Source organism: Siphateles boraxobius, unplaced genomic scaffold (assembly GCF_051911475.1).
Source record: "Siphateles boraxobius isolate OS27281-9 unplaced genomic scaffold, OSU_SipBor_1 31, whole genome shotgun sequence".
NCBI classification, from domain to species: domain Eukaryota; kingdom Metazoa; phylum Chordata; class Actinopteri; order Cypriniformes; family Leuciscidae; genus Siphateles; species Siphateles boraxobius.
In genome coordinates, this window is record NW_027508931.1 from 2,041,262 (window position 1) to 2,185,440 (window position 144,179).

The following is a 144,179-nucleotide window of genomic DNA, read 5'->3' on the forward strand; positions in this document are numbered from 1 at the left end:
TTTGCTTTAAAATAGTAAAATTTGAACAGACGCTACAGGTTAAATTTATGCAAAATCATTTCTGGGTCATTCTATGTCCATTTTCTGTCACTAACCTTACAGAAATATCACACTTGAAAAACACGTTACAATTTCTTTACATTTTAAAATAAAACAATATGTTATTTGAACAATTACGCCGCCTTGAGCCATCAATGTGACAATATGTGAATTTTAATTTATTATATAGCATTTCCGACATGTGTACAGAGGGAAAATGCTTTAATTTAATGTCAATGTCAAGTTTATCCTCCATTTAAAATGCAATAATGTAGCCTATATCTATCAAATATAAATGATATTTAAAAATATAACCTAGAATACTTGTGGATTAAACTTAATTTAGTTATACCACGATTGACAAGATGTTGTTTGAAGCATCCATTTTGTAAAATGAATTTTTCATGAAAATTGACACTGGTTTTACTTTTCTTATGGATGACCCCAGTGACACCGGTGACTCCCATTTATAGATAAACATTATTCAAAGCTATTCATTTAGATTGTATGCCAAATGAAGCGATTTAATCACATCTACTTAATTATGGTTGAAGAATAATGATCTTTGGCCTGATGTGTGTCATTTGTGTTACTGTATTTTTCTGTCACGTTAAATAGCCTACAATGTCACATGTGACCTGACAATAATTTTACATCCATTTAATTCTGATGCACTCGAAGTTAAGATTTAAAGGATTGCATCATCACTTAATTTTAACTTTTTTTCCAAATATTTTCATTGATATAACACATACATTGTAGCGCAGATGAACTAACATCATTTAAGCATATTTTTAACAAACCTGATTAAAATAAATAAACCATAATCTTCTTATTTGCTGCACTATTATCATTTTCTGTAACTCTGACTACATAAAATAAAAAAAATAGTTCTTAAAAACCTTTAATATTTGGTACCTCAAAAGTATTTGGTACTTTAATACACCAAACTTGGTGGCCATTTTGTTTTGACTTTTTCCTGAAGACAGGTATAAACATCTATTTATATTGATATTACAGCATGGTCCGTGTGAAGTGTCAAAATGGTTACATTTTGGGGTCTCCCTTCCAGACATGAAAGGCTTCAGATAAGAGATTTTATAGGAGACAGTTGTAAAACACCAGGTGACCGGCCTATCTTTTAATAGCTTGATGTATCCTGAAACAAACTGCAAATGCTAATTCATAGCAGCTACACAGTGAGGAAGGGGAGGGCCGTTGCCCCTGCCATGATGGACACACTCACACTGTAGCAAACGGAGTGCAAACGTCTCTTCTGCTTAGAAATCTAAGGATCTGTGATTTTAACCCTCTGGGGTCCTTCATTTCAGAGTCACACTCAGGACCTTCGGGTCCAAATGGGCCGGAGGGGTGGGATTCATATTTATTAAAAGAAAATCATCATTTTTTTTTTACTTGTTTTTTATAATATTTTTTCTTTTCTTTTTTGGTGTTTTGAGATAATTTTATGATTTATAATTAATATTTATGCAATAAATATGACCCATTTTCCCCCAATTCCCCCCCCCCATTGAATATAATAGAAAATTATTTTAAAAAAAAAATATTTTTTTATTTTTTTAAAGCTGTATTTCATTTTAGAGTCAAGCCTAGACCTCATGAAAGCAATTTTTGAAATGAGATGGATGCCATCTGGTGGACAAACTGAGCATTTTAAAAATGCAAAACACATATGAAATCTGAATTTTTTAGTTTGTTTATGTATAAAAGTGTGTTTGTGTGTGTGTGTGTGTGGATGTGTCTGTTTTGCACTCTTGATGTTTTATAGATTCACCCCTTCACTGTTGTGTGCTTTTTTTCTGGATCGTGGCTGATTTGTAGATTGTACGCACAAAAAAACTCTGTATTTTCACATTTTTGCCAATTTCCCATTCATTTCCTATGCCGGGTCCATTTGGACCCGAAGGTCCTGAGTGTGACAAATGTTTTTACAACCACTTTGATTATTCAATACCTGTCCCCAATTTTTTTAGGTGTTCATATACCAAGTACCAAAACCCTCACCAAATTTCAGACCATTCCGATGAAGCTATGATTTTTAAAAAATAAATATTTAAATGTTTCGGGTCCATTTGGGCCGAAGGACCCCAGAGCCAAAAAGACCTACTAATTTCACCAATGGTAAGTTCATTTCAGCACATGTTTAAAACTAATTTAAAAATACTTACACAGTTTTATGTTATTTCATATCCTCCTGGCACCCAGGAAAAGACTTTTGTACACGCTAGTGGACATTACTATATTTTAGTGAATTTCGCTGACATCATTCATGTGACACCTGGACGTCCTGTAGAGAGCACAATCAGGGCTTTTCAGAGATACCAACTGTTTGGAGGTTTCACCATTAAAAAACTTATCCTTGGTCTTTTAAAAAGTCTGACATTAATTTAGTGGTCAAATAGCACTCTTATGGATATATGATATGTAATTGTAATTTAAATCGGACTACTTTCCAAATTGTATCCCATAAAGCAACATCTCAGGATAACGTTATGGGGTTTCAAATAATAAAAAAAAAGACTTTGTTACAGAACAGGACATTGTCCACTGTAGAGGACATCATGTTTATCAGGCATTTTGGGAGACACAACAAGTGAATATGGAAATAAATTATACATCGATATTCCGATTAAAATATTATATATTATTAAAATGTTACTCCGATTATTACACGTCTTTTCATTAAATGTTACTCCAAGAACACATTAATGTGCACATTAGATACAGTGTATAGATACATTGCATTGAATGTGAATATTCATTTATGGACATTTTACCCGCATATTGCATAAAGTTAAATGGTGTATCAATTCATTTCGTTATATCTTTCATAACGTAGTTGAGAATCATCTTTATTTTGCTTAAGAAAAAACCTTAAAACTCAAAATGTTTTGGTGATTGAAAGAAAAGTCCATCGTTTTTGCCTATAAATATAATTTACTACAGAGCACATAGCATAACATATGAATAACATATCATTTAAAAAAAATCAAAATTTTTCTTATGCTCTTAACAATGTAATGACATGAAAATAAATTTCTGGGTCTCATGAGGATATAATATCGATTATTATTCATTATTTTATATGTTTTATTTAACTGTGTAAGACAGTATATTGTGATGTATTAGATTAAAATACTTATAGTCAATTTAACATCTTGTTTCATTTATCTAATATTTGTGTTTATTTAAGCACAATGCTTTGTATTTCTTAACTCATTTGTGACATTTTCATCTGCTCAGAAAGATTGTGACATTATCCAGATAGAAGCATAAAGATACCTCATTATGCTAAGTTCAACACGTTTAAAACTTACTTTAAAATACACTTTTCATTTATCTGTTATTTTATTTGTCATCAATGCTATTTCTTTAAACTCATTGTTTCATTCTCTCCCACAGACATCATGGACGATGCCGATCGATCTGAAAATCATATCCGTGTCAGACCTCTTCATGTTCATAATTTCATCGTTCCGTGTACATTATTCTGCTATAATAAAGACATCCCCTGAAAAAAACATTCCTTTCAGTTACACCAAGCAAATTGCCGTCATAAACACACCACGGAACCACAAAGGTCACAGGCCACCTGCTGCTCATAACCCCCATGGTCATATATAATGTCATAAATAATTTTTGACATAAGCTTCCTCATAAGTACTACATTGACAGGAAGATGGGACATTGGATGAACATTTTATGGTCCTACACCTTCCACAGATGATATGTTTACATTAATGTTTAAATAATGCATTTAGACCATTTAACTTATTGATTGCTATAAAAAACAGCATTGAAAAATACTTGTAATAAACTATATCAATAATAGACCAGCTCTTTGTAAATCAAATGAACTCTTTTTTTGATGTTGTTGTTGCTCTGTAATAAAAAATAAATACTGACAATTTCTAGTCACCTCAAGAGTGTTATATAGGGATTTAGCATTCTGCAACAAGAGGTCAAATAAAGACCAAAATACAGATAAGACAGAAATAGAAAAGATTTAATGTATTTGTTTTATTACAGCTAAACCGCTCTCTACATAAACAAGTAACATTCATTAAGTAAACAATGTATCCCAATTCAAATAATAAATAATTCATATAATATTTTGTACAAACTGGTATTGTTTTCCTGTACATATTGGTTTCTCTCATAGCGTACCATACAGTAAGAGAAGAACTTAAGGCAGAGAGTTCATACTTGCCAGTTATTGGTACAGCTATAACAGACTGACTGTCTAGTGGTTTACTTCAAGGACGTGTAAGCGGTTCAGTGGGCACATGAAATTTATGATTTCAGTGCAATGTCAAATGGGAGATTTGTGTAGAATGATGGCCGTCTCAATTGTGTGTGCTGTTATGTAACTCAGTGCAAATGTAAAAATATATAAATTAAACAAGCATGGGTTCATCAATCCAATTGTTCATTTTCAACACTTTGAATACAAAAGTCACTCATTCAGAAAGGTTAGTGGACTGTGCACTGGCTGTCATCGAGTGATTAAAAGTATGTGCTAACGTTCATCCAGGTCCAACATTAGCTGTTCCACAACCCTTTTTTTTAATGCAGGACAATCAATGACAAATCAAAAACAGCTGTCACTTCACAACTAAGCCAGAGGGTGTGCACACGCAGCTGGCTTTTATCCTTTAAACAGTTTCATTTCAACCAAAGTTGAATCTGACACAGTAAGTACGATTGTGGAACTAATGCCTCAGGAGTCTCATATAATACAAATATGAGAGAAGAAGAGACAAGAACACATAATTAGCTACTTGTACGATGCAAAGCAAGTGTTAAGAGCTCTTTACGAAATAAATGCATGATCAAACAAATAGTAAAAATATAATATATAGATAAAATAAATAAATTCAGTTTTACACAGATGAAAATAGACAGCACAGATTATGTTGCAATTCGGTCACCTTCCAAGCACACTTTCAAAACCTGTAAAGCTCCAATTGGATAATGGTTGCATTGGAACGGTTGGTTCCAATTTCAATTGTAGCCCAAACCACACAGACCTCGAGAAAATGACATTTCATACATGGTGTTCTCGTCCTTTAAAATGTGCCACTCGAAATGGCAAGTGCGTTTAGCCATTTATACAGAAAGATGTCATTTGCCACTTGATAGGTTTGCTAGTATGGGAAATTACATGTCTTAAGGAAAGAATTACTCGTCTGCACTACGGCTACTGCAACATCCTTCTGGTTATTTTTCAGTCATCTTTGCAACAAACTAAATGAGGTATACTAAAGTGTCTGATACCCTCAGCGCTGTTTTTGCGAACCTCACCTCATCTTTTGAGGTTTAGTTCAGAAAAAAAAATCATCAAAGGATATAAGATCGAGAATAAAAATACAAGAGTTTACTAACCAGCAAATCTGGGCACTGATGTCTTTAAACTCCGCTTCTTACATAATGTGGTGATGAATGAGAAAGAGTGCGCAACTGGAATAAGATGTGACCTCTGTCGACTGTTCAAGCATGTCGTGGCTAGATTCTGTATTGGCATAAGGGAATGCTTCTGTACAGCATACATCCTACATAACTTAACGCAATAATAAATTACCTGCACAGGATAATGGCATTAAATAATGTGATGTTCCCTCACTAATCAAACAATGGCTGAGGGAAAGAGTCTTAGAAATACAAATAATGAAGATGACTGCCATTCTATTACTGTGACTAAAATAATTTTTTGAAGTGAAATAAAATAGCAAAAAAGTATAAAAGGTACAGAATAAGATAATCAAGGAACAACACACAGAGCAGTGAAAAACATCTTCAGTATCCATGGAGAAAATACCAACTGAAGTCACTCACTGGGTAGGCAGCGTCCTATTGTTTATATACAAAAGTAAAACTGAAAATAGATTTTTCTTCTCTGTACACAGCAATTTTATTCTTCTCTTTACAAAAGTCTTTGTTCTCGTTTTTTCCCCTCCAAACTTTCGATCCCATTCATGTCTAAATCCTCGAAGCTCCATCTCCGCCCTCCAGCTGTTTGTGATAAAAGCTTGTCCGTTTGCAGGGCGCCCCAGTGTGGTCAGTCCAGTGATATGACATCGGGGATGGAGCCGTATATTACGGAGGCGGCGGCGTCGGAGCGCGAGCGGGAGGCGTTGGTGTGTGTGTGGCTGTCTCTCAGACTGCTGGAGGACACCAGACTGCTGCTGCTTCCACTGCTGCTCCCCCCGCTGCCGTTGGCAGGCACTAGCGAGCTGTTCGCCGACGTCCCCGACTGCTCCAGGAAGAGCTGTGACGAACCGTAGGGCATGAAACGGTTCAGCAGCAGCTCATGGTCTTCTGATGCTGACGCAGAGGCTGAGGCGGCGGCGGCTGCAGCGGCCATGACCATGTTATAATGCTGCAACAACAAAAACTTTAGATTATGTTGATGTTTAATTCGCTTTCAGTCAGCTCTGGGTCCTCAATCCATGTAATTTGGCACCAGATGTGGTAAAACATAGACGTTTGTTTAAGAACAATGCTGCCCTCTAGCTGTGATGTGGTGCTGTTTCAGAGAGTGAACCTTACCTGGTGATTGTCCCCTTGTAAAAATGAGAAGAAATTCAGATCTGTAGAACAAGAAAAAAAGTTGCTTGGGATAAATTTGCCTAGATATATATATATTTTTTTTCATTTTAATACACAACATATTTAAAAAATTTTATTGGATTAAATAAAAAGAAATCCCAGATTTAATGTACATACAAAGATTATATTGCTAAACTATATTTATAAAAAGGGACGTGTGATTAATCATTAAAAGATGAGAATCTCGTTTCAGAAACGATGCAATCGCACTCCTAAATGACAACGATTCAACCGGTGTCTATTAACCCTTGTTCACACAGTGAACATTCAGATTTGCGTTAGCGATGCCACTGATCTCGAGAGAGCACTTGTCATGTATAGGTATGAAAATGCTTCACAAACAGTCTTTTCAACTAGACAGTATCTTGCAGTAATTCAAATTATCACAGAAGTACTGGGACAAAAGTTTTTAGTTCGAATATAAACTACGGTAGTGATGAACTAAATAGAGTAAATCATCTTCGGAATCATTCATTCAAGAGATTCATTCAAAAATGCTGATTCATCCAATAATGAAACAAGTGAAGTCTTTTAGATGAAGTCGTTGAATTGTTCATTCAAACAGTTTAAAAAACAATTCAAATTAAATATGTTTAATAGACTGCAGTATTTAACCTTTTTTTAAGAACCTCTAGAAAACTACAAATTACATCTTAAAATATATTAAAATAGAAAATAATTGTTTTATAGTTGTAATTTTTCACAATATTACTGTTTTTACTGTATTTTTCATTTTATTTAAAAGAAATGCAGCAGTGGGAGCATAAGAGAACTTTTCACATCTTACCAACCCCAAACCTTTGAACAGAAGTGTAGATAAATGACAACCAGTTCAACTGAGCACAAACAAACGAGGAGCTCAAGATGAACTGTGTTGTTTGAGCTAGTGGGCACACTCGTACTAAAAATGAAAAATATTATATCAGTGGAATGAAGCGGTACCTGAAAGGTCATTGGGTGTGTGGTAATAGTGACGATAATCTTGGATGAGAGGAGGAGGGGGAGGGATGTAGTTTGTCTCCATTGCCGGCATGCTGGGAGCCCGTGCCAGAGGAGACGTCTGATGATGTAGATTTAACACTCTACAGCAAAAAATATATAAATAAAAGTAACATACAGAGGTTTTAAAATGATCTAGACATTTAAACCACATTTCAAAATGTCTGAACATCTTTGCATTATATGACAAAATATGAAGAATCCAAGCGCCATTTATAAGAAATAAATAACACATTTTTCACACTTGTTTTAAGACATTTCACAAAAATATTTTTTTGGTTTTAAATGATAAATCAATAGACATGCTGAAATATAAATTCTCACCCTTTGTTGGCAGGTGGGGAGGTGGGAGACAGAGATGGACAGGGTCTTTTAAGTGGAGGCTCGTCATTATCATCTTCATCATCATCATCTGAGGAGCTGTCCAGCGTCAAGTCAATTACCTCCACTTTCTTACTGCTATGAGACGAACTGTTTCTGTAGTCCGATACAACCGACCGACACGAGTCTACAAGAGAGTAAGTAATCTTCAAAAAGCAAGTCAAGACTATCTCATTTTATGTTTAATACAGGACCCTGCAAATATCGACACATTTTACTACAAGACTGAGACACAACTGTCTATTGTCTCCACAACTCTTCTTAACATACATAACAGTCTTTGTGGTAATACCATCAATGCCGTTTGACGATGCTGACACTTCCTGTACCACTCTCTTGGATCTCATAGGAGACCAATTGCCATCTTCTTTAAACTGAATCTCATCACAGTCCACACAACTGCTCAGAATCTCCATGAACAACCTGTACAACAACAACAACAAAACTTAAAATACAAAAAACAAAAACAACAACATTGCAGAGACTTCAATTTTGACAGCACATACTGCTGTTCAAAAACTTAGTAAGATTTCTTTTTTTCAGAAAAAGACAAAAATAATACATTTATAAAGCAATGGCACATTGATCAAAAGTGGCAGTAAAGATATTTAGAATGTTGCAAAAGAGTTCCTTTCTATTCAACAAAACAATCCTAAAGAAATGAATTAGTTTCTATGAAAATATTAAGAAGTTAAACTGTTTTCAACATTAAAAAGTATAAACGTTTCTTGAGCAGCAAATCAGCATATAAGAATGATTTCTGAAGGATTATGTGACACTGGAGACTAGAGTAATGGCTGCTAGAAAAAAGAATCACAGGAATAAATTACATTTTAAAATATATTAAAGGGGTGGTTTACTGCTTTTTTTCTTTGCATGACTGTGTTTATGGGGTGCAATATAACATGTCTTTGTGTTTTTTTTTTAAGCCTTATTTTTCATAAATTTCACCTTTATTGTAAGCCGCTTTCTCCTCTGTCATTTGAACGACCGGTTGACTTCCTGATTCTATGAAACCACTCCTTCAGAAATAGGCAATGGCCTCAGATTGGTTAGTTGGGCCGCTGTGTTGCAATTGGCTAAACTGCGTGGCGGAAACTTCACGGCCATTACCTTTACAGGCGAAATCTGCATGTGCTCCGGTCAAATGTAAATAATGGTGTCAATACTGCGTATCAGCTTGAGCCAGAATCAGACCCAGAAAGCGACAATGAAGAGAGTCAAGCAGAACCTCCCCAATCACAGCTCTTACAAAAAGTTTCTGAATGGTACACTTTTGCATCATTATTATTATTCTATTCTACTATTATTATATAAGAATTTCGATATGCTGTTATTTGAAAATGCTACTGCTGCTTGTTAGCTTTTGAGATACGGTTTTCTCCTGATTAAATGTTTAATATAACTGAATAAATTACTGAGTAATTCCGTTTTTTAAAGTTATTGTTTTGTCGATATAATGAACAACCGTATCTATTCACAAAACTTAGTTTACTCTGTGTATCGTTTTCTTTAGGTGTACATGTGGCAACTGTGTTAAAATGCCAACAGAACGTGAAAACGTCTGATAACAGCAGCTGTAGTTTGCTGTTGCGATTACATATAATTTTTCACTTGGTTTACGTTCTTGATCAAATCGAAAAATTACGTCATAAAGTATACATGGAAAATACATTTACAAAATTAGTAGGCCTACATAATTACAAATTCAGGTCCAAAATGTTTGTACGCGTTTGTCATAGACACACGAAATAGCATAACTAAGTGGCTACTAATGCCAGCACTGGCATATGTTTACGTCCTTGATAAAAACTAAATCATTACTAAAATTATATATGCAAATACATTTAAAATGATTTAGTCTTACTTACTGGCTGTGGCCCAACAACTGCTGCCTCTGGTTTTAAAGTTGGAACTGCTTCATGCTTTAGTAACAGTTTGTTGTTGAATCCGGCATTGAATTTGTGGAGATTCTGGAAGCTGTTTTCCGTAAAATGCGCAGCACAGAGAGCTAAATTACGATTGTAATATTCAGGAACATAATCAAACATAAATGTAGCCATTCTTGACGAACTACAGCGTCAGTAGGAAGCCCGAACACAGAAGACCTGACAGCTGGGTGAAAATAACACACTTTCGACGGCATGGCTACTGCTCTCCACTATAACTCTTCCTCTTCGACAAAGCCGCAGAAATATGGCCACGCCCCCTTTTTTGCATACTCCGGAGGGAGGGTTGGTTATGGGTTAGTTACGTATAAAACCCGGGAGTATCTCGTTGTAGTCCCATTCGAGTCGTTTTTGTAGGCATTAAACTTCCTGATTTTTAAAAGACGATATCTCTGCTTACGTTGAACTTTCAGCGCAGAAACTTTGCACATACTGTTCATGCACCAACAGCAATTAAAATGAAAAAAGTGAAATCGCAATCAACCACCCCTTTAAAAATGGAAAAGTTATTTTAAATTGTAATAACATTCACAATAGTGAAGTTTTTTTTAACAGTTTTACTGTATTCTTGACCAAATAAATGCAGCCTTGGTAAGCCTCAGAGACTTTCAAAACCTATTACCAAAAATATTACCAACCTTTAACAGTTTTTGAACAGTTGTGTATATATGCCCATACAGTTTAGGCAATGACTGCTACATTAAAGCAAAACAAAGATTTTGTAGATTTCAGATGACCCACAATCACAGGTGTGAAAAGTGAGACCAGTACTGACCCGTCAATAATAAGGTGCTCGTATGGAGCTTTCTTGTCGCAGACCGGACACACCCAGGTGGGTTTCTTCTCATTCATTTGGATGTAGAGCGTGGCATCAAAGCACTGTAGGTGCGAGCAGGTGAGCGCTCTACAGGGAATCGTCAACCGCATCTTTCCGAGCTGTTCATTTACACACAGATGGACACACATTATGTTAGCATACATTAAATGGCCACATATTGCTTTCAAACTTTATAACTGAATTATGATTATACAGTTCTATCTAGTTCCTAAACTGCTGGCTTGTGGTTTATGCTCCAACACTCAAAATTATTCAAATGAAAACAAACACTATGTGGAAAGTCAGAGTCATAAGATGGGCTTGGTGGTCTTGGTGAAAAGAAGCAGAGTTTCCTTATTCTGACAAAATGGTTAATGCAATTGTGTCCAAAGGAATGTCACAAGGTTCAGCAGAATCCCTTAAGAGGAATAAAAACTTTATTGAGGGTTGAGGGTCCATTACATACCGGACAGAGTAAGGAGACTCGCAGGCTGGTGGTGGCAATCTCACTGTCAGGGTCGGCAGTAAGCTTTTCTTTGACTGAAGAGAGGGCACAGAACGCAAAACCAATCAGTCTTTTTACAGGCAATATTCGCTTAAAACGAACAGGCAGCTTAAATGAGACTTTTAACTTTGTAAGTTATTGGGGGGGGAAAACATTAATTTTGGTCATCACTTTATTAAAACAATGTTAAATGGGAGCATTGGTAAGTGAATGTTGGAAAATCCAAAGAAAACATGCCAAAAATCCGCATTTGTGTGTAATATCCAGAATGTAAAGGTTTAATAAGCTTTATCTCGAACGTCACAAGAACAAACAGGAATTATTGCATCCACTTGTCTGAGAAAGTGTTACACCAATATGAATTGACAACTACATCTATGGACTTATAAGGCAATCAGCTAACCTAACTAGTTATTTTTATTGTTGGCGTTTTATTTGATTTTGAGGGGGAAAAATTTTGATTTCAATCAGCATATACGATGAACATCTTTGGTAGCTCCTCTGAAGGCATCTTGAGGAAAACATCTCTATATTTGTATAAGCACATACAAAAGACCTGAACCAGAAGCGACCTTTTAATAACAACCTGTTTGCGCATAACTCGAATTCAACCATTTGGGTTCAGAGTAAACTTACTGAGTGCTCTTGAGTGATCTGGGTTTCTAATGCCTTTTGATCGTAGTCTCTGTAGCAAAACTGAGGAGGACTGCTGTCGGACCAAGTACACTGCCATGGAGTAGCTCTGCATGGACAACACAGCTTTTAGAAACACATTCTGAGCAACATGACAGTGGTGTTTCAATTTCAGACTAAGAAACAATTTCAAACAGATTTCACTTTCATTACCCTTCCGATTTCTGACGTCCATGACACAACAATGGTGTTGGGAACGGTTGTAGACAACCTAACCAGGGAGGTAATGTTGATGGGTCTGCTCGGTCGCTTTGGCTCCACTCCATTTTTGGTTGGAGGAAGATATCCCTGAGGACAACCACAAAAAGACATTCAGCACAAAAGTTTGTATATGAAACATTAATTTGTTATAATTGTAAAATATGTTGACAATAAAGATGTTAAAGTAAAAAACATATCTTTTAAAAATATATGTAATCTTTGTATTTGTGTTGGTTTTATGATCTCCTTTTGAATGTTTTTTTTTAAGCGTCAGTTTTGGGTTAACAGACTTTCAATGGATGAACAGAATTCTCTCAGATTTCATTTAAAATATCTTTATTTGTGTTCTGAAGATTAATATAAATAATATGGGTTTAGAACAACATGAGGGTGAGTAAATGCTGACAGACTTTTCATTTTTGGGTGAACTGTCCCTTTAAATCTACTTGTTAACATACATGTGTTAATCATTGTTTCAAACTATTTGTCTGTCATTGGCAGAAGGACTTAACGATTCTTGCTGATTTGTGACCAAAAATAAAGCCAGACTCACAGGGAGGTTACAGGGTTTTCCATTCACTTTTACACAAAGGTTGGGTGGGAAATGATCTTCCTGAGGACAACTTGTCTCTGATAAGCAAAACCTGAAAAATATGTGTTGAGATTCTTTTAGGAATGTGTGGGAAAGATTTCCAAGACTCTCTCAGAAATCCAAACAAAAGAAAGCTCTGAAGATGGGGGTATGTTAGCCTCAAAAGAGAAAATCAAAAAGTAGACATATACACAATATTCAACTGCACAGCACTTCAAATAGCAAAGAATTTGCCATTTTAAATGTGAAATACAACAATTTACATTATCATATGATTTTGTGATAACAAAACATTAACGGCAAGAAAAAATACACTAAGTAATTATTTAGCAGCATGTTTCCAGTTTGTCAAAAAGATCCAGTTGAGTTTTATAAATCTTTAGTTGGAAACTTGTTTTATCATACCTTAGCTGAACTTGCACGGTGAAGTCACATTTGGTCCCAGAAATGTCCCTGTCGAGACAAGACGGTGGGAGTAAAGGAATGTGTGATAGAGCGTAGGAGAGAAAAGCATACCAAACATTCTACAGGACCGCTCGCTTGGCACGTCTGATAAGCACTATCGCCGGCTATGTAACTACAAGATGAAGATATTTAACAAGACCAGGTAAACGGCACATGCGCTGTTTTAAATTCAACTGGTTTTCAGTTCTGGCTGAAATAACTATTTAAAATTTTTGGAAGCACAAAATTAGTTAGAGCATTTCAAACACTTGAACCATGTTATCTTGTCCGACAATGTCATTTGATATCCCCCTCCACACACACACTTACATTGAGCTGCTGATCTGTTGAACTTGCTGAGGCGTTAGTGCAAACGCAAAACATGTTTCCTGAAACCTCTGACTGCTGTCTGAGGCTGTAAAACAATAGGAAAGGAGACGATTATAGAAGATGGAGAAACCACCACATCACCATCGATAAAAAGACGGAGAGAAGACACTTAATATCCAAAGTAATAAAATCTAAATAATATTGATACAAAAATTTTAAAAAATGTATTTCTACAATTAAATTAATTTATAACATAGAAAAAAAATATATATATATATATATATACATATATAAGGAATTTAATCATGTTTACCATTCAACTATGCCTCTCTATTGCAAAACAGCACAGTTCATGGAACACAAAGAATAGTCCATTTTATCCATTTAACATTGATTGTGATAAAATACACATTTTAGAGAATTTGTGCTTCCAAGTTAGCAAAAGTTTGGAGAGGGCCTTTTCTGTATCGTACAGTCCATAAAGAAATGCTTCAGTAAGTCTGGGGTATTTACTCAAAAGGAAACTGTTAGGGAGGACCAACTTCCTTGTAATGATTTTTGCTGGTCCACATACTTTTGGTTATTTACAATATATATTTGCATATTTCGTGACAGCATCCTTGACCGAGCAGCGAACAGAATAGTATTTGAAAGTGAACTTTAGTTAACGACGACATCAAGAAAAATCCAACAGTAAGTAAAGTGAATTATCTCAAACAAAGCAGCATCTCAGTTACAGTGGTTTCCAGTGGAACCACTTCTAAACACTGATGCAGTTTAAGTCTAAGCCAAACTCTACACAACAGATCCAAAAATAACCCAGGTTACACAACCCAATCTCCTTAAATGAAGCAAGGGTATCAGAAGCGAGAGTGAGTGAGAGAGATAAGAGGAAGCTCTATCAGCACCTTTACAGGCACACATAGGTGGCTGAACTCAATGAAAGAGACTGAAATGAGAGGTGTGCTTTCCTTGAGCAGTCATGTGAAGAGGAAAATCTATTCCAATTGAAGTGGAGAGTTTAACAGTGAGATGATGGCAGATGATTAATCTGTACTCAGTTCTCGACTGTCTTAAAGCTCCATCAACCCTGGTTGCACTCTCAGCTCAAACAACTCAAAATTCATCACATTGACCTAGAAAGAATGTTCAGTCCGAGGGGCTTCAACTCAATATGGAAGAAGTACCATCTTGTTTCCTGGAAGTTGCTTGAGAAGCAATTTAATGTTACAGGGTCCTTTGCACTGCATAGCAAAAAGCAGTTATTATTTAGCAATTTGCACTCAAACTGAACTCTATAAGAGTCCTTGTAAGAAAATGAAACTAGAAATAAGGTAGCATGCTTTCACACTCCAAAATGAGCAGTTAAGCATTGGTTAAGGACCTAGATTTGATTCAAGCTGCCACCTGCTCCTAAACAAAATCATTGCAACTAAATTTTTGATGGAGTTTGGCCTGACTGGCTCCATACATTGATTTTGAGGACCTACTTTGGCAGTCATTTCCATTGAAAGAATACAATGACAGACTTGCATCTGAAAAATCCCAGAAGTGAGATCACTAAGGCTAGTTATCTAAACATCTCAAAGACCAAAACCAGAGAAAAAAACATAACACATACACTATCAAAGGTCAAAGGCAGAAACAGCCTTTCCTTCCTTTCCATATTGGCCTTTTATTCTTAGCATGAGCTGGATGACTAAATATAGCACCAGGGTCCGAAATTAACTTTTTGGCTCACCTGCCACGGGGACTGGTACATGAAAAAATCCACCAGTCAAGCATATTTTTTACCAGCCAAAATAATAAACAGCCTTTTTGTGTCACATATACATTCATTTCAGTACATTTAATTGAGATACGGTATTATGTTGAATGAATAAGAGTACATAGAAGTCAAATCAGAGCAACAAATAGTAAGACATGGAAGATGTGAGCATGGAACTAGTGCTCATAACAGTACATTTGAAGGTTTTGTAAAACTATCAGATACTTTACCGAAAGTAAACATTTTTACAGATTAATACTATCAGTTAAACAGATTAAAAGTAATATATATATATATATATATATATATATATACACACATATACTCACACACATTTAGCTTTTTTGTTTGTTTTTGTTAGACATATTTCACTGAGCAAGCAAAATGAAGCGAGCGAAAAGAAGTAGCTACTGTGGGACCATTTCGTCAGAAAGGGCGACGAAATTACTTGCAAAATATGCTACGCGGTATTAACATACAGCAGTAGGCCTAGTGCAAGTACAATCCAACATCACTTGCCAAGCAAACATCCACAAGCAATTGAAAGGTGCTTTCCGAAGTTGGCCACTCTAGACATTATCTCTGTATTCCCGGGACATCGATCTGTGCCATCAGAGATCCAGACTAACCCCACATCATGTAGACATGTTACTTTAAGTACAAACTAGACAAGCTGTGGATTGAGGTAGGCCTGCCATTTTTACATTTTTATTTGACGAAAAAAAAACGTAGTCTGATGAAAAAAAGCCGTTTTTTCAAAGCTTCAAACTGATTCAGTGTTTTCTTTTTGTCATCTTAATTTGTTAATTATTTAAATTAAAAAATATATATTTAGTGTTGGTCTATTTTTGGTGTGAAGAAGGTTCACACATGCTTCTTGAGGCACACACAAATGCAAGGTCTCTCGCTCTCTCCCTCTCTGCAGTGCGCGCGCTACACAGTTTGGAGCACAGTATGCACGCTCGTTCTCGCTCGCTCTAGATTCCTGGAGATTTTAACTAATTTGCGGGCATCAGGGAGCCGCTATCAATACGGGGGAGACTCCCGGAACTTCCGCGAGACTTTGGATGTCTGGAACATTCACCCGCCAGTGTGGCGGATAGCCCCGCATGGTGCTTGGCGGGTGTTAATCTCGGACCCTGTATAGCACAGGTGAACTCTGTCCAATCTGATAAGCCATAAATCACTTGGAGAGAACCTTTATGTTTGTATCAATGGGGGAGAAGTCTACAAGAGAGTAGTGGTCGACCGATATATCGCCACGGCCGATATATCGGCCGATATTTGGCTTTTTTAAAATATCGGCATCGGCCGATAAGTTTTTCTGATTGGCCGATGTGTTGGAAGTGGGACTTTTATTTTGAATCTGATCACACAGCGCTCACTCACATTCTCCGTCTTCATTAGTTTACGATCTCTGTCAGTCAGATCTAATACTTTGTTAGACAGAACCGTTGGCTACAGAACTGGTCAAAGAAAGTAAATGGTATGCGAAAAAGTAATAGGTTTGCTTTTATATTATTTGTAACCGAAAAGGCAAACAATCAAATCAAAGTATCAAAAAAATACTTTCTCATTTACCGTCAACATTCAGCAAATGCGCATCTACATCATTTAAACAAATCTCTGAATATCTAATAAACATTAAATTTCACAAACCTTGTAGATTTAATCGAATCCAGCTGTGATATCTTGTGAAGTGTGCATTTGTAGCCTGCATAAACGTGTTCCTGCGAGTGACGGTCCGTGCGAAGTGAGTGAATGCGAACAGAAGATCAGCTTCACAGGAGACGCGATCGAAACACTTTAAATCCTACATTTTAAAATATGCTGTGCTATATCCAGTCAGTGGCCCACTGTGTCATATTCATGTCGTTTTCACTGTGTGCTGTATGTAAAATTAGTGTTACCTTGTCAAAAGTCAAAGTAAAAAAAAAAGTCTTTATTTGAAAAAATATGATTATCAGTGATTACTGATTAATTACCAGTTTACTGAGTGCCCTGTTACAGTGTTTACTTCCTTTTTATTCACATATTCATATAATTTTAAACAATTACTTTATTTGTGAAAAATTCTGTAATAGGATTGCAGATTCAAGAAGTTGCCATCTAAAGTATAGGGCCTAAGCATGTTTATTTTAAAGATTTTTAAATATTTATTCAATTTATCAAATTTATTAAATATTGATTTATATAAATATAAAGTGTGTGTGTGTGTGTGTGTGTATATATATATATATATATATATATACACATAGATAAATATCGGCTTTATATCGGCCATCGGCAACCCTGCTCTCTAAGATATCGGCATCGGCCATCAAAAAACCCATATCGGTCGACCACTACAAGAGAGGCCCATACATCCCATAAGGGGATGCCAAAATCATCCCAAAATCCATTAGTCAGTGGGTTGACAGAATGTCTAGTTACTCTTAAGGCAGCATCATGTCCACAAGCTCCGAACAGATGATTTTCTTAACGATAAATTGATGCAAACATAAATATAAAAGTGAATTATTTAATCAAAACTATGTTGTTGTTTTTAAAATAAAATAATTCAGATAACACTTTATTTAAGGTAATGTTGTTACACGTAACGTTACATGTACTTACTATAGTAATAACAATAATGCATAATTACAAATAACTAAGCCTAAGCCAAAACCTAAGTCAAACAGTAATCCTATAAGTGAATGCGGTTAATTAACATTAGTCAGTACTTATTTGTGTAATTACACTGTAACAACGTAACCTTAAAGCATAACCATAAAAAAATATTTATTTCACACAGTATAAATTCCACACAAAAATATGTAGCTAAGTTTATATTTTAGGGGTGCACCATATTTGTGGGTTATTCTTGGATCAAGAAAGTTTAAAACCCTCTGATAAGATAACTTTAAGATAATTTAAAATGGCTATGTGCAACCAGGACGAAGAATTATGTTTCAGAAGCGATGAATTTAGAGAAAACTTCTTGGAAAGGGCTTTAATGTGCAAAACACTCTCTGACAAGCTACATTTCAAAATTCATTACTGTAGACATAATTCAACCTTAATCAACTAGTTGACTGTTAGAGAGCATTCCTTATACTCACCTAAACTGGTGGGTTTGATAAGCTCATCAAGTAGATCGTAGAATGGCAGCCTCTGTAGCTTGACGTCTGGATGGACTGGGTGAAGGGCGGAGGGTAGGTGGGGCAGGCCCAGCTCGTGCTTTGGCCCAAGCAGTGCGACAGGTAGTAGAGACGGTGAACCGTGCCCATCAAATCCCAGCTGTGTTAGGCTGGTGGGCAGGCCTGCGTGAGCTCCTCCAGAGGTGGAGTGTATGCCAGGGAGGGACAGGTCTGTCGGGGAGATCATCTTTGTGGGGAAGCGGCGGCGGTAGAGCTCCTTGATCTTCATCTGCACGGCAGGGCTGCAGCCGGCTTTCAACAAATGTAATGCTTTGGTCAAGAGTTCGTGCTTTCTTCCATGTTTGTTGCGGCCTGCATATCCCAGAAGAACCTGAAGCTCTGAGACACGGAGGCTCATCACCATTTGCTGTTTTTAAAAGAGAGGAAACAGCAGAGAAATTATGCAATTGCCAAAACAAATAATTCAGAGAGCATTTAACTAGGTTAAAGGAATAGTTCACCCCAAAATGATGATCAATGAAGACAGCATACACGTTTGGTACAGCCTAAGGTTGAGTAAATAAATGAAAATAAACTATTAAACTTTTAAAATTCAAACAATGCTCTTGAATTTAAATTGTAATAATAAAACACACTACCGTTCAAACTTTGGGGTTGGTATGATTTTTTAAATGTTTTTGAAGAAAGTCTCTTATGCTCACCAAGGCTGCATTTATTTGTAAAAAAAAAAAAACAGTAAAACAGTGTGAAATATTATTACAAATACAGTTTTCTATTTTAATATATTTCAAAATGCAATTTATTCCTATGATGGCAAAGCTGAATTTTCAGCTGTCAAACATTTCTTATTATCAATGTTAAAAATGGGATAAACAGAAAGTTACAAAGAAAAGCACATATTTGAAATAGAAAAAATCTATGACATTATAAATGTATTTTTTATGATTTCCATTACACGGGAGTAGATGTTAAAACTTCATGCTGATTTGTACTCGGCTTTCGCCAAGATAAGCACCAACTAAGACATAGCTTTAAAGTAACCTATGCTTCTCCATCCTTTTACCCTTCTTTCCATATGGTGATGTAAATCTCCTTCTGTCTAGTGTTAACACGCGTCAGCACACACAACGGCTGCAACCACAGTGCGGTCCCCCCATGACAACCGTCTGGATGAGCTGAGTAGGGGACATCTCTAGGGTCTTCAAGTGGGCACCTTCCATCCTCAGTGTTTCGTCGACTAGCCCACGACACCTCAAGAGGGCTCGACAGTGACTCTGGCGTCCCAGAGTCACCCCCCTCCGTCCCCCACTCAACTCAGCCCAGCTTACTGACCTCTACATCCCTCCTGCTGCTGAGACCTAACCACAATCTCTCCGCAACCCAACCATACGCGCCAACCCGTTTGACTAAGGCTGTCGAGCCCCACTGGTGCGTTAATATGCAGTTTCAGTGGCAACGGTTCCGTATGGCATACCACCTACCGCAAAACACAATATCTGCCCAACCACCCGTCATTCACGTAGTATACACAGGAAAGTAATGACTGTAAATACTATACAACCTATACAAATAAACCAACAGACTCTTCAAGTTTTCAAGAATTCTACGAAACCGTAGCATTGCGGCCTGTACACAGCCAGCTAGAATCTTTCAGTCTCAACCACAGCCAGTTGCTGCTCCTTTCTGCTGCTTCAGATAAGTTCTTTACTGTGTGACGCAACTCTTGGCCACTGAATCCGACGTCTCTGAGGAATCGGGTTGTAGAGTGTACCACAAAACCTCGACAACCCACTTCCACTGGATAAACCTGGACTCTCCATCCTCGCTGTTCTGCTTCAGTGGCCAGATGAGCATACCGCAATTTCTTCCTCTCATATGCCTCATCTACCGCATCCTCCCATGGCACTGTTAACTCTATCAGTTGAACAATGCGTGCTGATCCAGAACACAAAACAATATCTGGTCGTAGGTCAGTGGTGGCAATCGCAGGTGGAAAAATCCGTTGATCAAGATAAGCCAGCATCTTCCAGTCCCTAGCAGCTTCCAGTTGTCCTGGGCGAGAATTGGTGTTAGCTAGGGATGTGAATTTCTGCCAAAAATGGCATTCGAAAATCGAGGAGCAAAAGTCGGTTATCGTTCGAAAATCGGAAAAAAAAGAAAAGAAAAAAAAACGCACAATGACAGAAAGGGAGGCCAATTTCATCTTAAGCGATTTGTCATCAAACAAACTGTTTATTAATTGAACAAGTAACATGTTTTCGTCGTTTTTTAACATAGTTAACATAGAAAAAAAAACAATAAGCACAACAGTCCGTTTTTGCATCGCCAAACCAGATGCTCGTTAGATAAAAAAAATAATGTCATATGTCACAATGATTTAATGCGGACCTGCCTTGTTACTGCAATAGCCTACTTTTTAAACAAATTAGTATCAATCAAAACTATTCGTGTGATGCCACTGCGCAATACACACACATTACCGCGGGATGGCGGGTGTTCATTTCATAAACTGTGGACAATGGTAGTTTATTTAATGTAGCCTATAAATTAACATGTTCAAAAAACTGATAATGTCATCATACTTCTAGCAGTGCTATCATCGCGTAATAATCTGTTTGGTTGTAAAATGTATTACCTGAATGAAATGAACTCGAATGTATCGTCCTGTGGAATCATTCATTCACAGACATCATACGAAGATGTTCAACTAGATCTTCATCGCTGGCAAAAATATGATGCATTTGCAGATTTGCTTTCACTGGACTAAACTGTAGGCCCACGGCCACTTCATCCAACGCTCTTGATGTTCTTAAATCTTCCTGTTACGACTCCGAGTGTGAATTGAAAGCGCATCAGAGGATTCAGTGCGTGCCGGAAACTGAACAGACCATTCAAACTGATTCGCGAACCGATTTAGACAGATCTGTTTGATGAAGTCTTTGAACAGAATCGACTCAAAAGAGTGATTCATTTGTGAATTGAGCATCGCTCATGCCCATAAAAAAGATTCACCGCGCTTGGAATAAACTATGCATTTAACAGCATGTATTGCATTAAAATAAAGTAACGAGAGGAACGTCGCCCCAACGTAAGGAAGTAAATGTAGCCTACTTTGTAGACGGTTACTACCATAGACAGTAAAAAGTTACTACCCACCTCTGTTGGGCGCAGAGTTAACGGTCACATTGCTCTTCTTCTGTTGTTTTTTTACACTATATACACTATATAGGACAGGAAGAGCTAAATAAACGTATCATTGCATCGAAACCAACAACATGTTTATTAGATCCAATACCCACTAAACTACTGAAAGAAGTGTTACCTGTAGTGGAAGAGCCTCTTCTCAATATTATTAACTCGTCTTTATTTTTAGGTCATGTTCCAAGAATATTCAAGCTGGCAGTAATACAACCTCTCATTAAGAAACCGCACTTAGACCCAAATAACTTAGCAAATTACAGACCCATCTCAAATCTTCCATTTATGTCTAAAATACTAGAAAAAATTGTGTCCGCTCAATTGTGCTCTTTCTTGCAAGAAAATGAGATATATGAAAAATTCCTGTCAGGATTCAGACCGCATCATAGCACAGAAACTGCGCTAGTTAAAATTACAAATGATTTACTTTTAGCTTCTGACCAAGGCTGTATCTCAATACTAGTTCTACTCGATCTAAGCGCTGCGTTCGACACTATCGATCATAAAATACTCCTGGATCGACTACAAAACTACACTGGTGTTCAGGGTCAGGCATTAAGCTGGTTTAGATCGTACTTATCAGACCGTTATCATTTTGTCTGTTTAAATGGGGAAAAATCAAAGATAACGTCAGTAGACTATGGAGTGCCGCAAGGATTGGTGTTAGGCCCTCTGCTATTCTCAATATATATGCTTCCACTTGGTAATATTATAAGAAAACATGGAATTAATTTCCACTGTTATGCTGATGACACTCAATTATATATTTCATCACGGCCAGATGAAAACACTAACTTATCAAATTTGACAGAGTGTCTCAAAGATATAAAATGCTGGATGACGCGTAATTTCCTGCTACTAAATTCAGATAAAACGGAGGTATTACTTATTGGTCCAAAAAACTACCCACAAACTCACTTACAATACAACTTTAATATAGAAGGATGTCCAGTTACTTTATCCACTACAGAAAAAGACCTGGGTGTTATACTAGACCGCAACTTGTCTTTCGAAAATCATATTTCATATGTTACAAGAACAGCCTTTTTCCACCTTAGAAACATTACAAAGCTACGTAACATGCTACCTGTTTCTGATGCAGAAAAGTTAGTTCATGCATTCATGACCTCGAGACTAGATTATTGTAATGCTATATTAGCTGGCTGTCCTGCATCCTCAATTAACAAGCTACAGTTAGTGCAAAATGCAGCTGCTAGAGTTCTTACTAGGTCAAGAAAATATGATCATATAACACCAATTTTATCATCTCTACACTGGTTACCTATCAAGTTCCGTATCAATTACAAAGTACTATTACTGACCTATAAAGCCCTAAATGGTTTAGCTCCTGTGTGGAGCCTTGTGGAGAATGGACCTTCTATCGCCCTACAATCGCGTTCTTTAAGATCACTAAATTCGAGGCTTCTGGTCATTCCTAGGATATCTAAGTCCACTAAAGGAGGAAGGGCGTTATCACATTTAGCTCCAAAGCTCTGGAATAGCCTTCCTGATATTGTTCGAGGCTCTGACTCGCTGTCCCAGTTTAAAACTAGATTAAAGACGCATCTCTTTAGCCAAGCATTTACATAATGCTTACCTTTTATACCACTGCTGAATCAGATCAAATGCATTTAATATTATAAAACTTGAAGAGTCTGTAGGTTATTTGTATAGGTTGCATAGTATTTACAGTCATTCCGTTCCTGTGTATATTGCGTGAATGACGGGTGGTTGGGTAGATATTGTGTTTTGCGGTAGGTGTTATGCCATACGGAACCGTTGCCACTGAACCTGCTTTAACGACGACAGTGGGGCTCGACAGCCTTAGTCAAACGGGTCGGCGCGTATGATTGGGCTGCGGAGAGATTTTGAGATTGTGGTTGGGTCTCAGCAGCAGGAGGGATGTAGAGGTCAGTAAGCAGGGCTGAGTTGAGTGGGGGACGGAGGGGGGTGACTCTGGGACGCAAGAATCACTGTCTTCAAGTTTTTTATCATTTACGCCCGTGTTATGGAAATCATTATGAACAGCAGCTACGCTAATTATTTTCCCTTTTTCCTTTTCTGCTGTTATCTCGGGACGCGAGTCCCGAGAAAAACGGCGTTCGTCAGCTCCAGTTTGTATCCAGCCTTTCACAGAGACTTCAGATACGCCAATCACAAAGCCTGTGAAGAGACGACTCAACACCGGCGATATGGACCCTCTATGGTGGACGGCACTGATCCTCAACAACTCGTCTCAACACCGGCGTGATTACTTGGACTTCCAAAAGATGGAAATGGATAAATATTCTAAATGTTCCGATCCAATCTGACTTGTAATGCTGCCCGAATCATAAATCATGCACTGTTCCTTCGTTGGCCAGAGGAGAACTGGCCCTCCGACTGAGTCTGGTTTCTCCCAAGGTTTTTTTCTCCATTCTGTCACCTGATGGAGTTTTGGTTCCTTGCCACTGTTGCCTTGGCTTTTGGCTTGCTTAGTTGGGGACATTTAATATTCAATAATATTATTGATCTGCCTTACTTAAGGTGGACGTTGACTCAATTTTCTTTTAGAAACAAACTCTGTTATATTATTTTCATGTTATCACTGTGAAGCTGCTTTGATACAATCTGTATTGTAAAAAGCGCTATATAAATAAAGGTGACTTGACTTGACTTGACTATATAAAACACTGGTATCCTATCGCACAGTAGGGGGTTTCATTCATGTTAGTGACACCTAGTGTCCCCGACAGGAAAATACCCTGCTGCGCAATCTGTGACAGTTGGCGCGCCGTCAATTATGACACATTGGAATTGCGTGAAAATATAACCATATTTGAAAAAGTAATTTTATGATCGAATTTCGAAAGCAGTTCGACTATTCGAAGATCGCGACTCATCCCTAGTGTTAGCACCTTTTCTTGGTGGTTGCTCGCCTGGGCGGAGGAATATTGTCTTCTGCGTGTAATGTTTTGCTAGAACAGGCGGCAATTTATTGGTCATACTACGCTTGCCTTCCAATGCTAAAGCCAAACATCGCAATACTTGGTCATGGCGCCAAGTAAACCGACCTTGGCTAAGAGCCACCTTGCATCCTGTCAAAATGTGCCTTAATGTGGCAGGTGATGAACACAAAGGACAAGTGGGATCCTCGCCTACCCAGAGGTTTAGGTTCTGCGGTGATGGAAGAACATCATATGTTGACCTAATAAGGAAACTGATCCTACTCTCTTCCATTGACCAAAGGTCTTGCCAGCCCATTTTGCGTTGTTCCACACTCTCCCATCTCATCCACTCTCCCTGCTTGGCCTGGGAAATGGCCTTTATACATCTCATCCTCTCCTCCTGCTTTCGCACCTCGTTGACTAGCAGCTTCCTCCTTTGAGCTGGGCCTGCCTTGTGCCATTTAGGAGGAGCTAAACTGAGCCCAAAACCCCCTCTTCCATGCTGTACCTGTCCCACGATATCCCCAATTTGAAGGTCAGCCTTTGCCTCTACTACAGATTTCTTTGCTGACCACTTTCTACCAGTTTTTACCACAGGGGCTGCCTCCCTTACACATTTGTCGCGTGACTCTGCTAAAATCATTTCCAGTCTGACCTTGGCACACTTAAACTCCTCGGTTAAAGCAGAGACTGGCAGCTGCAATACTCCTTTACTATAAAGTCCCAATCTGCTGAGGCAGCGTGGAACTCCCAACCATTTCCTGATGTATGAACTTATTAACGCTTCCAGCTTATCCACTGTTGTCAAAGAAACCTTGTACACAGTCAGTGGCCACAGCAACCTTGGCAGTAGACCAAACTGAAAGCACCAGAGTTTTAGTTTGCCTGGTAGAGCACAGCTGTTTATGCTCTTCAACCCTTCCACTGCTTGTCATCTAACTTCTCCCACTCGAACTGTGTCCTTTAGATCCCCATCGTACCATCTCCCAAGACTCTTCACTGGCTTCTCAGAAACTGTTGGTATTGCCTCACCATTAATGAAGAATGTTTTATCAACTACCTTTCCTTTAACTATCGAGATGCTCCTTGATTTAGAGGACTTAAATTGCATTCGTGCCCTTTCGATATTATCTGTTAACTTCCCCAATAACCGATTAGTGCAGGCTACTGTTGTAGTCATGGTTGTCATGTCATCCATGTATGCTCTGATTGGTGGTAGTCACATCCCAGAAGCCAAGCGCTCTCCTCCTACAACCCATCTTGATGCCCTAATGATTACTTCCATTGCCATGGTAAAAGCCAGTGGAGAAATGGTGGATCCTGCCATTATTCCAACCTTTAAGCATTCCCATGCGGTGCTGAATTTTGGAGTTGAGAAACTAAATTGCAAATCTCCAAAATAGGCTTTCACTAAATTTGTTATTGACATTGGTACTCTAAAAAAATCAAATGCTGCCCAAAGAAGCTCATGTGGCACTGAACCATATGCATTAGCCAAATCCAGGAATGTCACATGGAGCTCCTTCCTCTCCTTATTAGCTGATTGGATTCGTTGCCAGATAACATTGATGTGTTCTAAGCAACCTGAGAACCCTGGAATGCCCGCTTTTTGAACTGAAGTGTCAATGAAGCCATTCTTTAATAGGTAGGTTGACTATCTCTGCGCAATAATGCTGAAGAAAATCTTACCTTCGACGTTTAATAGTGAAATAGGACGAAACTGACTGGTGCTTGTAGCATCTTTTTCTTTAGGTATAAAGACTCCACCTGCTCTGCGCCATGCTCTAGGTACAACTTGCTTTTCCCATGCCACATTTATCAATTTCCATAGAATTCGTAGAACTCCTGAAGCACTCTTGTACACTCTGTACGGAACTCCATTAGGCCCTGGAGATGATGAAGCCCTTGCCTTTCTCACAACCTGCTCTATCTCTTTCCACTTAGGTGCACAGACCTCCATTTGGTATTCTGGTGGATTGATAGGTGGGATATCTGATGGAATTGACATAGGCTCATGCCTTTTTGCATCTGCATGCGTTTCCTCCAAATATCTCTCTAGCTCACCCCTAGATGCTTTTAAAGTGCCATACTTCTCACTGGTGAATAACTTCTTTACGAATTTGAATGGGTCTTAATAGAAATTAGCCCTCGCACGCTCCTTTTTGTAGCGTTTCCGTAGGCGCTCAGCTCTGCGTAATGTTGCAAGCTTATCTTTTATGGCCCTTTGTAAGAGATTGAGTCCCTCCTTCTGACTTTGTTCTGCTTTTTTCCATTGCTTCCTCAGCTGTCTCCTTTCTCTAACTAACCCTTCAATTTTCTGCTGCCGTCTAGATACAGCAGGAGTAGTTTGTACTTTTTCCTTCCTTTTTTCCACACCAAACCTCTCACTTCCATATGCGTAAATGATGTCCCCAAATTTATCCAGCTACTTTTCAACTGTACCAGTTAATCTTTCCAATGCAAAGCATAGATCTGTGTTTAGCGTGTCCCATGCAGTTTTCTCACAAGCTCTTGGCCATCTAACTCCAGGCCGATGCCCGTTGGCCTATTCATAGGCCTATGCCCGTTGAGGTTCTTTTCTCTCTTATGTATCAATTTAATACATCCTTGCAGAATAAAAGTATTAATTTCTTTAAAAAAAAGCTTACCAAACTTTTGATCACTAGTGTATTTTTTTAATACATTTTCCAGCCCATTTCTTCATGTTGCTATTACAGACAAACAGTAGGCGTTTGTCATCATTTGTCAAAGTCATCGTTTACTTTCTATTTAAACATTTGTCAACCTAACTCAGGTTAACTAGTGTTTAGGTGCCTCACTTTTAATGAGGGTGGTTTAAAATGGTTATCCAGTCTGTATAATAAGAGCTATGATTTATATATCTTACACATACACTTACATGTAGGCCGGCTAGGACTAAATTAGCTTCAGGCTCAGTCTTGGACAAGCATTCATTATAAGCCATAAGTCATAGGCTACATTGTTATGTTGGCCAAAAGGCCTGTCAGTGAGAATACAATCAGTTGCCAAATTGCAGATCAAATCAGATTTTTAGGCTGTAACGTTTGTATCGTTTAGTTTCTGATGCAAACATGTAATTGTGATGACCCCCATGTACGAAGTTTGAGCACATGTACAAACGCTAACACCTACATGTGTGGGATCAAAGCCACTTCTCATGTGCAGAACGGCAGACTTTACCTTCCCTGTCATTCTTGAATATTCTGAGACTATAAAGGGCTGTGTTGGTGGTACCGGCATTTGGATTCTATAAAAAACTATGGGCAGGCAGAGTAGTGAAGAGGCTGAGATAGTGGGGGAAGGGAAAATCAAGTCTGAGCCTGGGCCAATGAGTTTTCATAACAAAAGCAGAGGGAGAACAGCTCCAGGGAAAACAAGAGAACCACAGACCAGCGAAAGCTCATATTTCTTCACCTCGAAGAGACCACAGTCCCCTCCACAGTTTACTCCCAAGTGCCAACTGGACTGTTCACACAAATACTTACACAAACACTCTTTATTAATTTCCACCCACCCCACGGCCCAACACAAATAAACGGCTTCACTGCCGATATAGCAAGATGATGAGACTCTTGCTCGTCCTATCGTAGTGAGGAACGGCCCCCAATGCAAACCTAGAGCGATCAGAAGTTTAGTGATTCAAAAAGAACCCATGGGAAAGCCTGAACTTTCGGGTAAATCATATAGCTAGTCAGCATGGTTTCAGAAAGTTTGTTCCTTTTATACTTCTAAGATCAAATGAACATCCCTAAAAGTATACTCTTGTAGGGTTGCCATTACACCATAAAAATGTCTTATAATACTATACCAGCTGAAGTGTCACGATACAAAGTAGTATTGCGCCGCCATGCAAATCTACAAAATGAACCAAACTTTCATATACATAGATGTAAATGACAGACCAGATTTTCCATTGAATGCTTCATTAATGAGAATGAATAACTGGCTATTGTTACCAATCAAATGAAATCAGTGTAAACAAAACTAATCTAAGCAAAGAAGCTGCATGGAGTGACATTCAGCATCCCATGATAAACAGCAGCGCGAACAAAGTGCAACTTTATCTCATTGCAAAATGAACTGAAGCATCGGGAAACACTCAATAAGGCGCTAATTCTACACAGCATTTAGCAACAGCACTGAAAAACAAAAAACTTTGTCGTCAATGTTTTTCCAGGCATGCGTGCTCAAATGAACTTTTAAATAGTGTACCTGCCACACATACAATATTCCTTACTGTACTATCATTGATGATACTACCGTTTAAAAAACACAATAGCGTCGCCAGTATTTTGAAGCTTTAGTATTTCAATATTACCGTAGTACCGGTATACCGTGCAACCCTATACTTTTGGTCAAGTTCAACAGTTGAAATCCTCAGGCAACAGCCAGCAGAGAGAGCAGAGTGAAGGGAGCAAACACTAAACTGTTATTAGGATTAGCTCATCCTCCTGAGGGCCCTATAACCCTGTGACGACAAAGGAATAAGTGGACCTTGAGCTGTGTAAAAACTAGAACTCTGTAAAAAAATAAAAAATAAATAACAATTAATCTAGTTCTAACAACACATATGGATTATCTGTTTTGCAAAGAAAACGAAGCATTAAATAGACATTCAGAGTGACAACATCAGCTAAACAGGGTTTGTTGCCTGTCTCATTCTCTCTGTATGCACCCGTAAATGAAAATTCTGATGTTTATCACACTTCCTTAATTTTCTAGTACTGGTACTTAAAGAATGGCAGTTATAATAAAAGCAATATTTACTTATTTGCATCGGCGTGTGTGACGGAGCGATTGACAGTTTGCATGCAGCGCTCTGCAAAAAATGAGAAGTCTCTTATCCTCACCCAGGCTGCATATGTTGGCAAAGTTGACTAAAAAGAGGAATAAAAAAATCATCTTTTGGAATTTGATCTTAATGCCTTAATTTAAAAAATGAGGAAACATCCAACCTTTAAGGACACCAATTTTCTTTGTGAATGTATAATGCATTGTAATATAAATAAATAAATGTACTTCCTTAAAATACAGGTTGCTGGCATGATTTGCATTGAGTGATGATCTTATGGAAAGTGCCCCATGCCAATCTCTAAGTATGGTGAAGGGTTTGTGATGACGTGGGGCTATTTTAATTCCAAAGGCCATGGGAACTTTATCAAGATGTATAGTATCCTGGATCCATGAAATAACTGGCCTTTAAAAATAAAAATCTGCCTGCCTCTATGGGAATTTAACATAGGGGTGTCCTGACTTACGCAACCTGTATTTTAAGGAAGAACATTTATTTATTTATGATACATTATTCATTTACAAAGAAAATTTGTGTCATTAAAGGTTGGATTTTTCCTCATTTTTTAAATAAAGGCATTAAGATCACTTTCCAAAAGATGATTTTGTATTCCTCTTTTTAGTCAACTTTAGCATGGGTGTGTTCACTTATACTAGGCACTGTATATATATATCATGACTTTTTTTCAGGATTTTCTGATAAATAGAAAGACCAAAAGAACAGCATTTAATTGGAAAAAATAAAAAACATCTTTTGTAAGGAATGTCTTCACTGTTACTTTTGGTCAAATTGATTAATTTCTTTCAAACTGACCCCATCTTTCAATGACACTGAAACCCTATAGGAAATGGGCTTGTGTCTGTAAGCACACACATTTAATAAATATCCCTATGCAAACCACAGGATGCTGCACACAGGTTATCTACACAAGCTGCATGAACAAGCAGCAAGACACAAGCAGCCTACTACAGGTGATGAAAAAAGCCCTCCTATTACTGTATAGCTGTACAATCTGTATTGTATAAAGTTCATACTTAAATAAAGGTGACTTGACCTGTAAAAATTCACAAGAACTTTGTAATGACATGGCTTTTTTCTATTATTTTACTTTGTTCCTTGACGTTCATTTATGATGTTAGGTTTTTTTTGCGCAAAAAATGCAAATATATGTGGAAAAGTTATTATTTTCGACCCTCATTCTAACCCTCTCTCTAAAATGATTGGTTATTAAGGGGAGGCTCCTTTAAGGCTTGTCAGCAAATGGCCACTGTTATGATTGCTAAAGTCACTGCATAGAAAATAATGAAATGATCACTGTTGCATGCGAGTAAGTGTTTTGAAAATATTAACCGTTTAAAACCATAATTTACAGACAAAGCATTAACAAATAGGCTACTTATGGTTTGCAATGGTGCTGTCAATAAAGTTTACTGCTTCAACTTTCAACAACATTTTCTTTGCAAACTCCCAAATACACTGTGCCTCATTTACAAAACAAGCTGCAATCAAATGCTCTGAACAAACATCTAATCCTTCGGAGTCCGGCCCGATCTGGGAAGCCATTAAAAATGAACCATCCACTTATTTATGATGCTGGCATCCTTCCGAAGTCCGTACAGAGACTCAAACAAGCTGTTTAAACAAGACTTGTCAAAGCAAATGTTCTTTTATTCTCCAATTTGTCCTGTTGTCAGCAGAGTCCAGCACAATGGGTTACATCAGAAATGGAACAGGCAATTGTATACTGTAGACAGCTTGAGTGATTATAATGGGTTCTATTTGCTTTTGACATGAGGCCCGTTAAGTGACTGAACGCCAATGGCCTTGTTTGTTGATGTCATCATGCTTTACTGGCAGTCATATGCAAATGTATAATTTGCCTGTGTGACGTCACAGGTCCCACATCTAAACAAACTGTTTTTTGAAGCTTGGTTACATAAATGTTTTTTTATAAACTTTGAACCCTAAATAATGTTGTTTCAATGGTAAAAATATCCTTATATGTCCAAAAATTACATTTCTCATGTCAGAACCCTTTTAGATTTTATTAGCATTTCCAAGAATAGAAATCACAATTTTTAAGTTTCCTGCTATTTTCATGGCTTTACATGACCCAGGAAACCCTGCAGGTTGCTTTCCAGCTGTTCAAGTTAGAAAGCTTCAGCACACATTTATTATAACTGGATGGAAAATAAGTGACCATCGCAGACTTCAGAATTTCACTTTTAAAAAGAAAAACTGCATACAGGTTTAGAACAACATGAGGGCGAGTAAATGACGACTGATCATCTCTTTAGGCCCTCAGATAATTCCAGCACCTGGGTTTTTCCTGCATAGACAATTATGAGGCGGCCACCTCCGTCAAATTTCGGGCCACCTCCGCCTCTCGACAAAACTCAAGTCAGGGAATCACATGATTAGATACCTCTTTTCCACCGACACGGTTCCGCTGCGGGTTCACGGCCTGTGTCCATTCTCAAACCGCTCTGCGCATTTCGACGGCATCAGAAAAAGCATTTAAACTTGCTGGTCTCGAACGGAGCAAGGTTAATTTCTGTGAAACCGCACTAGCCGCTGCCCCTCCCCCTTTTCAACATCTCCTGTCAGTCATCACCACCACCACAGACGCACGCAAGTCAAGAAGCACCTTCCTTCCGCAGCATCGAAGTGCCTTCACTTGTCACAGCCAGGTACCGATAGTGTTTTTCTTAAGCTTTGGCTTTGTTGTGAAATTAAAACACTTAGTTACTTAAAATATATCCATAGAGCCAGCCTGACTTAGGCAATAGTCCAACATTTTTCTGGCGTTTTTATAAAATAAGCTATCACAAGTAACTTAGCAGGCACGTAATTTACTACTGTTTTGTAATTTCATGGCTTACTAATTTACGTTGCATAGTAGTTGTTGTTTTTTTGCGCTTTATTTACATTCAAGTGATATACAAGGCTTTTCAGATGTTACCAGCTCAGTAACATCTGACAGGACAGGAAAGTTAGTTTTTCTGAGGTGAGGAAATTTATTTCGAAATAAGTTACGAAAATAACGTTAGAATAATGACACTGACATATGGTAAATGGACTGCATTTATATAGCGCTTTCACAGACCCAATGGCCACCAAAGCGCTTTACATATATGCCTCTCATTCACCCATTCACTCACTCATTCATACACCGACGGCGGTGTCAGCCATGCAAGGCGCCACTCAGCTCGTCGGGAGCAGCTGGGGTTAGGTGTATTGCTCATGGACACCTCGACACTTGGTCAGGTGGAACCGGGGATAGAACCACCAACCTTTCGGTTTGTAGACAACCTACATGAACCACTGAGCCACTGTCGCCCCATAGCGCCCACATAGCCTGACAACATCTCATCTGACAGCAGATACTGAATCAGGTACAAAGTGTTTTTTCTGAGGCACTGACTCAGAGTGATGGGGAGTCACGTTAGCCTCTGAACTGTAAATAAAATAAAATTATCTGATTATTAAAATACCAAAAAAAAACAAAAAAAACATGCTTGTAAAAAGTGTTTTTTTTTTCAGCCAGTTGAAGGCGCGGTATACTTTCATGTGTACACATGATCTGGATTTTTTTTTACCACCTAATTTTGAGCCAGAAAACGTTCCATAATGACATGCGGAGTGCACCAGATTAATGCATTTATCTTTAAAATGTTCAAAATTTTCTACGTGGGGGGGCATGCCCCCGGACCCCCCTACTGTTACGATTTTACCACCTCCGCCTCATTTTCAGCCAGGAAAAACTCTGCAGCACTACTTACAAAAACATCAAAGCAAGACAATAATAGGCTCTGTTCTATGGTCTGATCTCCTTGCAAAGAATTGAGAACAGTCGGAATAGTAGGCTATACTTCCTCACAGAAAAAGGTGCATATTATAAAACAGCTGCTTGAATCAACAATGAGGTTACTGATTTAGCTTATTTCGTTTTAATGTGTGTGGTTATCACAAGCCTTGACTCAGTTATGACAAAGACAATCTAAAGGAAGCACTTCTCTGAAAGGATGTCATTTTGGTAACTGTGTGAAGCAAGCTTCCGATCTGCATAACCCACAAATGCATTGATGCTCAATAACATTAAAATAAATGTAATTATAATAATTGATAACGAATTATAGAATTCTTGATAATAAACTACCTCCCCGTCCCCAGTAATTACAGAAACAATAGAAGAAAAGGGATTTTTAATTTGTTTTAAAACCAACAGGAAGTGGTGTAAATTGTGAACCTTTTGTTTTGAGCGATAGCCTAAACATTGTGATGCAGGTGTCCATTGCAATTGTCAAAGCTAGAATTAAAATTTCACAGTAACTATTTATATTAAAAGTATTACAACAAGTTTACGTTTTACCATTAAATCCTTAAACAACTCAACATTGGATTACATTTGATGAGTTATTTCAGAGGGTGAACCTTGAAAGCAAATAAAACATTCTTGATTTCAATCAGCAATGAAAAGGGAAAAAAATCTATTTCTTTATAAGATTTCTGGTTTAAGATTTCACACACTTAAAATGTAACTTACAGCTTAAATCTACTTTAATAAAAATAAAAAATAGCCTAACGATAATGCTTATCGTCCTGTTTTGCTCCATGCAAAATTACTATTTATTATTGCCAACTAAATTATCAAGGTACAATGTGCTATTGCCAAATAAAGCTTTTGTGAAGGAAACTTATACTACACAGTACACAAGGGCCCATGTTATCTGTTTGGGAAAACCTTAAAAATACCCAACAACTACTTTTGACAGTATTTTGTCTAAGTCACAGTCAGTTTAGAACTCTCCATAAGTAACACTACAGTTTAACAACAAACAGCTGACCTATCACTAGCAATCCATATCGTGATTACAGGTGGGGCAAACAATAACATCAAAATGAACAACAATAACAATGACAGAAAGCACAATTAAAATGTCTTCATGTCTTGTCCCAATGCAGCACACCTCAAACCTAAGACGTCACTCTTATAAGTACCGGCTAAACATACACGAACTTCCTACTAAAACATACAGAAACTAAAAGTAACAGGCCAGGGTCGATGGTTGCGTCTCAAAATCTGGTGTTCTGTAAACACACCGAGCATTTCTGGACGTCACAGACGCAACACAGATGTTTACACGTTTCTATGATGCCCACAATTCAGTCTCGATTGTCAGCTATCTATGCTATGAGACTGAGCAATAATTCTGTTTTTATAAATGCAGCGGGTTAACAGAAGTCTAACTGTCAAAGTACCGAATCTCCAGCCTGTTAGCAGCGTACGCACCACCCACATGCTGCTTCACACTTACGACCGACTCCTCTGACGGCCCATGGATTATTTTACACCTCATTTAAACGTTAAAAGAACAATTAGCCGTAATAATAATAAATCAAATCAGATTAAAGGGTGGTAATTTCACATCAGCAGACAGACAGCTGTGCGGGTTAGCTGGCAGCTAACATTACGTTAGCTGGATCCATCACAACAATAACACTGTTCCTTTAACCGGGCTCAAAACTGCTCATAAAGCGCTTTTTAAATCAAATACGGAACGACGCCTCGTACAAAAGTCAATCACAGGAACATGTCTGACGGAAAGCATCGCCGAACAGGTCTTTTATAAAGGCTTAATTGACAGTAATTTGTGGGTTACACTTTACCTTCAATTCCGCACTCTCCGCCATCTTGTTTCTCTGGCGCAAGCGTGATCTGAGCCTTGGCACGTGACCAGAGCGTGTGTTTGTTCAAATGCTGAGGAATCCCTCTGTAGTTTAAAAATTAGCGCGAGGATTACGCGATTTCATGCTGCTTGAATGTAATACATGGCATCACACATCAGCGACAAGATCTCCTGGAACGAAACGCACTCGCTTGATTGATTTATCAATCAATACAATTCGTAAATGTGTTTATTGATTAAACAAAATGGTATATCATAACATTTCCCAGAAAATCTGTCAGCTGAAGAGTCATTTACAAGAATCGGTTCTTTCAAACAACTTGTTTCAATAAACAAGAGTAAACAAATCAGATTATGGCACGCGTTTTTACATTTGTAATTACGTGCACTCTGGCATTCCACCGTGTTATATTACATGCCGTAAGCTTTTTTATTTAGTGTTGTAATTGCATGTCGTGTCTAAGTTGTTGCAGCCATGATTCACCTTGCAATGTAGAGCCCAAATATAAACATTTACATTAAACGATGCTTAAATCTTTTACACCTTTTGGCTGTGTTTAATTTTAAAAAATCGTATGTCGTAAATCAAGACGTAGGCATAATATAGACAAGAAAGTTATTCGTAACGGTTCTGCTATTGGCTATTTTATACCTGTTATCCCATTTCATCCCATTACTTTTCATTGTCAATTGTGCGAATTTGTAAACAGGCTCAACTGACTGAGTTATTCGATGAAAAGATCCGACAGATGAACTATTTGCTCACCAAAATTGTTACAGTGTAATTATATATTTAAATAGTCAGTAATATTAACAACATAGGGTTAGAGTTTGGTTTAGGGTCAGCTGCTTGTAATTAAGCATACTTTACATGTACATGTAGGCTAACATATGTAACTAGGACACTGTAAAATAAAGTGTTACAAATATTTGTTTCAGTGTGTAATATGAACAAAACTAGGCACTTATTACAAATAGGCTATGAAAAAGGTGTCCACTAGATGGCAGACTCGCACCTTTTTTGCAACTCCGTCTCTTTTAGTGGACGATTTCTTTCTTTTTTTCTTTCTTTCATTCTTGTAGTAAATTGCAGAATATTTGGGATGACATTTTTTATTTCACGTCGTTTCTTTTCAAAGTTTATCATTATTATATAGTTTTACTTTGTTTTTGTTTTTTTATTGTGTATTTGTTTATTTTAAATACAGTCATATGATTATTGGGCACCTAATACTTCCGCTTATCTGTGCTGGATAATTGCAACAACAACAAAAAATGTACTGATAAACCACTAAATATGGAAATAGGTTATTTTTTGGGGGAACACAGCTGGGTTCAATAGACTTCCAGATGCAGAAGTCTACAAAATTGGCTTGAGAAATGTGAACTGACTTGAACACTATCATAATAGTAGGCATAACTGTTCAAATCAATTTATGTGACCTATCAACATCCTGATGGGTTAAAAATAGTAAGGTGAAACCTTTAATATTGAATACAACTGACTATAAAATAGTAGTAATTATGAAGGCAGAACATTTATTTTGACCATTACTAAATAACTTGAGCTGATACTTGGGGCCGCCACATATCTTGAAGTAGGCTACATGTTTTATGGAAGTTGATGGGCTAAGAGAAAAGAATCAAACAGCATCTTATCTCCAAGGTTGTTTTCAGACCCGTCACAAACCAGCTGAACCAAAACATAGAGATACAAATTTTTGCCTCTTGTTAAATTTAATTCATTAAAATAAGCAAAAGTAACACGATTGTTTAATATTTTGTCACAACTTAATTTAATTGTGTTCAATCAACCTAATATATTTAAAACTGAAGTTTACTTAATTAATTTGTGTGAAAACGACATGAATTCTTTTTGTTGACAACTAACTTGGCAGTGGATCTGTAGCTCCCAGCATTCTTTGCAAGGGACTGCATTAGGAGGGTAAATTTAGGGATTAAAATGTTATTTTATGTGTTTTTCAGTAAATGGAAAGATGTTGTTAGTTGATGTTAGTATTTAATGTTCAGTTATGTTAGAAACTTAGAGGACTTTATGTAATGTTTTTTAATTTTGTGGTTACCATTATGCAGAAGAGTGACGACTTTGTTTAGGGTGTGCGAACTCAGTATACACTCTATATGCATTAAACCTCGCTGGCAGACCTGCATAAGTCACATCTAATATTATTATGTAAAAAATTGTTCTAATTAAATTGAATGTTAGTGGCTACTATCATTGGATGTAACTGTAGAGTCAAACTAGATAAAACTATAATGTTGGTGTTAAGGCAGGAAAAAAATTAAATCTGGGTAACTTGACAAAAAAAATTATCTAGTGGGAATGACACAATTATTTTAGTTGTCTTGACCAAATTAATTTAAGTTCATACAGCAAGATTACAACAAGTCATTTCAAACAAATTCGATTTTGTTGGATAAATATAATTCAATTTCGTGGAAAAGCTTTCCTTAATTTAATTAAGTTGGTTCAACAGATTATTTTTTTGAGTGCAGTTGGCCTTAGACACACAGTGATGCACACTCACAAACACTGCTTAACAAAAAACATAAAATGATGAGAACTAAAAAATATTTCTATTCTAAAAGTAGTAATAATTTTGAATGTATACAAATCAAATCCAGGTCATCCGGGTACTTTTTGCATAGCCTAGTTTTTCGCATACTATATAGTAGGTATAATGTATGAGTATTGAAATTGCCTCGATACCTACCGAAAAATAAAACCCAACAAAAAGCATGAAGAAATGCAAAAGTTGATTAACTATTGATTATATGATAATTTTTGTAAGTAAATGTATTCAACTCAAAGTCTTCCTGTAGCTCAATAGCATGGAGCTTGCAACAACAAGGTCATGGTTTTAATGGATAGCAAGAACTGATTAATATATATATATATATCCTAAACTTAGGCAATGTTAAATGTAAACATCACCAACACTCAAAATTGAGGGATTTTTGTTGCTATTACTCAAAAACCCACAAGAAAAGTTTCTAATTTTAAAGCAGAACTAACACTTAGGCTACTTTAAAAAAAGCATGAGTTGTGAAAACTAATTGCAGCAGTATTTTTAAAGTGAATAAACCAAAATGAAGGAGAATAAAAGGGAGAGAATCTTAAATCCACCCAATGAGTATGTACAAAATATGTAGTAAATTATAGAAATTCAGAAAAGCATGATGATATTAGTCCAGTTTGAGTTTCCTCAAAACCCTAGATTTCAGAATATAGTTTATAAACAATGATCAAAACTGTCATAATGATAAATATTAAGGAATATTCAAACTAAGATTTTGATATCATTATCATGTTGTTCTTTATGACTCATATGCAAATGTAGCTCATTGTTATGGAAATAGATGAAATAAAGACAAACTCAAACAAGATCATTTAATCCACATTTCAGGGCTGCCAATTTAAAGTGCTTTACATCAATAATATACAAATATGCAGATGATAATAAACAACCGACATGGACTTGGAATAAATAATATATACAAAAACATTAATTATTGTTGCATCTAATTTAACAAAATGTCCTAACAGATCACTAACAAAAAAAAAAGGTATCACAGGATACATAACAAATATATGCATTGCACATAGCCACTTATTACCAATGATTTCTACAGCTGATGATATGTTTAAGTGGGATGACTTTTTTTTTTTGAATAATGCAATTTTCTAGAACTTTATATAAATTATACAGTACATACAGTGACTCTGAAAACACTCCTTTGCAAATGAAAATGACTTCATTACAGTGTATAGGCTAAAATACTACAATACACACTTGCTTATTCCAGGTCTAAAGGTTGACAGTGTTTTGCAGAGGAAGAAAAGTAACGTTTTATTTGACACAGCAGTATTTCGAAAGAACGTGTATGTCTTGAATAGGTGGTCCATCAAGGTGGTAGAAGAGGAGACTTGAAGGTGCAGGTCCCAGTGCAGTGACGGGGAGTCAGCATCTTACACGAGAAATGGTGTAGTGCGTCGTGAGCTTCTGGGAAAAAAGTGAATGAATCGTTTAAAATAAAAGCGGCGTACCATTATGTGTTTGTGTGTATAGAAAGGAACTCATGTGTTCTATAGGACAATAGATGCTACAATTCAGTACGGCAGAAATCTGAAATCATATATAAAAGGTCTACAAATGAACAAGAGTTATCAAGGTGGCACTTCTGAATATGGTCACGCTGTGCTTTCCTAGGATACTTCCTTTAGTCTCAACGCTAATATTTGCTTGGCTTTGCCTGAATCGGTTACCTTTTAACTTCTGCTGAATTGCATACCGTGTCTTTCTCTCACGGTCCAACTCGCTGAACAAAGTGTCTGCGCAGGAGACACAAAGGATATTCTCAGGTGTGGATTTTCCCCCTCTCATCTAAACTGGTTCAGTTTTATGCGCGGCCTTTTCTGGCATCCAAAGCTGACACAAACCACCAGTTCCCTGTCTACGCAACTCCCTTACGCAGCAAGGAAAAACTGCAGAAACGTCCTGCTTATAGCTTATAAAAAGACTGAACAAACTCTTGTGAGCTTCAAAAAGGACCACAGAAGGTGATCAGGTCTGATGGAAACAGTTTCATTAAATACAGGACAAAAGCTGTCGTGTGAAGTCGAACGCTTACCTCGAACAATCTGGAGTTGCTGCACCATTTCCTCTCTGTAGGAAAGCTCTCTTTTCATTTGGTCTTGAAAACTGTCTAAGAAGAAAATGTGACCCAAATTAAATATCAAAATGCATTTCGCTATGTATACACAAAATAAAAAAAATATACAGTGCTTTTGTCTGATTTACCCTGCATTTGATTTATTTATGATTTATATGTGTGCATATTTATGTGTGAAGCTCTTTTATGTATTTTATTTCTTTAAAAAAATACACAAAAATATACTTTTTGCAATATGTTTTAAAATTCTGTATGACATCTTTTGGGGTAATAACATTTAATAGCATTTTCCACTGCGTTTGAATCAATGTCATTCTAAACTTGATACTTTTGTCATTCTAAAGTATTTTGTTTCTGTTGCAGTATTTTCAGCGTTTTCTGTACCATTCGTTCTTAATTTTTTAAAAGATGCTCAGTTTGTGCTGATGAAAAGCCACCCAACAGCAAGAACTATTCCCAAGCATTACATTCAACCAACTGACCACAAAATCTTTTCAATGTCATGAATTTTGGCAGAATTTTCAGTGTAATGCAGAACTCTTCTTACTGAGCTTTGATGGACTCTTTGATGCATCTCTTGATAGACTCCCTACACATGACAAAATGATTCGTTAACTGGGAGGTTTTTAATATAGTTATAGCTATTTAATTTCAAATGGACAACTAATCAGCATTTTAAAGGTAATTCGTAATTAAAAAATAATTATATTCAAATATATAGTATTTTTTTATTGGTCACAAAGTTGCACTGTATAGGCTACAATAAGGTTCCATAAGTTGAGATTAGTTAATGCATTAACTAACAATGAGCAAGACATTTGTTAAAGTGTTTATTAATCATTAGTCCATTATCATTAATGTTATTAAACATTAGATAATAAAAATACAACGGCTCATTGTTAGTTCTCATTAGCTCAGGTCTATATTAAATAATATAAACAGATACTACCTTTGATTGTAATAATGTTGAAATTAACATTATATACAAATTCTTTAAAATTCATGTTAACTAATGCAGTTAACTAATGATAACACATGTAAAGTGTTACCTTCAATTTATTATTACTTATATTGTAGCTAATTGTAGCTTATTTGACTAACTTGTAAGTTGGTAAAATAAATAAATGAATAAATCTGTTTAGAACATTACTGTAAATGAACACTAGAGAATTAGTCAATGATCTGATCTTATTTTTGATAGCCTTGTATATGTTTAGGAAAGAATACATAAGAAATAGAATTAACATAAAACAGCCTACCTTTTAGATTCTGGAATTCCCGTTCCAACTTTTTTCTAAGCTCGACTTGTTCCACAAGTTGTTTCTGCAATTCCTCTGTTAAAATAAATAAAAGAAGCAGCTTATTCAAATGTTTCAAAATGACTCAAAATATTATTATTACAATAATAAAACCCATGCTCTATCATGGAAACAATAATTTCCAGAAACAACAAATTAAGGTTATATTTTGTGCCATAATTTTCTACATGATGTCATGATTTTCTCATCAGTTCTGCTAAATGTGTTGACTAGTGGTAATGTTCAGTCGTGTATTGTTTTGTTTCCTTACCTTTGGCCATGTTCTCTATGTTTTTCTCAATCAAGGAGCCCCTGCTGCCAGTGTCATTGCGCATTGCTTCCTCGTCTGAACACACAACATATACAGAATGAAGAAAATCAATAGACTGGTGTTGAATATCAGGATGTCCAGTAAACGGTACGCACCATCATTTGGTTCCTTTAGGCGCTCCTCGTTGACATTGGTTTGATCCTGTTGAGTTTTGGGTTCAGCCTCCTCCACTGTAGATGAAGGTTCTTCTTCGTGCACGTCTTTAACTATAAGTAAATATATTTATAAAACAAATGCCTTACTTTTTGTTTTTAAAAAAGGAAGAAAGAAAAGTAAAAATCCACATGAATTAAAATAGGCCTACCACTCTGTTCGCGTTGATAAGAGGTCGTTGAACCAAAATAAGATGTGCTCATTTGATGCACGTGCTCGTCCCTTTCACGCGCATAGACCTGTAAAATTGAGCAGACAATTATTCGCAATTTTTCACATTTTCTTTTTGAATGTGATTAGCACAATCCGAGTGGAACGTTGCTATTTTGATATGATCACATTTTGAACGAACTAAGATTACGAAGAGCCATTACTTACAACAAATTACCAGAATTCATTATAACGTTTTAAAAGCATCGCGACAATTTGGATGTATTCACCTTGTTCACAAATTCGATTACATTAACAATAATTACCCGAATAATGTAAATTAAATTCAAATGAAAATACACTTTATAAAATTAGAAATAAATCGAAAAGATTTACTGAAGAGAAAAAGAAAAATTAGCCTATTAAAATTAGATGAGTGTTTTTTAGATTAGTGTTTTTTAAAGACCTTTTTACTATAACTGCCAATTTTATCCTTTGTCTTATTATGTTTTTATCTTAAAAACAACAGGGAATAATTATAAATGTCTATAGCCTAACGAATAGCCTATAATCATGAATAAATTCCTAAAAACAAGCTGTTTAGTAGGCCACTTTGCTATTTAAATTAATTAGAGAATTTAAATAATTAAAAAAAAAAAAAAAATTAGTAGGAATTATGCGCGGTCCTGTAGTAGGGTAGCCTATTTAGTTACTCACTTCAAAGCGCGTCGTGTGTTTATTGCCGTTGCTCTCCAAATCAGACGGCCGTGTTTCACTTGAATTTGTCGAGTGTAGATCACTTATAGTGTGGATCTGGCTATTCTCTTGGTCTTGACCTTTAACCCCGTCACTCTGCGCTTCGGCCGAACTGTGGGGAGTCCGCCGGTCATCCACAGACAGCTGCACACACTCCTCATCCTCGTGCGCTTTATGTGACTCCACATCCACATCCGGATCGTCCACGCTGTCCACGTCCGGAGACACCGACCTATAACTAGAACTTTCACTCAAGAAATCTGGTGACATATAGCCGGATCGAGGACCAGAATACGGACCCCTATTGCCGTAAAGTTTCGCGATGCTCTCAACGTCTTTAACAACAGGCCTGAAAGCAGATATGTAGCTTATTTTTCTGGTGGAGGCTGGCATTCCTTCTATAGACCTGCTCTCATCCCCAGATTTATCCTCCTCGTTCCGGGTAGACTGAGTGCTGGAACACCGTTCATTATCAAGTAAACTGTCTTTAGGGGTGCTCGTGCTTCGGTCACTTTGCTCTGACGCGTCTAGATCACCATGTCTGGTACATAACACGTCAGAAGGAGGTTTAGGTTGGGCATGGTGGTATGTTGGCATGGCCAAGCTGCCTGTCGTAGGCCAAAACATCGGAAAGGAGGGATATGCACTGTCCTTAGCGCTCGGCCAGAACACACCTGACAGGTTTGTCTTGTTTGGCTCACCCATCACAACACCGTCATCCTTCTTTTGACACAATCCAAAAGCCGGGAAACCGTATGGATGTGGAAAGAGCGGTGGTGGAATTTTCTGCAACATCCCAAAACTCTTGCTGGGCACCGGAATAACAGGGTAACTGCGGATGCTGCTCGGCATGGCCACGTTCCCCCTGTCATCCTCACATCGGACAGTTTTGTGGGGCACCTCAGACGGTTCCCCCTGGGTCTGACCTCCCGCTCGTTGTGTACTAAGCGAGGACGAACTTTCAGACCCACCGATTGGCAGCGTCCTCTTGCGGCTGCCACCGTTAAACATGGCTTTGACATCTTCCCAGGCATGGGCCACGTCATCTGGTGAGTTTTTATCGCTCAGTTTTAAGTGTCTTCTCCACGAGTTGAAATTTGCTGCGTCGGGTTGCGTGTATTTGGACTCCGGCGTGCGATGAGAGTGAAATATGAACTTGTTTGGAGAGAAATACATGTTGCAGAACGAACACTTAATGCACTTCGCTCTCGAGCTATTGTATCTGGCTGGGATGAAATTGCCCCTGCTGCCCCACGCGCATTCGTGCGACACGTCAAAAGCGAAGTTTTCTGGTAATTTCGGCGGGCTGTGGGCGCCCAGGAACGACTTGCAGAGCCTCTCGGCCTCTCTCTTTGTAATCATCCCGCAGCGTCTCGAGGAAATGGGCATTGCCCCCGCGCGCCTGAGAATCTCCAGCTGGACCGGGGTGCACTGCACACATGTGATGCCCAGGGCCACGCGCCGGTTGTGGATTTCGTTATAGCTGTAGTGCTTCAGAAGGGTGTTGGATATTTGGGCTAGGCAAAGTCTCTCTTGACCGTCTATGACTAGTGAAACGATCGGTATTCCGTATAAAGAGGTCTCACTGACTTGGTTCGGCTTGAGTGTTGGACCAGAGTAAGACTGCAAGTCTTGTTTGGAGTTCGGCGAACAGCTGGAGTCTCTTCCAGCCGGCAGCTGATTTGGGATAGATTCCATTCCTGGAAATCTGCGAAGAGGGACAAAAAGAATATTTTAGGGACACTATTAAAGGGTATAGCCTATTACAAACGGGGGAAAATAAAACAACAACGATGTGGGCCTATTATTGTCTTTATTTCACAGAATTCTGTAGCGATCAAAAATATAGGCAAATAGTAATAATAATAATGAGAAGGAGAGAAAAATAAGATTGTCTCATGCTGAAAATTCAAAAGACTGCTTTATGCTTCGATGGCCGCCAGGTTTAATTAATCAATATGAAAATAATTTATCCGTCTTCGAATGAGATACCGAGATTATCGTTTTAAGAGTATTAAATTTGATGTCCTTTTATTGCATCGAAATTCTGGATTTTTTAAAATTTATTTATGTTTTTTTAGTTTGTTTAGTTTACTTTTTGTGTGCAATAGCCTACAATAGACCGTTTTGAAAATCCAAAAAAAGTGTACTGTCAACACCAGAAGGAAATCCTTTGAGCTTTGTCAGAGCTTAACAAAGGTGTAAGAAGCTTTAAGCCACTTTTATTGTAATTATACTAAAATATGAGCTTTACGTCTTGGATCTGTTCTTAAGACCAAGTGAACTAGCCTATAATTAAAACAGGCTCCTTGTTTGCATTCTAACCTGTTTTTTCATTTACAATTTCAGTTAGGCTACATTTAAAAATGCGCCTTTTTTAACAAATTGACAAATACATTTGATTTTATATGTCTATATTGCAAAGAGGCTAGCCTATATATTTCAATAGACTTTACATATGTATATAGCCTGTTTTATTATCCTACGCATGCAGTTCACTTATAGTGTTCAATACACAAAGCAGTAGCCTATTATCAAGTAGCCTACGCTTTTGGATAAAATTGGATAAAGACACAGACAGCGCAGTTCTTCGCGGTTACTTCCGCCTCTGAACAATTAAATAAACAACAATTTACATTGCAAACATGGACAAATCTCACCTTTTTTTCCAGAAGAACGCGAAGTGCCTTTTATATGTGAATGAAAATGCGTATTCGAAAATGCGTCTTGGAGTCCTTTGAATAAATGCGCTGTCCTCTATAGAGCGTTCTGGTAATCAGACGCCTTGGAATCCCGCCGAGCTGATATAAAATGTCCACGAACGCTTGTTTTTTTGTTTTCTTTCAGGCCTATTAGAGCGCGTGGACTTGCATCGTACTCGGCTCTCCCGCGACTACTGTAGAGGTGCGCGCGGAGGGTGACCACATGCTAGTGCGGACCTCAACGACACAACCACTGAAGACATTCGACAGCGCTCAAGTGACAGCTAAACTAATGGCGAGGCACTCCCACTTAGCGCCAGCATATTTACATTAACTATTTGCCTTCGGGACCAATGGGGACGACAGTCAGTGCTGTCACTGAGGCCTGGAGACGTTTAAAGTTCACCACGTGATCTTTTAACACATGAAAGTGATTGCTTGTCTGCCAGTGTGCGCGGGGGCGTGCGTGGCATTTAGGAAGAATTAGTCAATCCTATACTCGTCTAAATGCTGTATGTAGGTTACGAAAAGGTTTGTTTAATGTGAAATATCAGTGTCCGTGGGAATTTCTATGATACGTTCAGAGAAAACGGGTAGCCATGTGTTGTTGTAGTAGGCTAGGTTTTTTTATAATAAAACATTTTCTCACATGTATATTTCGGTAAATATTTTTGCTGCCGCATGATTATTTTTAAATCGCACCAAAACCTGATAGGTTACATAAAAATAAAAATAAAAGAAAGAAAAGAACACAACAAAATGAAGCAAGTGTCAGCTGATGAAGTATCATGCTGAAACCGTTTACAAAACAAAAAGGCAGAAAGGAATCACTGACACACACACACACACACACACACACAAACACACACACACACACACACACACACACACACACACACACATACACACAAACACACACACACACACACACACACACACACACACACACACACACACACACACACACACACACACACACACACACACACACACACACACACACACACTCGTGGTGTGTTTTCATGTTTTATATTTCGCATTTTTACCTTTTTTTAAAATCTCGTAGTATGATTTGTAAGCTGTATTTCTCTTGGGGACCAAAAAATCAAAATAAAAATCCCACAAGGATTTCGGATATTGCCATCTTTGTGGACATTACCAGATCTCTCATACACACACACGCACACAGGAAGTTCTAGATTAAATAAATCATTTATTTTGTGCATAATTCATGATTTAGGCTACTTTGTTATGAAATGGAACGTTTTATGGGAATTATATGAAAAAGAATAAAGTAAAAGAGTGCATAAACAAAAACGAAAAAGGGGATGGCCTCCAGCCATTTCATCTATATTCAGTGTCTTTAAAAAAAATAAACTATACTACTGTTATTGAAACTGCATGGTGCCGGGGGACTTATAGGCTAAGCAATGATTGTCTCCGGGGGCTATTTGGATCGGTGTGGGTTAGGGGTGTGCTGTTGCCCGCATATGTTTAAGTTCCCACGGGTTAGTTTAACTTGTAGGAGCAATCATTCTTATGAAGACAAAGCGCAATTTACAACGTTACGCTTTAAAGCCAGTTCAAAATCCGTGTCTGCATTAAATATTTCAGATATAACGCAAAATCAAGTGGATTAGGCTATAGCTTATGCAGAAGCCATAATTAATAGGATAGCCTACTACTAATAAAACATGATCACAATAAGATAAACCCTAATAAACTCTTAAATTGCGACTGCAAAATTAAAATCGGGGTCCCCCAGTTACTTTATAAATGCTTGGCACAAATGATTGTCAGTCAAATGAAACCAAGGCTATCTTATTTTTAATGCTTTTAAAGCTATTCCACGATTAAAGTGAAGACTGAATTGTATATATTTCCAACTTGTAACCTCGCTAAGTTGAACTGTTCATGATAGTCTCTCCAGAACTCTTGTGATGTGAAAACGAGCGCTAGCTTTCTGCAATATTGATAGCGGAGGGAGGTCCTGGGGAGGGAGTTTGGAGTAATGCGACCCAGCCCAGTGCTATTGACTTTCACAGGCAAGAGACTTTCTTTCTCGCCAACAATAATTACCATTTTGGACTGTAATTATTCACTTCTTTTAAATTATTCAGGGACCAAGCTGAATGCCATATTGTTATCTATCCATTATTTCTTTTACTCACCCATCATGGTTAAATTCAGGGCAGGTACGGGAATCCGACACCTCACACGATATTTAATTTAGCCCTTTTGTTAATCCTTAAGAAATTGGAGACCACATTCTACAAAGAACACTTCATATGTCAGACTTATATCTTGTTATATAGGCCTACTGATAAATATTTATTTTTAAAACTGCTAAAAATTCAAAGTTAATTGCAATTAAATTAATAATAATAAAACAAAATAAATCAACAACAATATATTGATTAAATTAATAGCCTATTAGTTATTATTATTATTTCAAATAGAAAATAACTGAGAAGTTCTTATAGGTTATTGAATGTCATTAACCAGATTTAATCGGTTAATGGAAGGAAAATAGTTTATTACAGTTTCTCTATTTAGCATTTCAATAGGCCTATAAAAGTTGCAGTCGGTTTTAACGACAGGCGAGCACTGTTAGATTAATAGAGCATTAAACAGACAAATTCGTGTCCTTCCAAAATAGCTATTTAGACTAAGATTTGCCTGGAATTACTAAAAGTCGAAGACGATAGGCATCAAGAATATCAATAACGTATGCATTCATAAAAGTCAAAGAATTAAAAACCCTTAGGGTAAATATCAATCAAAAAATATTCAGGCCGTTTAAACTTAAATTGTTCAAATTTATAATTTTTTCTTTTCTCAAAATATGAGAAGGCTAATGCAACAAAAAAAAGAACAAAAAAAAGAAAGAAAAAAAGTAAAAGATAATAAGCCCGAAAAAGCCAAACGCAATATTTCGAGCTTAATTACTATTGGATTGCACGTGCTGGCATATCGACAGATTAGAACAAGAACACGGAGCAACCGTGTTGAGTTGCTGTATAAAGCGGCAGGGAGTTTCCAGTGACCCCTATTCATTCCTGTTAGACAGCTCGTTTGGACAAGTTAATGATCTTTGAAATAAAAAGTGGACAAAATAAAACTTTCTTTAAAAGTTACATACCAAAACATATAAAATAACCATTAAATAAAAGTCGCCTCAGAAGGGAGCTTGGTAGTAAACACTATTTCTACAAGGTATCAGCATAAAACCATGACCCCACTAAATTTAATTTTAGGGACAAATCAATCCTCTTCTCCTGTATCGATCGCCACACTTGGGCTGCGTTTCAACGCCTTTTTGTTTCACTTCGAAATAGCATTTCGATTAGATCCTTTATTAAGAGCGGATTGCTCCAAAAGGATCGGTGTGGCCAGAAAATTAAATGGTGACATTTTAATTACTGGACATTGTTAAAGGCGGACAGTAATAGTTGTGCACGAGGACGCTGTCAACCCAGGTGGACTGAAAAGTGAAGGCTGTGCTTGTGCAAAACAGACCGCACAATACAAACGAGAAAACGCGCTACAGCTGCACTACAAATGAGCGAATGAAAAGGCTGTGTGCCTGTGAATGGCGAAGCAGTCAGAGACTCAGACCGGGTTAATTATTTTTAGAGTTATACATGGAATTTTTTTAAAGTGGATATTCATTTTACAAATATGCTATGTATGCTATATGTGTTTCAACATCATTTCAGTAACCACATAAATGATATTAGGCCTACAGGTTTGCCAGAATTGGCTATACGCTCGTGAACAGAAGTCGCCTTTGCGATTGGTTAGCCCACAAAGGCTAATAATAGTCGTCTATTGGAAGGCTATGTGCAAAACATTAGTAGGCTGCTGTCATTATTTGCACATATATGTAAGACTAATAGCTATAGCTAAATAAATCAATTATTCATTAAAAAGTTGCTGCCTTAATTTTTTTAAGTTCGATCAACTTGGATGTTTAAGTAATTTCAATTTAAATTACATTAAACTGACTTGAATGAACTGAATCTTGTATAACTTATGAAAAAAAGTTTAAATTGCTTAACTTATTTTGATAAGTTAAAGCAATGTAAAAACATATGTTTTCATAACTTACTGATCATATAATTTTTTACAGTGATTTATATATAGGCCTATATATATATATATATATATATATATATATATTCATTAAATATTGACAAATAGGCCTATATCAAAATAATAACAAAAACCTTGAGAGTTGTGCCTAAAAAAAATCGCTAACAAAAGGTTGACCCTGAATTTCACTGGCTGAAAAATTCTTACAATCTACATTGACAATGAAGAAAATTAATGGAACGTATAAGTGCACACAAAAATAAATTTGTATGCTGCCTTGTGTCTGTCCTCCACTGTGTCTATAAGGGTCAGGGTAGGGTCACCTGATGATGTAATGAGGTTGCCCATTTGTGACTGGCAGCTGCGGTAATTTTACTTGTCGACTCAGAAAATTAGGTACAAAACAAACAAGGCTTTTAAAATGAACTTGTCACTCTTGGTTCCCTTGACACAGGGTCACAGTGCTTAGACTCCACTAGAAGATTTTAAACTGCAGAGACTAAAAAAAAAATACAAAAATAAAACCTAGCGAGGTTAATAGTATCTACTTGGTTCACTAATTGGGTTGGTCAATCCTTGACAGTATCAAAACAAAATAAACAAAATAGTAAATGAAGAATGGAGTGGTCTCATTCTTAAGATTTTCAAACAAGTTAGTGTTGAATTATTAAATTAAAAGCTTTTTTGACAGAAAACTGAACTTTTAAAACATTTTAAAGGAAAATCTACACTAGCTCAGAAAAGTCAGCCTCTATTATTACACAATGACAGCAAGAAAAAGAGAACGTTATTAAGAGATGTATCAGGAGGGTCATTATGTGGATCATGCTTACCTTTACAAGACTGAAGGAAAGAAAAACTCATTTAAGTGTTCCTACATTAATCACAGCCTGCACATCAAACTGTGATAATCACCTGAACACTCCATTAAAATAAAACTGCCAGCCCTAGGGAAATCTCACCTTACTCTTTAATTGTTTTGAGGCTTTGATCGGCTTTTTAATCCAAGATTAATTTATGCATTTTTAAATAACTCTACATATGATTAATAAGCTTGAAAATTAAAAGGAGTCTGAAGCAATTATAACAAGTGGTTGGTCATCACCTCATTAGATGGTGTTGGGAGAGAAAAGCGTGTTTGTGTGTGTGTGTGTGTGTCTGAAAGAGAAAGGCACGTAGATTTACATAAGACTGTCCATAGTTGTATATTACAAACCGGAAGAATAGCAATCCAGCTGTTTGTGTGCATTGCATAATGCATTATACGGGGCTGTAAGAATTATGATATGACATGCACTCGATGAAAGGCACAAGCGGTGCTAAGTGGGGAAATAGAAGAGAGAGTAGATTGGCAGAATGAGAGTGGTAGCTAAAAGGGTCAGTATAATAATGGGGACTTTACAGATTTACATACTAATAGTTTTATTCCCAAGAAAGTAAAACGCAGCTCAGAGCTCCCAGACTGCCGGCCATGGCCAATTTCAGTTCCACAGCACTGGCTCGATTATTTTGGGAATAATGTCTCTTTTTAACTAATTGTGTGGAGTAGCTTCTCCAAGTGTAGATTTACACCAGCCCATCAAAAGCCATACAGTCCGTCAAGGTCAAACAGGAGACCAACGGAGCTTCGGCCATGTGTGTGTATGTGTGTATGAGTGTCACGCTTGAAAGAAACAGCAGCTGACAGGGGTGTTAGGGAAATCTCTGGAGTGTGATGGAGAGAGAGAGAGAATTTTGAGAGTAAAAACAGGGGTTTCTTCAACCTGCTAATGTGTAAACAAGACATCACAGCACTCCTTGCCTGATGCTCATCTTCTTCTATAGAAACCTTCCTTGCGCAGCTCTCAAACACACACATACACACACACCTGCTGCAAGTAATAACACGTTATCTGCTGCTTGCTATAAAGCACGTCGCTTTATCTTGCTGTGGGAGGGCTGAGTGTTTGAAACAGACTTGTGTCATTTTGTAAAATGTGTTTGTAGCATGCATTTATCTCGCCAAATTTGAATAGATTTTTGAATTTATACCCCGTATAGAAGTGGAAGGCATTATAGAGGTTATCTGCGATGTGCGTATGCGTGTCTGAGTCTGTTCACGACAGCCAAGAGCACAAGAACCCTTTTGTCACAAACGGGTCTCATCTGTCACAGCGGAGACCTGTTCTCAGGAGAGAAGATGGGAACAAAGGTGCTAAAAGGCAGTGTGACAGTGAGGGCATCCTGAGGAAAGGGGAACCCTTTCACACACAACCACAGCTGTCAATCATTCTTCAAATCACAAACATGCGCACAGCACGCTCTCGCCAGAGTCCAGCCCAGATTGACTGACAAAGCTGACGAAAAGAAGCGTTTTACAACAGCTACAAAGGTTTTATAAGAGGGGTTTCACAGCAATGCCATTGAAGAACCATTTTGGGTTCTCCAAAGAACCTTTTAGTGAACAGTTCTTGAGAATATTGAATATGGCATTGGTTAAACTTTAATCAAAATAACTTCCCCTCCCTCTTGCAGCAACATGTCTACTCTTCTCTGATGATGTGTTTACTGGCACGTGGGCGGAACAAACCTGTCACTCACATGACATCACAAAATCAAGTCCCGCCCCACATTTCTTCTTGTTTGAGAAGCAGTTTCCATCGAATACGTCACATTAGGGAATAAAAGATGATCGCAACTTCCATTTCATGTCAACTTTAAAAGAAAAAAACTTCCCTAGTGCAAGAAACAATTTAATAATGTGAAGAGCCTTTTATGCAATGGAAAGGTTCCATGGATGTCTAAGATTCTTCACGGAACCATAGATGTCAATTAAAGAACATTTCTTTTTCTGGAGTGGAGTGTAGAAGCTAAAGAGGGAAGAAAGTACCGCCTGACCTCATTTCGACCGATTTTTGCAGGACGCAGAAAATGCTTATTACATCCGAAAAAAGAGCATCACCTCAAAAAGGCAGTTCCATCACCTCAGCGTGTTAGCCAATAGTGCCAATCACAGAACGAGCCTCAGCCTGTGATAATGGGAATTATAGTAATGCAATCCGGCGCCTGGGCCTGTGTGCCACCTGAGGCGTTGGTACACTATAGCAGGGCATTAACATAAAGATGCGACTTGCTTGTTTTGCAAGGTCTATCAGAGGGTTAGTCCACAGAGATAATAACTATTAGTAAAAGGACAGTGCTTTGCTGGATTCCAGCTGTGGAGGCTACATTTCCATACAGATGGAAAGGCTCTAGGGGGGTTATATGTATGCAGAAAGGAGCAACTGTGTGGGGTGATGCCATTGGCTATCTTCACCGAGAGCCTTGATCTGATCTCCATCCTCATCATCTTTCTCTGTAGGAGTAGCAGTGAATTAACTCCTGCTATTAGAATAGTAAAAGTTCTGTTGAAAGAGGTGGGATTGAAGATGTGTGTATATTTGGGGCTCTTTGGGGCCAATGTCTGAAGTGCTGAATTCAATACTCTCAGAGGTATCAAGTGCAAACAGGTTGAGCGATCTAGGTGTGACCATGTGCTTGACAGGTTGGAAATGTGAGAAGCAAATTTCAGTGGCAAATTCAAAGTCAAAGTTCTCTAACTTGTGGTAAAAGGAAAGTTCACCTATAAATGAAAATACAGCCATCATTTACTCACCTTCATGTAATTCCAAACTTGTGAGACTGTCTTTCCTCTGAGGAACACAAAAGAAGACATTTTAAAGAATATTTCAGCTTTTTGTCCATACAGTCCAAAGCATAACATCAGACATTTTTTAATTGTTTTCTTTTGTGATCCCCATAAAAGTCGTTTTTCTCCCCTAACAGTGTTCCATATTGTCACGATTTGGTTATGTTTCATGTTCCTGTTTCATGTCTGTCATGTGATCCCCTGTTCAAGTCATGTGATCCTGCCATGTGTTCTCTTGTCATTCGTCTTGTGTGTATTTTAGCCCTCATGTTTGCCATTTGTCTTGGTCAAGTTTTGTTTACCTGTAACCACTGTTGGCTATGTCAATGTTCATGTTTTTGAGTTCATGCCACACCATGCGTTTGTTTCATTATTTGTAAATAAATTGCACTTGGGTTCTCTTCAAACTTACATTATATGTGCTGAGCCAGTATTTTATGTAATCAGCACACAAACAGTTCATACTAACTGTTAATGAAACACAAAACGCTGACTGTAACATGTATGGATCTTGAATCTTTTTATCACCGACCCTGATAAAAAGGTAATGTAATATGATGAAGAAGAGAGGATGAGATTTTAGGGTATATCCTGTTAGCATTTGATTAATTATGCATGTGAGGGCTACACTATAAATAGCTATGGAGAGATGGGTTTTGGTCCTCTAATGATCAGGCCAATGTCATGCTTAAGGCAAGCCGTTTGTGTAAATAAGGCCAGCGGTCTACAAACATCAGATGTTTCACATGCACACAATGACCTTCTTTGGTGTCTCACATTCCCCTGATGTCTAAGTTCTAGTAATAAATAAATGTACAATCTTTTTTTAAACCATACTTGCAGTCCTCTCTTCTCATTCCACATTCAGTAGAGCAATATTCATCTCTTAACAGGTGGGTAACAGAAACCAATAATGGCAGTATTTAGATTTGCCCTTGATTAAGAGCTTAGAGTTAGTCAGAAACCATTATGTCCCTTCTGGGTTATAATCACAGTCTACATAATGTTTTTTTTTTTCCAGCACCTGAACCCCCTTTGTTACTTGCAAACAATGGATGTAAAGTGTGTTACTGTAGAAAACAGAAGACAGCCAGACTGATTCCATCAGGAATATTCTGTTTTAGAGGCCTCAATAAGTAAATGAGTACAGAGTGCTGCTGCAGTGAACATCAGAACTTCATATCAAATAACAATTTTCGCTATTTTAATTTTAAATTAAAATTAGCCTCCGCCAAAGAAGAACCATTTCAATACCAAAGCATGATCAATCTTTGCATATGCACTGTATAACTCCAAAACAAAAGTCATGTTGTTACAAACATGACTTTTTTCTTCCGTGGAACACAAAAGTTGGTATGTTAAAAAAGTCCATTCAATGTAAAAAATCAAAGGGGTCTACAATTATCATCAGCAGGAATAAAGAAACTCATACAGGTTTAGAATGACATGAGGGTGAGTAAATGATAGAATTTGAATATAAGTTCAGAAATGAAATCACCGTGGTTACCAAACAGATAAGATTCTAGACCAAGTATGTGTCTGTAATAGAAAAATAATTTAATAATTAACATCCAGTTCCTTGCAAGTCATTTTCATCAACATGTTAATGATAACTGGAAATATAAAGTTTCAAAAACATGTGGATGTGAGGCAATGCACTCAGGCTTCCATGAACATGATTCTTAGTAATCAGTGATGGGGGTAATTGTTTATTAGTAGTTATGTAATCAGATTACATTTAACACATTACTTTTAAAATTTAAAACAAAATATCTGAGTAACTTTTTCCAAATAAACGCAAGTTACTTTGTTTTCCTATGTATTGACTGACAGCTCTCCTGTCCAAATGTTGAGTGAAATTGGGAGTGAGGTTATTGTAGTTGTGAGCATGTATTTACTCATCTCACTTGCACAAAAACAGGTTCAGTATTCCTCAAAATGAATAAAAACAGTGAAATGCAAACTCAGTGAATATTACGCAAACCTGCAATAATTAAATGTTAAATAGTACAAAATAAACTTTATGTACTTAATCTCACTTTATTAAGCAATGTATTTGCCGCTGACCTTCGATGATCAAATTCGTAAAAAATTACTTTAGATAAACATCACATTTGTTTTATTTTTTTGTTGTTTTTATTGTTTAAGTAAGAGTGTTGAACTTTCTTCTTATGTGTCCTATTCTTTGATTCAGAAAGCTAGCACAGCTGAAACGATTAGTTGAGCTGCGCCCTCTACTGTACAGGCGTGAATTTGCATTTCATTTGGCATTTGCATATTTGGTTTGAAAGGGCCTTTACATTGGCCACAAATATAACTATTTTGTAATTAAAAAACAAACAAAGTCTAGCACATGTGAGAAAAAGTAACATAACATTACTTTCCATAAAAAGTAACACAATTAGCTACTTTTTTAGGACTAATGCGATATTGTAACTCGTTACTTTTAAAAGTAACTTTCCCCAACACTGTTAGTAATTAAAAGAAAACATCTGATCTGAGGTCGCCAAGAGTAAACAACTCACCTTCCAATTCAAAGCAAATTACAATCATGGCAGAGAGAGCTGTTCAATTCTGCTGTAGCAGCGAGAATTCACCCGTGACATCAATCTCATTCATGTTACATACCAAAACAATCCAGGAGATGCTGTGAACAAAGCAACAATCACAACAACACAAGCGAAACACAGGGGCAATAAGTGCAAGCTATCAACCCTCACATGCACAATCTAATTGAAGCTCACCAAACACCTCTTGGCTGCTTTTCCTCAGCCCCAGTAACCTGCCATAATGCATTCGGCCATTTAAATTAACTCACAACATTTCTCCACCTTCTTTTTTTTTAAGGTGAGAGGGGGTGGAAAAGCTGTGGCTGCTCAGATGAGCAATGTATCATTATCCAGAGTCCTGCATCCCCTCGTAACTGCAGCACCGCAGGCTAGGCAGTCTTGCGTGAGCTCCATCTACTGAGCCAGGCAATCTGGCCAGCAGACATGCATGTATTCATAATGGCAGCAGCCATTCATGTAGCAGAGAGAAATCGAGAGCGGGATGAAAGCTCTTTTGGAGGACACTAATGCTCATCATTACTAAATGCTACACACATAACAGCTTATCCCACCCACAGAATGTGACTAGTAAATACATATTACTACAGCGGTTCAATTGGATTTAAAGCAAAGAGGCTAAGAAGTAATTACTGTAAAGATGGTTAAATGCAAGATACTTGTAATGTTTCCTCATTATTTGTTGTCTGTGTCATGACAGACAAAAGGAGGAGTGGATAAACGCAGGGACCGACGCCTGACCTACAACACATTCCAAAAGTTTTTGGCGGAACATAATTCGATTGTGGACATTCGTTTCACACGTTGTTTTTCTTCACATTTACATTAAACTGTTTGAATACTGCACTGCAAAAAATGATTTCTTTCAGTACAATTATCTAAACATTCTTAAATCAAGATGCATTCACTTTAGTAGCAAAATGACATAAGATATTAAGTTTTGTTTTCTGAAAAAATATCAAAATTGAGTGAGTTTATGCTTAAAACAAGGAAAAAGATCTGCCAATGAGGTACACCATAGGAAATTATATGATCAATAAGTAACAATACATAACTCATCAAAATAAGTTAAGCAATTTTTAATCAACTTATTTTATAAGTCATACAAGATTCAACTTATTTTTTCACATAAGTCAGTTTAATGTAATTTAAGTTGATTGTACTTAAAAATGTAAGGCAGCAACATTTTTTTTACAGTGTAAGAATAAACTTAATTCAAAGGGAAAACAATACTTAATATCTTGTCACTTAGCTTTTAAAGTAATTGCATCTTGATTTAAGAATGTTTAGATACTGTATTCTATTTATACATGGGGGGGGGGGGGGGGGGACACGGTAAGTGCATCTTGCTCAAAAATACATAAAATAATTTTTCTCTTCATCCAGTCCCATGCAACATATGCTGAGAAATGAAAATCCCTTGTCCAGATTCTGGACATACTGTAATACTTTAACGTCAACAAAAAATAATTTATGTATTCCCAATAATAATTGATTAGGGATGCACCATATATCGCTACCTTATAATAATACTAATAATTTGATAACATCTTTTTTCAAACTAAACAAACGTATTTTTACGAACTTAACAAACATTTTCAAAAATTGTTTACATGATCTCTTTAAGTAAACAGGAGCTGCAGAAATCATTTTGAGTGTTACTGTTCTGTGTGACTCTAACCTCACACATTCAGGCTTTAATTCTTCACTTTTGTCTCTTTTTCCCCCGGTCTTTGTACCAGAGAGTAAAAACTGAACAGGATTATGACAGGAAGCTTTTCAGTGGGATTTAGAGGCTTTTCGTCCTCAGTGGAACTGAGAGTTTTAATTCAGTCCAGACCCATATTAGGCCGCTGGTCAGCTGAATATAGATGCTGAAATAGGTGTTCTCTAGCCAAGGGGGAAAGAGAGGGGCGGCAGCGCAGCGACTGATTTTGAATGATGCCTTTGCCGTCTGAGTAATGAACAGGTCAGAGAGGTCAACCCATTACAAGTGCAGCTACTTAATTATTAATTACACACTTCTATAAAGCAAAGAACAACTTCACTATGTTGTGTGTGTGTCGTGTAACCAGGGCCGTCGCTTGCGGGGCGAAAGTTTAGTGACGATTCTAGGGGCCCCGGAACAGGGGGCCTACAGCAACGACCTGCACTGGGGCCCCAGATACCCCAGCGTGTAACCTCAAACACACATGCAGTGGGGTCCAAATGTCTGAGACCACAATCAAAATCTGCAATTCAAAGCCTAATAGGATTTTTGAAACATTTAAAATGAGGAATCATTATGATGTACAATGAAAATTTTGTGCAATTTCTAGGTCACTAATTATCAAATAAGCAAATTAGTGAGATTGATCATGTGACTCTTTGTACAGACGGTCAGATGATCTTGCTCCCATTTAAGCAAGATGCACACACACACACACACACACACACATATATATATATATATATATATATATATATATATATATATACACATATATACACGTAAACAAATGGAAAATAGAAGTTTTGTAAATGCATGCAAATGCAAGTAAATGTAAGATCTTTACTTATTTTCCAACTCTTTCATATGCATTCACAGAAACTATCAGTAGATGAAAATATTTTAGTAACACCATGTAGAATTTTTTCATGTTCAACAAGAGCTACTTGAGAAGAGATGGATTTAACTTAATAATTACACGTGGTGACGGAAAACCACACTTGGCTCACACAGTTACTGTATGCAATTAAAATATTATTCATTACCTTTTAAATACAACACTGGTGCCAGAATCCCATTAAATTTGGGATAATTGAGTGTGTTTAATTATCAGCTGTGGCATGAAGTTAGTTTAGGAGAAAGTCGGTAAGAGAGAGAGAGAGAGAGAGAGAGAGAGAGAGAGAGAGAGAAACACGAGTGAATGGTGACCTAGTTAATGTCAGAAACATTGTGTTTTAAAAATGACCTTGCTCTTGAAGCTGGGCTCAGAATAACTCAGAATAACTCTTCTCTTAGACACTCAGGGCATATGAGAGTAATAATGTTCAAATGCTGTATCTTTTTTCTCTCACCTAGCAAATTGTGTATTGCAATAATATCATCGGCTCAGGGCAGGCCATGGACTGTCTTTTCTGTAAGTGTTGCACTGCATGAAATGTCGCTGAGTAAAAGCTTTTTTTTTGGCTCATAACCGAGAATTATTTTTCATGGAGATGACTTATGAGCTGTGAACTAAGCTTTGAGCCAACTGAGGGGTCACAACCCAAGAAAGAGGGTCGCAGGTTTGTTGGAATTGAAAAAAAACAACAATGCTAAATACAAACAATAAAATACAACTAACCATGTAATAAAATAGAGTTCACTTTTAAAAGGAAGGTGAAAACACTTCCCGTATCCTTCGTTGTCAAACTTTCGGCACAACTTCGTCACATGGAAAAAGCCAACCAAATCAGGTAGATGCCAATATGGACAAGCAGCGTGACATCCTTGAGGAAAAACTGCAAAAAAAACACAATAAAATAAAGAGAATGACTCAGCTTACATTAAATACTTGCAAATTGTAGGATCAATATTTGTCCTAAAGGAAATCACCGCTGCATGTAATGACCAATTCATAAAATCAGCTGTTAAATGTTTACGTTAAGCCTCAAATGAAAGATTCTACCAATTTGTCTGCATGTTTTGTCTTGTCTGAAAGTGCCTCCGGGTAACATGCTGGGTACTGCCAGCCGAGCTCCCCTTCTCCTTAGGCCGGCTGTGCGGTTCTGCCTGGCCTGCCCGGTTCAAGCTCAGAGCAGGATGGCTGGGGGCAGTTGAGTCTGGTGTTACTGAGCGAGATGGAGTCGCTCTGCCTGCAACTCCACCGTGCTTCATTAGGAAACAAAATATAAGCTTTCCACTCCATTACCAATGACTTTAGGAGTGAAAGCACATAAGACGCCGACTCACCTCATCAGCAATGCATTGCAATAAACGCGCAGGCTTGAACAGGCTACAGAGACAAGGAGAGAGAGGGAGAGAGAGAGAGAGAGAGAGAGAGAGAGAGAGAGAGAGAGAGAGAGAGAGAGAGAGAGAGAGGAGGGAGAGCGGGGGCACAAAACAGCATTAGCCTACATATGATGTCTTTACAGTGGAACAGCGAGGAAAAATCATTAATGCAATAAAATGTGCCCAGATTAATCAAACGCATCAAACTCTTATGAAAATATCACAGGGGTAGAAATGTTCTATTACGTCTAATGGTGTCTAATCTAATACAGGCAGTTAAGGGCTTCGGTATTTCTTCATTGTGAAATGCAATTTGGGAAGTTTAAAGGGAGCCAGTGAAGCGTGGGTCTCACACTGCCGACAGGAACATGGGGCATGATGATATATTTTTTTCCCCCTCTCTCTCTCTTCCCCTTTCCTTCAAACTCATAAAAGCTCACTATTAAAGATCCCTGGATGGAGTGAATTTGAAGAGCTGAAAAAAAAACTGAGAAAAGATGAGAGGCAATATGTAATTAGCATGTCATAATCAAAACGACTCATTCGGACACATTATGATCACAGGGAGGAAATTATTGCATCGCTAGTGGCAATCTGTGGGCATGTGTTAACACCATTTCCATAATGAAAATACACAAATGTTAATAGCCCGCGCCTTGATTTGGAGGGGGAATACGGAAAAGAACGTTAATTTCACACTGCACTTTCACTAGCCCTTAGGTTGTTGGAGAATTGCAGGGTTGAAGAAACACACTTATAGGCTCAAACCATTCGCAAATGTTGTTTTTCCCGATTTCTCTCTTACGACAACGTTCTTCTCAGGCTGAAAAAAAAAAAAACAGTGTCGCTCCCATGCCACACTTTTCCAGAGAGGCCCCACACAAAAATTCTCATTTTCAATTAAAAGCTCATTTAATTTTAAGTTGACATGAAACCATAAATGGGAATTAGCATATCTCAGAGCGTGCCGAAGTGTAAGTTGTATATTTTACTTTAAAAATTGATTTTTAGCTCTATCCATTTACTTCAGAATGGCAATGATTGATGAGAACGCATATCTCTTTCTCAACACAAACAAAAAGTAACAAGTCCTGGCAGTTTTTTTTTAGGATTGAACAACTCTTTTTAAATTAACAACAAGCAATCATTTGCATGTCCAATGATCATGTTCAAAAGGAGTATCAAGGCAAAATGAGACAGGCAGAGGAAAGAGTGCAAATGCAATAACACAATAACATGTTTCCTCAGGGTTAAAAGACTATAGAGATGACTATATCCAATTTGTTTTTTCCTCAAAGAATAGATATGGTTATTAACAACATATTACCTCTATGAAGTCAAGGTTTGCACATGCTGAATCACTCTGCCCTCTACTATACAGGCTATGACTATGTATGAAAAAAATGTCTATGAAAGAAAGTTAAGGACATGTCAAAATCTTCAAAACATTCGGTAATAATAAAAATAATAATAGTAATAAATTAAATTTATATATATATATATATGAAATAAAATAATGAATAATAAAATAAAATATTAAAATAAAGTAAAATAAAATAAATAAATAAAATTAATTGTTATCTCACACAAAAGACTACACATCAGACAGGAGTCAGAAGACACAATAGTAATATCTGGTGCATTTCCTGCTAAAAACAAGAATGGGAGACATTAGCGATAAACGCATTTCCTAATAAATTGTCCTTAGTATGTATAAAACAAACATAAAAGCTGAAAATCAGCAGGCCAGCAGAAGACGAGCCGTCCTTTTGCCAACCGCCAATGAAATCTTAGAATACTGAGGAATCAACTCCGTGCGATTACGTAAGAATACAGAAAACAACTTTCAACAGAGTTATAAAGGGTAGGAATTCAGAAACTTTTGTTGTGTCTTGACTCAATCTATCAGAGGACAGGCCTGAGACACCACAGAGTGCCCTCTATCCCCGAATGTGGCTCTTTTCAATGCCCTATTTCCAGGACGGGACACGGTAAATTACTTGCTCATTTTACAGGGCCTCTTTGACAAATCCACAATGCATTTATTGATTCATTCTCTAAATCAAATAAGCCCCCCCACCTCCCCGTTAATACCTAGAGACCCCCTACCTGACACAATATCCATTCTGCTGCTGGAAAATGAAGTATCAGTCGACATGGATAATGAATTCATCCTGCATTGCTAAAATAACTCTAATTGCCAACCACATGCCGGAGCAATTGGAAAATAATATTAATGCGCATTTGCTAGGTGTATTATCCATTTGTCCAAGTCAATAAGAACTGTCATTAAAAGCGGCAATAAAACTCACATTTCGCCTGCTTATTTATCTCACAGGGAATTCAAACTTGCATTTAGCACATTTTGCAGACTGATTACTTATCACATTACAATGCTTTTTTCATGTTAAAATTCAAATGAGATGTTTCTGGAATGAATGGTACAGTTTAATTTGCATATTTATTATCTTTATGGGTAAGGTTCCAGAGTAGAGTTTGAAAGTAATCATAAAAGCGCATATTTCCTCCTCATCGCTCCATTTCTCATCAGCCGTATTGGCCCATTTCGACACTTTGGTTCTAATAAATGATTCTTTGCATTATTTTGTGAGCTGCATGTAAAAAGTTATAAATACATTACGTTTAGCAACTCTAAAACATGTGTCACGCAGGCCGAAGTTGAAAAAACAACAGATGTTGTCTACGGTCCCTTTCAAATAGTCAAACAGCCATCCAAAATATACAAAATCAACCTCAAGACCCATCTAAATGACAGAACTTGGGGTTTCCTAAAAAAGGGTGACTACCTGTGATCAACAGCTGCTTTTGAGCCCCTAATTCACTTCAGAAGAGAATAAGCTGAAGGAGGACGTTGGGTGTTGAGCAAGGGCATTTGGCTTTGGTCTCCATGGAGATAAGAGTAAAGGAGGATGTAAGATGAGAGAGGGAGAGAGAGAGGAAAGCCCTCCGTGTCTCTCTTCACTCTGCCTCATTGTTATCAAAATGACAGTCCTGTGGGTGAAATGAAATCCAGGCGAGTTAGCTCCGTCTGGACAGAGGTTAGCACTCTGTTCATCTGTATGGGAATTATAGGCCGGGCCCGTTGCCGGCGGCACATGGGTTTAGCTGTGACCTCAGACACGGCCTCTCTCAGCAGAGGACACATTTTTTATCACGCCCACTTTCCTAGGACCCTACCCGAAAGGCAGTTCTTAAAAAACAGATAGACAGCTTAATGTAATAATTACCACTAAACAGTATTTTGGCTGTGAAATATTCCCATTTTTACTGTCCTTCATATCACACGTCTTTCAGGGAAAGGCAATTATATGAGTTCAAATGAACATTTTACTCAAACAGACAAATAAACTCATCAGATAAGATGATAATATGGAAGTGTCCCTGTGAGCATGAGTGTGTGTTTATCACTGTAAAAAGATCTTGCTGAAATTAATGTATTAACACATTTCTGAATAAAACGCAGTCTTTATATTTTAATGTCATTTAGCAGAGAATCGGCCTCGTTACTAAGTGCAACTTGTATTCAATGAAAAAATTAGGGGCCTTATTGGGATAAATATCAATATGTAATTTTAAATTAAATAAAAGTTTTTTTTTTCCCCGTGAAAATAAAAAGACTGGAGTGATATGAGAGACATGAACCTAGCAAATCTATATAGCAAAGTGGTTGCATGAGACAATCAATTAAAACTTTAGTTAACGTTATACAAAAATATCTACAAATACAAAATACAAGTACATCTGAGAAAGGGGCTAGTTGTCACATGGGGAGGTTGTTGCACAAATACTTTTAATTTAAAATTATTAAAAACTTTTAATCAGCAAAGATGCATTAGAAACATTTTGTAACATTGTAAATGTCACTGATCTATATTCAAACAAATGATGTTCAGGTGAACTTTCAGATTCATCAAAGCATCCTGAAAAAAGTACAGCATTATCAACATTGATAATAATAAGAAATGTTTCTTGAGCACCAAATCAGCATATTAGAATGATTTCTGAAGGATCATATGACACTGAAGACTGGAGTAAGACTGGAATAAAATATATATTTAAAAAAAACAGTTATTTTAAATTGTAATAGTATTTCACAATATTACTGTTTTTATTCCTGTATTTTCTGTTTTCTTGTAGCCTTCGTGAGCATTAGACACACACACACACACGCGCACACGCGCACACGCACACACACGCACACGCACACGCACACGCACACGCACACACACACGCACACGCACGCAGGCACGCACGCACGCTGAACTTCCTGTTCTCAGCTCATCCAGATGATTTACATACAACATATATAAAGGTGTCACTCCTTCCAAACACATCTTCATATTTATACATCATATACGCAACATCAAAACAATATTGGTATATGCAGATAGCACGCGCATAACGCTCTCAAAGTTGTATCATACCATGACAAATACTTTCAAACATAAAGAAAAAAAATGAGGGAGAAGAGGAAAAGGCAAAGAGATAAAGCGAAAGAAACAATCAATCAGAAGGCAATTCGCTGGCGGCTGCATATGCATCAGATCATGTCTCATGTCTTCAAGGATTTTCAGAGCGAATCGTAAAACAAAACTCCATTACCTCCTGCCAGAGCATGCAAATGAATCACACCATGGGGTGAGAGGGAATTAAAGAGCCTTCTCTAATCAATGACAAGCCAGGATGAAACCCTCCCATCCATTCCTCTACTCTCCAGTAACAAAGAAAAGCTTCCCACATCTTCCCCTATGTATCCGTCCCTCTGCCACAGGGCACACAAACACACACTGAGCCTCAGATCCAGTGCAACATGCCTGTGTCACCTGACAAACAGGGTGCAGGGGCAACATAGCTCAAACCGTCCCCTCTCCTGACCCCTGACATTTCAGAATCTGCTGTACTCGAACGTACGTTTACGTCATGTGTGAGTATGTTTGCGCACAGGGGAGGCCGGTCGGTACACACGCAGATGTATAAATGACAGGCTGGGCCTTAGGACGTCTGTTGGCGTTTCCCGCTCCAGCCTGTCTCTCCTCTCCTCTCTTTTCCGGTCCTCTCTACCCGCTTCCCACTGCCAGCCTGCTACAGCCCGCAGGTGAGGAGTCTGTGGCGCCATATGGAGCGAGGAAAATTAACAACGAGGAGAAAATCTCCACAGCAGCAGGAGGCCTCTATACCCTCTCTCACGCTTTGGCTCTCTGCTCTACCTCTCCTCCAAACAAAATTCAAAGATGTAGAGAGAGAGAGAGAGAGAGAGAGAGAGAGAAAGGAGGGGGGGGGGGGGGGTGATAAAATTAATGGGGTTCAACACTTTAACACAACACCGGCGGCAATATTTGCACAGAATGAAAAAAAAAACGAAAAAAAAAACGAAAGAGAGAGATTTCTTCTTACAGTTCGGTCATATTGTGGTATTATAAATCAGACCCTGGCTTAAGTATTTTACGCCCCTGTTTTATAAATGTACATTAACCCCATTTGCCCCCCTCTACCTCCGGTAGATAGTCCTGAACGCAGGCAGATCATGCTGAGGGAGATTCCATTGTCCCTGGTGTGTCCTCATGTTTGATACCATCATGGAGGAAAAGTCCCCCATGGAGCCTCTCCCGGTCTGGGTCATTGATTACAAAGAGCCTCCTGGTTTTGTCTGACAGATGTGAATCTGTGCTATTTAATTTGGAGCGTTCCCCTCAAAGGGAGACCATTAGCCCATCCAATAGGAGCACAAATAGGATTCCATTAACAACTAGTGTTTCCGTAGAGCCAAGAAATGGGGAAAAAAGCTGCACTTTATACTCCCGGATAGAGGAGGAGGCCATTTGCATGGGGCGACCTGCATAAAGTGCGTAAACAATATAAAGCATAATCTGTGTAAAACATGACGTCGGGCGACTGACAAACGGCCTCTCATCACGGGGGTACGACTGCCACGTGTTGGTGGGGAGAGTGTCCTTGTTTGGCACCGGAGGAAGGTGGGGTTGCTAGTTAAAATGTTAATAAGTGTGATACAATTTTAATTTAACAGCCTTCTGCATTTCTAATTAGATCAGTGTCTGTGACTAAATGAGAAATAGAGAGAATCTTTGGCTTCTTACACTCAAGCTACAGTTTGTTATGCTTCTGTTTGTTGTTTAGAACTCTGTTTACCCCGAAACTTTTAAATGCCAACAACGACCCCTAAATATGATGATCCCACTTTAATATGCATGATATTATAAAAACACGTTGGTTTCGAAATTAAATGATTGACTTTTACTTTTCGTAATACTTAAGTCAAAACAAATTAAAATCATTAGTTGTACCTTTTTCTACACAATATTAGGACATTTTTCATTTATATTTTTTGTGAAGTGCAGCACATAACAGATGGATATTTACACTTTAATTCATAAATATATTAGTTCTCCACCAGTTTGAAAACCACTGATGTATTGATTTCACTGTTTCTCAGCACAATAAAAATACACACTTTAAAATTAAAGTTAGCTCTGTCTACAATTAAACAGTGATAAAAAGATGAGGACAGCCAAAAGAGGCATACATGTTTCTGCAGAAGAGAAGCATCTCTGTGTGTAGCCTTGCAAAGAAAAAAGTGTGCATAAATTACTTTATGTAATCATACAATGTAGATTAGCATGATAATGGTGGTGTTAATAGATGCTGGGAAGCAGGGAGTGACAGCACTCTGAAACGAGACATGCCGGGGGCAGAGCGCACACGTACACACACGTACACACACGCACACAGACACACCGCAACTGGGAATAGCCAGTCGCACAGGCCTCAACGCCATCACTATGACTATGAGTGACAGAGTGTTGAGCCACTTCATCTGTTTTCCCTGAGGCAGGCACAGTGCTTTCTCTCTGCCACAGGCTACGGGCCGCAGGGGAGAAGATGTTAATGTGGGCAAGTCAACAACTATCACTTATTCATTCAGGATGGAAGGTATTCAGTGGCAACATTGAGTTGCCACAGAATACCTTCTGAATAAGCTACACACTGAGTGTTTTAAGGTAAAGATTAAAGTCGGCATGATACAGAAGTTGCGATGATTTTTTTCCCCTTATTGTCACATATATTCAAGGCTTCTCGGACAAGAAAAAACATGGGGGAAATTTTTGTCGTTCGGTATTGCTGCGAATCTCATGTGACAGGTTATCCTGCCCTCGCACCGAAAAACATGTCATCAGAGAAGAGAAAAAGTATCGCAAGTGGGAGGAAGTTATTTTGTTTAAAGATTACGAGAGCACATGTACAGTGCTTAGCATAAGTGAATACACCCATGCTAAAGTTGACTAAAAAGAGGAATAAAAAATCATCTTTTGGAAATTGATCTTAATGTCTTAATTAAAAAAATGAGGAAAAATCCAACCTTTAAGGACACCAATTTTCTTTGTGAATGAATAATGTATCGTAAATAAATAAATGTTCTTCCTTAAAATACAGGGTGCATAAGTCAGTACACCCCTATGTTAAATTCCCATAGAGGCAGGCAGATTTTTATTTTTAAAGGCCAGTTATTTCATGAATCCAGGATACTATCTATTCGCATTTAGAAGATATAAGCATTAAAAACTTACAGTCTCTCACTTCCGCCAAGATGGATAAATGATTTTGATGACATCACTCTGCACTTCAGTTTCTCATCAGATTTTCTGTCCAATCAAATGCTCTTTAGAATCTAAAGCGCCCCGCCCCCTCTTATAAAAAGAGGTAGAAGCTGCGGCTACAATCTGCCACTTGTTCACACATTTACTATTTTCTTGGTGAATGGTATATAGTGCACTATATAGGGGGATAGGGAATGATTCAGACGTAAATATATATATATAAAAATAAAGATTTGAAAACCTTCAGTAACCATTGACAAAGTGGGCAGGTGTATGATGCCTAGTGTTCTGTTCCGATTTGAAGTCGTGTAGTCTATTCCAGGCTTTACTGATGATTTTGTGATCTTGCACGTCAGCTTCCCATTCTGGGAGGTATGGTGGTGTTGACCATTCTCTATTGGGTGTCAGGCTACCTGCTGCTAGGCAGACTGGCTCAGAGGCCTGAAGAAGGACAGCTGGTTTAATCTTCTAATAGGCGTCCAATGGCTTTGAAGAGACCTCTGCTCCCACGACCGGATTTCTCTTCTTAAAGCACCACCACCATTAGTTAATCACCTTTTTATGGCCTCCTGCGGTGTGACTCAACGCAGTGACTACAATGAGCATTGGTCGAGCACTACATATATTAAAGCTAACATGAGCAACGGACCACTTCAGAGACAACATACAGTTCAAGCCCTGTTTCATCCTACAAAGACTCAGCAGGCCAGTTCAGTCTATCAAACACCCAAACAGCATGAAGGACAAAAGACTTACTCACCAAGAGGATCCACTTCTCCACTTCCTGGGGCTTAATCTGAGTCGGGCAAAGTTTAAGACCACTGCAATTTTGTAAGTCTCACAATCGGGCTTATCCACAGATGTCTAGGAATCAAAGTAGGCACCAATGTGGCCAAGAGGAACGCAGCTTAATCAGTGCAAAATCAAGCCATGTGGTATTTTTCTCTCAAATGGTTCTTTCAATTACCAATAAAATCAAGATTCTGTCTCAAACTATCAATAAACGGTAACGGGAGGCACGCAAAGCCGTTTGCGGTGGCCACAGGAAGTCCGTACAGAACAGATGTAGAATCAATAATCTTAATCAGCTGAACACGGCTGCCATATTCAAGTGTAAAATGAGATTGTTATTTCAAAAATGGACTGCAGTGATGATCATGTACCTGCATTGAAACACACATTCACTCACGCTAAAGACAATATGCATTCTCAGGGGGGCGGTTTCTTGAAACGGAGAACCAGAACCAGCCCTTATGACAGCCATAGATGGGTAGATGGTTCCTTTCAGACTGAGATGTGGGGGTCTGCATCACTAAAACATCAGGAGATAGACGAATGAAAATTAATTAAAGTTGGTGCGTGTAGTGAATGACGCGTGGCTCGGGCAGCACTGGTGCATTCAGAAAGAAGGCAGCTCTGCCCCGTGTCCCTGGTGCAAACAGCCCCCTCTACGCCCAGGCTATTGTGTGCCAGCCCGCCACTTGCCCAGCCACCAACAGCATATCAATGAAGCCGCTCTCTTGTTTGTGCTAATGGTAATTACAACATGGGCAGTTTTGTGCTGAGAGACAATGGGTGTGTGGCCATGAGGGAAAGCAGGGTGATGCAGTGTGGAGTCTTAATGACTGCAGGACTGATGGGACCACAGAGGGCAGGGAAAAGAATAGAGAGGAAGGTCTCTCGGTGAGCTAGAATGGGAGGATATGCAGTAATGCTGTAAGAACAAGGCGTTACTTATCCTAACCGTACCAATTAATAACTCAAACCTTATAATTAATTGTCAGGATTATAACACGATTGTCAGGAGTTTGTTAGTTTGTTTGAGTTCTAGTTTGGTTTTTTTCCTGTTTTCCTTTTCCCAGTCATTAAGTTTCCTAGATGACTGATTATGCCCTAGTTTGTTTCCATAGTTACTGATTAGTTTCACCTGCTTTGCATTTAGCTCCCTTTGTTTGCTCAGTGTATTAAATCCCTATGTTTCTGTTACTCCTTGTCGGTTCTCGTGTCATTTTAGTTTCTGAGATTATTAGTGTTTGTTCTGAGTTTAATAAAGTTTAACAAAGATGTGACAGTGATACTATATTATGAGTATAATCCTGGCGTGCAACCCCTTCATCAATGAATACTGAGAATTTAGATGTATACAATAGATATCATATATATATATATATATATATATATATATATATATATATACAGGTGCTGGTCATATAATTAGAATATCATCAAAAAGTTGATTTATTTCAGTAATTCCATTCAAAAAGTGAAATTTGGATATTATATTCATTCATTACACACAGACTGATATATTTCAAGTGTTCATTCCTTTTAATTTTGATGATTATAACTGACAACTAATGAAAACCCCAAAATCAGTATTTCAGAAAATTAGAATATTGTGAAAAGGTTCAATATTGAAGACACCTGGTGCCACACTCTAATCAGCTGATTAACTCAGAACACCTGCAAAGGCCTTTAAATGGTCTCTCAGTTTAGTTCTGTAGGCTACACAATCATGGGGAAGACTGCTGACTTTACAGCTGTCCAAAAGACGACCATTGATATCTTAACTTGCACAAGGAGGGCAAGACACAAAAGGTCATTGCTAAAGAGGCTGGCAGTTCACAGAGGTCTGTGTCCAAGCACATTAATAGAGAGGCAAAGGGAAGGAAAATATGTGGTAGAAAAAGTGTACAAGCAATAGGGATAACCGCACCCTGGAGAGGATTGTGAAACAAAACCTATTCAAAAATGTGGGGGAGATTCACAAAGAGTGGACTGCAGCTGGAGTCAAGAACCACCACGCACAGATGAATGCAAGACATGGGTTTCAGCTGTCGCATTACTTGTGTCAAGCCACTCTTGAACAAGACACAGCGTCAGAAGCGTCTCGCCTGGGCTAAAGACAAAAAGGACTGGACTGCTGCTGAGTGGTCCAAAATTAGGTTGAAAGTAAATTTTGCATTTACTTTGGAAATCAAGGTCTCAGAGTCTGGAGGAAGAGAGGAGAGGCACATAATCCACGTTGCTTGAAGTCCAGAGTAAAGTTTCCACAGTTAGTGATGGTTTGGGGTGCCATGGCATCTGCTGGTGTTGGTCCACTGTGTTTTCTGAGGTCCAAGGTCAACGCAGCCGTCTACCAGGAAGTTTTAGAGCACTTCATACTTCCTGCTGCTGACCAACTTTATGGAGATGCAGATTTCATTTTCCAACAGGACTTGGCACCTGCTCACAGTGCCAAAGCTACCAGTACCTGGTTTAAGGACCATGGTATCCCTATTCTTAATTGGCCAGCAAACTCGCCTGACCTTAACCCTATAGAAAATCTATGGGGTATTGTGAAGAGGAAGATGGGATATGCCAGACCCAACAATGCAGAAGAGCTGAAGGCCACTATCAGAGCAACCTGGGCTCTCATAACACCTGAGCAGTGCCACAGACTGATCGACTCCATGCCACGCCGCATTGCTGCAGTAATTCAGGCAAAAGGAGCCCCAACTAAGTATTGAGTGCTGTACATGCTCATACTTTTCATGATCATACTTTTCAGTTGGCCAACATTTCTAAAAATTTTTGTATTTTTTTATTGTATTGGTCTTAAGTAATATTCTAATTTTCGGAGATACTGAATTTGGGCTTTTCATTACTTGTCAGTTTTAATCATCACAATTAAATGAAATAAACATGTGAAATATATCAGTCTGTGTGTAATGAATTAATATAATATCCAATTTCAGTTTGATAGTAGTAGTAATAATTAATAGTATAAAAACCTATATACTATATATATATAGTGTATATATTAGTGCGGTCAAATCAATTAATCACGATTAATCGCATCTAACATAAAAGTTTGTATATATACATATATATATATATATATATATATATATATATATATATATATATATATATATATATATGTGTATATATATATATATATATATATATATATATATACATATACACACACAAACATGCATTTACAAACTTTTATGTTAGATGTGATTAATCACGATTATTTGATTTGACAGCACTAAAGTTTTTTACACTATTAATTATTATTATGAATACTACTTTTAAACAAGGCATAACTAATTATAATCTACCAAATAATAACTCAAACCTTATAAATGTATAATTAATCAATTAGACGATGCTAGATTATGAGTATTGACATTTGCTTTTATAAAATGTTTACTAAATAAATAAATAAATAAATAATAATATTTAATATTATTATAAAATAACAATAATAAAATGGACATGCATATAATAATAATATTTTTTATATTATTAATTATTATTATTACTATACTACTATTACTACTACTTCCACTATTACTACTACTACTACTAATTATAAAACACAGATGGAATGCTGTTTTGACCAATCAGAAGCCTGGGACTAGACTTTACCTATCCAATTTATAATGTCCAATAGTATGACAGTTCACTATACAAAGTCAACATTGTTACTATGACTGTGAGAGCCATTATCCGTTACTGGTTTTACACCACTTCAGTTAATGCAAACATCATATTCAGAAAAGAACAGAGGAGAGAGGTGTCAGAGGTCTTAAGCAGTCTTTATAGATGGAGAGTCAGAAAAATGCATTAGTAAGGCAAAAAGGCAATTTAGTTGCACTCAAAAATGTGCAACTATTAAGTCACTGTCAGGAGCCACAGGGGACTAAATGATCCCAGCATTTCTCGATGTTAACTACTGCCATTCCCCTGGTTCCCCACTCATTAAAAGCAGACTGCATCTGCCCATGTAGCTTTTAACACACACAAACTGACCAACGGTACATCTAACAGCTCTTAACACAGACATGCTCAAGCCGAGAGGTGTGAATGGATGGATGCCTGTGGATTTGTTAAGCTGTTTCACATGTAGACTGGCCTTATCCTTGCACTAAAGGAAATTCCTTTTACTAAAGGCAAAAATCGAAGAAAAAGAGATTAAAAAGGCAGAAAGAAAGGTTAAATGCACACAAAATCTGTCAGCTGGCTTGGCAACCTTGCTTGAAAATACTATTTAATTAATAACCATGAAGTAGAAAAATATTTATGTCTGACCTTGTGAAATACTGCAGACATCTCCAGATAATGCTAATAAAACTTGATACAAGAGAAACTTTCTCTCTACAGGAGAAGACGTCCTGTCTACCTGTTGATTGGTCGAATCTTGCATGACAGTTCGTGTGGGATTCCAGTCAACAGGTAGACAGGACGAGATGGGTTGAATTGTATAGTTAAGACTAAACAGGTGAGGTCCAACATCATGATACGTAGCATAAAAAAAGATAAAAAACATTTTTTTAAATCTGTTATTTTGAAATGTAATTATATTTCACAATATTACTGTTCTACTGTATTTTTGATAAATGCAGCCTTTGTGAGTATAAGAGACTTCTTCAAAACCATCTTACTGAGCCCCAACCTTTGATGAATTTTATATTCCAAAGCCATAATCCTTATTGATATAATTTTCTATGGTTTTGGAAAGTATGCATGATAAAGTATATAAATAAATTAGTATGATACTGTATGTACATTTTTATAGACAAGACTGCAACACTCAATTTTATGCAATATACAACAAGGGATACTAGTTCAGTCTATGTATACTAAGGGGTCCTTGGCCCGAAAAGGTAAATGTGAACTATATCAGCACCATGGACAGCACAAAAGCAATAGAGTAGGAGAAACAATTGGACAGAAACAGAGAAAGAGAGAAAGACAGTAAGGTACAGAGGTCATTCTAGGGACAAAATAGCTCTCTCAGCTCAATACCAACAGTTAAACAGTTCAATTACAAAATGTGCCTTTTGTGCTCACCTAACAATTAGAGAAGGACAATTACAATCCCCCCACTGAACACAGTAATTCATCACCCACCCTCTGCTGTATCTCTCTCCCCCAGTGGACCACACGTCACCAGGGGCACGAATCACGATGACCATCACTGGCCACTATAACCTCGCAGAGCTGACTCGGCTCTCATGCGGTAAAACTGATGCTTTCCACAGAACCACGCTGAGCGCTCCGTGTTTCTTATCGACATTTTTATATAGGCCTATAGGCTATAGAATATCTACGGAAGTATTACTAGTATCTCATTCCACAGATAATTTGTTTATGTTTTGTTTCTATATATAAATGTCGAATTCAAAGTATTTGCCTTGGCTCTTGTTTTAAATTATTTTGTTCGGTTATGATCGTCTACGAACATTCTTCAACTCTCGGCAACCGTTAAAATAAAACTAAAACGTAAATAAAAAAACTAATTAAAGCCAAAAATAAATATATTAAAAAAACATTATTTTTTTTAAAATCACACTCGCATATATCAAAATGACTCAAGCTTAAACTAAAATTAAAATATGAAAATAAAAGCTAATTCAAAATATTAATAAATAATTGAATATAATATAAGATGTTTGTGTATGTTTTGACTACATAATACACAAGTTTGTGTTAATTTCTGATTTCATCACTTTATTATTATTCTAACAACATTTTGAAAAGGTGAAAAATCAAAAATGAATAGATGTGTCCAAGCTTTTTACTGGTAATGTAGTATATGACATAACATTGCAGACTTATTCCAGCCAGACAGCTTAAGAGAATGAATGTGAATAAGAAGCAGTAAATAAGGCAGTAAATAAAGGTGCTCCAGCAGTAAGTAAGCCTCACGGTTCAGAGATGTTCAGATAAGCTCTGCTCGGGTGTTAGGTGGGCCAGCTTGGGTCTATGGGCAAGCTTCGCTTATCTAATCAGAGGGCAACATGGGCCCATCAGTTTGTCAGCACACGGGCCTCACTCAGTGTATTCTTACAAGATCCCAGAGTGCATCAGGTTACACGCCGATTAAAAGAGAGGGGCTGATGATTAAATTATAATGCTGTCTCATTCAGACTCTCAGATCAGATATCTGATAGAGTACAAAGAGTGACACACAGAGGGGGAGAGAGAGGGAGAAACACTACACAGACATTTACAGAATCCATGATGATCATTTAACATTTAACAAGCATTGGGGAGCGGAATACACCAGACAGGACATCATGTCTCACTGAAACTATATTGCTCTAAATAACTTTATTATTGACACATCAGTAAAGTCCCAACTCTCCCTGTATTCAAATATGGCGTTTCTTCTGACAACTGTGATTAAAAGAATAGTTCAAGCACTGACTATATCATTTGCATCACCATTCAAATTACACTGGCTACTCTTTTCTGTAAAATGAAAGTGAATTAGAACCATGTCATGAAAATGGTGCACATGACTTGCACTGTAAACCCAAATATATATATATATATATATATATATATATATATTTAGGTAATTACAAGTTACATCAATATTTTTAAGTTAAGAAATTCAAGTAGGCAGAACTGGCAGATTTGTACTCATACTTTCATACTCAAATATTTCAAGTTGAGTCATTCAAATGTATGAGTAGGCTAATTCATATATATATATATATATATATATATATATATATATATATATATATATATATATATATATATATATATTCATCTATATAACTTAAAATAATCATGCAATCAACAGATAATTTTGTAGTGGAAACTTGGCTTACTTTAACTAACCGATTCAGTGAATGCTAACTTGCTAATTGGTAACACAATGCATCAAAAGCAATTAGCATACTAAAGCAAGTACTGAATGAATATGGCAATATAGATTATTTAACAAAAATCTCTTCTCAAACCAAGCTCATACTCCACTCGTCACCATGATGGTAGTAACCCCCCAAAACCCCACATGACAGAAACTCTTCTAAATTGGCATAGCAAAACATTAAACACTACTAAATCTCACACTGAACATTAATCTTGCACAAAACACATTATAACACTTAATTTGAGCATTTACTCTACCTTTCGAGTGTCAGGGCAAAGCATGCTGGGAAATAGAAATCCCAGCCCAGTTTCAGTTAAATTTAAGTTTGTCTGAATTAAACGAAACAAGTTCATAAAACTCAAAACAATGAAACAATTTTAGATTACATAAAATGTGTCAGTTTTGTGAACTCAAAAGAAAAAAAGTTCTAAATACTAATAAAAGTTAATTTGATTGAGGTTTACCTGACTCCAATTAATTAATTATTTTGAGCATTAGGGTTTACAGTGCATTAAAGTCTTCTGAAACCACATGATATGTTTGTATGAGAAACAGAATGAAATATAAATGGTTATTCAGTGAAAAACATCCCCTCCAGTGAGCTGTTGCAGTGAGCTCAAGAACCGGATCAGTCAAATTTGAGAACGAATCATTCCGACTGGTTCATGTCAACTGGGTTCATTGAAAAGATCAGATTTAAAAAAGTGTTCGCAAAAAGTTTATACTTCTCTTATAAACTTGAACGCACCTAGGAGAGCTAGTTCATGTCAACTTAAATTTTGGTCTGTTTTTCACACTGAACTATCACACCCTAAATAAAAAAAAAATACATTCATTAATACATTCTTTACAAAACCTAAATTAATTAAATCTTAATTATTTTTTAAATGGTGAGTATAAGGACTGAATAAAGAATAAGATAAAATATTCAATAAGTACTGTATCTGGCATACATAAAAAGTTAGTTAATAAGGGTGTTATAATCAAGAATGCCCACTTTTGATTGGTAATGTAACTTAAATTTCTCACACAACTATCGACAACTTCAAGTCATATGGAAAACTTTTTCCTTTATGACACATTTTGGAGCTTGACAGCCCCAGTCCTCATTCACTTTCAATATACAGAAAAGAGTGGAGAGGATACTCTTCAAAAACTCACGATCTGTGAAAGAAAGTCAGTCCTACGGGGTTCAAACGGCATGAGGGCAAATAAATAATAACATAAGTTTAATTTTGGGGTGAACTATCACTTTAAAGTGGTCATGTATGAGACCCCTATCAGATCTATTCACCTGATTCTGTTGAGCAGTAGGCAGGGAGAGCTTCAGTGATGAAAGCTGTCAGTGTGAGGTTAGGTTTACCTCCACCTCTCACAGGGCTCTGCATTATCTCTTGAACTTCTAGTCAAGGGCCTTTTAGCACTGATGGGTTACATTTCCTATGAGCCACAATCAATACCTGTTAAGCAACACTTTCATTTCTTAATTAAATGAAGAGAAAGATATTAATTTTGAAGCGTAAGGAGCCTTATGGTGTCTGACAGTTTATAGTGATTACCCTCTTCCATGTATGCAAGCACAAAGGTAATTAGACTTCTGTCAGCACAAGATGTTTTTCCTGAGCAAAACCGATACAGCCTTTGAGCAACTGCGCCGTTAAGCGCTTCCGCATCTCTACGATGGCCTTCTGACACTTTTTCGCAGTTAGCATTGCAATCTTGTTGCCGGATATGGATTTTCTCCATTTTTTTTTCCACCATCATATGGCACGTGTGAGCACTTTACTTTCTGTATCGACAGAGTTATTCAAAGCAATGTATAATAACTAGAAGTCAAAGGACACAGATGCAATTTAAAAAAGAAAATTCTTTCATCCCACCTTTCTGGTTAAATAGAGCCATCTTCTTATTAAATCCGAAGAAAATGACCCATGCCGCTGTGTACACCTGGTAACCTTGGGGAATGAATGGAAGATTTGACTGACAGCTCCTACCTACCCAGGCTCGTCTGACCCCTGCGACTACTATCCTGGTCTTCCTGTATCTTATTTACAATCTAGTCTGGCCTGTAATGAAAGCTTGGCCATGCACTATTCATGGTCCACTCTAAAAGACCCTTTACTGCACTCTGAACAGCTCAGAGAAAGAGTGAGAGAGGCAGATCAGCTCACCATCAGGGTATGATACCATTTGGCCTCGGGTATCAAATCGGCCACCACGCTCAGGTCACAGCACGGCTCCGAATCTACAGTTATATATAAAGTATTCAGTATGAGGTAGTTTTAAGGAGCACTCCAAAGACAATAGGCACGGAGGAACATCCGCAGTTTCAATTACAGCAAGGCCATAATGTTGGCTACGTCTAAATGCTTCTTTCCTTTTACCTTTTCATTGCTTCTCTTGGGCTTTAATTACAGAGTTAGAAAGTGATTAAACAGCAACATCACCAACAATGGAAGTGTCAGGTTTCAAAATAGCTTTGTCTCGAGCAGGAGGTGCGCAAATAGTAGTTGCGTGAGTGTATGCACTTGTCAAAGTAACAGAAAAAAAAAAACATTTGTTATGGCCTTGTAATGACACGGACTGGGAAAAATGCAGGTTTAAAGCCCTATAGACCAGTGGGTTGAATTATATTCCAAAAAGGCAATATAGGGCCATATCCCAGATGCCCTATTCTGATACAAATAACTGCATGCAAGCACCATCAGAGTGCTTTGTGTTTTACATCACAGGCAACAAGCACTGGGGTACAAAAACAAATTATAGCCCAGTCAAATGGCAACAGGGGTGAGCTCAGCCAGCGTCATTGAAAATACAGTACATCTGCCTCCATGTCAAGGTCTGACCTACTCAGATGCCACTCTCTGGAGGATCGAATGAATACAGAAAACTCACACACAGTCACAGAAAAGGGTTATGATCTTACAGAATTGTTATACACTTATGATAACATTAAAATATTATTAATATAGAGTTATAATAATATTAAAGGGATAGTCATTCCAAACCACTATGCAAGAAGCATGATATGAAGATTATGATACGGTTACCAACTTTCTTCAAAATATCTTCTTTCATGTTCCACAGAAGAAAAAAGTCATAGAGGTTTGGAATGACATTAGGTTTTTTTTGGGGGGGGGGGGGGGTTTGGGTGGACTATCCCTTTAAATTATTATACTACATATATACCAATAACGAATATTCCAGGTTCACTGCAAGTTAAGCTCAACTGACAACACTTGTAGCATAAAAGCACACAAATTAATTTCAACTTGTCCCTGTATTTTTTTCATAAAAGCCCAAAATCTGGTTTACAATGGAAGTGAATGGTGCCAAAATACTCAGTTTCTAAAGTACAGATACAACATGTGAACAATGTGCATGTTCACATAAGATGTATTTGTGAAAAAATTGCTAACTAACCTTTTCTGTGTAAAGTTATATCTTATTTTAAAATTTGCTGCCATGACACAGTAATGCCTACAAGAACTAAAACAATTGTAAAAAGCAAACAGGTTTAAAAGGAACATTTCTTCTTTTAAATCTTCCAAAAATTACCTTGCATTGTTTTATATAAAGAAAACAAGATTTGAGTCAAATGTCTTTTTTTTGTATATTATGCCACAAATGCTGTCATTTAAGATTTACTATTAAATCCAGAATATTTCTTTAATACTTTTCAGCACCATTATTTTCAAATGAAATCTGTGAAATTTCATAGCATCATGTTTTAAGATGAAAAAACAACAACAATAATAAAATCACGTGAATCACTGCTTGGAAAGCAATGCATTGCCGCTTTAAATGAGACAGGGCTATTTCTCACTGCCATAAAGGGACAGTGCTGTGCTGTATGGATTTTCTGTAGAGTTCAATTGAGTGAGAAGTTGTTTGGCTTGCAGTATTGACTTTCCCTGAATGCAGGCTAGTCAGGTGCTTCTGCTCATCTCCAATTATGCTGTCATAAAAACACCACAGTGCAATAGTGAGCTATGGTTGCAGGTCTACGACATTAAGCAGCAAGCTGAAATCCCTCAAGGTTAATTTTTCATTAATAGACGTTTGGTCCGTCACGTCTTAAGATTGCTCTTATATTGTTCATAGTGAGGAGGGTAATCAATAATTTTAATCGGAATAAAGCGCTTGAGATTGCCGAGATTCAGATGACAGGGCCAGACATGACTTATAAAGTTATTAGGGTGTGGACATTGTTGATAATAGAGAAGGATGATCTGACCAAACTAAATCTGTGCATGTCAGGAAATGTGCTCATCCCTCAAACTCAAAATCAATATAAGAATTGTTCTGATGCTTTGAAACCAGAGAGAGAATTTGATAAGCATTTCACTTACAGGCTACGTCTAGCTTCTCTTGGAAAAATGTGCAATGTGCAAAGAATGCTGTGTAAAAGATACGCAGATATAAACGAAATAAAAAATTATACATTTAAATAAAATGATTCACAATAACAAAGCACATCATTTAAGTGATTTTTTTTCTTGCATAAAAAAACTGGTGAACTGATCTAAGCACCAATCTTCTTTTTTTTTTAAAAAGCAAAAAATCTCAATGCATTGCTGTGGCAATTTTATTCGAGCAGATGCAAATGTATTTTGGATGTACTTGCATGACTTTAAATATACTATATAATGACTATAGATATACCGTATAAGCATGAAAAACATAGCAGTCAATGGAGGACTGTAATTTACTGCATTAAAAGGATAGTTCAACCAAAAATAAAAATTCTGTCATAATTTACCCACGCTCAAGTTGTTCCAAACCTGTATGAATTTCTTTCTTTTGCTGAATACAAAATAAGATATTTTGAAGAATATGGGTAGCGAAACAGTTGATGGGCCCCATTGCCTTCCATAGTATGGATAAAAAAAATTCTATGAAAGTCAATGAGGTCCAAAAACTGTTCGGTAACGACATTTTTCAAAATATCTTCTTTTGTGTTCAGCAGAAGAAAGAAATTCATACAGGTTTGAAACAATTTAAAGGATGACAGAGGAGAAAAGCTGTATCCCCTATTGTACCCCCCCCCGTTATTTTTTTCTGCATAATCAAAAATCATATAGCATTAAACAAAAAATAAACTAAATAATTACCACTTCTTTATTTGCTCCAGATGTTCAATGGTCACTTTAAGAAAGGAAATGTATACTGTAATTTTAAGCCTTTTTACTTAGTTTAAGTGTAGATTGCCAATTAACGTTTCAGCCATTTTGGAGTTACCAAAAAGTAGAAAAAAAGAAAAAAAGAAAACGCAATTTTATCTAGCTCTTGCAAACCACATATCCAGACAGAACAACAGAGTCAAATGCAAGTGACACAGCTAAGTGAAAAATAAGAGAGTGTGACGTATTACATGACCACAGACAGCCAATAACAAACCCAATACACCACCGTGTTCCCGTTCCTACTGCCGTACCCTCCCATGTGTGTCAGATGTCTCAAATAACCTATATCAATAAATCTCTTCAAGGTGTGAGGTGGAAGCTATTTGCTTGCCCATCGGTAGCTGATTTTACCAGAGGATAATCATTTTTTTTTTTCTCCCAGTGGCCTGGCCTGATATTAAGTCGATATCTGCTGTCAGAGTTCATTTTGGCAACAGAGGCAGGAAAGATTGTGGCTTGGGAGAGCAGTGACGAGCCTTATCTGATGTTTTACGTGATTTACTTGATGCGTGGCTTCAACGACAACATAATAAAACTGTCTATCGGCCCTAACTGTATTAGTTAAAACAGTAATAATATATAAACAAACCTATATGCGAAATCTCCGGGACGTATCGGCCCGGCTTGTGTGCATGTGGGAGACAATTCACATCGCCAATCAGTCAAGATAAAGATCTCCCCTCAGCAGCATGAAAGGGGAAGTGAAAAGCGCTAGAGAGAAAAATCAATAAGGAACCACTCATTGAGGAGGCCACATGTGTGTCACTGTCAATAGGAGTTAATAGGCCTGGGTCCATCTCTGCAGACTGGCCCGGCTCAGGCTCACGGCGTCCCCCTCCATCACCTCATAGTGACAACTTAATACATACTGATAGACTGACTGCTTAATGCCACACCAGCCTTTGCATCTAATAAACAGGCTTGTTTAATATGCCAGCATTAAGAGAGAATGAACAAAAGACGATGCATTTTAGATTAAGGTCACCATCCTGAAAGTGCATAAGGTGTAAACAAAAGGGTAATTTGATATAGGCGCTTCTTCCATACGCATATTCTGTGATAGATCGGAGTATCGCATACTAGCTTGATCAATTTCAATAAGACCTTGTAGGTCGCAACTTATTTTAGTTACATTGTACTTACTCAAATATGTACTGACTAATATTAATTAACTACATGTACATGTAGAATTACGGTTGGGTTAGGGTTAGTTACTTGTAATTATGCACAATTTACTGTTATTACTATAGTAAGTTTAACGTGTAACTAACATCTCCTTAAAATAAAGTGTTACCAAACCTTATAGCCAAGAGGTTGATCCCCAATGCAACAGAGCAACTAGATGCAAGCTGCCATTATGAAATCTAAATTTAATGACATTTGTCCAAACAGAAGATAAATGGTAAAAAATGAGCTTGTTAATTGGGGTCTGCAGGTCACATTGTTTGGTCCAGTTACACATTCTCCCCCTCATTAACACCCATTAAGACCTCATTTAAGGGGATCTAATTTTTTTAATTGATTCTGGTTTAATTAATTTGTAATTAAAGAGGACCTCAGGAGAAGTTCTGCAAATTTTATGGCCCTCTGAAAAATTACATGTAGTCCCTGAGTTATAATATGAATGAAAAATTGTGCACTGATGGAAAATGGGAAATATAAAAAAAAACAGCAAATATCTATAAGGTTCGTTATTTAAAAATCATAATATACCTAAAATACACATGAAACGTGCACAATCGAAACTTTTACAGCATTTAATCTTGGTTAGTGTTCATTTCAACATTATTCTATTCGATTTGAACCATTTCAAGTTGTATAAATGAAACATAAATGAGCAATAGTATAATTACAAATCAGGATTTATCTAGATTAATAAATGCTGTGGAAGATACCAAATGCATTAACTAAATATAAACAAATTGAATCAAGAATCATCAAGAATTACCTTGTGAGAGCCGTCAAAGAGTCAAGTACTGTTTGCACTGAAGCATTTCACTTAAACTGAAGCACAACACAGCAATTCCTACGAATGAAAAATCCAAAAACAGAAAGACAGTGTCATAATATCTTAATTATGATCACTTAGCCTATGATGCCCATATAAAAGCACATTCCTTTCCCACCAATATGAGTACAGAATGAAAAAAAAAAGCTTTAAAGGTTTAAACTGAAAAGCAAATGTGAAAAACACAAACCAAACACTCTGTTGCACTCTCCTTGCTTCAGGTCAGGCATAAAGAGGAAAGGAGATCTATACATTTTTAATGGAACATAGAAATATATAAATAGAGAATGGTAAGTGTGAAGTCCTGGCTCCAATTGACATTTCAATAAGTAGAACACAGCGTTACCGATCCATTCCCAACTTTCCTGAAACAATTATTGAGATGGTACCTTCAGGCCATGTGTGCTCGGCCTCCCTGGAGCCCCAGTGGCTGAAACAGTAATTGACTAAATTGTAGAACACATCGGGGCCATTTACTGTACAAATGTGCTGAAAATGAATCGTTTAAAAAGAAATGAGGGTGACTCTCAAATTAGCAGGGAAAATGATTGAGATGTGGCTCAGGGAATTAGGAAACATGATTTAGAGGTCTGCTAGAGCCTGTGTGTATGTATGTGTGTGTGTGTGTGTGTGTGTGTGTGTGTGTGTGTGTGTGTGTGTGTGTGTGTGTGTGTGTGTGTGTGTGTGTGTGTGTGTGTGTGTGTGTGTGTGAGAGAGAGAGAGAGTTAGAGCGGGCCATTTTACACACCACACGGGTCTGACTCGTATTTAAACACTGCAGCACCACTCACACACACCTGACCTGTGCTTAAGCAATACACCATCATGATAATCATCTAGTGAGCGCACTGTCAGCTAAGACTGGATTGATAGATTCAGAAATTTATCCCACAAGCCTAATCAACTGCTGTCAAAGTTGCATTTGACCCCAAATCACAATACAGATTTTTTTTTTTTTCTGTCTAAAACAATAATGCATTTGACCTCAATCATAACTGCAAATCCCATGACGACTTGTCACTTCTTGCTAATACATAATTTGTGCATAATTTCTACTGGCTGGGGAGAGACCGCTACCTAAAAACGTTTACCGCCACCCGGGATATTTCACCTACTCATTTTAAAAAAAGCTTAAAACAGGGCACGACAACAAAGGGCATAGTCACAGATCAAAGGACACAGCCCAAGATTGGTTTCAATGTCAAACTGCTGCGAGGTGTTACAAAGTGATCTTAGCTACACATTACAGAGTGTACCCATTTCCTAAGAACAATTCCAATAAATTACACAGTGTAGTAAAGGCGCTGACAGATTTGATTGATTGTCCTGCAGCCAGTGTTGATTTTTGCTTCTTGTGTCTTTTTTTCCCCCAGCTCCCAGCGTTCTTTATTTCTTAATCATCCCTCACAGTTCTCTACCAATTAACTGTAGATTTGTGCTCCTTGGTGGCCTGTAGATCTATGTGTAATGATGTGTTTATGATGAGCACTCTGGCATTTTGGACTGCTAGCCAGATGAAACTACTGTCTCATTATGGTTATCCCTTGGTATTCATGGTAAACATAAATGCACATTAATCTACACAACTATACATAGCTACACAGATCTAATACAAATAACAGGGACTAATCTAAAAGAGACAATATTACCCAATCTAGCAGTGTTGAGGAAGTTACTTTGAAGTTGTAGCTAGGAACAAGCGAATCATAATTTGAAACAGTTTAACTATGCTGCAAGCTATAAATATTAAGCTAATGGCATAGGAGTTATTAAAGAGGATTTATATACATACAATAAAAAGATAAAATGTATAATTTCATCAATTTAGAGATGTTTTTTTCCTCAATTAGGGTGAAAGTAACAAACTTGAATGTAAATGTATACTACAACAGAATCACAATCATGGTAGAACACGCAGGGACTCATTTTTTCCCATCAGTTCATTTACATGAATCATCTAAAATGGTTCTCCACAAGGGGGCCATCCTTAAATTATATATTTTTTAAATTAATTAAAACTTGATTAAAATATTTAACACCAAAAAAAAGAGATTTAAACTGAACTCATATTTGTCCCCCCACCCCCCAACCTCAATAACTGTTATTTTTATTGAAAAACAAAGAATCATGCAGGATCTTAAATAACAGAATCACAAAACGAATCACATTTAATTAATATATCAACACTCAAAGTGTCTGTTAAACAAATACGTTTGAAAAAACAAACCAATTCACTAGATTTAATTGGAATTCCAGAAGGTTACTGCACATAACCGAGTTGAAAACATAGTAGTAGGAACACGATCAGTCAATAATTTTGTAATAAGTCCATTTACATGAATTGAACTTTCATTACAAAGAAAGAGAAAGAGGACCGGATTAGGCGTGTCTGATTATTCTTTTAAATCAGACATTAAAAACAGCCATGTACTGCTATGAAAAATCATTGCTAGCCTACTTTTATTTGTTACTCCCCAACACTAGTATCAAGCATGTCACTCCGACGTTCAAAATGTTGACCAATTTAAGTCTATCAATGATGGAGCTGCCCCTGGCTATTTACAGCAATGTTCACATAATCTTTCTTTAATGGAAAATTTGCTGCTTATCGATCTACACTTTGCAATGCCTGCCAGCCACACTCCAATTATGACAGCTGTCAAAAGCATTCAAGGGCTCTCCATACACCTGATGTAAAGTCACAGCACACTGTTTACAGATCTGTTTATTTTGAAGTGATACTACTACAGTTTTTTTTGGCATTAATAGTTCCATGAAGAATCTTTAACATCCATGGAAACATTCTAATGCACAAAACGTTTCCGTTTTAAGTACATTATTGTCGCGTACACATATACCCTTAGAAAAAGATTACTGTTCTTCTCTGAAAGGCTCTTTGGGGAACCAAAAAAGATTCTTCAATGGCAATCCTGTTCCTTGAGATCTACCTACCTGCAGAGTCCAGATCCAACCCTGATCCAACACACCTGTCTAATTATCAAGTGCTTCTGAAGATCTTCATTAGCTGGTTCAGTTTCGTTCGATCAGGGTTGGAGCTGAACTTTGCAGGAATGTAGATCTCCAGGAGCAGGATTGGACACCCCTGTTATATGTCATCGCTGCAAACTCCCTTTTGGAACCTTTATTTTTAAGAGTGTTTACTAGAACATATCGGCTTTATCAGAAATCCATCTAGAGTAAAATTTGTGAAGAAAAAGCTGTTTATATGTGTTTCGGTGTTAACTCCAGGCCAGAGCTGTGGTTCGCTGGCCGTGGCTATTAGGTGCTGTGATTTGCTATTCCGATCGCGCTCTCTTTACAGCCCATTTCCTCTCCAAACAATAACATAAAAGACCATTTTTGTTCAATATCAAAGACTCCAACCGAATAATCACAAGGGTGAAACTGTAACTATTTTACAGGTACCTCTGGGATATCCCCACACAACAGGGGTGTCAAAATCAGCGCAGAGAAAAGTTTCTGCAGGGCAAAGCCTGTTTTGGCATTTGTTCCAACATCTGCCTATAATTACTTAATTATCCCAATCAGTTACCAGCTTTGACATTGACATTTCACCAAATGCTAAATCATAGCCGAAATTTGCCCTGTTCTATGCTGCCGTGGTTTTATAACGGATCATGAAAAATGCATAGATAATAATGTACATGGATACTTAACTAATTGAGCCAATTAAGGTGGGAGAATTGGTTTGAATGAGAGCAGGGGAGACAGTGCCCTAAAGGAACCCGCTCTGACATCTCTGATATACTGCCGTGACTTTCGCTAGTCAGTCATTCAAGCCCCGGGTCATATTTCGGCAGACAAAAGAACTTGCCCTCCATTTAATGGCTTGGTTAAAATCAACATAAAAGCAAGCAGCATGTGTTTAAATACAACAGAGAACTTCTTCAGGCCACACGCATGTACTATGAGCTTTAAAGATATAAATGTTGTAAAAGCAGAGGCATTTTCACTAAAGAAGTTGTCAAGTACGATAGATAGATAGATAGATAGATAGATAGATAGATAGATAGATAGATAGATAGATAGATAGATAGATACATAGATAGATACATAGATAGATAGATACATAGATAGATAGATACATAGATAGATAGATACATAGATACATAGATATGACAGATAGAACGACAGATAGACAGACAGATAGATAGATAGATAGATAGATAGATAGATAGATAGATACAGACAGATGGAGCGATATTACGAGTACGACAGAAAAATAGATAGATATAATGATAGATATATAGATAGATATAATGATAAATAGATAGATATAACGATAGATAGATAGATAGATAGATAGATAGATAGATAGATAGATAGATAGATAGATAGATAGATACAGACAGATGGAGCGATATTACGAGTACGACAGAAAAATAGATAGATATAATGATAGATATATAGATAGATATAATGATAAATAGATAGATATAACGATAGATAGATAGATAGATAGATAGATAGATAGATAGATAGATAGATAGATAGATAGATAGATAGATAGATAGATAGATAGATAGATAGATAGATAGACGGATGGATGGATGGATGGACGGACGGATAGACAGATAGATATAGATACAGATAGAGCAATATAGCAAGAGAAAGATAAACAGATAGATAGACACACAGAACAACAGACAGAGAGATAGATAGAACAAGAGACAGACAGATAGATAAACAGATGGGTGGACAGAGATAAAAATATGATCAATTACTTAAATACCATTGGATCTAAAATGAAGAAAACAACATTCATTCACTGGTCATTCTGTAGAAATGCAAAGAAAAGTACAAGCATTATTCACGCTGAATATGCAAGAACATGGATCTGCAAAGGGCCTTGATGCAGAAACACAAAGTCATTGGAGACCTGAGAAGAGATGAATGATTTGGTTGGGTTGAAAAACAACACCCTCTAAAAATCCAAATCTGTGAAATCACCAGATCCCCTCCCCTCCAATCACCCCCCCCCCCCCTCCCCCAAAAGAAAAAGCATATTGGAGCCCTACGGTTGTGATTTCCTTCTTGCTATAGATGCATAAATAAACAGAAATAAATACACAGAGGACACAGGCTGTGAGTGGCTGGCCAAGTGGGGCAGCTGTTATTAAAAGGGCTATTTATCACTGTCACCCAGCTCAGGTTTCATCCCTATCTGCCCGCCAGCGTTGTCACTAGGCCGCACAGGAACAATGAGGCTCATCCAAGCAGACCTAGCCCCACTGTTTGAACCCACACAATGCACAATCATATACATAGACTCTCTTTCTTATACATGCTAAATTTAGGCTTCAACTCAAAATGCAGGCTTGCATGAAGGAACACATGGCTATTGCTATAATATGAAATGAACATATACAATCTATATCTGCCATAACACACCAAAAACACACTATTTCAGACCCCCTCCCTCACACAATTGCACCTTTTATTTTACACTCTGGTGACTTATCGATTATGGCAACAATTACCCACTAATCTCTGCAGGTTGTGTTAAGTGAATTCCCCCTTTGTTGGACAATAACTAAACAAGGATGTTGTATAAATGCCTATCTCGTTGCCTCAGGGTTCAGGTCTGCACCCTTCCAATCACATCCTTAAATTTACATAGGTAATAAATTAGCAGCCGTGAGACTCCACCCCTCAATTTATCCCTGAAGAGGGACCATGACAGAGGTACACTTGGCTTTTCAGGTCAAGCCTACATCCTGGTAAATGTCAAAAACACTAGTGAGCCACACCATTGATTTAAAGGGATAGTTCACCAACAATTAAAATTCTTTCATTAATTACTCACCCTCATGTCGTTCCAAACCTGCAAGACTTTCGTTCATCTTCAGGACACAAATTAAAGGGACATTGTGTAGGAATTTCTCCCATCTAGCGGTGAAGTTGTATTTTGCATTCAAACGAATTGTCCTCTCCAGCACCTCGCTTTTTCAAATGTGTGTTGCATCTACGGTAGTTATGTACCAAAAAGCTATGACAGGATGTCTTCTAATAGCACTTTGTCGAGTTTTCCTTCGGGTGAACAGGTTTGTTATTTCAAACAAACTGCAACTTGACACAACGAACAAACGAATGTTACAGTATGAATAATAACAGTGCAATGCAGTCTTTTAAACTTGCCGGGGCAGTGAAGCGCCTCTCACTGCTCTGCTATGCCGTTTTTGCTGCTTTCAGTTACGTGACGCTGGCTCTGAACGTAAACGTGTTGTGGAAACACGTTGGCCTACTTTATGACCCTCTCTGCTATTATAGTTTTTCAAGATGGTGGAACGACATGGAAGCCTCTGTGGACCTACCCGTCAAATGTATATAAAGATAATAAATTCTTCATTTTATGAGGATAAGTCAGATAATTGACAGAGGTATTTGTACACCATTGAGGACAAATTTATGAATACAAATATTGATTTTAGATAATAAAATACCTAAAAAACTACACATTGTCCCTTTAAGATATTTTTTGATGAAATCTGAGAGCTTTCCTACACACCTACCACCAAGAAGAGATTGTAAAAACTAATCCACATGAATTAAGAGGTTTAGTCCAACTTTTCTGAAGAGACTCGTTTGATTGAAGAGATACGAACAGATTGAATTTAGGCTTTTATTCACATATTAACATTCATCAACTCACACATCAGTTATGGTAAACGGAAGTTCAAGCATTTTTGTTTGACGTGCAAGAACCAATGAGGTTCATTCTTGTGTGTGACGCAGCACATTTGAGCTTCTGCAAGAGGTTTGTTCTCGTGTGTTAAGCAAGTCCGGTTGAACTTCTGTTCATGTTTGCTGACCAATGTTTATATGTGAATAAAAGGCAAAAATTCAAAACCGCTTAATTCACATGGATTAGTTTTACGATCTCTTTATGAACTTTTTGAAGCGTCAAAGTGTCATGTGCGTAGCTGCCAATGGAGGGACATAAAGCTCTCAGATTTCATCAAAAAGATCTTAATTTGTGTTCTAAAGATGAACGAAAGTCTTAAAGGTTTGGAATGATATGAGGGTGAGTAATTAATGACAGAATTTTCATTTTTGGGTGAACTAACCCATTAAACGTACAGGGGGATTGTAACTTTTACAACTGGCTCCATTTGGTGGATCTATGAAAAATAATGCCCACAAATGCCATCACAAGCCTGAGATTTCAAAAGGAAACAATGCTGTAAACAATAAGGGAAACAAAACATATTTTTACTTTTCTCAGAAATCAGAAATAGCCCAAAATAAAAATATAAAAAATCTTATTTTTAGATCACAAAATCATTTTTCAAGGCATAAATAAAATAATAATCACTGTTATAATCTAAAAACACAACAATAATTAACAATCACTAAATGAACAAACAAACAAGCAATATTGTATAATGTCTAATTAGCCAAATTGAAAGGAAAAAAAATGTAAGCAATCACCTCTGTCCAAGCTCTTTTGTCCTGTACAGTCACAGTCTGTGTCAACTTCATTCATGAAGCTGCTGGGCTGTGCAAAGCTTAATCAAGTGCTTGCTTAACCAACTCAATCCTCCTTAATTCCTATTAATTTAGCATAATAGCAATCCTCTCATCTGGAATTAGCGACAGCCCAGCAGAAACCCTTCGGTCTCTGCGGAGCAGCAAACAGTCCAGCCAGCACATTCATATCCAATTGGATATGTATGTACATACAAGTGTGTAGATGAAAATGGTTAAAATTCATAACCCTTGCATAAGACCCCCATCAAGTCTGCTTTACACCTGTATTACATTTTCCTCTTCAATCAGCAGCTTTTGGGTCGAACGTACGACTCGCACTTCCCATGAGAAGCAGAAAGCCATTACAGAGAGCCAGGGCTCATTTGCAGAAAGATTGGAGATCTAACATCACATCTGAGGGGGGAAAAAAAGAGAATGAGTATCAAAGTGGATAACAGGAATGATTTATTTCACTTTCTTTCCTCCATGTTTTTTCCTTTGTAAAAGATTGCTTTTTGCTGCTTGCTCTCTGAAAAAGTGTATTTAAAGCAGATGGCTATTTCACTGAATTTCACGATTCATGCTGTAACTATGAGAATGCATGCATATGGATGTATAGAAGGCAGACACACACACATACACATTTCTAAGAGGAATAAAACTGAACCTTGACCTTTGGTAGATGCCGTTGACCTCCAGGGGGAGAGATTGTGCCCTTGAAACAGCAGAACTTTCGCGATACACATTCGAGAAGGGGATAAGTGTGAAATAAGTAAAGCCTACATTAAAAATAAAATAAAAAAAATACAAGAAAGTGAAAGCTAGACTGGACCACATAAACTTTACAAGATTCATACTACAAGTCGTAGCACCGTCGTCAAGTTCCTTAGACTAGAGTAGACTCCTCCAGTAAAACTACAACAGTATCTGAATGCAGAATCAAAAACAAAGCATTAGTTCAGAATATTGTAATAATGCTTTTCTGAAGAACAGATATGATGTAGCCTGTGGCAACAAGGGCATCACTGCACACTGGCAGGGGGTAAAAGACAAACTTGGGGTGGGGGGAGGGGGCCGTCTGGTTTTTAATGACCCAAAACTTTAAATACTGCATAATATATAATAAAATGGAGAGTTCATTTAACTCTCACAATAATTCATGGAGACACCATTAGTATCCATTATTCTTAATGTCAACACTGTAAACAGTAAATATGAGCGAGGCATCTTCCAAGCTCCAAGGGAGAAGCAAAAGCGAAGTTGTAATCAGCTGGAAGAAGAACCAAAAACAATGCATTAAGCTAAATGTTCGAAAATATCAAAACAGAAAACATGAATTCAGACGGGATGCATTTACACGGATGTGTCAGTCAGATGATGAGCCATTAACATAAAGCACGTTTTTACCATGCATTCCTAAATAACATCCTCCGCACTTCAAATGAACAACTCTTTAATGAACTTCTGCATTAATTAATGTTGCATTTATTTAAACACGAACTAAAGAGCGCTTCATAGACGGCCTTGAGGAATTGTTCCTCGTGAATCGTGAATCACTTGCCTGAATCCAGACTTGAGAGGGTCAGTGCCTCGCATGACTGACAGCGCTGGAAACACCTGCAGCCTGTAGCTGAAGCAGTACTGATTGGCACAGTGGGCATGCTGCCTTTCAGCTGGTCTTTCAACAACAAAAAAAAGAAGAAGAAAGGAAAATAAAAAAGAAATATACAGCCACTTGTCATCCCTTCCAATCTGCTTAGTAATGAGAAGGCTTTCCCCTCTGGGTAAAAAGATCTGCTTTAATAGATTTTTAATGGCTTTTTCCCCTCTCTATAAGAACCACTCTCAGCACCCAATAGCATGTGAAAAAAGCACCAAGTAATTCCAGCCTCAGTGGTGTGAGGTCAGCAATTATAATACACAGAAATCACTAAGGCTTTAACAATTGCACTAAATCCATTTTCATTTTTCAGTCTGATAATGCTATGCTAACATGATGCAATAAGGGAAATCTCCATTAAAATATACTTACTAACTATCAAAGGCTATATAGGGAAGACCAGGAATGGTTGTAGCACAGGGTCAGTTGTAACAACAACACTTGGAAAGTACGGGGATGAAATAACCATCATAAATGACAACCTTTATCCTGAGCTCAGTCAAATATAAAATATAAAGGATTTACATGACAAAAAACTATTTTGAGATGCAACATTTCACTTCTTGATTCTAATTTGATCAGGTTAATGGATATTAAATGACAAACTATTGTCATCTGAATCCGATTTAATTTGATATATAGCATTTACTCAAAACTATTGTTTCCTCTACTATATATTATAGACTTAATACAAAGGCATTCGTGCATTGAACATGTACAACTAATTGTGAGTTTAAATAATATATAAATAAACATAAATATTATTATTTTATATCTACAAGAGATTCACATGATGGTTTCATTCGGGATGAAATTGCATTACACTCTTAAAAGTGATCCTTTTCTATATAAGAAAATTATTTCCCCCGCTAAAATGAATTTAATCAGAATTCAGGACTGCAGCCAAAACTGTAATATCACGAGACACAAATGCAATTAATACATTGGCAGATTTTTGACATTCTTGAAGATGTCCTCATGAATGTGATTCAGTGAGCTATAATTGCTTACCTTGGTTTGTCACCATCATTTAATGACTTATGACAACAGAAGTTCAATTCCAAACCTATTTGTCTCAGCACCTCTGCTGACATGAAGATCACGGCGTACCTTGAAACAGACGACACAAACTGTGATGCAGCTGACATTCCCCTGCTGACGGAGAACCCTGCGAGACACAGGAGCCTGTAGTTGGTCTGGGAGCTCAATGATAACCTTCACAGAATTAGCTGCAGGGGTTATTCATACAATAATTGTTTCTGCCAAACACATACATCTCCATGTCATCCAAAAATGAATGTGATTTCTCTTGCTAAATAATAGATTATGCACCACGTAGCTCTGATTTCCCCTCCTCATATCACGATCATATCCCGCGTTCACATTTTCATTAGTTACCTAAGATGTAAATAGTGTTTGTATTTAAAGATTTCAACTTGGGTCTCCTTTATTTGCATGTAATTGAACTTGTTAATACAAGTGCTTAATCCTTTGTTGATTAGTACCTTATATTCAAGAGAGGGTAATTTAGACCTCCAATTACAAACACGAGTCTTGATTGCACGGCCCTTAAAACAAGGCAATGATCTCTTAACATGGCACCGTTAAATTTTCCGTTACTTTACAGTAGCCAATTTGCTGCTCCGTTATCCTAGACCGTTGACCGAGGTGAGGTGTAAGCGATAAGCACCCGCTCAGACTAATGTCGTCTCCTGTGGCTTGGCACCACACTCGTGGAACAAACCAAAAACAGGAACACCACGAACACCGAGACATCGGCTCGGGTTTCTCACGGCTCACGTCAGCCTGTCAAAGCCACAAAGGCCTGGCCTGTCACCACGCGGTGACACTCTACTCCTCCTCCAGGTCTGCTACGGTATCAGCAACGGGGTAAAGGTCAAAGAGTCAATGAGGAATTAAGACATGCTTGCCTGAGCATTCCCCATGCAGCAGTTCAACACTCAAAGAGGAAAAGGAAGAGCCAGCTGTTCAGGCTAATAGTGCTGATCAGATTTCGCTGGGTGTCTAAATGATTTCCATTAAGGCCAATTAGCCCCCTCACTGATGATGTAATATAGGGGCTTTCTGCCTGTATATACACTGGGAATGAGGAGGCAGGTATGTAACAGAGTCAAACACTTTTACGGCATTTGTATTTAAATTGGATGAAATTCTTAATAAGGGCTATTGGCAATTCAATACAGCCCTGATGGTTTGAAACTGCCATTATTTTTACAAGATTTAGTCATCAGACAATGGCTCAATCTAATCAAAATCACTAGGAATTAAGATTTGCAAGACAAGAGCCAAGAGGTCTATTGATTTGCATGTAATACATGATATTATCACATCGCTGCTGCTACTAAGAGAGAAGGCGGCAAGGCCAGAAAATCGAGAACTCTGATTAATGTGCCCGGCAGAAAGCTTTGAGAAGTCTAGAGGATCAATATGGTAGTTTGTCAAAGCCGATCTCAGAGGTAATGTGACGAAAGATCCTGCAGAAGAGAGCTGGAGTCAGCAAAGCACATTATCAGAAATCAAAGCATCCGAGAATGACAGGGGGAGGGGGTTAGGGTGGGCTCTGAACGAAGGCCACACTTCCTCTATTGTAATTAAAAACCATTTTATCAGACCTGTCCTCCAAACAATCCCTCTTGCTTCCTATTGACAATATGCCAGGCAGGGCGTGGGCTCTAATTTGACTGTAAATAAATGAGCTGAAGGTATTTAAAATTCTGCATTAGCTTTAGGGAGGAAAACAAGTGGAAAAATGAGGAGTTGCATAGCTTGTAAACTTCAAAGAATACATTGAGAAGCATCATAATAATGCCTAATAATCATGATAATGGCATAATGATCTGCATCCCACGTTTGACCAAATCATTTAATCAATAAAAAAAAAGACTTCTCAACAATGTCAAATTTCAAAATGAGCTTGCCTACTTGCACCAAAAGGATGACAAACACAATAACCAATTTGATAAATAATAATAAAAGACGTGCAATTAAGTATTTTACCTTGGAAAGAACAGATGTTCTTGAATAATCTGGTCAAACTTTTAATCAGTGGTTCTGAATTTTGCCCCTAAATTTTTGGGGGTTTTATCTCTTATTATTTATCCTACTGTTTACTTAAATAGATTCAATTATTACTCAAAATTTGGGGGAAATATCTTCTTTGGTCTTCTTTTGGTCTATTAATAAAAATACTATTGTTAAATAATGTTAAATGAGAAATACGTTTTTTATACATTTTTTTAATTTTAAGTTATCAATCTGATATTTACAAATTAATACAAATTGTGTGTTAAACTGAAAAGAAAACTCCAAAGTTGAAAATTAATAATTTTATTTTTTTTGGTGTGCAAAAGTGCATTCCAGGGCATTTGCATAAATTTTCAGAAATTCTGTAGGTAAAATATTGGCCTGTGAAACTATTTTCACACACTCTGATACTCAGTGTGTCACTGATATTAGAACTGGGCACCATCCACCTCCTTGTATGCAAAGTAAACGGTGACAGGTCCTGCAGATGTCTGAACCTTCTCTGTCACACCAGCTACCATCCATGAACCCAAGCCATATGCCAAGCATGGGATACCTTGAAGAAAGAGAGGAAAAACATATTAGAAATGCCTTTACTTTTTTTTTTTTTTTTTTAAATATCAGATAAAACGTGTAGCCTATTAAACCTTACCAAGATTGACGACTTTCAATGCAGCAAAAAAACTATTTTCAAACTCCAGGCTCTGTGGAGGAGCTTTGGTGCAGTGGTATTTGATGAAAGGGAAAGCACCAGTTCTAAGGATGTGGTAGTTCGCTCCCTGCACCTGCCAGTTGAAGTTGGACAGACCGAACTGGTCGTTGATGACGTCACGGTAGCGCACACAGAACGAAGTCCAGGGCGGGAGCGCGCGCTGTGTGAGGTGACATGTTAATACTTCAGAGGCGGCAGGACGAAGCGCTTTATTCCCAAAGGTGCTGGGGAACAACACCACTTTTAGAAAGCAGCTGTGGATTCTCCGCAGAATTTCTGTCATTTCTGAGTAAACAGTCAAGTCTAATATTTCAAGAGCTTCTGTTGGTGCGTCACGTCATTATTTCGTCATAATTAAGCAACGTGACAGTTTACCACGATAAATAAAGAGCATCAAACCCAACAAACAGCAGCTTTGTGTCTTTAAGTCAGAGTACAAAATTATCGCCTAGACATTCTGTGATCTTGAATCCTAGTCCCATTTCGGTTGTCAGCAAAGGTTACACAGCTCACCGGAGAGGCTTGAAAACTCGTCTGACAAACATTTACATTGCTACCTGGACGAAAATACGATTAATGTGTTAGTTTTTCGCAGAAATAATGATGCGTTCAATATAACCTTCAGTGGTACGATAAATATCTTCTCCGGGAAGAAACAACCAAGCGCTTTTTTGTTCCTATTTGCTAGTAGCATATATAGGCTACTGCAGAATGTATAATATCATGGATCTTTATTCTCATGCGCACTTATACTTCCAGTCATAATTGAAATTACACATAAAATACAATATAGTAAAATAGCATTAGTTATACAATACATTCTAACAGTAGATGTACAATATAGATGTGCATTTATAATGTACTGTATAGTACCTATTTAAAAACGATCAAAAACTGCTTATTTTTGAGTGCTTATAATTTTAAAGAAGATTGAATGCATAGTTATGTTTTGTGTTCCTGGAACATAATTCAGCGCAGAAAGAATTAAGCAACTTTCCCCAGTTGTAGTCTCAACCTATATGATGAGCGAGGAAAATGTCTTGAATGGCACATCCTGTTCGCATTGTTAATCTTTACAAACAAAACTAAAAAAATTGCACAATATTTTAGATCACTATAAAATGTGACCTAAAAAGGTCATGGACGTAATGTTACTGTATGTATTATAGCTATAACTAAGTTACTATAACTATAGAAATGTTTCTTTACAGCAATTATAACTGAATGTGCAAATGCTATTGATGACAGGGTATAACTATGTTGATTTATTTGGGGTTGATCTGTGAGGTTTATGAGGTGATAACTGTTCGCTTCCGACTGCAGGAATCTCCTTTTCTTCTTGAGATGTGGTTTGGTTTTGTATGGTCATGCCCAGGATCTCCTCGATGTCCTTGATTAGGTCCTTATAAAAGCAAACAATAGCAGACATTCAGTATATGTCTGACTACAGATCTTAACCTCTAACTACTGAACAGGGAATGAGAATTCCTCTATCAAATTAAGTAACAGTGTGTTGAATGCAGTAATTCAGCAAGTGTCAAATAATCTCCAATTCACTCACAGTGTCTGACAATGTCCACAGTGTTCTACACTTGTATGACTTCAGCTGCAGATAGTGGCCAGAGATAAAGCCTTGACTTTAATAAATTAATAACTTGTGTATTGTATAAGATGTTAATATGACAGGCAATTGGCATGCTCTTTCAAAAATAAATGTGCTCAAGTAAATGTGCTCACCTGAGATTGACCAAAAACTAAGTTCACTTCTCTCTACCACAAAAAGTCTCAGTAAAACTTTGGTATAATGATAGTTACAAAACTAACAATATTTTTTTTTAGAATAACAACCTTAGACAAGATTTTGACATATATATTTGCAAACTGTTGACCTTTTCACTACACTTGTATGGTCCAGTATACTCATCATTTACCAAATATGCTGATAATTGTTGTGTCATAACTCAATTTGACTTGAATAATAACCACAAAAAAAAAACAAATTAAATCAAACAACTTTGAATAATGTGAAGCATGAAGATTATTATTACTAGCATTACAATAAAGTTTTGCAGAGCCTTTTGGAGCAAATAGTGGAGTAGTGGACTCCTCTACTGAGTGACTGATACTTACTGCTGCGTTGTGGATATGTTTTTGTTAATTATTTGTTTGTCAGTTCATTATTTGTCTTTGTAAAATCTCTAAAACCATTTTTCTTAATATGGTGAAACTGTCAAAAATCCTTGTGATTTCAGTCCTAGTTTATAGATACATGACTTGAACGTGAAACATCTAGTGTTTTTTGATGACTAAAGTGAAGCAGATAATATACCATTAGCATAAGGACTTTTAAATACATCCGCATACCTTAAAATTGTTTGCTCCTTGCATATTAGGAGCTGATATTTCCTGATGAATGACTGACAGGTTGCGAGCAAAGGTCAGCAGCGCTCCCTGGAGATTCTCCGAGATTGTTCTGTTAACGACACACAGAAACAAACGAGCTTACTAATGATCCCCCAGAACCATCATCAGAGAAAAACAAAAAAACAATCACCTTGTTTGGCTGTGGGGCTGTAAGGAGCTTAATGAGAACTCTCAGCCTTAAAGAGTGTGCTATTCTTTAGGGAGAAATGAGGAAGGAAAGCAGGGCTTCGATGTGATAGGTATAGGATTTATGTGATGAATGCCTTTAATTCGACTTGGCGGTATTTTGCACTCTGACACATTTCAGGTTGAGGTATTCACTACATAATGTTTAATCTGCTCTTGGGAGTGTGCTCAAGGTCTAGATATATCTCTAATGGTAATGGGGACAGAAGAAGGGAAAACAAAGCTGGAGAAAGACAAGGGTAATGCGTCTGCCTGCTTCATGTGGGAACTCACAGCATGCCAAGACTCCTTCTATCTCTGCTGTCATGGAGGGCGAACACAGTGCCTTGTCTTGCCTGAAACATTAGCAGAAGTATATAAAAACACTTGCTCTGAGTCTGCAATCAAAAAACTCCAGTTGTATTATTGGGACCCAAGCAGAGGTTTTACCTTGACATCATAGCCTATGCCCTGCGCTTTGCACATCAGAAAAAATGTGCTGTAATATACCAAAGAAAGATTGGTGTGGAGAAGGCGGGTGCACATCACTGCAAAGCGACTGGTCACGGAGGTTTGCTGAGAAGAGCACATACACACACAGAGAGATAGACAAGAAATTGCATGTGATTCTGTTGCTAAAAAATTTGACCAGTACATCTAAATGATAAATTGACCTCTCGGGGATGGCAATAACCGCCACACTAGAAACAAATAGAAGAGTTTCGAAAGCCCACATGGAGAAAGGGGCTTTAGTCTCACAGTCAAATAGGGCACTGGGGAGACCGAGTCCGGTGTTATTAGGTTATACCGCTGCAGAAAACAGAAAGGTTTCCTATAAAACCCAACGATGCTCACAGACACGGCAGATAAAAGATGTGTCTAAAAGAACGCCACAGGAGCGGATTAGTTAAGAGTGGCAGGACTCGCAGGACTCGTAGCGGGCATGAGGCATATTCTCAGTGACAGATATGAAGCGGAGGGTAAAGCCCTTGCATGGTGTGTGGGGCATGAGTAATTCCCTTCTATGGAACTCTGTTTTCAGCTGTCAGGCACACTATCCTCAAACAACAATAAAAAGCTTTTCCTGCAGGGTTTTAATTGTGTTTGTAATATTCTAGGCCTAAATGATGGCCAAAGCCAGAGCCATTAAGACAGGCTGGCGGGAGCGGCGATATGAGGGGATACAAACTAAATTAATGTTTGATAAAATAATACAAGTCGCAGATTAACAAGCGTAAACTCCGGTTTGCCGCTAATAAAGGAACTCTATTGTTTAGGGGCTGGCATCAGGTTGATGAGGTGCTCAGGCATGCATACACATGCATAATGAATATGGTATGCATTATTTATGGGCTGATTATTTAGACTCATCTATCAAAATGATAATGAATTCAGCTTCTCCTAAACACCAATCAGGTCGGAAGCGTAATTACAGCGTTTAGTTGTATTTAACCAAAATAAAACAACAAAGCTTAGCTGGATCAATCTTTATGGATGCAGTGATTTATTGGGATAATATCCAGCAGAGGACTCTTATTGCTCTTTGGTCCAGTCTCAAGGAACACATTCTGGATAATGGCATTCTTGTGCTTTAAAGAGCTAAAAGCATCCTAAAGTGTTCAGAGCATTAACCTTTAAAGTGATAGTTCACCGAAAAAATGAAAATTCTGTCATCATTTACTCACCCTCATGGCCCATAGGACTTTCTTTCTACTGTGAAAATAAAATGATTGTTATTTATAGCAGGATGTACAAGCTGCCCTTTTCCATGTAATGAAAGTGAATGGTGACCACGGCTGTCAAGACAAAACTTTCAGTGAATAATGACATCAATTCAGTCTTTTCCTCACACTATCATACGACTGAAGAAGATTTGGAATAAAACACACAAGTTGCATACACTGCTTTTATGATGCATTTTTGACAGCCCATAGTTTCCGTCCACTTGAATTGTATGGATGAGAATAGCATCATTAAAACTTGTGCTTCCACAGAAGAAAGAAAGTCATATATACCACCATTCAACAAAAAAAATTGGTAAGTAATTAATACTATCATTAAGCAATGATGCATTAAATCGATCAAAAGCAGTAAAGCCTTTTTATTATTACAAAATTAAGTTATTTCAAATAAATGCTGTTCTTTTGAACTTTCTATTCATCGAAGACAAAAATATTAAGCAGCAAAACTGTACATAATAATAATTACATGATAATAATAAGAAATGTATGTTTCTTGAGCACGAAATCAGCATATTAGAATGATTTCTGAAGTATCATGTGACACTAAAGATTTGGAATAATGCAGCTTTGGTGAACATAAGTATCTTCTTTCAAAAAATTTACCGACCCCGAACTTTTGAATGGTAGAGTAGATTTAGAACAACATAAGGTTGAGTAAATAACAGAATTTTTCATTTTTGAGGATCAGGTTATTACTAAACTATTCCAGAATAAAGTCTTGAATATCTGACAAATGTTTTTATACTATATTTCAAATCCAGTATATAACAAACACATCTTCTTAATGCCAATAGAGAGAGTGGATACTTTACTTGAAATGAAAGATTCTTACAGCTTTGATCTTCACTCCAGCATGGCGTACGGAAGACTTCACATCTCTGACTATAGGAGAAACCTCTAGTTTACTGGTGTGGCAGTCCAGCGTCCCCCTCGTCATCATGAGCATCAGCTGGGTCATAGCCAGCTGGTTACTGTAGCCCAGGTCAAGATCAATAGCCCATACCTAAATACAGTACAAACCAGCATACACAGACAAGTCAGGAGATCCAACACATAAATCAACGTAACTATTCAATTATTTTCAAACAACAAGTAGACAATGACAAAAACTTCAAAACAAACAGACAGATGAATAACTGTATTTGCAGGGGGAAAAAAACAGATTTCAGATTCAACAGACGTGTGTGTGTGTGTGTGTGTGTGAGAGAGAGAGAGAGAGAGAGAGAGAGAGAGAGAGAGAGAGAGAGAGAGAGAGAGAGAGAGAGTTACATACTGTGTCTAAAGCCCAACTGGAGACTCTTCACATCTGTATGGTTAATGGCATCATTATAAGGATATTAAGGGGTCAGGCCCAGTCTTGGCCTTATGCTTAAACAGGGCTAATTTTCCCTGATAATAATCTAATAGCTATGCCCTCTCTTCAAAAAGTGGCAAATAAATCACCACTGAAAGAGTTGTTAATAACTAAGTGGCAGTTGGCTGACTCTCCTGTCGTCCCTATTTGTCAACCTAAACGCTGCTGCCAGCAAATGCAAATGGTGGCCCGGCTGCTGAAATCACTGTCTGATCACAGTATTGTGCTCAACGTTCACATGCAGAAATATACAGTGCACTGAATCATCATCTTACACCGGCTTTAATTCAATTGCAAGCTCAAATTCATTTCAGTATATAATAACTACTAAAAAGAAAGAAAATAAAGGATTATTTGAGGAATATAGGAATATTTGTTGATTTTGTCCAGAAAAAAAACATTCCTTTGTGTTGCAGCAACAGTATATAAGAAGAAATGTTATGATGTCATCACAGTTAATTTTTTGCTTGCGAAAGTAGTTCATTCAAAATGTGAAAATTTTAAAGCTCTTTAAAAACTAAGCACAAATCCCTGTCCAAACCCTTGTAAAGGAATCAAGTAAAGCAATGACCTTTGAAAACTGGACTCAGGACTCAGTATAGAGTATAGAGCTGAATTCATCCAGTAGTCATACTTAATACCTGGGCTTGTGGGATAGGTGGGACCATTTAGCCAGTCTGTAGAATCAGCCAAGCTTGCTTCATTGTCAACCTCAACAAAGGCGCTTGATATATACGCCCAGATTGTACCTGTCTTCTATAGCCCCTTCACTTTCATTAAAAACTGCAATCTTGCAGCTGAGCCTCCCTCCGCACACAATGTGAGGCAAGCCTGCAAGGGCAAACACATGCGACCCACCTCTCCCCCACACATACAGAAAATACAGACTGCTTTTAGCAACAGGTTTAAATGTAAATTGATGTTTAAATAGAGACAGGTTAGCACTAGTCTGGCAGATCTGTCTGCCTCTATGCCAGGAGAGATCGGACAGTGATGTTTGGATTTATCCGCCTGAATTCCTTTTGTCAGTTTTAATTGTGTGTGCAGTTTATTCTCAGTAAGACACGCTGAATAAAATTCATCCCGTGCCTCTGTGAATTCACAATATAGAGAATCCTGGTGCTATTCAATCAGAAGAATGTACGAATTACTTTCATTTGCAGGACTAAATGGCATTCTACTGGGAGTGTATATGAGATATATGAGTGTGTGAGATTTTCTGTGGGAAAGTATATTCCACCTCCATGAGTAATTTATCTAAAAAATCTCCTGTTCTCTGCCTTCCAAAGTCAATCATCTATTTTAAAATCACAGCATGCCAACTGAGTTGATGATTAAAACAGCAGTATACGACATTCATTTGAAAATATATCTGTTCTATAGCATTTCATACTAGACCAACCCTTTCAGAGTGATAAATAGTATGTGCATAAGAAGCTGTAAAAATCAACCACTGACTCAAAGGGGGCTCCAGGCTTTCACTGTGTTAAGTAAATGTCATGCGCCATTTTTCTGAGCTCTAACATTTCAAGCACATACATGAGTGATTAGAACACTAGGATTTGGCTTACACCAAAACGTCTGTCCATCTCCAGACAGGCCCTTCAACATTTAGAACAATTGAGAAAAGGTTTTCTTTTTGAAATAGTGATGATAGAGTGAATTCAATGTGAGTGTGTTCTGCCACCCTCTAGTGGCAGTGGAAATTGGATCGCTGAAAGAACAATGTGACAAGACACATTTCCATCTTAGGCCTGCCAGCAAGAATCATTGATAAAAATCACAGTACTCTAATTAATTATGCATCATGTTGCCTAGTTATATAATCACTCCTTTGCTCACTAATCATTTGCACTATGTATAACATTTCCACAGGGGATATTAACATCCCATGACTTAATAAACAGACCTAGATTTAGAAACACAAGTTTTGAAAAATGACTAACTCAATATCTAACACAGTAAGGTCAGTGAGGTCAAATCCATTTCATTTTTTCCACATTAGACTTAAATTTATTTTAATGTATCCCCTCCCTTCTCCCCCAAAGAGATTTTTCAGTTGTCATGTCATTTGGCAGAGATGCAAAGCAAACCACGCACGGTCTGAAACGCAGGGAATGCTAGTTAGCCTCCTACTGTTAGGGGTGTCTAAGCACTGTAAAAAATGTTTATTTAGGTAACCTTAAAAATTAGCTTCATGAGGTCTAAATAAATCTAAATGGACTGTTTACAACCCTTACTACATTAGCTTATACAGGTATAAAAAGCACTTTAGATAACTGCACATATAAGTACATAGTCCGTAAAATCAACTCAATGTAGTGTCCTATTGTATTATTTGCAGATATTGAAAAAAGAAGGGGAGAATCTAGTAAATAACCAAGCCAAAATGTTCTATTTCTATGTATTGTGCTAGAGAAAACACCACATTGTGCAATCTGTCTTCGACAGTGACCAAGAACCTCAACGTCTGAGGAAAAGACACTCCAGCCTGACCTCCTGTCTGACACCAGTACATGGTGGGGGTGTTGTAAGGTCAGGGGGCAAGGCCTTAAAAGGCGAATTAGTTTATTGACACAATAAGACCTGACAGTTTATTAGATAGCCTTTTGGCACATTAGCCACCCTTCATTGTCTCATCTGTACAGCTCCTAAGGGGAACCTAGGAGTGATCTTATAACATCTCAATAAGAGCCCCGGGCCAGTAGATTGAACCCTTACACTATCTATATTCTAAGGTGAGAACGGTGTTACGGGCTCTGACAGAACAGTGCCACACGTCAGATCCCATATCATTTTCAACAGCTTCTTAACATGGCAGGTTCTGTTTTCATAGAGCTGTAAAACACACCACTGACATTTAAGGGTCAATTTGTTTCGGAGTGAGCTTGTTTGATGAAAGATAGATAGAGCTGAGTGCTTCCATTGTTCCTGTATCTCAAATGGTAGAAAATGGCGCTAGCAATACCAAGGTTGTGGGTTTGATTCCAGAAAACTCTACTAATAAAAACGTATACCAATTTGATTTGGATAAAAGTGTCTGATAAAAGTGGAAATGTTACATATTGTATAATAGTTTCAAAAGCATTATCTAGCCTACTGTACTATGAATGGAAAAGTCATACCTATACATTTAACCTTAATCTTATCTATATTCATAATCTATTGTACATCAATGTGACTACTTTTAAAATGCTTAATATCTGTAAAGTATAAAAATATATTTAAAAAAATATATATATAAAATATTCACTACCATTCAATAGAGATAAATATCTTATGTTCACCAAGGCTGCATTTATTTTATCTGAAATACATTAAAAACAGTTATATTGTGAAACATTATTACAAATTAAAATACCGGTTTTCGATTTTAATTTTAAAACGTAATTTATTCCTGTGATGGCAAAGCTGAATATTCAGTCTTCAGTGTCACACGATCCTTCAGAAATCATTCTAATATGGTAATTTAGAGCTCAATAATCATTTCTTATTATAAACTAAACATTTTGTAACGTACATTTTTGCATTACAATTGTTTTTTGTAATGTAAAAAAAAATGAATGCATCCTTGCTGAATAAAAGTATTCTAACTCTTAATCTTGCTGAGCCCAAATATTTGAAAGGTAGTGTAAATATAAAGTGGTTTATATTGAGAAGTGTTTTATAGACTGAGTTGGTTCTCTAACCTGCTGTTCCAGGTTGCTGGGATCCAGAAAGGTGACTAGATCTATGGAGAGGTGTCCCATGATGAAGCGCTGCTGACAGGCCTGACCTATACTATTGCAGATAGTGTGCAGGACGTCAGGGCAGATGGAGGACTGGGGTACAGTGCAACCCACCACTTCCAACCCACTGGGCCCACGCAGTTGATCTCCACAGGACAGCATGTGCACATCTCCACCCGGCTCCACCAGAAGATCCACCGTCAGACATGTCACACTATCCGAAGGAGGGAAGGCTTCTATCACTCCACCTGAGGAAGGAGATGGATACACTCTCAAAAATAAAGGTTCTTCATGGAACCACAGATGCCAATAAAGAACCTTTAACATCAGTGGGAACTTTTCATTGCACAAAAGGTTCTTTATAGGGGAAAAAAAGGCTCTTTAGATTATTAAAATGTTCTTCACACTAAAGGAGCTTCCCAATTTGCACTATTTTATGTCATTTTGCAGTATAAATAGTATAGTAATGTGTAAATAGTAATGTGTTCACACCGGAAAATTCCAAAAAGAAAAAGTGCACTTTAAATACCCGGATGATGAATGTAATTAACCAAAAAAAGGTTTTGGAATGTAAGAGTGTACAAAGAAAAAGAGAAAGTGTCCCAAGGAAGATCTGACAGGTTAGAGGTACTCTGCAAACTTACCTTCCCTGAGGAAGTGTTCTAAGAAACAGGTCCATGTAGTATAGCAGGATGTGTTGGCCGGCCGGGCATATGACGCCAGAAGATGAGGAACTTCCTCTAAGAACTTGATCATCACCGGCTCCTGCACCAAAAATATAGATAAAAGCACAGTCGGTCATACTGAAAATCGGGGCTGAAAAGCGACCTAAATAAAACAAATATCTCAACCTTTACATCATTAAGCAAATTCTGACCGTGGTGTCTGGGTCTGATGTAAAAAATAGCATATAGCACTACATAGTGTCGATACCCCTGATGAAGCAGTAACTACTGAAGTGTGTCTTAATTTGACATGCCTTACAAAAGCCCAGAAGGTGGTTGTGTATGTGGGTGGGGGACTTTGATTGACAGCCCATTGCCACGGCATCACAGTAGTCTAATAGCTTTAACTGAAGGCAATAGTAACTGCACCTGTCCCCAATAAGAACTGACACATGCTGGCAGATAAATACCTATGCAAGCCAATCGATCAAGAGATCAATCAGGGTCTGTTTCTGATCAATACAGCCCTTGTTTCTGTAACTAGAAAACACCATAATGGCTTTGACACTTAATTATGTTGTTAATTGCAATGTTTGACTTTCCAGGAGTGCCTCTTAAAACCTGTTGGTTAGTAAGAGGAAGAATTTCACCTTAAGGACCTCTCAAAACTGAGAAGAATGGACGGAGCACTTAAGGAACGCCAACCACAAGCAGATTAAGTACATAATTTATGTGCTTACAGTGTCAATTTGATGTATAGAAAACAGTTTTTACTTAAGCACAACATTTTGGTGGGGAAACTATTTAATGAAATATCCTTTTTTTAACTGCATATAATGAGTCAATAGGTCCTGTTTTACAACCTTGAGAAGTGCAGGTTATGCTCTAGAAGATGGTAAGGATTCATTTTTTTTTAAATCTCCATTAAGTCTTTATCCTTTTCAAGTACATTTATAATATTCAAATATATGTCACCACTGAAGAAGTTTCAAGATGTGGAGATACGATGCTGTTGATATTCAAGTCATGAAACAGCCATCATCATATTCAAGTACCAGAAGAGCCAGGGTCAATCGCTGCGCAGTGATTTCACCCCCGACACAAGCCATAAAGCACACAATGGTGCGGCAAAAAGTGTAAGGAAACGGCCTTCGTTCCCCGCGAAAGAGCAGGCGCACTCTGAGAATTTGCCAATGCACTTCACACAAACAGCAGGGAGGGAAGGAAAGCGAGAGGGAATAATTTTTGCCATTCTTTATTTGGACTTAAACTGCGAACTGTACTGTGAGAGAGGATTCGGGCCTTGCTTGGCTTCCACATAAAGATGAGCTATTTGAAACTATATAAATAAAATAAATGTCTCCTGTGTGCTTTGATTGCTGTTTGATCTCTACATTAGAAAGAGCGACATTGCAGTTGCAAGCATATTCAACAGCATACCTCCTAAGAGGGATATGGGGCTTTTTCAAAGCTTTCCTTAAAGGGATATTTAACTTGAAAATGATCACTCTGCCATAATCTATAAATGTTCTTTGTTCTGTGGGAAAAAAAGTAGATATTTTGAAAAATGTCTTTTTTGACCACACAATGACATACAGTTGGGTTCAATGACCCCATTGACTTTCATTATATGGACAAAAACAAGTAAAACATTCTTCAAATATTTTCCTTTGTGCGTGTGTGTGTGTTTTTTTTCTTTTTCGTAAGCCATCTGATATAACTTTCATATACATCAGATGTTAGACATACAAATATAAAATACAAATATAAAGTGATGATATAAGGTAAATGGACATTTTGAATGGGTTTGAAAATAAAGCCTGCTATTATATGGACATATTTGCGGATTACTTCCCAAACGCAACATTAACCAAAGGGGAATACAGAAAGTGTCGTTACATTCAATATCTAATAAAATAAACATGATACAACACGTAATCCCACATGCATTGAATAAAATAAGTAGGAGACAATCTGTCTATCTGTTGATGCTATTAGTATAATGCTCCCTCGTGTCTAATGACCCATTTACTGGCAGAACGTGCATGTTTGTAATGTGTAAAGTGTTGCGTGTACGGGTCCACCCAGCCGTTGAATAGAGTGAGATCCGCATGTCTTTAACCCATCTTCTCTGAATAGCTGATAGGCTCGCCCCAGGCTGGAACACCCCTCTGGGTTCGGGCCTCCTAAACAAACTGCAAAGAATCACAGTCTTTCTTCACACTGCCTCTAGGTCTGTTTTCACACTTATCTCTGTGGCTGTTCCTCTATAGGGCCACATGGGTTCTTGTATTCTTCCCCTTGCATTAGAAGAGGCTCCTTACAGAATCAATAATTAAACAATGTGCACACAGTAAATAGGGTAAATAGAGGGGGAGCTCACCATAGACCCGGGCTTGACAGGGGGAAATTAAAGGGTGCATTTTACTAAAAACAGCTCCCTAGAGAAGCAAAATAGCATTTAAACTCCTATGACTCCTATAAATAAAGCCAAACGCAAAACTTATGTGAAGCCACTGAGCACTGATAATTGCGTTCTGATAATTACAAAATCATTATAATATTTTTCTAAGAGGGATAGTGGCCCTTCAAATGCACGTTTTAAAAATTTAATTGAAAATGTGCAGCAGACATCATACATACAAATTGTTTTGTACTTAAAGAACAAAAGACAATATTTACCCTTTATTACCCGCTGCAATTAAAACATTACACTGATAAATCTGCTCTGCAATATTTCCGCATTTGTTGCTGAATTTATTAGCTTGAGTAATAAAGGGCAATGAGCATGACAAAAAGATGAATAAAACGAATGACATGCAAATACGCAACCGTAAACAGAACAGTGAGCATTTAGCAAAATTCAGTTATGAGGGGTGCTGCAGAATGACAAAATTGCCACTAAAAGAGTGAATACAGATTTGTAGAAAATGAATGACACGCTGAAATAACCTCTGTGCTCTCCATTCTGTTAGCAGAGCTTGCCATTGATTAAAAAGGTTGAAGAGGTAGAATAAAGGCCCGTACTGGCTTCCATATGGCCCAGAAGCCCTAAGGGTGCAGGCCAGCTCATCAGGCCCCAGCTCCCTCTCCTCTCACTGGGACCCCAGCTGGTGAAGAGCCCCCATTTAAAGCTCCTTCACCGCCATCACCATAATGGAGCTTGGCTGGGCCTCAACCGCTTACCTCTGTAATTAACAGCGCCAATGCCACTACAATTACAGCCCCAGATTCCTCTTTCGGCCTCAGTGTAAATTAGGGACTGAGCTAATAGCTTGGAGGTTGGACACGTGGCCTCCTATTGCCCCCGGGATAGAAGGTTACAATAAAAGGCTGGAATAAAAAAAAAGAAAGAAAAAAAAAGCTATGTCTGATTTTGCACACAGCATCGTATGATGATACCTGTAATTAGTTTATACAAAGCTCATGGTGTAATGGCAAAACACTGTATTTAAATCAAGGGCCAAATTGTAAGCATATGATGCATGAGAGGGTTATGAACATGATTACAGGCGGATAAAACTGATGTGTTTTAAAAACACAACAGAGTGTTGAATACATCACATTTGAATTAGAATACATAAATATGCTAAAATTCGAATGACTCATTAATTTCCCACGTATTTGAGTCATAAGCACTCTCATGGCATCAAAGTTTGGCCTTGGTCAATAATGACAGCCTTGCCATTGAGACAAGGGTGCATTTTGTATAGAATATAAATATAAAAAACAGGCAAAGCGGAAATTCTAATGAACAACGCTTGTGACTGAAGTGTAGCTGCATTTGCAAAATAAAAGAAATGGCACATTTCATTTTGCATTTAAAAAAACAAGCCACTTGATACTTCTAAATTGCTACTGTTGCACAATAGGCTCGCACTCATGCAGACTGTGCATTTGAATGGTCTGTGTTTAGGACAAATCAGAACAAATGTTCTCAACAGATTTATTTTATTCATTTTAAAGGCAAAATCACTGGCATCTACCCTGCCTTACCAAAACTTTGTTTTTTTGTGAAATGTTTAGTATTATCACTATTGTATTAAGGTTTTATTAAACATAATGCTAACAAATTATGGTATTTTAGAACTAAACATTTTTCAAGGAACTCAATATTCAATTTAAATGAAATGTAAAAAAAGATAAAATATGATGTGTATAAATTATCCTGATAACTATAATTAAATGAAACATAATTAAAATAATGAATAATAATACAATATAAATATTAAAATCTATCCCTTCTCAACAACAAAAAATAATTCAATCGTATAAGGTTATTTAAAGTTAAAAATGAAGCAGTCCTACCCTTACTTGAGGAAGTGACGTTCTCCACTGTTTAGGCCCGTGGCGGATAAACTCCTGCTGTGCCCATGGGCGGCATTTTAGGTAGCTGACGTCACAATAAGCCGTTCCCCGTCCACCCACTTCGCTATCTATCTTGAAGAGCCATCGCTGGACTTCCATGTGTTCTGTCATCAACTGGGCCAGACCTTCATAAAGCTTGGAGAGAGACATATGAATTGCTCTTAATATTATATCATAGAGGGACGGACAGATGGACGGATGGTTCACTGACCTGCTCCAGGGTGTATATATCCCACTTTCCCGGAGGCACATCGACTCCTGCGCTACTGAAGATCCTTCTTCCACCAGATTTAGTGCCGTATAGCTGGGCCACCGCAGGCTCTGTGCCCAGAAGAGGAACTTCGAGCTCATCTGCCACAGCCAGGTCATCAATGTGGGTGACACCGCCAATCATGTAGGCCTGCTTCCCCTGGATCAAATTCTTGATGCGCTTTAGTGTTCGTGGGCTGTACTTCAGGAGCGAAGCTAGACACATGTTTCTGGTCTGAAAGAGGAATATAATGCACTGTTGTGAGTCAATTTGAAGAGAACATAAAGCAGCAGAATGAATGCTATATAAAGATAATAAGCTCTAATAAAGAGAATAAATTATGAAAATACATTTTTATGATGTATATTTCCCCCACGAAAGTGAAATCTCAGAGATCGTTGTGTACATAAATAACTGTCCTTTCCACTATAGCTCTAAGGTCTTACCCCTCCCTTTGTCTATGGCTGTAATTTATGAACACGCACAAACACATTGGGCCCATTACGTGCAGCCGGAGGGGTCATGACCTCTCCTGTACTCCAACACGTTAAATTGATAAAGGAGAGTCAGGGGAGGGCCGTAAACCTCTGCAGCCTCTTGTCTTTACTATGTGCTTAGTGATGGGCTCTGTGGGGAAAGCACTAATTACTCCACATCTGTATGTTTGATCCAAGCAGAATTGTCCCGTCTGTCATTGGCATGCCACGCTGGCAGCAACGACTAACAGAGATTTATCCTGCTGACACGTCTGGCAGAGTTTACACACAGAGAGGAATCGACAAGGAAGAGGCAGCGCGTGCCACTCGTGCACTATGCGGCAATAAATAAATAATGTGTTGTGTTGCACGTGCAGTCAGTCAGGCCTACAGTAATTGTAGAAACAAATTTGCATAGTGTTGCAAAAAAAACTCTCCTTGCAAAGTACAGACTATATTATCCGTCAGTCTATCTATCTATCCATCTATCGATTCATTCAATCAATGTATATAAACATTTAGTTTTGTATAATATCAAATGTTTATAAATGTAGAAAAATACTAATATTAATCCAGAGATCATTGCATTAAAATCTAATCATTCATAGGAGATCTGCTACACAGGGTGCCTCTGTCACCCTCTACAGGTGAGAAATAACACAACAAATTCTTCTATAAAAATGATTTTCAATTTTATGTTCACCACCATCTTTCAGAAACCACTTTGAGGGGAGACAAAAGGTCTGTGTATGAACACCTAGGTTTGTGTGTGTGTACCTTCTTAACTATATTTTGTAAATCTGATATAATGGGTAGGTTTAAGGTTGGGTTAGTGTAAAGGGGATAGAATATACAGTTTGTACAGTATAAAAACAATTACGTCCCCATTTAGATAGTTAAGTGTGTGTGTGTGTGTGTGTGTGTGTGTGTGTGTGTGTGTGTGTGTGTGTGTGTGTGTGTGTGTGTGTGTGTGTGTGTGTGTGTGTGGAGCTCCATACTGAAAAATATTCCATTGCTTCTGGCATGAGGATGGTGAAGCGTTTGGCACAGTTGGACTCAGGCGCAGAAGCGTCACCCAGCTCAATGGCTGTCTGCAGGCCCAGCAGGTGCGTGTAGTACTGGAGAACATCCTCTCCCAGGCACACCGGAGACACGTAGATGACCTCGACATTCTCATCTGTATGTGACACAAACAGTACTGTGTTTATTTTCATGTGTCTTCTGTCAATCCAATTTCATGTGTGTTTAAAATCCTTACCTCTGATGTCACATAATCGCCCCATTTGGGTATTCTGAAGTACATCAAATCCCCTGTGACTGAGTCGCTGATGCTGGGAATATCCTGTCAAACAAATTAAAATTATTTGAAATTAGATTTTATCAACAAGTTAATGACTCTATTTTAAGTAAGGACACTCAAAATCCTAAAAAAAGACTGCTAGAAACTAATCTCTATAATAAAATGATTAGATGTATGCAAACTAACAGAGCGAGGCAATAAAAACAATAGGGTTCAAATTCTTAATTTTCTGAGCTCACACAGGCTTCTCCTCAGCCACCCCCAGTGCAAAAATCACACTCCATCTGCTGGTGATTACAATTCACACTCATCATCATCTCAATAGCCAGTGAAGGTCTCAATGATTTTGACAAATACATTTGTGATTAATTCTTTGGCTTTTCTGCAGGTACACCTAAATACATTTAATTTCTCCCTTAAAAATATTATGTGACCAGGAGCCATCATAATAGATGCAAAGGAATTACCCAATGATGGGACGTGGATAATAGTCCTTTTGGCGGAGGTGATGTGTTTCCAGTTGTCTGCCAAACTCTGTGAATCACAGCAGAGAATAAAAGTGATCAGTGACAGTCAGCACCCACCAGCACATGGATTTATCATGTTGTCGGCCCACCGATGGCAGCAAAGTGAGGAAATTATGCTTGTCTTTCTCCCTGGGTCTCATTGAGACAAACCAAGCATAAATCACATTAATTAAATCAGCTAAGTGCATACTTAGAAACATCTTCCCTCTATTAATTCAATTAGCAGGCTACATGAAGCTTTCTGCCAGGGGAAGATTAAGGCTTAATTAAAAGGATGTGAGTGTTTAAAGGGTGGAAACATACACAAGCTTGTGTCTCCTCTCACAATGAGTGACGGTGAGGATAAATGAACATGTGGGCACTAATTAAGAGACATGCTAGATTCATAAAGATGTTACAGGAATGACAGCACAGATGAAACATCTGTTCTGACAAACAGAAACTTAATCTAAACGTGAGCTTGTGCTATCACAATTACTCTTTGTATAAGCACCTCTGCCTTGAAAGTTCAATTCTCTCCAGCGCTATATTGATGAAACATGTTCCTTACAGGTGTGTACAGCCTGATTTTATACAACACTCAAGTGTCCCAGAGAACTAGAAACTACTGATCTTTCTTATGCCACGGATTCAGGATCCACAGAAGAACAGCTGCAACACTTATTCAGTTTTTTGCAAATATTGGTTGAATGAATGATTCAATTAACATATCATTCATAAAGAAAGTTGCGCATCGATCAGTTTTTTAAATGAATGAGTTGAATAATGACTTACAAATAACAACAGTTGTTTCGTTCCTGAACAACTGAATGACTCACTGCCCCTGCATCCGAATAAATAAGCAGTATTTCCAAAATTGTAGTATTCATAAAACAATAGGTGAAAAGTACCCGGATGCCCTACTATTTCTGCCGAGATTCTGAAGTTTGTATCCGATAGACACTTTACTATCCCATTGGAAAGTTTTTGTTAATGGCAGTGAACACACAACAAAACTAACATGGTGGATGTAGTATGTCCAGATTTAATTCATATTACACTCATTCATACTTGTTCCTCGTACTTTGTTCCTTATCAAACTTAATACCTAATGTACAGACTGACAATCCGGAATGTGCAAAAGACAAGCATAGCGAATCTGGCGATACAAACAATAAAAGACCCCTGTTAAAACATTATATCAATGCTTTTGCAATGCTGTTCGACCTATCAGATTCGAGGACCAGAACTAACTGTTGTATAAATGTGTATATAATTTACCTCTGCTCGGGTGCGGTAGTTTTCCAGTTGGCGGAGACGTGCGGCCTGCAGACTCTCCTTTAAATGGCCCAGTTTGGCACGTTTCAGCAGAGACATGGCAATAATTTTTGCCGCCCATTTGGGCCTGAGTTGGAGCAGGTAGGCGGTACGGGCAGAGTAACGCCTCCAGCAGGTCTGGATGCACACAGCCGCTGCCTGATGCCCCCCGTTGCCTTTGTAGCGCTGGCCGGACTGACACATCAGATTCCATACCTCATCCCTGTTCTCCAGCACCGAGAGCAGCTTCTCCACTTGGGCGCACCGGCCCCTGCTGCCTCTCCAGTTGAGCTCACTGCTCTGCACGCAAGCTGCCAGCCGCTCCCCGCACACCCGCGCCAATGGCACCGCAAAGTCCAGTAGCATCCGCTGCAGCTGGTCCAGAGCGTCCACAATTGCAACCCAGCACAAACAGTACTGTTTTTTAAACCTACAGTAGTCAGGAGCATCCGGGTCAATCTGACCCTCAACTATGGTGAACGGATATTTGCTGACAGCAGCTTGCACTGGAATGCTCTAAGAAGAAAGACATGCATATTATATAAAGGCAAATGGTTATTGCAATTAATAAAAAAAGGGTTAAGAAAACTACAAATGTGTCTCAATTTGCATACTTATGCACTACTCTATGCCGTTTTGTAGAATAAATAGTGCGCGTAGTGCATTCACTCTAAAAATTCCAAAAAGAAAAAGTGCACTTCAAATACCCGGATGATGCATTGAATTAACCAGGAAAAAAAGTGTGGAATGTTGAATGACAATTAATGACTCAACTGGCTATCAGACTCTGATGCTGAATGACAAAATAACCGTACAGAATTCATACACTAGACTAGGTTGAGTGCATAGTATAAGTGCATTGTGTATAATATGTCATTTGGGACACAACTTTTGTCAGTAACATATAAATACATAAATAAAAAAAACAATGAAATCCATTAACTGAATAGAAAGCAACTGTAAAATCTTATTTTTATAGATCCGAAAAGCTTATTTTTATAAATCCGAAAGGCCACAGGCTTGCAGAGGGTGACATTGCCCATCATTGCCCATATCTGCTCTGAAGCTATTCCTCCTGACACATTTAACATTACATCAGGGATAAAAGGTCAGAAAAGGAAAATTGATTATCAGTCAGTAAGCTTTCATGACCAGATTGTATGTTTAGCATGTGTTCACAGGCAAAATACAACATAAAATAACAGTCCTTTTGAGAAACAAATGATTATTAGAAACAGAAGACACATAGTGGGAATTGAAAATGAGCGTTTTGCCAACTCAGCGAGCAGAGCGCACTATATATCCTTGTCATAAATAACTTCATGCACCTCAGTATAAATAAATAATACCTGCAGGTTAAGTGGGGTGAGTCGGGCTAAACCATGAGTCAGTACTCTGTTGTCAGAGCTTGCAGAAGCAGCTGAAGGAGGGGGAGTTCGCATGTTCCTGGATGTTGGACTCTCGGATGATGATCTTCCAAGAGCCATTCTGTCACTGCTCACATCCATCTCCCGTTTACAAGCCTTTTCTGACTCATCTACCATTAACCAGATAAGAAGTACACACCACAGTCATATGTCAAAGACTGTATGAAGTATAAAAAGTATAACAGATATAATGAAAAGTATGAAAAAAAAAATATATAAATATATGTAATATTTATTTAGTTATTTGATCGAACCAGACAATTTTATACAATTTTAATTCATATATACCGGTATATAAAAATATATACACAAATATACAGTGTTCTTTAATAAGTAACTAATTGCATTACTTAGTTACTTTTTATGAAAAGAAATGTGTTGCGTTACTTTTGCGTTACTAGTTTATCTCACCTGGGCTGGGCTTGCTTGTTTGTTTTTTAATAACAAAAAAAGTTCAATCCTTTTGGCAAATGTAAAGGCGCTTTCACACCAAAAGTTAAACGAATAAGTAATTTTGAAAATTCAATAAAAAAATAAAATAAAAATAAAAACATCCTCACAGGTTAAATTTCTTTTTTTTTTTAGGCTGAAGGAAATGCAAATTCACACATTTTCACAGTAGAGGGCGCAGCTCTAACAAACTTTTTAGCTGTGCTGCCCTTCTGAACTGCAGAAGAATAGGACGCAGGAGAAGAAAGTTCAACGCTTTGCTGCGTCCGAAATCGCATATTCTCTTGATTATTTTGAATAAGTAATTACTTCATGACCGCTAAAAAAAAACTATTTTCTATATAGTATGAATGTAATCCGGACATACTACTACATTTGCCATGTTGTCATTGTCATGTGACCTACCAGCGTCAGTTACGTTGCTTCACTGCCATTCATAAATCCTCTCCTGTGGCCTCATGCACACTTCAGAATCTCACCAGAAGAAGTAGGTCATCCGGATACTTTTTGCCTACTCTTTAATGAGTACTGTGAATTCGTACATGCAGGTTTTGTCACATACTGTTTATCGCCTACTATATCGTAGGGAAGTATGCGATTTCGGATGTAGCCTCTTACTTCAGCAAAAAGTCATTTTTCTTTATTAGTAACTTATCTGGTTGAATTGGATCATCAAAGGTAAGCAGTGAGGACATTGATTAATAAAGTGAGATTAAATGCATAAAGTATATTTGTGTAATTTAACATTTAATTATTGCAGGTTTGCGTAACATTACGAGTTTGCTGTTGATTTTATTGATTTTGAGTAATACTGAAACTGTTTTTGTGTAAGTGAGATGAGTAAATAATGCACGCTCACAACTACAATAACTACTGTATAATGTTTAGACAACGGATTTGAAAAACAAAGTAACTTGCGTTACTAATTTGAAAATGTAACCTAAATTTTGCTGTAAATTTATAAGTAATGCACTACTTTACTAGTTACATGAAAAAGGGGATCTGATTATGTAACTCAAGTTACTCAAGTTACAAGTAATGCGTTACCCCCAACATTGTGTATATTTCAAAAACTACTAAACGCATAACTGACACTTAAAACAAGATATCATAGATATCACAATAAAATGTTAATTGAACAAAAATGTATTTTTGTTTTTTTTGTCCCCCAAATAAATTCAGTTTACTCTCCCTATGAATGCAGTTTGTGGGAATCCAATACACAAAAAAGCAGATTTTTTGGATACATACAAATTGACCTTCTAACTTTAAATGTAGGCCGCAAGTGTGTAATGACATTATGGAAATAGACTGACCCGTGTTTCTTTGGCCACTGTCCTCTCTCTGGAGCACATGGACAGCTTTGGGCTGTGGTGAAGTTTGCACTGAAGAGAGGTCAGATGCAGAGGGTTGCAGCGCTGAAATGCATGACAAACCAAGTCTCATTAAAATCTGTAGAGAGGATCTGTACACAAAATATTTCAGGGTTTTATTGTGACTGCAACACATTACTCATGAAAACAAAAAGGGCACAAACAAACAAATCTATGCATATTTACTACCATTCGAAAGTTTGGGTTCAGTAAGATTTTTTTCTTTTAAAGAAAGTAGTACTTTTATTCAGCAAGATCATATTAAATTGACAATACAGACATTTTTTCATGTTACCAAAAAAAAAAAGAACATTTCAAATAAATGCTGTTTTCTTTTACTGAAACTTTTGTTCATCAAAAAATCCTGAAAAAAAAAACATCACGGTTTGAACAAAAATATTACATGGTACAATTATTTTTAACATTGATAATAAAAGGAGTATTTCTTGAGCACCAAATCAGCGTATTAGAATGATTAATGAAGTAATGACTCCTTTGTTATTAAATGAATAATTTTAAAATGATTATATTAAAATAGAAAACTGTTTTTTAAATTCTAATAATACTTCACAATATTACTATTTTTACTACATTTTTTTTTATCAAATAAATTTAGTTTTGGTGAGCTTAAAAGACCTCTTTCAAAAACCTTGAAAAATCTTTCTGACTCAAAACTTTTGAACAGTAGTGTTTATAACATATTAAGAAACATCAGTCGTTCCAAGAAGTTTATACCTGCATTGGTGTGCTCGCATTCGGGTAGTGATTTGGAGTGCAGTTGTTTAGGCAGACCTCCATGTGTTGCAGCGAAATTCCCTAAAGCGGGACCAGTGACCACTCTTTGAGTCCCAACCTAGAATAACCAAGGCAAGCACATTTCCATTACATAAATACACACTATACTCTTCTTTCTAACCCTTGTGGTTTACCTAAGATGGAATATAGTTATTTTAAAGAGCTACTTTACCCAGAAAATATATTATGGTTTATTTCACTGTACTTGATGCTTTAAATTCCTAATTTAGCATTCAAATCTCATCTGGATATTTAAGTTTGTTGTGTTACAATCAGTCAAAGTAAACATGGTCACCATTCACTTTCATCAACAGAATTAAACCTTTAAGCTCGGATGAACTAGTAAGGGAATGTCTTCAAAAGGCAATAAAACATTGTCCAAATATGGAGGAATTACTGAGCCTCGAATGATAGCTCTGTGGTCAAAGGTCAGAGGTATTGAAAGTGACAGAACAAAGGGTATTAACCTTTTGTCCCGTCTCACTGGGCCAAAAAGACCTGCCTGCAGGCTCTAAAGCCACCATTCACCCAATACTAGAAGAAGAGAGAGGGAACATACTTCGCTCAGTAACTTGCTCATGGAGAATGCTATTAGCGTCGGGTCACTGACCAGATTTTTCCCTCCAAACAAAACTTTGTTGTAAAAGGCTGAGAGACGACTATCCATTAATCAGGCTGGTGGCAGCTTGTAGATGTCAAGAAATATGGTTTCTCTTTCTCTCTGTTCCGTTGGCTGTTGCGAATCACAAGTGCGTGCACATTTGCGAGAGAGAGCGCGGTGATGTTGTGTGATTACAACCAACAGATTTTCTGCATTCATTAAAATAAAGCTGGAGCTAAAATACAGGCAGTTAATGACATTGTAAACTGGCCAATAAGCCCCTTCCCTGAAGCAATCAATCACATGCTGGTAATGCTTTCTGGATACTTTGAGCACGGCTCGTTTTATTTGCCTCGCACCTTCTCTCGAGTGAACAGCTGTTTGAAATCTTCTAGAATTAAATTCCATCAGAGCAATGCCTAAAATGCTCATACCTCCTCATTATCATATAATAGTTCATAAATCAATTGAAAGTCAAGCTCCACATTCCTCAATAAAATGGATGTACTGCAACCATTAGGATTTTCGTAAAGCGACTAATATAATTCACCATTAATTTTTATAATCATTTTGAAAAAAACAAGCACCAAAAGTCACAAATTACTCCCGAAGACACATAATGTCACAAAATGCCCAATAAAAATGTGTTATCTACCGACAATTTATAGCCAATTAAAAGCAAGATAAACTTTTTTTGGTGTAAAAAAATAAATGCAACGAGTAGGACATGCATTAATCATAGCACACAAAACAGCATTAAAGGACAAGGTCGGTCACATTGCCGAAAAACATATAATGGAGAGCACACTGTGAGTTTGTCAAGTTGTGGGCACATGCCAGACACAGCCCTTCTGTACTCTCCTCGTCCTGCTGTTCCGGATTCTCCCCCTGATGTTCTTTGGCCTGTCTGTTGTCAAACCACTGAGCTCTCTGACAAACCACGAGCACCAGCCAGGTGTTTGGAGTGGTTTTGAGGCTTGCAGCTGTTTAAGTGGTACAAGGGGACATTTAAAAAATAAAAAAAGTGGGAGCTCCTTTGGAGACTCAGCGGAGAACTAGCCGACAGCATAGAGGTATTGACGCAGCAGGCAGAGCGCCAGTTGGGTAAGCCACGGCTGTCTTATTGGCATGCGGGAACAGGTACCAGTGCCTGTCCTGAGACAGCTGTAAAGCAGCAGCCCATACAACTGCAATCAGGCGGTGGCCGTCCTCAGAAGAATGCTGATGTGCCGCAATCTGCGTCTGTCTGCTTTCGGCAGCCAAGTCTCATACCTTCTTCTCAACAACATGACAGCCTCCTCACGAGTGACAGGCAGAGGATGCAGGAGATAGAGGAAGAACCGCAGCGGAACGGGGATGTGGGGGGGAACAGAGCACCAAAACAAATGGTGACCTTTCGAAAGATTAATTTGTTTACCAACAGACAGATTTAGCTGTCACTGCCAAACCAGGTGACCTTCAAATCCGCATCTCCGGTTTGAAAGCAAAGTGACTGGAGTCATCTATTATTACACGCCACTCACGTAATTTCTTTTCGTGAGGCTCACGTGACAGACGCTGGCGTTAAGGCAACAGTCAACGCTGGCCACCATATAATCAACACTATCAATAAGCCTTAATCATAAAAGATGCTGGATTCTAATGCAGCCACACATGTAAAATAAAGGAAAGAGAACACTATAGTTCACCCAAAAAAGAACATTCTGTCATTATTTACTCCCCCTCATGTCATCCCAAACCTGTATGACTTTCTGTCTTCTGTCTTCAGTTTTTTTTTCTGTACAATGTCAATGTCAATGTACAATATTCTTCAAAATATCTTCTTTTGTGTTCCGCAGAAGAAAAAGTCATACAGGTTTGGAACAACATGAAAATGAGTAAATTATGACAGAATTTTCTTTTTTGGTTGAACTGTCACTTTAATAGACCTTTTTAATTAATAAAAGAAAGAAATAGAACCATTCCTGTCCGAAACTCACACTGGCCCCGTTTCTCTTTTGCAGGTGAGGAAACTGAATCCCATAATTTTGTTGCATGATCTCCTTGTTCTTTGGGTGACAAGCGTTATTGAGGAGACGCATGATAAATGCTGACTTGTGCTGTGTGGGAGATAGAAATATAGAGTACAGAATAGAGATATTTTTTGGCTTAACAAATGTCATGAATAGGCTAAGTGTAAAGATGGAAACCTTTTCCCCAGGGGATAGACCAGAAATCTGGATTTTCGGAGGACGTGCATTAGGTATTGTCTCGTATGTTGGTTGCCTAGAAAAATGTTAGACAGATATTTTAGATTTCATACAATTTTACATTACGCAATTGAAAAACTTCTGTTCTTGTAGATTTTTATTAAATTATATTCATATAAGCGTTTTTTAAAATACCATTTAACAGGTTTGGCAGGGGCAATCTTCTTTTCAGCCTCTTCAATACAAGGTAGAGTCAAAACCTGATTATTGATAGTTTTCAGATAATCCTCAGCATGCCTCTATAAATCAATAAACAGATGTCATATTTACATACTGTACATTAATCTTCCATGATTCACATATACAAAGTTTCGTCATTAAAAACTCTAGGGCCCGGTTTCACAGACAGGGTTTAGACTAAGCCAGGATTAGGCCTGAGATCCATAATTAGAGCATTTAAGTGGGTTTTATAAATATGCCTTAGAAAAAAACATTACAAGTCTCAGGTACTTGCTCTGCAGCAGCAGCAGTGTAGCAGATCTATTCCACCAAGACCAAATACCATGCCACATCCATTACCATGTCAATCTCTCCAAGAGTTGTCACGACAGAACCACATTACACATATATGTTTTATTGCATGAATTTTACAAGCCAGGGACTGCAAGGTGACCTAAATAGATTTCAATTTGGTTAAAATAAAATAATAAAAAAGTTGTATTTACTTATTTTGCCATTTTATAACTCTTTGCTCTATGACAATACAGACATTCGGTCACGTATGCTATGTATTTATACAGACCTCATCTAAACAGATATATTCCAGTCAAGTTGTCATAAAGCCGTGATTTTTTTTACCCTTATTCCATTTTCTGTCCTGCTAATGGCTGTATCCAGAGCTTGAATGTCCAAAACTTCCCCGTTCTGTTGCACAGTCATTCGAACAAGATTCTTTTTTAGTTGTCTCAAATCATCCTGCACCTAACACACGAGAAAATCCACAAGAATATAACGTTAGTCTTACAAACGTAACTATGGCATATTCAAATATTATATAATGTAACGTTAACTAGCATAGTTTTGTATATTTAGGTAACACTTAAACAGCTGTCAGTCTTCTTATTACATTACCTGTACTAAAATATGCCCAACTTCATCCTTATTGTTAAGCACGTCGGCCATTTCTCAACTAAATAACTCTTTAGGGTTTTCAACAAGACACATTTAAGTACAAGTCTTAATATTTTTCTAAACAAAGGTCTGGCCGTAACTATGGCAACACGACGCTCTGCGAGAAACACGGGCAGGAAGTATTATTATTTTTTATTATTATAATTTCATTATTAAGTAACGTTAGTGTGTATCACCGACTGACTTACCCTATTTCTAACGCTATTCATCGAAAAGCCGCTTTGCTATAACTCTAAAAGTAAATTTTAGATTTTCCATTCCACACACGACACGCGCAGACACGGAAGTAAGTTGAGGTTAGAGGTGAAAGGTTTCTTGGAGGAGGTTGACAGCTGTTGCTAACGTGCTAACTTTCATTTGGAGCTGTTTTTAAGTGTCTAATTACACGAATAAAATGGCAGATGATCAAGGAGATGAAGTACATACTCTGCCGTCTATCTTAGTCACAAGCTGTGATTCCAGCTTTAAAGAAGAGGAGCTCATTAGACGTGAGTACAAGGGGGAAATGTATCCAGAGTCGTTAGCCTGGCAGCTATGCTAACGGTAGCTGTCAACAAGAAACATCCATCGTAGTGTCTCCTAATTGCAAATGCGATAATAACTGTTTAATTATCAATTGCATAAAATGTATTGTGCATTAATGTATTGTATAACTATAGCATAAAGCAGTATTTTTTGTAAAGATTGCCCAACTGTCATCTTACAAATCTACATCTGGCTCTTTGCTCGTTTCATGTAACATGCAACGTTTCATTAAAGTCAAATTTCTTTCTTTACACGTTTGTCTGTCATATTGGTTTTCTACAAATACCTTGCTCTTAGAGTATTGATACAACGTGATATAACGGGACAATATGTGGAATCATTTCTGGAATTTACTAATATTCTTGATACAATGATAGTGCAATATATAGCATGACTCAAACATAATATATGTTCACACTGTGCATGTATAAAATCCTGTAAAATTGGGTGAATAAGGTGTATTCTTGTCTATGATTATTATAATCTTTATTCTAATATTAATAATGATCTATCTATCTTTAGTGTTTGCTTTTAGAACAAATGTAGTGAGAGATTCTTTATATCCAGTGTTTTTGTTTTTGTCCAGAAGGCGGCAGTGTTGGGGTTAATTTTTTTACTTGTAGCTTATTTTAGTAGTTGTTTTCACTGCCGGTGGGTTTTGTTTTTTTCAATTCATTTCAAAAACATACTTGGCCAATAACAATTTTGTCTGTATTTATTCCAGAGATCTTGGGCTCAGAATCACTGCCACAAGCTACCAAAATAGAGGAAAGAGTTTCTTGGTTTCCATGGACAATTAACAACAAATACTACACAGCAAACGTCAGTCTATGTGTTGTTTCTAGTAAATTTGACATGAATGCTGAGGTTGCCCGGTCTATGCAAGCATTCATCGTTTATTTTGACAGCAAAAATGTGAGTGATGGACAATTAGACATATTGATCATTTGACAATTTCGCCATTTATGCATGTGCCCTTGATTCACCTCTTTATGCATTTCAGAAAGACGCCCTTAACAGTGTCAACTCCTGGTTATCAGTAGTGGAGGAACTGGCTCCAGAAGTGCTGATCCTAGTGTGTGACCATGTGTGTGACAGTGGTAAGTGTGTTTGGTATCTTTCATCGTTCAGTATTTTTTTTTGTTGCTAAGTTTTGTGTGAATATACCATTGCAGGTGTTAGCAGACAAGAAGCCCAGCAATGGTGTCTGGCTCACGCATTTGAATTAGTAGAGCTCAACCCTGAAGATCTACCTGATGAAGATGGTGAGAGAGAAAACATAGTGAAGTCATGATTGTGCACAAAAATGGTTTTGTTTACAGTCTTTTTTTTACTTTGCATATCCTGTAGATGACTTCCCGGAGTCCACAGGAATAAAAAGAATCCTGCAGGCCCTCAATGCCAACGTGTGGTCCAGTGTCGAGATGAAAGATGGTGAGATTGTACTGCCCTGATGCAAAATGTACAATATCAAGTCACCTTTATTTTTTTATAGCACTTCATACAATAGAAATAGTTTCAAAGCAGCTTCACAGTAATAAACAGGAAGTAACAGAATTTATAATACAAACTTCATCAAATAGAGACATTCTGCTATAAACCAGCTCACATTATTCAGCTCAATTTAGTTCAATAACTGCTTAAAGATCATTCATTATGAAATACCAATGCCATCTACAACAAACCATATTCACAGGTTCATTCTAAGCAATGTTATTTAACTTTTCTTTTTATCATCTTTTAATCCCCTCAGTACATAATCAGGGATTTGGGCTAATGAGCAGCCTGGTGGCCTCTCATCACAACAACCCACGGCCCAGTCAAGAGACACTGGTTAGTCTTTTCTCATTTTCTACTATTTTAAATACTTTTTCTATGTACACAAAAGGCTTATTTCTCTCAAATATTGTTCACAAATCTGTCTAAATCTGTGTTAGTGAGCAGTTCTCCTTTGCCGAGATAATCCATCCACCTCACAGGTGTGGCCAATCAAGATGCTGATTAGACAGCATGATTATTCCACAGGTGTGCCTTAGGCTGGCCACAATAAAAGGCCACTCTAAAATGTGCAGTTTTATCACACAGTACAATGCCACAGATGTCGCAAGTTTTTAGGGAGCGTGCAATTGGCATGCTGACTGCAGGAATGTCCACCAGAGCTGTTACCCGTGAAATGAATGTTCATTTCTCTATCATAAGCCATCTCCAAAGGCATTTCAGAGAATTTGGCAGTAAATCCAACCGGCCTCACAACCGCAGAACACGCGTAACCACACCAGCCCAGGACCTCCACATCCAGCATCTTCACCTCCAAGATCGTCTGAGACCAGCCACCCGGACAGCTGCTGCAACAATTGGTTTGCATATCCAAAGAATTTCTGCACAAACTGTCAGAAACCGTCTCAGGTAAGCTCATCTGCATGCTCGGCGTCCTCATCGGGGTCTCGACCTGACTGCAGTTCGTTGTCGTTACCGACTTGAGTGGGCAAATGCTCACATTCGATGGCGTCTGGCACTTTGGAGAGGTGTTCTCTTCACGGATGAATCCCGGTTTTCACTGTACAGGGCAGATGGCAGACAGCGTTTATGGCGTCGTGTGGGTGAGTGGTTTGCTGATGTCAATGTTGTGGATCAAGTGGCCCATGGTGGCGGTGGGGTTATGGTATGGGCAGACGTATGTTATGGACAACCAACACTGGTACATTTTATTGATGGCATTTTGAATGCACAGAGATACCGTGACGAGATCCTGTGGCCCATTGTTGTGCCATTCATCCACAACCATTACCTCATGTTGCAGCGTGATAATGCACGGCCCCATATTGCAAGGATCTGTACACAATTCCTGGAAGCTGAAAACATCCCAGTTCTTGCATGGCCAGCATACTCACCTGACATGTCACCCATTGAGCATGTTTGGGATGCTCTGGATCGGCGTACATTACAGCGTGTTCCAAAGGAGTGGACCAACATTCCACAGGCCACAATCAACAACCTGATCAACTCTATGCGAAGGAGATGTGTTGCACTGCGTGAGGCAAATGGTGGTCCCAGCAGATACTCATTGGTTTTCGGACCCCCCAGACCCCCCCCCAAATACAGTAAAACGGCATATTTTAGAGTGGCCTTTTATTGTGGCCAGCCTAAGGCACACCTGTGCAATAATCATGCTGTCTAATCAGCATCTTGATATGCCACACCTGTGTGGTGGATGGATTATCTCGGCAAAGGAGAAGTGCTCATTAACACAGATTTAGACAGATTTGAGAACAATATTTGAGAGAAATAGGCCTTTTGTGCACATAGAAAAAGTCTTAGATCTTTGAGTTTTGCTCATGAAAAATGGGGTAAAAAACAAGAGTTGCGTTAATAATTTTGTTCAGTGTATGTAGATGAACATCATTTAGCTTTGTCTGTATATGTTAGAGTCTTAAAAGGGATAGTTCACCCAAAAATGAAAATTCTGTCTTCATTTACTCACCCTCAAGTTGTTCCACACCTGTATGAATTTCTTTCTTCTCCTGAACTCAAAAGATGATATTTTGAAGAATGTCGGTAACCAAACAGTTGACTGTAGACATGGCTGAAAATACTATGGATGTCAACGGGGTCCATCAACTGATTGGTTTATCGAAATTCTTCAAAATATCTTCTTTGTGCTCAGCAGAAGAAATTAATTCATACAGGTTTGGAACAACTTGAGGGTGAGTAAATGATGACAGCATGTTCACTTTTGGTTGAACTATCTGTTATCTAGTTGTAACAGGCTAATTTTTTCTCCCTGTTATTAGTCCTCTCATTCCCCATCCAACAGTACAGATGAAGGCACTGAGAGCCAGAGAGCAGAGAATATGCAGAATAATGCAGTGGACACAGTAGTTGGTATGTATTTTTGCTAATGGCAATATATTTATAGTCATTTTGGAGGTTAATTAATGGTAAAACTTCATAAAAAGTACAAATGGAACAAGCTATTTTTATATATATTTGAACGTACTTCTGTTCGGTGTTTAATGAAATATTTGCCAATCTGTCATAGATCCCATGATTGACATAGATATCCAAGAGTTGGCTAATCTAACAGCTGGGGATGCAGATGTGGAGAATTTTGAACGACTCTTTACAAAATTGAAAGAGATGAAAGGTTAAAAGGACTTATTTATTCACTACTGTTCAAAAGTTTGGGATCATTAAGATTTTGAAAGAAGTCTCTTATGCTCACCAAGGCTGCAATTAGTTGATCAAAAAAAAACCCGGCAATATTTTGAAATATTATTAAGATTTAAAATAACTGTTTTCTATGTTAATGTTTAGCAATGTAATTTATTCCTGTAAATGGTAAAGCTAGCCATTACTCTAGTCTGATTTGGTGCTTAAGAAGCATTTTTATTATTATTATTATTATTATTATTATTGTCAATGTTGTAATTTTTTATACTATTTTATTAGTCCTTGCTAAATAAAAGTATTAATTTCTTTAAAAAAATAACTTGCTGATCTCAAATTTATTGAAATGTATATGTATTTACTGTATGCATATGTTAAATTGAAACATTAAATTCAATTAGAGGCCTGTTTTTTTTACAAATAGTATTCACTATTCTTAAATTTCTAGACAAGGCCTCTTCGTTGCCACATGAACAGAGAAAAGTGCATGCAGAGAAGGTAGTATTCTCTAATTAACACTAATGTTAATACTTTTTCAAATCCAAAACTTGAACTAACAGTAGATTTACCCTCAATCAGGTTGCTAAAGCATTCTGGATGGCTATTGGTGGAGACCAGGATGAGATTGAGGGCCTGTCATCAGGGGAGGAGAGTTAATGCCTGAGTTACTCTTAACCAGCTTCCACTGTTGATACTCATCCAACCCTTCAACCCCATCTTCCCAAATCTGCTCAGCCCAGTCCTGTCCTGTCCCGCCCGAGAAACCAAGATCTGGCATGAGGAACACGCAAAGAATGCGAGCAAAAACAGCAACTGAGATTTTCTGCTGTTACTATAATATAAACATCCAACACCTCAATCAGGCAGTACAGCATCATTATGGGCTTTTGGCTTTAAACATTGTAATCTCAAAGCCATCGAGTGGGTTGCAGGGGGCAAGATTGTTATCTTGTCTGCATTCTGGTGCTTTCAGTGCAAGCCACATACAAGGATGAAGGCTATGGTTCTGTCAAGAGTTGTAAATCATATGACAGATGAGCTGACAAAAATGGATTGTTTTTAAACTTATTTTTCCTTATGTTCTTGATACAAGTCACAATTACGGACTATGCTTGAGCATGTCATTAGCTCTTCATCAATTAAAAGAATCATCTGTCGAATCAATTTAGATGTTCTTTTGTTTAAAAATAGATGTGAAATAAAACATTTCTTTACAAAAGAAATAAAGGCAGTGCAAAAACTGATGCTCTTAAAACATTTTATTATTAAAATGTACATAAAAGTCAATATAACAGTGAATGCAAGAAAAGTGAAGTCTTCGTGAGTGTACGTTACAGAAAAGCAAAAGGGAAATTCAGGGAAAACAAGAAAGAAGCATCAGTTTAAGAATACGAATGAATTAACTGACACTATTAGACAAAGAATGTTGTATTTGCTTCCAAATCAAGAAAGCAAAGAAAAGAAACAGGATATAAGTAATATTCCAGCAAAAATGACAAATCTAATTAATATCACCAGTCCATTGTGTGCTTTGGCCATGTTTGGCACAGATTAAGAGCCAGCAAGATTCAGAGCAAAAGACACAGATTAGGGGAATTAAACACAAGCATCAGTTGTTTCATGAAATATCCATTTGATTTTCAAAATCAAGCAAAGATTGTCAGGATTTTCACGAGCAATGATTCAGTGCTTATTCGTTGAGAAACCAGAATAAAATGAGAAACATGCTTATGGACTGCTGATTTCTGACCATGCATTGAGTTGGATGTTAAATGTCAATACTAGCAAATTCAGGGATTAAATAACTTGAAAAGCAAAGTGTACACATACAAATCTAACCATTTACACTATTCTCTTGTGAAATCAATCTTTATGTAAAAATACAAGCTTCCCAAGAGCTGCCAGCAGTACTTGCCCTCCATTTTTTTTTCTGTGGAAAAAAACAAGCCTATAAATACAATAGGCAATGTTTTACCCTCTCTAAAATCACTGTAAAATAGTGTAGTATGTAGAGATATGAAATGCTGTTATTTGTTGGATGACTTCATGAGCTCAAAAATCAGTTTAATGGATTGACAGTCCTGAGTCCAACACATCTCTTTCATGCACCAATCATACACAGAAGATAATTGATGAAAGGACAATGAAATCAAGTGAATGTTTGAAAGAGAAATGTGATGAATAATAGTGTGGTCACATTTACCACTGTTTGGCAATTTTTTGCTTGCAAAATCCAGTCAGTTTGATATGAAATCCACACGATTGGAATTTGCGATATATTTCCATACAGGTTCTAGTTGGTCACATGGATTCACCTGTGAAAGTGACGTCTGTGTGAGCAGTGCTTCATACATTTACATTTATCAGACAGTTTAGCTTATGTGACCACACCTTAAGGATGTCCATTTTTCTTCAAATCCATGTATAATATGACAGTGATGACCTGCAGATCTGGGTGATAAATACTTTACTACACAAATCTTAATCACAATACTTTAGGGCAGCAGTAAAAATATACTTTCGTGATCTCCATTCAGTTTATGCAAAAATACTTTTTACAAAAATGTCTGCTGAGCAAAATTCAAATGGTAACCATCAAGTTCAAGAAATGTGGCACTATTAGCATTTGTCGTTTACAAATTTCCAATGCTAGTTTCTTATTCACGGCGTCATTGGGTTGTAAAAAGAAGTGCTATCCATAATCAAGGCAAAGTAAATTTTTATAATTTTTACACCCATTTCCTGTCAGAAGTGTAACCTGGTCGACCGTGCATTTGAGACAGACAGCAATTGCAATCACATTGTATTGACCTGTCCAGTGCAGTGCAATTTACTTGAGCACAACAACACACAAACAACTAAACAAAGACATACTGTAACAGTTCACACAAGACCCCTTCACTGAAGGTGGTGGAAACAAAACACTCTTCTCTGAAGGCTTGTCAGGTTCTGCACTAAGTCGCCAGAAATGTCTACCACGCCCCCTATGAGGATATTAATGATTTTGAGCAATCATGTTATGAGCCCATGATTCTAATACCTTAAGATCAAATTAAATGCGTGATACACTTCTTGATAAAAACAAAAAATGACAGAATCATAATTTCATTACCACATTTCAATTCACAATGAGGAAAATGCCTCATTTTAAACTCATCACGACACTCATCAAACATATCAGCATGAGTGTCATAGTTCAAAGTGCTTCAACTGTTCGTGTCAATTTTTGCCTACAGCAAAACACTGGGATCTGTAATTGACTGAAACTGAGGAGTCCAGCGCGTGTTTTCTCCCCATCCTTGATTTTGCGCTGTTTGTTTGCTTGGCATTAAGCAGCAATAGAGGGTGGGTCCTGGGTGTCATTAAATGGTTATGGGCTGAGGGTTCGTCCTATGACACGCTTGAGCAGCGGAGGTTTGGAGAGCCCATCTGAGTGAGCACCTTGTCCAGCCATTGCAGGGGGCCGTTGAGATGCAGCTCTATCCAGCAGGGGGTGCTGGTCACTGTCTGCCGCCTGCAGGAAGGAGAATCTGGGTCAGTAATGTGCTTCCATGCCTTCCAAGCATTTTTAACGCTACAGAGCAGCTGGGAATAGCCATTTTACATAATCAAGGGCAACCATTAGCTTTTTGTGTGCTACTGTCACAGAAATAAAGTGATTAAATACCATGTGTGTGTGTGTTTTTTAAATTTTTTATCGTGTACTGACAATTTTTAAAAAGTGATGTAGATATGGACAACAGTTCCAGAAAATCACTAAGCCTGTTCTACATTTGCATATGCAAATTACATTTTAATTCATACACACATGAAATATATATAAACAAAATATAAAATAATATCAAAAACACAGGAAAATACTTTTAAAATAAATGTTCTATTTGAATACATTTTCAAATAGCGTTTATTCCTGTGAATGCAAAGATTTATTTTCAGCATCATTACTCACATGATCTTTCAGAAATCATTTTTGTGGAAAACATGTGAAAAACTTTCAGGATTTTTGGATGAATAGAGTGCAAAATAACAAGCATTTATTTGAAGTAGAAATCTTTTGTAATTAAGGCTAGGTGAATTTAATGATAAAACAGAATAAAAGCTTTAATTTCTATAAAAAAAATATTGACTACAAACTTTTGAATGGTAGAGTATGTATAATTTATATATATATTTATGTGTGTGTGTGTGTGTGTGTGTGTGTGTGTGTGTGTGTGTGTGTGTGTGTGTGTGTGTACCTGTATTCTGCCCCCCAGCCTTTGACAAAACTCATGCGAATGGTGCACATGCGGGTTAACTGGTACACGGCCTCGAATCCCTGATTCACTGATTGGGCCAATAGAGCTGCAAATTCCTGGTTATTGAAGATCTTCAGATTACAGCCTGAGAGGAAGCAAAACACACACACAAGTATGTATGCTTGAGTGCTTCTATGGAACATAATGAGGAAGTCTGAAACTAGAACATGCCTGAGTGATTCATAGGATGTATATATACACAGCTGCAAATTCATCCAATCACAGTGTACAGAAGGACTGACTCACCTGGAGGAATCTTACACACTGTGGCGGGGTGCCAGCCATACCGCTGGTTACAGTTGGGACTCTGGACAAAAATAGCACTGTCGCTCAGACACTCAGCAAACACCTCACCGCCGATGTAATACAAACGCACGCCTCGGCCTGGGGAAAGGTTATGAAGTTTATGAGCAAGAACAGATTCGGTTCATTTCAGAATCTCTAATTCCAGTATTTTTTATAAATGTACCGATGTGTCTGCGCGTCAGCTCCACGGCTGCGTTGCGGTTGACGTTGGACAGCAGGCCCAGGCAGAAGCGCTCTGCGTTAGACGGGTCCGTAAAGCCATCCACGGTCAGAGATGGTTGCGAGGCATGGAAAGTCTCGCCCACACGCTGATTCAGCTCGTAGTAGGAAATCGAGCACCAAAATGCGGATTCACAATATGTTACCGGCTGCAGATCTAAAAAACACAAATATAATGGGCATGAGAGAGGATCAGAGAAACAAAACAAGTGTAGAACAAAGTGTGAAACAACAGGAAAGGCACTGGACTTTGGGTTCTGGGCCTCCTGGTGTCTCACTGCAGAGGTAGAACAACCCAGCGACAGGATATTATTATTATTACATTATCCTGGGCTGACTGAGAGGACAGGAACAAAGGCTTCTTTTATATGAGGTTTCCTTTTGCACAGCCGAGAGGCAAAGCCTGGGAAACAGGGTTGCCTAACTATTATACACAAGACTCCATTCAGGGATGAGTTGACTGTTAGCTTTTTAAATATATCTATAGTCATTTTTAAAATTCAATATTTATAGATAAATATATGTTTTGTGAGATACGTTTGCAATAGCTAAATAAGTGTTATTTAGATTATTTAATCATATACATAGCTATTTATCCTATTTACTGGATATATACACATTTATATGCATAGGATATATAAAGTTTTAAAAATATATATACTTTTATTCATAAAGGACACATTAAATTGATTAAACGTGACAGTAAAGACATTTAAAAGATTTCAAAAGATTTCTATTCCAAATGAATGCTGGTCTTTTGAACCTTCTATTCATCAAATAAAATGTATATCATGGGGGGAAAAATGTATTATGGTTTCAATAACAAAAACATTATGCAGCTGTTTTCAACACTGATAATAATAATAATACATGTGTCTTGAGCAGCAAATTAACACATATTGAAGGATCATGTGACACTGAAGACAAATAAGTAGGATAAATTAGCCTACATTTTAAAGCTCCAGTAGGTAACTTTTGTAAACAAATATTTGTTAAAACTGTCATTATGTCCTGACAGTAGAATATGAGACAGATAATCTGTGAAAAAATCAAGCTCCTCTGGCTCCTCCCCGTGGTCCAATGCCATTTGCAGAAATACACCGCTCCCGGTCAGAAACAACCAATCAGAGCCAGGAGGAATGTCTTAGCAGTGTCAATCACGCTCGTGTACGCGCTGATCACCCCTCTCTTGCAAAGCGCGAGCGCGTACCGTCGTTCGTGACTCTCCTGTTCGAACTCGTTCATCCAAATGAACAAATCTTTTTTCGAGTCATTTCGTTCATTCAACGAACGAAATGACTCGAAAAAAGATTTGTTCATTTTGATGAACAAGTTCGAACAGGATCACGAATGTGCATCACAGAACAGAGCAAGGCGAGCATTTGTGCTTATAAAACTTAAAGTTTTTTATTTATTTTTGAAATGACCGATCGTTTCGCTAGATAAGACCCTCATTCATCGTCTGGTATCGTTTAAAGCCCTTTGAAGCTGCACTGAAACTGTCATTTGGTCCTTGAAACGTTTGTGTCCTATTGAAGTCCATTATATGGAGAAAAAGCCTGGAATGTTTTCAAAACCTTATTTTCTTTCCGACTGAAGAAAGAAAGACATGGACATCTTGGATGACATGGGGGTGAGTAAATTATCAGCAAAAGTTTTTTTAAAAGTGAACTAATCCTTACTAGCTATTTATAACTTATAGAAAGAGTGCAACGTTATAAAGTTACATGCATTGCAAAATACATAATGATTTGAGGACCAAGTTTGTTTTCAAAGTATGGGAAGGCCATAGTCAATGTAAAGCATATTGTTGATGTTTCGTCCCTATTAGTGAATGTTCCATAACTGTTTATAATCCGCCGTCATCGGTGGTCCTGCTTACTAGCCTGCGCGTTCACGGGGGTTGGACCTGTAAGTTGTGCTTGTTCAAATTTTCAGGCTAAGTCAACATTTTCTCAAAACTCCCTACTGCAGCTTTAAAGTGTACTAAAACACTAAAAAGCTGCTATTTTCAATTTGATAATATTTAGCAATATTACTGTTCTTACTGAATTTTGGATTAAATAAATGCAGCTCTAGAGAGCATCAGACTTCTTTCAAAATCTTTAAAAAAATCGTATAGTGTGTAAACTTTTGAAAGCTAGTATAAATCCTTCAGAAATGTATCTGACTGGCGTCTGAGAACATGACCCTATGCCAGCACCATTACATCACACTTCCTAATATGACTAGTTGATTTTGAAAATATATCCACAAATCCTATTTTTATGGCCAAATGATCCAAACCGATAATGGGTATAAATAATATACAAAATATTTGTTCATGCCTTGCTATTGTTAACAATTGTAGACATGCTTAATGTAGATAGTACAGGATGCTAGTGACGTTACTCATCTGTTTTACCAGCAGTGACTCGTCCTAGTGTTTTCTCATGGGCTTACTGAAGCAGACTTCCGTTCTCACTAATCACCTCACACAGGACCAGGCAGGCAGACCAACGTTATGGAGATAATATGTCAGCGATAATCCAGCCAGATTAAACTCTGACTCACAGTGGGGTGGGAGTGCTTACAGAAATGACTCTCCGGGGTTCCCATCACAACAACACTTTTGAAGGGGTTGATTGTTTTCATGAAACAAACCAACTACACATCCAAGGGAAAAGGTGCCGAAAGTAAAAGCCAAAGTTGCCGCCTTTTGCAAACGGTGCATTTTAGATTATGGGTATAAAATTACAAATTATAAGGATGCGCTGCACATAATACTTATCCATCAGTATGACTGAATATAAATCACTTTTAATGAACATTTTTGATTAAAGGCAGGGTAGGTAGAAATCCCCAAAAATACTTTTTTCCAAATTTGTTTAAACTGTCTTTATATATCAATGCATAATTAAAATGCAAGTACTCTGGAAAATAAATTTTAAGAATCGATTGTCTGTAGTCCTCTCAGGACTGCAATAATCACAGCTCATTGTTCCATTAACTCCCACCCCCTCCCTTCTTGGCTCCTTCCAAAGCCACGCCCCCAAAACACATGAACGCGCGATCCCAGCCGTTCGCTCAGCTGGAAGAGTCGACGCGTTTACCAGCGCCGAGCAGAGAGGAGCACAGTGCATGTAGTGACATCATGTCAGAATCACAAGTAATAAAATAACTAAATTTATCAGTATGAATATAAACAATTAACAGGGCTGTTAGTACTCACTATCAAGCTCGCATATCGATACATACTGGTAAAGTTTTAAATATTTTACTAGCTCGTAACGGAATCAAACTAAATATAAGGCAAAGCTATAAATAGCGTAATTGATACACGTTTGCCGTTACTATCAGTTACACTGTGATGAAGGTGAATTTGTAAGATTCATAACTTAAGATTGTTTACAGATAAACTGAGTAACATACACTCAAACACCTTCTCACAACTGCATTGCAGACACATAATATAACACACACACACAACATATATTGTATGACACATACAGATACACAGTGTTGGGAAAGTTCACTTTCTACATGAACTAGTTCAAAGTTCAGTTCAAAAATTTTAAAATGAACTAGTTCAGTTCATAGTTCATACTTCACAATTTTGAAGTAAGTTCACGGTTCCAAAAAATGAACTAGTTCATAGGTTTTTTTTCCATATGTTGCTGCGAGCTATTTTTTTTTTAATTATTGCCACAACCCATATACAACCACAGACAGCGGTTATTTTATCGGCGGGCAAAGTTTGCACAGAAATGTAAGATTTTTTCCCATCCTCACCGACCTTGTCTTAAAACTGATCATACGATACGACGCCTCCTCGATGCTTTGTCGACTACATGCTGCTTTTTGTGTTGATGACGCATGCGACGCGACGGTGCGACACTGGTGGCTTGTGTTGCCAGATTGGGTTTTTCTTTCGCTACATATTAAGACAGTTTAACGGAAGTTACACCTATAAAAAAGCATCATAGGGCGTAGGAAAAAGGTAGATAAGATGGCTTCTACAAGATTTGTTTCAAGTTTCAAGTATAATTCCTAAACTACATTAGTGTTATTTTATTAATTTGACAACTTTACTATTACTAGTATTTTCCACATGTTAGAATAATAGTAAAGGAGTAGTAGGTGTACAAACGTTTGGTTATCTATATCACTGTATGACAATCTGGGATCTTACCTAGGTTGCTGTTTGCAGGAGAGACAGGGTTGGGTGAAAGATTTGGGGAACCTGAAAAATAGATTTAGAAAATTGTAAACTAATATATTCAGCTCTGGTATCTAATAGCAACTGCTTGTTTGTGATCCCAGGGCTCTAACCTGTGTCCATGCTGTGGTTCATTTGGTGGTCACTGGTTTCCCCATCCTCACTTAGGTAGCCTGGAGGAGGGGTCTCTGAAGCATAAATCAGACATATAGTGTTATTAAGCACCACACATACGCCAAATGTACAATGCAAGACATAAGATGGTCTCCCTGCAGAACACATATTTAAAGATTCAACAGTTAGTGGTGTGTTGACCATTTATTTACAGCCATAAAGGGTTAGATATTTCTGTCCTTAATTGTCATGAAACAACATGAGGGTGAGTAATTAATGTCAGAAATGTCATTTTTGGGTGAACTATCCCTTTAATTATCAATCGACATTGTCAATTGTCTTGGTACCAGAGGCTGAAACTGTATCAAAGCCAAAATCGTGTGGATCCAACAATACTAGTTGCAGAATTAAAATATGAAAGGGTGAAAGCTCTCTTTGTAGCATGAGCTTGGCTTTATGAAGAACTTTACTCAAATGCCACAATGAAAATATGTCCTATAGTGAGAAGGTCTGCCTGGAATTTTTTATTTATTTTCCTCAAGTCATATGAAATACTTAACACCAACAGTCTTGAGCCTTGATATGATGTTACCAGTCATGAGATCAGAACTTTGATCTCTCCTTGTCTTATTCTCTTTTACCAACTTCATTAAGATGCCAGACTAAACGCTTTGATTTTGACAAAACAGCTTAAACGAACTGAGACACGACAAAATCAACTCCAACAAATGTGGCTATGAGCCAGCGTGTGTGTGTGTGTCAGAGTGAGTAATGCCTGTTGTGTAGTCCTGAGGGCATGTCTGGGTGAAAGTTAATGTGTGATTTTTAGAGAGAAAACAGAAAACATGTTTGTCACCCGGTATATAGTTGCTCGGAGGCTCAATGCCCGCTGGGAATATGGTGTTCTCAGGGATGGAGTAATCATCCAGGGGAGGGAAGTCTGTGGGGATATCAGCATGCCGAGGAACCAGGACCGGAGGCAACACTGCACACACACACACACACACACACACACAGAGAAAAAAACGAGAAAAAATACGAATTAATCCCAATAAATAACTCAAATTAGTTTCATATGAAAAACTGATTATAAAAATTCAACAATCATTGAATGAGTGAAACACCTTCAGGACTTACCTGGTGTCTCCACACGTTGGTAGTGGTAAGGGTTCACACACACCTCGTCCTTCTTCATGTGGAAAGCAAACTCACACAAGTCTACGGCACGCAGTTCATGGTGGGACTGCAGGTCAGGCCAACGCCACAGACGGCAGTAGATCACATGGGGGAGGCCTTTTCTGTGAGATACCTGTAGACGGCCATCCAGAGACCTGCACATAATGTTCAGGAGACGATTAAAAAAATTAAAAAACAGTCTCATGAAAGTTAACACAATAATCATTCTACCTTCTTAATATTGACAGAACACTTAACATACAGTATGACTAAAAAAAACAATGACTCTTATGAGCTGTTTTTTATTATTATTATTGGACATAAAAACACATATTACTGCTTTGAATTCATTTAATGAGTCACTTGCTTACTGAATTACTAAATTGAAGTTTTTCAGTGGGTCATTTATTATGTCCAATTCAAACTAAGAACTGTGCAAGTAACCATTGTGTTTTACTTGCGGCCCATGGTATCTAAATCAGTGTAATTATTAACGGTTTATGATAAAGTGTATTTAAAAGTAAATATTCTGAACAGAGTTTTGTTGTAATAAATAGTACAAAAGTTAAAAGGGAATACTTAGAAATATATACATGAGTCAAAATCTGTTAAGGGGTAATAATGGAACAACAGCTTTAAAAAGTGATTTTTCACTATAACTTACAACAGGATCTGATTTTAAAGGGTTTGAATAAATTATATTTGTTAAGAGGCAATAAAAACATAAAAAACAGTCCTTTCCTGGTATAAAATCAACTTGATTTTCAAAGGTCAATGAATTTGAAACGGCTGAATGTAACATTTTTGACAAGCCAAACAAGTCAGTCTCGAGGGCAACATGGAATTTATTCAAGCCACAAAATAAACCTCATTCCGTAAAATAAGTAAAATGAACTGTGCAAAAAGCATTTGAAAAGTCTCCAGCACATTTTATAATTACCCAGTGTATAATGAACATATCTCACTCCTAATGCACGTTATCATGTCCGTCAAAAACTTTGGCTGGCTGTCGGTTGGAATACTAGAACTAAAAACATTGACATAACACACTCATGGGCATCATTCACTTCACTGAATACTTGCCGGTATTATTGCCGCTGAGTGAAATTCTTCACACTGCATGCTAAAGAGAATGAACGCCAATCCAAGTTAGTAAACATCATTCAACGTGTTGGTTTTGACTGACATCTTTTATGCACTACGCATTCCAATTCTGACATTCTTCATTTGAATCATTTTTAAAAATATTTTTCTATTCTTGGCTGATCTTTTTATGCTTTGATCATGCTTTGTTACATTTAATTACCCCTTAGCATATTTTTTATTTTATTTTTATAAGGAAAATAAATAAATAGTAAGGGGGAGGCGATGGAATCGTTAATGAAATTATTTAATGGAACAGAATTTTAAAACATATTCATTAAATTCCTTATGATTACCATCCCTATAGTAGTGGAAGATAAACAATGACAAAACTATTAACATTAATTCACTGGCTTTCTATTCACATTCTATTTGCATTACAAAACATTGTTATATAATATAATTATTGTATATATTAGTGGTGCAAGGAATCATAAAACTCACGGTTCAGATCATATTACGGTTTTTGAGTCATGAATCGGATAATTTTTTCGGATCTGGGGGCAAATGTAACTTTGCCTTCTATTTATTACTTAAAGTACACTTTCGATACCACAGCAGAAAAATGTGTTACTGTCCAAACTAATAAAGTACAAACATTATAAAGACAACTGAACAATCAGTAATAAAAAGAACACACTAATTACAAGCATAGATAAATACAATATAACAAAGTTGCACATAATGTAAAGTCTAACAGTAGTATTCAGGTACAGAAATGCAATACGTGTAAAATCACTTAGTGTTCACTGTATAAATTAAATATAGATTAATCTTTGTTAAATCTTTTGTTGTTTGACAACAGTTAACAATGACAACAGGTATTTGTAAGCTGCTGTCACTTTAAGAACTAATATACGGATCCAATATTATGATACACATCCGTTTTCTTTCTCTGCTGTTTATGTTCACTTAAGACACATCCAACTGCATTTGCTAGAACACTTGCTGAGACGGGTATTTTGACAATTTTGTGTGTGTCCATTAAAGTGCAAGGTATGATGACCGAGAGAGCTCAACATGCTGCAACTGAAGTAAACAATGCAAATAGAAAAAACACCAGCAAATTAAGAAAACATATTCATCAGTTTGACTACACTATGTGCTACAAAAGTTCACAATGCAACCAAATACAGAAACGCGCTGCAAATAGCACAGACCGCAACAAAGATGTTTCAAGAGGACCCCAACAAGTGACGACCCTGGCTGGGACCACTTATTTTTCAATGTCTACTCGTAAACTATGTCTAAGATTTTTGTTTATCTTAACATCCTGATTGTATATGCGTTGTGAGTATTTGCAGCGCATTTCTGGATTTGGGTGTGTTGAGTGAATATTTGCAGCACGTTTCTGTATTTGTGTGTGTTGTGAGTATTTGCAGTGCGTTTCTGTATTTGTGTGCGTTGAGTATTTGTGTGCATTGTGAGTATTTGCAGTGCTTTTCTTTATTTGGTTGCATTGTGAGTATTTGCAGTGCGTTTCTGTATTTGGGTGCATTGTGAGTATTTGCAGTGCGTTTCTGTATTTGTGTGCGTTGAGTATTTGTGTGCATTTTGAGTATTTGCAGTGCTTTTCTTTATTTGGGTGCATTGTGAGTATTTGCAGTGCGTTTCTGTATTTGGGTGCATTGTGAGTATTTGCAGTGTGTTTCTGTATTTGTGTGCGTTGAGTATTTGTGTGCATTTTGAGTAATTGCAGTGCTTTTCTTTATTTGGGTGCATTGTGAGTATTTGCAGTGCGTTTCTGTATTTGGGTGCATTGTGAGTATTTGCAGTGCGTTTCTGTATTTGGGTGCATTGTGAGTATTTGCAGTGCGTTTCTGTATTTGTGTGCGTTGAGTATTTGTGTGCATTTTGAGTATTTGCAGTGCTTTTCTTTATTTGGGTGCATTGTGAGTATTTGCAGTGCGTTTCTGTATTTGGGTGCATTGTGAGTATTTGCAGTGTGTTTCTGTATTTGTGTGCGTTGAGTATTTGTGTGCATTTTGAGTAATTGCAGTGCTTTTCTTTATTTGGGTGCATTGTGAGTATTTGCAGTGCGTTTCTGTATTTGGGTGCATTGTGAGTATTTGCAGTGCGTTTCTGTATTTGGGTGCATTGTGAGTATTTGCAGTGCGTTTCTGTATTTGGGTGCATTGTGAGTATTTGCAGTGCGTTTCTGTATTTGTGTGCGTTGAGTATTTGTGTGCATTGTGAGTATTTGCAGTGCTTTTCTTTATTTGGGTGCATTGTGAGTATTTGCAGTGCGTTTCTGTATTTGGGTGCATTGTGAGTATTTGCAGTGTGTTTCTGTATTTGGGTGCATTGTGAGTATTTGCAGTGTGTTTCTGTATTTGTGTGCGTTGAGTATTTGTGTGCATTTTGAGTAATTGCTGTGCTTTTCTTTATTTGGGTGCATTGTGAGTATTTGCAGTGCGTTTCTGTATTTGGGTGCATTGTGAGTATTTGCAGTGCGTTTCTGTATTTGTGTGCGTTGTGAGTATTTGCAGTGCGTTTCTGTATTTGTGTGCGTTGAGTATTTGTGTGCATTGTGAGTATTTGCAGTGCTTTTCTTTATTTGGGTGCATTGTGAGTATTTGCAGTGCGTTTCTGTATTTGGGTGCATTGTGAGTATTTGCAGTGTGTTTCTGTATTTGGGTGCATTGTGAGTATTTGCAGTGTGTTTCTGTATTAAGGTGCATTGAGTATTTGTGTGCATTTTGAGTAATTGCAGTGCTTTTCTTTATTTGGGTGCATTGTGAGTATTTGCAGTGTGTTTCTGTATTTAGGTGCATTGAGTATTTGTGTGCATTTTGAGTAATTGCTGTGCTTTTCTTTATTTGGGTGCATTGTGAGTATTTGCAGTGCGTTTCTGTATTTGGGTGCATTGTGAGTATTTGCAGTGCTTTTCTTTATTTGGGTGCATTGTGAGTATTTGCAGTGCGTTTCTGTATTTGGGTGCATTGTGAGTATTTGCAGTGTGTTTCTGTATTTGTGTGCGTTGAGTATTTGTGTGCATTTTGAGTAATTGCAGTGCTTTTCTTTATTTGGGTGCATTGTGAGTATTTGCAGTGCGTTTCTGTATTTGGGTGCATTGTGAGTATTTGCAGTGCGTTTCTGTATTTGGGTGCATTGTGAGTATTTGCAGTGCGTTTCTGTATTTGGGTGCATTGTGAGTATTTGCAGTGCGTTTCTGTATTTGTGTGCGTTGAGTATTTGTGTGCATTATGAGTATTTGCAGTGCTTTTCTTTATTTGGGTGCATTGTGAGTATTTGCAGTGCGTTTCTGTATTTGGGTGCATTGTGAGTATTTGCAGTGTGTTTCTGTATTTGGGTGCATTGTGAGTATTTGCAGTGTGTTTCTGTATTTAGGTGCATTGTGAGTATTTGCAGTGTGTTTCTGTATTTAGGTGAGTTGTGAGTATTTGCAGTGCTTTTCTTTATTTGGGTGCATTGTGAGTATTTGTAGCGCATTTCTGTATGTGGGTGCATTGTAAGTATTTGCAGCATGTGTTGTCAAACTGATGAAAATGTTTTCTTTATTTGCAAGTGTTTTCTTCAGTTGCAGCGCGTTGAGCTCTCTCGGCCACCGAAGCAAGGAGAGGCGAAAGAAACGTTTTTGCGCATTTAAAACACGCCTCTCTGTAAGAGCGCACTTTAGGAGCGTGCGGATAACAGCGGACGTTCTCTTTCACCTCTTCTTGCGTTTGAATGGTTTAAAATCGCCTGAAAGTGTAAATTGGTCAGACAAAACACGTGAAAATGATACATTTTTACTGATGGTTAAACTTTACAATTAATGTGTGCAGATCCGTGGGATCAACTGCGATCTGCTGCATCCCTAGTATATAACTGCAGAAAACAATTCAGTTAAAATGTTATAACCTCGCTGTTTCTAAAACATAATTTGCCTGATTGCACAATGTACAACGTAATTAAAGTGAAAGCCCTATAAATCTTTCCCTGTGAGTCTTTTAATAGCCTTGCTTCGCAGAAGTCAGGATATTCAAATGTGCAAGAGAGACCCTTTTAGTTGAAAGTGAATCAGGCTTTATTTTCATACAGAGGGGAGAGGTCACCGGCTGTGAAAAGAGAAAGCCGCAGAAAAGGCATGAATGATCCTCATGCTATTGTGGTCTATGCACTATGGCAGCCATTGCTAATGAATTTCATCACAATAATACATTTTCACCCTACATCGGGATTATCCTAATTCTTTAAAAAGCTCAAAGGACTGACAGAAGATGAACAGGGAAAGCGAGCGAGTGAATTTAGGGAAGTATCTAGCTTGAGTTCAGAAGGAGGGGAAAGACAGCGTGGCAGAGCAGACACTGAGACGAGTGCCGGCACACTTTTCCAATGTAGTGTTTACCTATTCATTCAGCTATGCACCAGCAGTATGAATGCCAGCATTCTGCACAAGAAATGTCTGTATTTTTCAGACAGAGGAAAAATATCAACACAGAATTTAATGTGCTGTCTATCATCTTTTACATAATATGTTTGTGAATTTAGCTTTAACACAAGTAGTGGTTGATTGATATGAGTTTTATAATAGTGGAAGCCTATAAATAGAGAACAAGGTTGGCTTTGAACAAGGTGACTGATGAATTACCTGAATAAAATTATTTACATCAATTTGTTATTTTTGCTTATAGAACAAATGTAAAACAATATGTATTTAAGATAAAAAAATATGTAAATATAAAAAAATATGAATTCTGAAAACGTACAATTCAGCTGAAAATTCCTAAATTATTACAATATTGTCTGGTTAATTGGTGCTAAAAGATGGATTTAAAGGGATGTTTAGCCAAAAATTTTAAATGCTTTCATTACTTAGTCACATTCATTTCATTCCAAAATGGAATGCTGTATTTTTTTTTTGTCCATGGAGCACAAAAGGAGAATTTGAAAAATCTTCACACACACTTTTCCATTAAACAAAAGCTCATAGGTGACCACATCTATCAAGCTCTATGAATTACAACAAATACTATGCACGATCATCACAAGTCCTTCAAAAGCAATACGCTGTTTTTGGGTAAAATGAAGTCACTGCAAATCTTGCCCTCAACTGTAGCTTTAAAATATGGAGCCTTTCAATGGATTGCATCAGGTTGGATGCCAATTACATCATTAAACCATATTGGAGTCGAGAACTAGAGAAGCGAAAATTTAAATAAGGATATTTGGATCCTGACTTTCACTATGAAGCTGCCTGATTATTTATCTTTTTATGTATCGCAGGAAAAATAACAAAATGCCTGTTTTGGGGGAACTATTCCTATATTATTGCTCTTTAAACATCTACACCAATATCACATTTAAAGAAATAAGTCAGCCAACTGCATATGCCTTGAATGCAACATCAGACAAGGCACGACAAGCTGTTGACCAGACCCTCTGTGAGTTTGCAACTTGACAAAGACAAGACAGATTATCATGTTGTCTGACTCAGTCAATGGAGACAAAGCAAAGTCCTGGAGTCTCCCACAGTCACCACCACAGCTCAGCTGAAAACAGACACACAATTTCCATTCCTTCTGTTCAAGTCAAACTGACCTCCAGACTGACCTGAAAGTCACACACAGCAGAACTCATTCACCCTTCTGTCAAAGCCAAGAGCAGCCGTCTTTCTGTGCCACCCCCTCCAGTACACACACTGCCTCTCTAAAATCAACAATGGAGTCATACACGACAACAACATGACTGAACCCAGATATCAACATGGTAAATAATTCGGGTGTTTTAAAATAAAAAAAGGGAACCGGAGAGAGTTGAGGAGGAAAGGCGGGGAGTGTGTGGCACACCAGTAACCTCAGAGTTTCCTCTTCGAGCAGCAGTGTTTGTTGTCTACTCTCCCACATACGCCTCTCTCACACAAATTCACATCTGTGGAGTCACATTAAATCCATTAGTCATCATCATTGCCTCTAACCTGACCTCAAATCAAACCAGTCTTACCACTGAATTTTTTTTGCTGTTGACTACTCCATTTAAGGAAAGTGTTCCATAACGGTCATTGTGCGAAATTATCTGAAAGTAAAAGATCTAAAACTACAGTAATAATTTCACTGACAATTGCATTGTTGTTGTTAGTTCACACTTAGGGTTAGCAATTTCCTAGTGTTAGGGATGCACCGAAATTTCGGGCGCCGAAAATTATCGTCCAAAAAACGGCATTTTGGGTTTTTGCGCCGAAAGGGAAATATGGCCAAAAAAACAACAACAACAACACACACATACATACATATATAAATAATTTTAATTTCGGTGCATCCCTACTTAGTATTAAACTTCAAAGCTTGTCCATATCGTTTTTGTGCTATGAAAATGAGAAAAATCAAAACTTATAATAAAAATATTACTAACAGATAGAACGATAAATAGACTGACATACATTCTAGAATGATAGATTAGAACGATAGATAGATTGTTTGTTTAAACATTTTATTACATGGATGTTTCAGTCATGAATTACATACTATAGACAAACTCAGAAAGACATTTTCAGCAGTTAGCATGCCACACTTTGGTTAGTGGCCCTCAGAATATCTGTGCTGTATTTGAATAAGCGAGTGGAGCAGGAAGTAGCATAACCTCAGAGAAGCCTGTGAGCAGGTGATGATTTCCTGCTCTTGTTCTGTTGCACACATGTACAGACTTCCCCTTGCCACCCAGCTGGCCACTAATGTGTAGGGACTAGGGAGCACCAGGACCTCACAGATTGTATTGTATCCGTTGAGTATTTTAAAACAAGCCTAACGCCAACCTTTTACACTCAACCACAATCCAGAACAACCCACGCCCTCCACAGACCTTAAACTTCAT

The 144,179-nt window shown here is 37.6% G+C and overlaps 6 protein-coding genes and 1 long non-coding RNA gene across 15 annotated transcripts in view; 1 reads left to right on the top strand and 6 right to left on the bottom strand.

Annotated features, from left to right (window-relative positions):
- Positions 1-4,065: 4,065 nt before the first annotated feature.
- pias1b (protein inhibitor of activated STAT, 1b) lies at positions 4,066-35,190 on the bottom strand. Of its 3 annotated transcripts, XM_077248915.1 has the most exons (16): positions 35,097-35,142; positions 19,127-19,194; positions 18,989-19,033; positions 18,450-18,894; positions 13,581-13,665; positions 13,212-13,259; positions 12,768-12,858; positions 12,167-12,301; positions 11,957-12,062; positions 11,282-11,355; positions 10,774-10,934; positions 8,342-8,472; positions 7,993-8,176; positions 7,612-7,751; positions 6,610-6,650; positions 4,066-6,439 (listed from the first exon to the last, which is right to left on the bottom strand). In XM_077248915.1, exons 4-16 carry the CDS (start codon positions 18,889-18,891, stop codon positions 6,119-6,121), a joined length of 1,959 nt encoding a protein of 652 aa, XP_077105030.1. In that variant the 5' UTR covers positions 18,892-18,894; positions 18,989-19,033; positions 19,127-19,194; positions 35,097-35,142; the 3' UTR covers positions 4,066-6,118. The 3 variants fall into 3 exon arrangements, with proteins under 3 accessions (XP_077105030.1, XP_077105028.1, XP_077105029.1); XM_077248913.1 differs by lacking the exon at positions 19,127-19,194; XM_077248914.1 differs by lacking the exons at positions 18,989-19,033; positions 19,127-19,194 and having other exon boundaries at positions 35,097-35,190.
- Positions 35,191-38,514: 3,324 nt separating this feature from the next.
- Positions 38,515-45,533, bottom strand: skor1b (SKI family transcriptional corepressor 1b). Of its 4 annotated transcripts, none has more exons than XM_077248921.1 (9): positions 45,160-45,476; positions 42,461-44,207; positions 41,745-41,832; positions 41,536-41,646; positions 41,381-41,455; positions 41,071-41,145; positions 40,359-40,400; positions 39,770-39,844; positions 38,515-39,138 (listed from the first exon to the last, which is right to left on the bottom strand). In XM_077248921.1, exons 2-9 carry the CDS (start codon positions 44,195-44,197, stop codon positions 39,044-39,046), a joined length of 2,298 nt encoding a protein of 765 aa, XP_077105036.1. In that variant the 5' UTR covers positions 44,198-44,207; positions 45,160-45,476; the 3' UTR covers positions 38,515-39,043. The 4 variants fall into 4 exon arrangements, with proteins under 4 accessions (XP_077105036.1, XP_077105035.1, XP_077105037.1 ...); XM_077248920.1 differs by having other exon boundaries at positions 38,515-39,141; positions 45,160-45,455; XM_077248922.1 differs by lacking the exon at positions 40,359-40,400 and having other exon boundaries at positions 38,515-39,141; positions 45,160-45,533.
- A 43,675-nt stretch (positions 45,534-89,208) lies between these two features.
- LOC143759231 (uncharacterized) lies at positions 89,209-92,313 on the bottom strand. Of its 2 annotated transcripts, none has more exons than XR_013186052.1 (4): positions 92,256-92,313; positions 91,047-91,163; positions 90,159-90,755; positions 89,209-89,899 (listed from the first exon to the last, which is right to left on the bottom strand). It is a non-coding gene; the product is annotated as an uncharacterized LOC143759231 (long non-coding RNA). The 2 variants fall into 2 exon arrangements; XR_013212197.1 differs by having other exon boundaries at positions 90,159-90,264; positions 92,256-92,307.
- Positions 92,314-94,477: 2,164 nt separating this feature from the next.
- Positions 94,478-95,559, bottom strand: cunh15orf61 (chromosome unknown C15orf61 homolog). The gene is made up of 2 exons (XM_077248927.1): positions 94,843-95,559; positions 94,478-94,746 (listed from the first exon to the last, which is right to left on the bottom strand). Exons 1-2 carry the CDS (start codon positions 95,183-95,185, stop codon positions 94,619-94,621), a joined length of 471 nt encoding a protein of 156 aa, XP_077105042.1. The 5' UTR covers positions 95,186-95,559; the 3' UTR covers positions 94,478-94,618.
- A 57-nt stretch (positions 95,560-95,616) lies between these two features.
- On the bottom strand, positions 95,617-121,493 carry iqch (IQ motif containing H). 3 transcript variants are annotated; one of them, XM_077248918.1, is made up of 21 exons: positions 121,164-121,493; positions 120,891-121,013; positions 120,228-120,331; positions 120,033-120,108; positions 119,823-119,942; positions 117,183-117,300; positions 116,391-116,492; positions 114,547-114,734; positions 113,162-113,713; positions 111,842-111,908; positions 111,333-111,416; positions 111,073-111,251; positions 109,560-109,832; positions 109,295-109,483; positions 104,960-105,080; positions 104,277-104,563; positions 100,066-100,236; positions 97,942-98,067; positions 97,786-97,847; positions 97,267-97,375; positions 95,617-96,304 (listed from the first exon to the last, which is right to left on the bottom strand). In XM_077248918.1, exons 1-21 carry the CDS (start codon positions 121,212-121,214, stop codon positions 96,158-96,160), a joined length of 3,249 nt encoding a protein of 1,082 aa, XP_077105033.1. In that variant the 5' UTR covers positions 121,215-121,493; the 3' UTR covers positions 95,617-96,157. The 3 variants fall into 3 exon arrangements, with proteins under 3 accessions (XP_077105033.1, XP_077105032.1, XP_077105034.1); XM_077248917.1 differs by having other exon boundaries at positions 109,289-109,483; positions 121,164-121,345; XM_077248919.1 differs by lacking the exon at positions 100,066-100,236 and having other exon boundaries at positions 109,289-109,483; positions 121,164-121,345.
- A 6-nt stretch (positions 121,494-121,499) lies between these two features.
- On the top strand, positions 121,500-127,642 carry aagab (alpha and gamma adaptin binding protein). Its single transcript, XM_077248926.1, has 10 exons — positions 121,500-121,711; positions 122,473-122,663; positions 122,752-122,848; positions 122,924-123,013; positions 123,099-123,182; positions 123,502-123,581; positions 125,540-125,630; positions 125,788-125,892; positions 126,364-126,413; positions 126,495-127,642. The coding sequence occupies exons 1-10, from the start codon at positions 121,618-121,620 to the stop codon at positions 126,570-126,572; spliced, it is 960 nt and encodes a 319-aa protein (XP_077105041.1). The 5' UTR covers positions 121,500-121,617; the 3' UTR covers positions 126,573-127,642.
- Positions 127,160-144,179, bottom strand: part of smad3b (SMAD family member 3b) — a 25,266-nt gene continuing 8,246 nt past the window's right edge. Inside the window, exons 2-9 of the mRNA XM_077248924.1 lie at positions 136,185-136,378; positions 135,904-136,032; positions 135,047-135,121; positions 134,907-134,957; positions 130,680-130,892; positions 130,457-130,594; positions 130,151-130,295; positions 127,160-129,429 (exon numbers count right to left, since the gene is read on the bottom strand). Of these exons, the coding sequence (XP_077105039.1) occupies positions 129,306-129,429; positions 130,151-130,295; positions 130,457-130,594; positions 130,680-130,892; positions 134,907-134,957; positions 135,047-135,121; positions 135,904-136,032; positions 136,185-136,378 (1,069 nt within the window). The 3' untranslated portion in view covers positions 127,160-129,305. The remainder of the gene's footprint in view (positions 129,430-130,150; positions 130,296-130,456; positions 130,595-130,679; positions 130,893-134,906; positions 134,958-135,046; positions 135,122-135,903; positions 136,033-136,184; positions 136,379-144,179) is intronic.

Bases quoted from the DNA above. Each gene is read 5' to 3' on its own strand.
- pias1b (XM_077248913.1), bottom strand. From the start codon at position 35,120: ATGGCGGAGAGTGCGGAATTGAAG. The intron at 18,895-18,988 runs GTGAACTATTCC...TTTTAAAAACAG, and splicing joins TCATTGATCATCATTTTGGG to CAAATGGTGATGAGCCTCCG. The intron at 12,302-12,767 runs GTGAGTCTGGCT...GGTTGTCCTCAG, and splicing joins GAAAACCCTGTAACCTCCCT to GGATATCTTCCTCCAACCAA.
- skor1b (XM_077248920.1), bottom strand. From the start codon at position 44,197: ATGGAATCTATCCCAAATCAGCTGCCGGCTGGAAGAGACTCCAGCTGT. The intron at 41,647-41,744 runs GTAGGCCTATTT...ATTTACTTATAG, and splicing joins TTATCAACGCGAACAGAGTG to TTAAAGACGTGCACGAAGAA. The intron at 39,845-40,358 runs GTAAGAAGAGTT...TTTTCTTCTTAG, and splicing joins AAAGAGTCCATCAAAGCTCA to ACAGTTTTCAAGACCAAATG.
- cunh15orf61 (XM_077248927.1), bottom strand. From the start codon at position 95,185: ATGACAGAAATTCTGCGGAGAATCCACAGCTGCTTTCTAAAAGTGGTG. The intron at 94,747-94,842 runs GTAAGGTTTAAT...TCTTTCTTCAAG, and splicing joins ATTGAAAGTCGTCAATCTTG to GTATCCCATGCTTGGCATAT.
- aagab (XM_077248926.1), top strand. From the start codon at position 121,618: ATGGCAGATGATCAAGGAGATGAAGTACATACTCTGCCGTCTATCTTA. The intron at 123,014-123,098 runs GTGAGAGAGAAA...CATATCCTGTAG, and splicing joins AGATCTACCTGATGAAGATG to ATGACTTCCCGGAGTCCACA. The intron at 123,582-125,539 runs GTTAGTCTTTTC...CCCTGTTATTAG, and splicing joins GGCCCAGTCAAGAGACACTG to TCCTCTCATTCCCCATCCAA.
- iqch (XM_077248917.1), bottom strand. From the start codon at position 121,214: ATGGCCGACGTGCTTAACAATAAGGATGAAGTTGGGCATATTTTAGTA. The intron at 121,014-121,163 runs GTAATGTAATAA...CTCGTGTGTTAG, and splicing joins TTGGGCATATTTTAGTACAG to GTGCAGGATGATTTGAGACA. The intron at 100,237-104,276 runs GTTAGAGAACCA...TACTGTATTTAG, and splicing joins CCAGCAACCTGGAACAGCAG to GTATGGGCTATTGATCTTGA.